The sequence below is a fragment of the Maniola jurtina genome, chromosome 23 (assembly GCF_905333055.1).
Source record: "Maniola jurtina chromosome 23, ilManJurt1.1, whole genome shotgun sequence".
Classification (NCBI taxonomy): domain Eukaryota; kingdom Metazoa; phylum Arthropoda; class Insecta; order Lepidoptera; family Nymphalidae; genus Maniola; species Maniola jurtina.
Window position 1 is genome coordinate 8,480,584 of NC_060051.1, and position 116,874 is coordinate 8,597,457.

At 37.9% G+C, this 116,874-nt stretch overlaps 1 protein-coding gene across 1 annotated transcript; it reads right to left on the reverse strand.

Annotated features, from left to right (window-relative positions):
• Positions 1 to 1,355: 1,355 nt before the first annotated feature.
• On the reverse strand, positions 1,356 to 50,302 carry LOC123877461 (NACHT and WD repeat domain-containing protein 2). Its single transcript, XM_045924264.1, has 33 exons — positions 50,244 to 50,302; positions 42,107 to 42,221; positions 38,071 to 38,159; positions 32,085 to 32,230; positions 31,267 to 31,441; positions 28,735 to 28,879; positions 27,036 to 27,261; positions 25,900 to 26,010; positions 24,989 to 25,164; positions 23,544 to 23,698; positions 22,792 to 22,995; positions 22,314 to 22,453; positions 21,624 to 21,735; positions 20,855 to 20,953; positions 19,672 to 19,841; positions 18,815 to 18,978; positions 16,687 to 16,850; positions 15,871 to 16,040; positions 15,081 to 15,300; positions 14,276 to 14,488; positions 13,470 to 13,530; positions 12,738 to 12,890; positions 11,566 to 11,753; positions 10,787 to 10,916; positions 10,006 to 10,121; positions 9,171 to 9,325; positions 8,268 to 8,486; positions 6,776 to 6,980; positions 6,354 to 6,498; positions 5,608 to 5,770; positions 3,030 to 3,161; positions 2,245 to 2,469; positions 1,356 to 1,588 (listed from the first exon to the last, which is right to left on the reverse strand). The coding sequence occupies exons 2-33, from the start codon at positions 42,207 to 42,209 to the stop codon at positions 1,444 to 1,446; spliced, it is 5,019 nt and encodes a 1,672-aa protein (XP_045780220.1). The 5' UTR covers positions 42,210 to 42,221; positions 50,244 to 50,302; the 3' UTR covers positions 1,356 to 1,443.
• Between the last annotated feature and the right edge of the window lie 66,572 nt (positions 50,303 to 116,874).

Genomic DNA, 116,874 nt, shown 5'->3' on the forward strand with positions numbered 1-116,874 from the left:
TTAAACTACGCAGTAGGTATGGGGAAACTGTCTTAAGGAACTTACATTTACTTGAATTTGCTCAAGTTCTGCTGCCCCGATATCGCTTTCCATACAATGAAATGGTCCTTACTCATGATTGAGTCGATCGGTATTTTAAAAAAAATAGTCAATTTCGTTTAATTTTGACAACTCACGCTGGACCAAAAAATGACTAAGTACGTGTTATGCTAAAATTGTTTTCACAAAATAAGTTTCCCTGTATCTGTTATGGTTTTGGACTTCCCATAATATTGTCCCATGTAAAAAGCACACTGTACGTACTGTGTGTAAGTATTTTTAAACTTATAAGTAGATATACAATTACACTAGGTATAAAATTACTGAATCTCCAAACTTCTTTATGAGATCAAAAACAGAACATTTCCAAATTAAACCAATTCATATCACAGTCTCCATTAATTATTTATTACCTTTATTAATTAAAATTAATAGTTAACTTAATTATAATAACTAATTCTAGTACTTAAACTTTTATATTACATTTTTCTGCTATTATAGTTAAACCTACTCGTAGAATAGGCGTAGACCTATTACTTATTTTTAACCGACTTCAAAATAGGAGGAGGTTCTCAATTCGTCGGAATCTTTTTTTTATTAAAGGTGTGGTCACTAAATAAATACTAAATAGATTTTTGTATAAAGCCTGATCTATTACCTAAGGCATTGTATTTTTGATATCCTTCATTAAACTATTTTAGGTGTCTATCCAACAGCCAATGATCTAGAACTCTAGAGTTCTAAGTTCTGTATTCCGTTTCCGCGTTCCTCGACGCCTATAAGTAATGTACGATAAGGTTTGAATTGACCGCGACGGTCAAATAGGCAATTATTATACGAATATCTATGTAGAACTCAGAACTCTAGATTGTCGTCTGGTAGCTTATGTAAGTAATATGTTAGGTAGTATATGTAAGGGATTTTTTTTTTAATATCTATTGATTATCTTGAGGTATTAATAATCACAGGCTGAATTAAAAAGGATTTAAAGGCATGGATTTTGTACTGTAGTTAATATTGGTTAAAATCATTGGACAAAATGTTTAGTTTAAAGTTAGTGCCTGGTAACTAACTTGAACATTTAGCGGCATGGAGCAAAGTTGGCGAATTCAGAAAGCGAGGGTCATCTTATCAACCAATAGCGTGCATCCGCGCTGACGAAACAACCAATCCCGTGCACCCGCGCTGACTAATCAACCAATCGCGTGCGCTCGCCAATTGCTAATCGCGTTAAGGGGCATGAGACGGGTCTGCCCGCGAATTTCAAATTTAATTTGGTTTTTCTCGATTTGTCGTATTAGTTTATAAATTGCGATAAACCAAAATAATTTTGAATTTCGCGGGCAGACCTGTCTCATACACCTTAATGTTCAAGTTGTCTGCGGGGCATTGTACTATAATTTCCTACTCATGTGGGTCTACAATATTAAGCACAGTGAGGCAGCCGTCCTGCGAGGCGATAGCTAGGGCTTTGCCCCCGTGAGCGCTCGCCACCCCTGTCACTTCAGCTGGAGCCCTGTATTCCGCTATTGCTTTACCATCCAGAGTCCTGGAATGTATACAACGTGATTTAATAAGAAATTCGTGGATGCAATACTTCGTAGTCAACCGAGAGACGACTGTTGCTGGAGATGTCCTCTCATCCAAAATATCTCAGTGCCTGAAGACCAAAGTCTTCGAACAGTTCGTGTTGCCAGTGATGGCATATGGATCCGACATGGTCGCTATGGGCCTTATAAGAAAGCTCAGTGGGTGGTGGAGAGAGATGATGGATGGATGCTCCGAGTTTTTCTACGTGATCGAATGAAGAAATGAGGGGATCCATAGAAGAATTACAATAAATAACAGCGCAAGGAATTGCGATACTGGTGGCAAATATTTCTGATAGATGTTGAGACCTTAAAGCGCTGGAATCGTACAATTTCTGATGACTTTGCGATTCATTTCCGGTTTTCGTAAATTTTCAAATGGAGTCCATTATAGATTTACCACGTGTACGGATTACCCCATAGACGATGCCTGTGGATTTCTCATGCAAAAACTGTCAAAACATCAATTTAGTTATCAGTTTTATCTCGATTTTTTGACAGTTTTATTTACTGGCTGGAGACTTTGACCGCAGCTATATTTACCATCTTAGTGGTAAAGTCTGTTATTTTGCAGAAAACCAAGTAACAAACAATACCGCAAACGAATGATTCATACCTGAATACTCTCAGCGTCTTCCTACCACTGTGGTAGTAGAAGACATAGTCGTCAGTGGAGCTGAACATGGTGATGATGGAGAATACGCCCTCCGCGGCTCGCGATATGAGCTGCTGCACAGATGCGCCTCGCTTCAGCTCGATGAGGTCCAGCCCTCCACGCGACGGTGCGCATAGCCCCGTCTTACCATCCCGTGTGCAAGCCCCGTTCCAGCGAGGAACGAACCTATACAATATCAGGGATCATTATTCGTACTAACTTTAAGGTAGCGTCAAAGCCATCATCTTCAACCCATCCCATTACTGATCACGGGTCTCCTCTCAGAATGAGAAAGGTTTGGCCAAAGTCCAGCATGTTTGCCAAGTGTGGATTGGCAGACGTCACACGCCTTTGAACACATTATGGAGAACTCTGAGGTATGCAGGTTTCTCGCGAGGTTTTCGTTTGCTATCAAAACAAGTGATATTTAATTGTTTAAAATAGACATAGCTCTGAAAAGTTAGAGGTGCGTCCGTTGCGTCATCTTTCCTCAAACATATGCCTAAGGTTTGGAATAATTCTAGGTAAACGCATCGCATCAAGTAGGCCATATCATTACTTTCCATCAGGTGTGATTGTGGTCAAGCGCTTGCCAATAATGTATAAAAAAAGTGTATCCATGAATGTATTCTGAGCTTATAGTGTCTTTAAAACCCACCACAGAGTCCAATTCTTCGGAGTTACAGGAGAAGAACAAACGCTGGTCAGAATGTAAGAGAAGAAGAAGTCAGTTTTTCGAATCGTACCTGACATGCCTCTTCGTCTTGATATCCAATATACCAGCTTTATCGTTGCCTATCACGGCGACCCAATGTGGCTTGTGAGGCAGAGCCACTATTGACTGCATGTCTTTGATGCCACTGTTCTTGATGGGGATCCTGAAAAAAAAAAACAGAGCTTATATCAGCAGTTTTTCAAATTTTATCATCCTAGCATGGAACACATGTAGAAACTCTCTAGAGGACTTGTCCACCCCCGGAGCTACGATGTGGTACTCATGGGGATACTACCATTGCTCTGTAGTCCGTGCCTCGGATTTCATAGTCCACTGTGTAGATTACTTCTAAATAAGCATTTACCTATGTAACCTGGCGCCAGTTCTAGCATGGAACACATGTAGACACTCTCTGGAGGACTTGTCCACCCCCGGAGCTACGATGTGGTGCTCGTCTGCTGACACTACCGCTGCTCTGTAGCCCGTGCCTCGGACTTCGTACTCCACTATGTAGATTACTTCTAAAGAAGCATTTACCTATGTAACCTGGCGCCAGTTCTAGCATGAAACACATGGAGACACTCTCTAGAGGACTTGTCCACCCCCGGAGCTACGATGTGGTGCTCGTCTGCTGACACTACCGCTGCTCTGTAGCCCGTGCCTCGGACTTCGTACTCCACTATGTAGATTACTTCTAAAGAAGCATTTACCTATGTAACCTGGCGCCAGTTCTAGCATGAAACACATGGAGACACTCTCTAGAGGACTTGTCCACCCCCGGAGCTACGATGTGGTGCTCGTCTGCTGACACTACCGCTGCTCTGTAGCCCGTGCCTCGGACTTCGTACTCCACTGTGTAGATTACTTCTAAAGAAGCATTTACCTATGTAACCTGGCGCCAGTTCTAGCATGGAACACATGTAGACACTCTCTGGAGGACTTGTCCACCCCCGGAGCTACGATGTGGTACTCATCGGGATACTACCATTGCTCTGTAGTCCGTGCCTCGGATTTCGTACTCCACTGTGTAGATTACTTCTAAATAAGCATTTACCTATGTAACCTGGCGCCAGTTCTAGCATGGAACACATGTAGACACTCTCTGGAGGACTTGTCCACCCCCGGAGCTACGATGTGGTGCTCGTCTGCTGACACTACCGCTGCTCTGTACCCCGAGCCTCGGACTTCGTACTCCACTGTGTAGATTACTTCTAAAGAAGCATTTACCTATGTAACCTGGCGCCAGTTCTAGCATGAAACACATGGAGACACTCTCTAGAGGACTTGTCCACCCCCGGAGCTACGATGTGGTGCTCGTCTGCTGACACTACCGCTGCTCTGTAGCCCGTGCCTCGGACTTCGTACTCCACTGTGTAGATTACTTCTAAAGAAGCATTTACCTATGTAACCTGGCGCCAGTTCTAGCATGGAACACATGTAGACACTCTCTGGAGGACTTGTCCACCCCCGGAGCTACGATGTGGTACTCATCGGGATACTACCATTGCTCTGTAGTCCGTGCCTCGGATTTCGTACTCCACTGTGTAGATTACTTCTAAATAAGCATTTACCTATGTAACCTGGTGCCAGTTCTAGCATGGAACACATGTAGACACTCTCTGGAGGACTTGTCCACCCCCGGAGCTACGATGTGGTGCTCGTCTGCTGACACTACCGCTGCTCTGTACCCCGAGCCTCGGACTTCGTACTCCACTGTGTAGATTACTTCTAAAGAAGCATTTACCTATGTAACCTGGCGCCAGTTCTAGCATGAAACACATGGAGACACTCTCTAGAGGACTTGTCCACCCCCGGAGCTACGATGTGGTGCTCGTCTGCTGACACTACCGCTGCTCTGTAGCCCGTGCCTCGGACTTCGTACTCCACTGTGTAGATTACTTCTAAAGAAGCATTTACCTATGTAACCTGGCGCCAGTTCTAGCATGGAACACATGTAGACACTCTCTGGAGGACTTGTCCACCCCCGGAGCTACGATGTGGTACTCATCGGGATACTACCATTGCTCTGTAGTCCGTGCCTCGGATTTCGTACTCCACTGTGTAGATTACTTCTAAATAAGCATTTACCTATGTAACCTGGTGCCAGTTCTAGCATGGAACACATGTAGACACTCTCTGGAGGACTTGTCCACCCCCGGAGCTACGATGTGGTGCTCGTCTGCTGACACTACCGCTGCTCTGTACCCCGAGCCTCGGACTTCGTACTCCACTGTGTAGATTACTTCTAAAGAAGCATTTACCTATGTAACCTGGCGCCAGTTCTAGCATGGAACACATGTAGACACTCTCTGGAGGACTTGTCCACCCCCGGAGCTACGATGTGGTACTCATCGGGATACTACCATTGCTCTGTAGTCCGTGCCTCGGATTTCGTACTCCACTGTGTAGATTACTTCTAAATAAGCATTTACCTATGTAACCTGGCGCCAGTTCTAGCATGGAACACATGTAGACACTCTCTGGAGGACTTGTCCACCCCCGGAGCTACGATGTGGTGCTCGTCTGCTGATACTACCGTTGCTCTGTAGTCCGTGCTTCGGACATCGTAGTCCATTGTGTAGATTACTTCTAAATAAGCATTTATTTACCTATGTAACCTAGCACCAGTTCTAGCATGGAAAACATGTAGACACTCTCTGGAGGACTTATCCACCCCTGGAGCTACGATGTGGTGCTCGTCTGCTGACACTACCGCTGCTCTGTAGCCCGTGCCTCGAACTTCGTAGTCCACTGTGTAGATTCTTTCCCCATCTAAAAATGGTTAGTAAAACTCAGAAAGTTCTAACGTTATAATTCCATTACACAGAGTTTACTTTCTCTAATATTCCACCTACCTCTAATATATTCTAAAGCTATGGTTCTTTACACCACTTTGGTTGCCTGGAAGAGATCGCTCTAGATAGCGAAAAGGCCGCCAAATTGTACCTGCCTATATTTTTGTTTTCCTTTGTATATATTTTCAGTAGGTGCAAATTTTGTGGTCTATGAACAACGATGCCCGCGACTTCGCCCGCGTGGATTTAGGTTTTTTGAAATCCCGTGGGAACTCTTTGATTTTCCGGGATTAAAAGTAGCCTATGTGCTAATCCAGGATATTATCTATCTCCATTCCAAATTTCAGCCAAATCCATCCAGTAGTTTTTGCCAGAAGGAGTAACAAACATACACACACACACATACAAACTTTCGTCTTTATAATATTAGTGTGATAAAAGTAACTATATTCATTCATTTTCAGGTTCGACGCCGTGACCAAAGGATTATGGTGAATGGATTGCAGTCAAGGGCTAACTTGTATCCGAGTAAAATAAATGAATTTTTGCTATTGTCTTACCAGGAATAGTTCTAGCAACTATATGAGCCATAGCCACATTATCTACGTTGTCCGCAGCAACCACCATCGATATTGTGATAAACTTTGTCCCATCTTCTAGAAGTAGGAGTTGCTTCACGCCCTTCTGCTCTTCCTTGAACACTACCTTAAATAATAAAGCAAAATGAGAGTAGCTTAAACTATGAAGGAGATTCTGTTGAATGGTGGGTCGGCATAATATGTATAGTACCTATTTAGAGTTAGGTATTTACTAATATTTAGAAACATGTAAATTCAGAATATTTATGTATAGTGTAGGATAGGACTTCAGTATATCAACCCACGTGGTTTAAATTGGAGCCAACGATTGTTACTTGTATTTTTTTTTTTTGTAATTTTGGTTAATAAAAATAATAAAAAATAAATCTTGTGCCTTTCATTACCTGTTTTTCAGGAGTATCCCAAATAACCACGTTCCCAGACTCAGCAGTGATGACATTCTCTCCAGTGGGAGTGATGACAGCATGGGTGACGATGGCCCCAAGAGGAGCATCAGCTAGTTGCGCCAGGAGTCTCCCTGTGCTGGTGTCCCACAGACCCCAACAGCTTCGCGTCACTGTTACTGCTATTTGTTGGTCTCTTGCTAGACTGAAGAGCACGATAGAACGATATGATTAAAACGATTGGTATCAGGAATGAGGAGATCCGTAAAAGAACCATTCCAGTGGGAGAGATGACGGCATGGGTGACTATGGCCCTAAGAGGAGCATCAGCTAGTTGCGCCAGGAGTCTCCCTGTGCTGGTGTCCCACAGACCCCAACAGCTTCGCGTCACTGTTACTGCTATTTGTTGGTCTCTTGCTAGACTGAAACAAAATCCGCCAAGTGCGAATCAGACTCGCGCACCTAGGGTTCCGTACTCGGGTAATTTTTCCGACATTTTGCACGATAAATCAAAAACTATTATGCGTAAAAATAACTAAAAATCCGTTTTAGAATAGACAAGTAAAGCCCTTTTATATGATACCCCACTTAGTATAATTATCTTACTTAAAAAATTGAAACACATTTTAATTTTTTTTAATGATGTAACCACAAATTCACGGTTTTCGGATTTATTCCTTTACTTGTGCTATAAGACCTACCTAGCTGCCAAATATCATGATTCTAGGTCAACAGGAAGTAGTACCATATAGGTTTTCTTGACAGACACGACGAACGGATGGACGGACAGACAGACAGACAGACAACAAAGTGTTCCGTTTTTCCTTTTGAGGTACGGAACCCTAAAAAGTAGATAGAATTAATTAAGATTATTGTTCGAACAGTGCGTGTTTCCAGTGATGAATTAATTAAACTTGGATTATCTTATCAAAAGCTTTCTTCAGCTTTTAGATTGATCTGCTCTTGCTGATATTCATCTAAGTCCCGATATGAGTTATGACATTCTTCTATTGTTAGTGTGATTCATACTCATTAGTTTAATAATTCATATAAGCAATAGGGTAAAGGCTCCAATGAATGAACGCCTCTCAGTGAATGTACGAATCACAGGTTTTGAGCTAGAATAGAAAACCGGCTGAATATACATTTGAAATGTTCACTTATTTTTCCATACTAGCTATAGTATGGAAAAACATTGTATATGATTTGCCTGTTAGTAAAAACGTGGTCCGTGAAGAGTCCTTGAGTGGAGACCGCGTTTAAGCAAGCATAGTGTGGGACTCCCTCCAGCACGATGGACCGAGGATATAAAGCGGCTGGCGGGAAGTGGCTGGATGAGGAAGGCTGAGGACCGGGTGTGGTGGCGCTCTATAGGGAAGGCCTATGTCCAACAGTGGACGTCCACAGGCTGATGATGATGATGATGATGATAATAAATGTGGTACAAAACTATGTCTATGTCTAAATCTACAAAATATAGATTTATACTAACCTAATAGAATCAATGGGCAACTCCTGTCTGTCAATTTTGTGAACTTGTTCAAATATGTTATCAATATTCCATATCTTCACAGTCCTGTCTATAGACGAGGTGATCACGTTGTTCCAAGCTCCAACAGTGAGAGGTTCCAACTGGACGATCCTTCCAAAATGGGCGTCCAGGATCTTGATCAGTTTTGTTGTTTCCAGACTCCATACGTAGAGGTTCTTCCTGGAATTGTGGTAAACATTCTTTTTTAGGATTTCGTACCTCAGAAAGAAAAACGGAACCCTTATAGCATCAGTCTGTCTGTCTGTCTGTCAAGAAACCTATAGGGTACTTCCCGTTGACCTAGAATCATAAAATTTGGCAGGTAGGTAGATCTTATAGCACAAGTACAGGAATAAATCTGAAAACTGCGAATTTGTGGCTATACATCATTAAAAAAAAAATTAAAATTGTGTTTCAATTTTCAAAATAAGATAACTGTACCAAGTGGGGTATCATATGAAAGTGCTTTACCTGTACATCATAAAACAGATTTTTATTTATTTTTATGTAGATATAACAGTTTTTGATTTATCGTGCAAAATGTTGGAAAAAATACCCGAGTTCGGAACCCTCAGTGCGTGGGTCTGCTCGCACTTGGCCGGTGTTTTAGCAATAAAGTATCACTTGGTTAAACAGAAGCAAGATATCGCGGAGAAACATGCATATGTGAAAATTCTCCATAACATTCTCAAAGATGTAGGTATGCCAATTCGCACTTGGCCAGCAGCGTGATAGACCTTATTCAGAAAGGAACCCCGTCTCCAGTCAATCGATGCTGGGTCGCTGATGATGATGACTGACAGATAAAAAAAATAACTCTGGCCTGAGACCTGTAAACACAGAGAAGATAGAAGAGTAACAGACCTGACACCAGCGACTGCATAAGTATTATTGTTGCTGATCATAAAAGAGTTCGACAAAGTCTGCTTGGTCGATATGTTTCGGATAGTGTGTGGCAATTTTAGAACAATTCCTTCCAAACGCAAATCCTTTTCTGGTACAGTGTCTTGCTTCTCTTCCTATAACAAAAATTTCAGGTTAAAAAGTACATATTTGAACGACTAATTTTTCAAGAATCCTTTAGATTTTCTAAGTAAGACGTATCTGAAGAGTCGAATTTGAAGGATTTTTATTCAGTTTTGCTCTATTGTGATACTAAAATCTGTCAGAAAGCCTTATTGGAAGGCATCACCATCCAATAAGGATCTCGAAACAGAGAGATATTTTGTCTATAGGACTACTGACAAGTTCATTGTTTTCCTCCAAATCTTAATATCGTAATAATGCAAGGAACCAAAAGCTTAATTTCTATTCTATTCTTATTTGCTATAATCCGCTAAATCAACAAAATCTGTACTATACGGTAATTGCAAAGTACATATATATATTTTGCAATTAGACATTGTAAGGTCTACATCTCCTGAGGATGCTCCGGTGTCGGGGCGAAGCGCGCGTCGAGTGGTGTTGGAGTTTGTGTGGTGCTGCGTACCTTACAGATTTCGTTGGTTTGGCGGATTATAGCAAATTAAGCTTTTGGTTCCTTGTATATCATGGACTATCGCAAAATAACGCCTGCTTCTATAATACTTCGTAATAATGGTTAAAAAAAAAATGATTTTTAAGTATTAAGTTCTTGGATCACGTATAATAAAGCATCTTTTAGATTCTTTGTTAAAATGGTTTATCCACAGTAACCTACCTCTCCCTCTTCCTCTTTCTTTTCGTCCTCTTCTTTTCTCTTCTTTCCTGTGTCATGATTACCTCTTGGTATAATGTTATTGAAGTCCCATACAACGAAACTGTATGTCGTGGTTGCTATAAATACACAAAAAAATAATAGAAGATACAACAAATTCTAAAAAAATATTCTAAATCTTAGGACTAACTTTTTCTTCCAAAACATAAATCTCATAGTTATACCTAAACAGTGTTTTTTTAACAGCTCTTTTTTGTGAAAACCATTTTGTATGTAATAATACCTATAGTTAATTTTTCGGTCAAGCGTGAGTTGTATGAAATTGACTAAAATTCTTTATTGTATGAAAATGAAATTGACTAACTTTTTTTTAATGCCGATCGACTCAGTTTTATGTCAGGATTATTTCAATGTACTTATATATAAAAAATCGGCACAGCAGAAGTTGGTCAAAAAGTAAATGTTTTTTCATACAATTTCTAAGTATCCTATAGGTAGGTAACCTAACTTTTATCAGTCATAAGTGTAAATTAAAAATTAATAACACCCCGGACAAGTGAAGGTTACAGTAACTAGAAAAGAGCTGACAACTTTCAAACGGCTGAACCGATTTTCTTCAATTATAGCTAAGAACACTCTCGATCAAGCCACCTTTCAAAAAACTAAATTAAAATCGGTTCATTAGTTTAGGAGCTACGATGCCACAGACAGATACACGGATACACACGTCAAATTTATAACACCCCTCTTTTTGGGTCGGGTTGATAAAATAATAAAGCCATACCTAATAACATCCGATCCTTTTTCCCCCTCTTCAACTGCAGCATTGCCTCAGCAGTATCCGTTTCACGATGGTTCAACTCTTCTACCTTATCCCAACACATTTGTTCCTCATTTAATTCGTATATGGAAATCTGCAAATAAATTCACTGCCGATTCACACCAATTGCGTATGCAGCACGTACACGTGACACGTATGTGGCTACGCGCGTGAATCCGTAGACATAACTGCACGCATTACGTCTATGTGAACGTTCACGCCACGCAAGTTGTATGCCATGTTTCATACAGTTCCATACATTACAACGCAATGGTACGCGCTACGTCTACGCTTACGCAGCCTGTGTGAACGAGCTGTTAACCAATAATAATATTAAGATGTCTCTAGTGGTGAGAACTATGATCTATGTGGTAACTTTCGGGTTTAATCCATACGAAATTTCATTGTAAATGCGAAAGTGTGTCTGTCTGTCTGCTAGCTTTTCACGGTCCAACAGTTTAACCGATTTTGATGAAACTTGGTACGGAGTTAGCTTACATCCCGGGGAAGAACATATGCTACTTTTTATCCCGAAAAATGAAAGAGTTCTCGCGGTATTCTTAAATGTCCAACCGCTTAACCGATTTACATAAAATTTAATGCAGAGGTAGCTTGCATCCCGGAATTTGACATAGGCAACATTTTATCCCGGAAAATCAAAGAGTTCCTAAGGGATTTTCAAAACCTAAATCCAAGAGGACGAAGTCGCGGGCATCGTCTCGTTTATTCATAAACCCGCTTACCTGATATCCCCTTTCAGGATCACTAGTGTAAATCCTATTCCAGTGTTTGTTGAGGGTCATAGCTCCTCGACACCTCAAGGGCTGGAGCCAGGCCCCGGCTTTGCAGAAGTGCACCAGTAGTCGATCGTCATCAAGGTCACCGCTCCACATCACCACCACTAGGTTTTCTAGATCTCGGAACTCCATTGCTATGAATGAAATCAATGAAAATTTGGTCATGCAAATTTCATCGATGAATGATTTGCATAACCTTGATGATGATATTGACGGGTATGCCCGCGAAATTCAAATTTAATTTGGTTTTTCGCGATTTGTAATCTAATACGGCAACGTAGGCTTATGGCATTTTAATTGCGACAATGGCAGTATCATTCTCACAGGTTTATATTATAACAATCTTTACTTGAAAGGGTCCAGTTTAAGAAATTAATAGCTCTAGTATCGACTATATAACTCACAAATTAGTTGATACTAGGGCTAATTTCTCAAACTGGATCCATTCAAGTACAGATTTTTATATAAACACGTGCCATTGTCGCAACTAGAATGCCATAAGCCTACGTTGTCGTATTAGTTTACAAATTGCGAAAAAGTAAATTAAATTAGGATTTCGCGGACAGACCCGTCGCTTACCCCTTAAGTATGTCCCTCTTTACCCGACTCGGCAATGCGAAAATGGTTATGATTTGTATTTAAGAGTGTTCGATCATAGCGCCTTAATTACTGAGTCAATTTTGATGAATGAGGTGTCAATTGATTCATTATTACGGTCCGGGTGATATAGGCTACAATCTACGTTTTCATATGAAAAAAATAGACGTTAAAATAATTTAAACCTCAAGGATTGAATTATTTTAACAGATTACTCACTTTACAAGACTATTGAAATACAAGTGTAAATTAAAAATTTATAACACCCCCGACAAGTGAAGGTTACAGTAACTAGAAAAGAGCTGATAACTTTCAAACGGCTGAACCGATTTTCTTGGATTATAGCTAAGAACACTCTCGATCAAGCCACCTTTCAAACAAAAAAAAAACTAAATTAAAATTGGTTCATTAGTTTAGGCGCTACGGTGCCAAGACAGATACACAGATACACACGTCAAACTTATAACGCCCCTCTTTTTGGGTCGGGGGTTAAAAATACATTTGACAGATAAGTATCTTACATAAAATTTCCCAAGTGACATCGTCGTACGGAGCACAGTCAGGGGCAGATTTCGTATCCTCAATTTCTCCCCTCATGCTGTACTGGACCCAGGAGTTGGGGCCGTAGATGAAGAAGTGATGGTTCAGTGCATATACTCCTCTCACCGTTTCCCCTGAAACACACAATAACTTGGACGACTTTTGTGACTTTTCAGACATACATCAAAAGATCTTGGTACTAATAATAATTTGTTGGCGCTTGCGCTTGGCGACAATCATGCAAAGCAATAACGAGGTCTACGCTGAAGCGTGTTTATCCAGAAGATACTTCACTCTTGCATTGAATTTACCTACTTGATAAGTAGGTAAGCTGAATCAGCACACACCAAACGCATTGCGCGAATATAATATATATGTATAATGTATATATTATACCTAAATAGCTGATGCCCGCGACTTCGTTCGCGTGGATGTAGGTTTTTTAAAATTCCCGTGGGAACTCTTTGATTTTCCGGGATAAAAAGTAGCCTATGTGCTAATCCAAAGTATAATCTATCTCCATTCTAAATTTCAGCCCAATCCATCCAGTAGTTTTTGCGTGAAGGAGTAACAAACATACACACACACACACACATACAAACTTTCTCCTTTATAATATTAGTGTGATATAATATGTATATTGTATATATTATACCTAATATACTTTGATGATCTTATGTATTGGAGAGTTGAAATCAGTGTCTAATACTTACCTTCGTCTAATGGATTTTCAATAGTAATATATTCACTAGTCAACATGTTTAGAAGTATCGACTGGAAAGGAAAATAACTTTCTATTAGTATTAACATAGAAAGTCAAAGTCAAAGTCAAAGTCAAAATCATTTATTCAAAGTAGGTACAATTGTACTCCTTTTGGTGGTCGAAATTGTTAAACTTGTACGATATAGTGGTGATAATTAATTACGTTACTTAAAACTAAAGCTACGAGGGTTCCAAACGCGCCCAAGTCTGAACTGAACTGAATGCCCATTTATTAAACTATGCAACGCAGTCAGATAGTTTAGTGATTAAGAATTAAAATATCAGCCTTCTATTCGGGCTATTAAGCCTCGATAGCTCAACGGTTGAGGAGCGGACTGAATTCCGGAAGGTCGGCGGTTCAAACCCCACCCGTTGCACTATTGTCGTACGCACTCCTGGCACAGGCTTTACGCTTAATTGGAGGGGAAATATATAGGGAGTATTAGTCATGATTAGCATGCCTTTCTTTCTCTTTCTTTAAAAAAAAAAAAAACGGGGATTTTACCCCAGGTTCGATCACTAACTTTTTGAAGCTCTGTGCGTTTTAAGATTTTAAATATGACTTGCTTTAACTGTGAAGGAAAACATTGGGAGGGAGCCTGCATGCCTTAAGAGTACTCAATAATGTTCTCAATAGTGGGCAAAGGCTTCTCAAAGGTGCATACAAAAGTTGTATATCATCACTTTTCAGCACAATTAGTGGGTCATTCAACGTATGCAAAAACTAAATTAAAAATACAAATCCAGATTACATACAACAGAGTTATTGGTAGCTGCAGCGGCCCATTTATTATCCGGGGAAAGTTCTAAATTCTGCATGATACCCTCCAGCTGTGGGCACAGATCTCTAGCCAGGTCGGATGTAGAGAGGTCCCAGGAAATAACTCTGCTGGATATGGAGACCACGTAGCGCTTGTCCGAGCTGAGACGAATGCCGAAGACCGCAAACTGATGACCTTCTAATGAATACTGAAAAAAAAAATTAACACTAACGTATTATTTAATAACTCTTAGATGAAATGTCTTAGCTGACTGAAAAAAAAATTATTACTGGAACATATTATTTAACAACTCTTAGAAGTATGAATGTATTAACTGGCAGTCTTTCAGAAGAAGAGAAATATGACCAAAATGCCGACTAAAATACCCAGTATTCCATTGATACGAAAAAATCATTGAAGTAGGTAGATATTATGTGTTTGAATTTAATTAAAACAGCGAATAAAGCCCTTGGCTGCAATCTCACGAGGTGGTAAGTGATGATGCAGAGATGGAAGCGGGCTAGCCTGGACAGGGTACGGCAGTTTTAATTAAATCCATACCTCTTTGGTTTATTACGAGTAACTTAGTGAATTCAAGCAACCAAGTATTAGAATTAAATAATTTCAACCTGCTTAATTGCAGGGAATCTACTAGCTGGAAAAAGCTTTGTCAAAGTGCAGTGTGGTCTGTGACAGAGCACTTACTAAGCGTGGACAATAACAGAATAAATAATATTGTACACAAAAGATAGAAATTATAGACGGAGCAAAAAAAAACGCATCTCAATCTTAAGTCATACCTTCAAAGGACCACCAGGTGTATGAAGACAATGGTGCGAAGGCAACAAAGCACAATGGTTCTTCCCTTTATCATGACACTGCTTCAGTAACGATGCCACGGCAGGATTGTGAGGAGCCTCCGGTAACAGTCTCCCTACTAGCTGAGGAGCCAACATGTCTGGATACTGTCCTAGGATTGCACCCCCAAGACGGAGTGCATCAGCCACTAGCATTAGTTCTCTGAAAAATTACCATACAATCTTAAAGCCTGCCTCCGCTATACAACGTATTTTAAGTAGATAAATTAAACATAAAATAAATTTTCAAGACCAAAAAATGTTATTAGCATGTATTATTCAATGAAACGAGTAACACATGAAAAATATTGTTCAATAATGACTAAATAATGTGATTGTATCACGTATAAAAAGTATATTAACGAATGCTTTAATTTTGTAGTAGAATTTATGGGATATCACACTATCACATCACACTAATATTATAAAAGCGAAAGTTTGTATGTGTGTGTGTGTGTGTGTGTGTATGTGTGTGTATGTTTGTTACTCCTTCACGCAAAAACCACTGGACGGATTTGGCTGAAATTCGGAATGGAGATAGATAGTATCCTGGATTAGCACATAGGCTACTTTTTATCCCGGAAAATCAAAGAGTTCCCACGGGATTTCGAAAAACCTAAATCCACGCGGACGAAGTCGCGGGCGTCAGCTAGTATCTTCATAAATATGTATATTAAAATAACTTTAACGATAGACGTCCGCAATTTTGGTAGAATAATGTGCAGTATCAAACCTCACAGCGTCCTTATTAACATGCTGCTTAGCATCCTCAAAATCAGCGAGCACAGCTTGCAATGGACAGCAATTTAGCTTAGCATGAAGCCACTCATAATTGAACAGCACTTCTGCATACAGGTCTGTGAAACGCTTTGATCGTACAAGATGAAAGGGAAGCTCGCCAAACTGGAAAAAAGCATAGAAACATTTCTAGACTAAAATATAACTTAATTTCTTTCAAAAATAATGTTTTTCTGTCCGTCTTTTTATTACCTATGCGTTCGCATATTTTTCATCCAGTCGTGTTGAAGCTTTGCACAGTTGTTGTTGGCACTTGCGTCGTATTTTTTAAAATAGTACCATCAATGTGCAACGTATATGCCGCGTATAAGCTAAAAGAGTTGTCTGGTATTTGCAATTTCCCAAAAATAATAATTGCCTTTCGTGCAAGGTGCGGTCATACGGTATACCACATAAGTTGGTAATGGATAACGGCCCCAACTATGCAACTAATGTTTCGAATATACTTATCACTAGTTTAGAATAGTGTTCTAACTGCACCATAGCTAAGCCTAATAGGCATATCTCATTTTTAGTCTGATTTGCTAAGGGTCAATTCATATTGATAGAGCCTGAAAACGCATCAAAGCGACAATCTAAAGTTTTTCAAAACCTCTGTCTCCACTACTTATTTCACAATCTACCGAAATAAAAAAAAGTCTTATCTCTGCGACCGGCTAGGCGCGAAGCTTCGCTTCGAATCAACTTTCCGTCAATGTGAATCAACCCTTAGTTTGCTTATACTCCAAATTATAGAATTAGTTTATATTACCTTCCGCAAATTATATCTCTTAGATGACCCATCAGCAGATGTGAAAACCAAGGGCTGTAATGGCACCTTTCTGTCAGCTACGCCTTCTCTATCCGCCAGGTTGAATCTATGGCGTTGAATCTCCGTGTACTTGAATGGTTTGGGGGTGCCACCACCCCATATACCTGAAACCCATCATCAACCCATCATCATCAACATATCAACCCACCATCACCATCATCTCAACCCATCGCCGTACCAGTACTGATAACGGATCGCCTTTCAGAATGAAAAGGTTTAGGTCATTCCACAACGCTGGCTAAGTGCAAATTGGCAAACTTTATACACGTTTGAGAACACTGTGGAGAACTCTTAAGTATGTAGGTTTCCTCACGATTTTTTCTTTTATCGCTAAAGCAAGTAATATTTAACTGCTTAAAACGCAAATAACTCCGAAAAATCTGAAGTCCGGTATTGAACCTTGGACAGGTTAGCAGGAAATTTCAGACTTGGGTCTTTCCTGTCTTAGGCCACATCATCACTTTCCATCAGGTGTGATTGTGGTCAAGCGGTTGCCTGTAATGAATGTAAAAAAAATGTATTGCTTGAATATATTTTTTATGCAATTTTAGCAATTAATAACATTTCCCTTCCAACACAGCGAAAAGTTCGTCCTAGGAGTTCTACCGACTTCAATTACAAGGTCGGGATTTGAATCGCCGACTTTTTGGATAAAATGCTCTCCTTGACCGATGAGATATTAGGGCTTAGCAAATTTTTATTTTTTTGAAATAACTAGCCGATGCCCGCGACTTCGCCCGCGTGGATTTAGGTTTTTCGAAATTCCTTGGGAACTCCTTGATTTTCCGGGACAAAAAGTAGCCTATGTGCTAATCCAGGATATTATCTATCTCCATTCCAAATTTCAGCCAAATCCGTCTAGTAGTTTTTGCGTGAAGGAGTAACAAACATACACACACACACACACACACACATACACACTTTCGCCTTTATAATATTAGTCTGATATTTGAAACCATAACGAATTTTTGGTGCCTATCCACGATTCGCCTGTTACGACTTATTGCAACACGAATGTATAATTTTGTGCTATAGAAAATCAATCGAGCGATGATTTCGATTGATTTTCAATCGTATCCGATTGATCTTGTACCGGTTGTAAGAAATGTTGGGATCAGGAAGGTTAACAAAATCAACAGATAAATTGGAATTAAAAGGGCAGGTTAAGCAGAAACGATGTATATTTCACCTTTTTACACGACTGCCCAAAAAAGGAGCATAAAGTTTTCATTTTTCAATGTTTACCTACCATAATAATTATGTATTTGAGTTTTTTAATGTTTGATTAAAAAAAATATTATGGCGGCAGCATGGCACCATTTTCAAATGTTAAAAATTTTAAAACTTTACAGTATTTTTTTTAATCTGTAGGTTTTTTTAGAAGTCTTGTGCCGCTTATATCAAGCTTACCACTGTAACTTGTATTATCTATATCCATCAAATTCAAAATATTTTTATTTAATTAAACTTTTACAAGTACTTTTGAATCGTCAAGAGCATCTACCACTGGTTTGGAATGCCTTTCCTACCGAGAAGAACCTGCAAGAAACTCGGCGGTTGCTCTTTTCAAAGATTTGACATCTATGGGTAGTAAGTCTACCAATGGCACTTTTTCCAATCCAGGGCAACGTTCCAGCACCTTCGGTGGATTCAATGGTAACATTATAGTAGTACTAGAGAATGCCCGCGACTTTGTCCGCGTGGATTCAGATTTCTGTAGATCCCGTGGGAACTGTTTGATTTTAGGGGATAAAAAGTTGGCTATTTCGATTACAGGGACGCAAGCTACTTCGGTACCAAATTTCATACAAATCGATTAAGTATCAGATGTAGGTATCTTTAGGAATCCCGCGGGAACTCTTTGATTTTCCGGGATAAAAAGTAGCCAGCTATGTCCGTCCCCGGGATATAAGCTAACCTTGTACCAAATTTTGTCAGGATCAGTTACACTGTTGGGCCGTGAAAAGGTAGTAGACAGACAGACAGATAGACAGACAGACAGACACACTTTCGCGTTTATGTAATTTCACATTTATGTGATTAGTATGGAAATATGGTATGGATTTACCCAAGTAGTAGTCAGCGATCATGGAGTGGAAGTACATGGCCATGTTCATGTTCTTGAAGTATCGTTCGCGTGCCGTGTCGCGGAACTGGCGATGGTACCAGTTCATCACGGAGACGCCATCTGCTTCGCGCTCAGACAGGTAGTTGGGAAGGTCATTACGGATCCTGAAAAAGTTTAATACAGAGACCTTCGTTTCGACGACCTCCCTAGCGGAGTGGTAAGCGCTGTGGTCTTATTAGTGCGAGGATCCGGGTTCGATTCCCGGCAGGGGTTTGGAATTTTATTATTTCTAAATGTCTGGTCTGGTGGGAGGCTTCGGCCGTCGCAAGTTACCACCCTACTGGCAAAGCCGTGCCGCCAAGCGATTCCGGTACGATGCCGTGTAGAAACCAAAGGAGTATGTGTTTAAAAAAAATACTGCCATATCCGTTCCAGGTTAGCCCGCTTCCATCTTAAACTGCATCATCACTTGCCACCAGATAAGATGGAAGTCAAGGGCTTGTATCTGAATAAAAAATATGTAAAAAAACAGAGAGACAGAGAGTTTGAGGATGGCAGATACTACAAAGAACCAAAACGTTCAGGACTTGGTTATAAATTGGATAAGTTATGAAAATATTGCTAAAGAGGTCTCGTATTTCCTGATGCGACCGATTGGAGAAGTTTCAGGTAGTTTCTGGGAAGTTTTAGTACGTTTAGTTTTAACAGCCTTATTAAACTTAAACTGATATGACAGTTAAAAAAACTTTACCATCAATTTACAAATACAAACAGACTCACCTTAAATACAGTAAAGAAGAACATGGAAAGTTAATGAAGAAATAGAAAGAGGAAGAGGAAGAAGAATTATTACAAACCTGGTCCAAAGTAAAGGTGGTATCCTCCTAACCGGAGGCAGATGGTACTGATAAACGTCATCAAGAACCTTGTCATCCAAGGATATCAAATCTTCTAGTTCGGTTTCGGAGAGACCACTCCTGGCTGCGGTGATGTAGGCTAGAGCGTGGAAGACGAGAAGTCTGCCATGCTGAAATAATGAAGTAAGATCACACTAATATTATAAAGGCGAAAGTTTGTATGTGTGTGTGTGTGTGTGTGTGTGTGTGTGTGTGTGTATGTTTGTTACTCTTTCACGAAAAAACTACTGGACGGATTTGGCTGAAATTCGGAATGGAGATAGATAATATCCTGGATTAGCACATAGGCTACTTTTTATCCCGGAAAACCAAAGAGTTCCCACGGGATTTCGAAAAACCTAAATCCACGCGGACGAAGTCGCGGGCGTCAGCTAGTAAATATATATAATGTAGATCTTACGAGATTGTGTAGCAAAGCTTTTGGCGAAGTTAATCCATACTAATATTATAAATGCGAAAGTGTGTCTGTCTGTCTATCTGTCTGTCTGTCTGTTACCTTTTTACGGCTTAGCAGTTTAACTGATTTTGACAAAATTTGGTACAGGATTAGCTTATATCCCGGGGACGGACATAGGCTACTTTTTATCCCGGAGTTCCCACGGGATTCCTAAAAACCTATCCGCTTAACCGATTTGTATGGGTACCGAGGTAGCTTGCGTCCCTGTAATTGACATAGGCATTTTATCCCAGAAACTCAAACAGTTCCCACGGGATCTTTAAAAACCTAAATCCACGCGGACGAAGTCGCGGGCGTCAGCTACCTAGTCTCAAATAAATTAATGTTTGGGAAACAAACAAGATCACACAAATTTTACAGTGCCACCATAAAAACAATCCTATTATTTTAAGACAGGGGACCACTCTGGATAAATTATATAAATAGCATAGCGTTTCATAAAAACAGCGCCTAATCTTTTAAGATAGAGAACCGCTTTAGAACCTTTAAAACAGGAAACTGGCTCAGGAAGAGAAGAAACAAACATTATCTAGAGAAAGTAACGGGGCAAGTGATTGGAAAATGAACTCAAAACATATCTTTTTGTACAGCAAAAAGATATGTTGTTCTGCCTAAAGCAAGATCTGTCGATTATAAATTGCGCAGAAAAAGGCATTTAAGACACACCTGTTTTTCGATTCTCTCAAACAGCATCATGATTGAGTCCATGACTGTAGAAGCTAAATGGGTTTCGGTAGGCTTTGTGTAACTTCGCCATCTGCAAACCTGCATAAGTCACAATTCATTAAATTGATGATGAAAAGTTTTTACTACTTACTTGATCAGATAACAATAATATGACTGGTTACCTACCTTATAAAATTAGTTAAATTGTATGTATGTATGTATGACATATATTTTATTGAACTACAAAACACAAATGTCAGGTTACAAAAAAGAAAACTTATTTAGATAAGTATAAAAAGCGGTCTTATCGCTAAATAGCGATCTCTTCCAGATAATCGAAAGCGAACAAACGGTAGTGGTAGGTACCTATAACACATTTTTAACCCCCGACCCAAAAAGAGAGGTGTTATAAGTTTGACGTGTGTATCTGTGTATCTGTGTATCTGTCTGTGGCATCGTAGCGCCTAAACGAATGAACCGATTTTAATTTACTTTTTTTTGTTTGAAAGGTGGCTTTGATCGAGAGTGTTCTTAGCTATAATCCAAAAAAATTGGTTCAGCCGTTTAAAAGTTATCAGCTATTTTCTAGTTTTCTTGTAGAAAAGAAGGTTAGATAACCCTTAGGTTCATAATATTCAAGTGTCAATTGACAAATGTCAAGCTGTCAAGATGGACGTTGCCTAGATATACATAATTATTTATTTGAAAATGATTTGTTTGGGGTGTTGAAAATTTTTAATTTACACTTGTATAAAGGGTAATTACCTACCTCAGCAAATACCAGCTTGACGAAGATAGGCAAAGAACAACTGGCTATAGCATTGGAGACCAGCCGCCATTGATAGTTCGACAGATCTCGTGCAGCCGACGCCATCCAAAGCCTTAAAAAAGTATGATCAAACTAGAAAATATATAACAATAATCTCATTTCATCGTATTCATTATAATAGTATAGTTTCAAGCCATCACCAGCCGACCCACTAATGAACACAGGTTTTCTCTTATAATGAGAATTTAGGCCACATAGGCCAACTGTAGATAGGCACACTTCACAGTTTCTTTCATACAGTTTCTTCCCGATCTTTTCCTTACCGTTAAAGCAAGGTAGAAGAAATATTTAAGGTGCAGGAGACTGGTCAGTTGTTGATTTTAAGTTTTTGTGTTGTTCAGTTTGAGAAATTAGTCAAAATAATGAGTTTCATATGAGTTACTCACATATTAGTCGATACTATAACTAATTTCTTAAACTGGACCCTTTCAAGTAAAGATTTTTAGATAAACCTGTGAGGATGATACTGCCATTGGCGCAATTAAAATGCTATAAGCCTACTTTGTCGTATCAGTTTACAAATTGCGAAAAACCAAATTAAATTTGAATATCGCGGGCAGACCCGTCTCATGCACATTACGTGTCTATTTTAGTGAAAGATTTTTCATAGGTGAGAACTCTGACACTAACTTCAAAACTTGCATAGCCAACTCCTCGCCCAAAGCTTTAACTTCCAGGAAATTTTCTTCGGAATCAATCATTCTTCGGAGAACATCGTACTCCTTTGATACTTCAGGGTTGGCTTCCTCGCATGCACAAGTTACTATGATCTGCAAAATTGAAAAAATCACCAGTAGGTGATTAGACACCTAGGAAGTAAATGGTATATCATAAGTTCATCATCAGAGAATGGCTAAGCGCGGGATTTTCTATGCCTCCATTCAGAAAGTTACGGGTATTTGTAGCAATTTCTCAGAAGAATTTGGCCAGTGTCAGTTTTCCACTTTTCCCGACCGGGCATTAACTGCAGTGTCTTTAATCTAAAACTGGTTTGAGGGTCTCGATATCACTAAGGTTTGGTTACTGTCATTGACTTCAGTCAACGTTGCCAGCGCATTTTCAAGTGGATTATCCCTCTTGCAACTAAAATCAATTTAAAAAAACTCACTTTACAATGCGGTGGTAATCTAGTTGGTAGCCAAGACACCTTATTGTTCTCAGTACCGATGCCAGTGAGCTGGTCTACTGAGTCCAGGTACAACAGTAAGGGTTGTTGCTGTGAAGCCATGGTTAGGAGCTGCTTGAAGTGTGCTGTGAGAGGAACAAGGTCATCCGGTATGCCCTCGAAGGGGAGGGCAAAGTTGTAGGATATCTGAAAAATTTTACATTACTTTGAGGAACCCCTAAAAGACTATAAAACTCAATCATCTCTCATGAGTAAAAAATAATTGAGTTGCGTATAGTGAATAAATAAAAAAAATAGATTTAATAGAAAATAAAGCAAGATAAGATAGTTCTTATCTATCGTTTCTAGTGACAAGTGTAAATTAAAAATTTATAACACCCCCGACAAGTGAAAGTTACAGTAGGTAACTAAAAAAGAGCTGATGACTTTTAAACGGCTGAACCGATTTTCTTGGATTGTAGCTAAGAACACTCTCGATCAAGCCACCTTTCAAACAAATCGGTTAATTAGTTTAGAAGCTACGATGCCACAGACAGATACACAGATACATACGTCAAACTTATAACTCCTCTTTTTGGGTTGGGGGTTTAAAAACGGAATGGTCTGTCAATTACATTCTAATGAAACCAGACAATCCAGGTGATATGCTAGGAGTCAATATGAGAAAAATCTGATCGTATTCCCCTAACCTACTTAGCTTCAAAAAATCAAGAGAACTATTTTATAGAAAGTACCTGTTGACAAATAGATATAAGTGTAGGTGTAAGAGCGCTAGAATCTGGTGTAGTTCCGAGGAATCTGATGATGTTGGTTGGTCGCACTTCTGCAAACCATGTATTGAGGGACATTGCAGAACTCTTCGCTAAAAGACTTGTTTTTCCGCAACCACCTAAAAAAATCTGTATTATAATATAGGTATAAATATTTATTATTTATTTATTTATTTAAACAATATTGTACAAAAATGCAAAGAGAATAATAAATGATACACTTATACAAATACAAAGGGCGACCTTATCACTAAAGTGATCACTCCCAGGTAACCTTCTTAACCAGGTAAGGTTATTATCTATGTGGTTTGTTCATTTAAGGGGTTTTTTTCTAAAAAACAAGATTATTAGCCATGCTAATCATGACTAATAGGTACTCCCATTACCCCTTCAATTAAGCGCAAAACTTGTGCCAGGAGCTGGTACGATAATAAAGCAACGGGTGGGGTTTGAACTTTGAACCACCGACCTTTCGGAATTCAGTCCGCTCCTCAACCGTTTTTTTTTTTATTTATTTAATAGGAAGCCAACGGTATACAAAGAAAAGTAACTATGACGACTTATATAAACTTAGGACTATCAATGTATACTCACTTACAGACTAACTCAACATGCTTAATCTAAAACTTCTAAATAGTAAAACTTAACCTAAGACATTCTTTGCATAAAATCTATAATAATTAAATTAATTACTCAATAAGCCAAAAGTACAACAATTTTTAAAACTAACAATAAAAACTACAAAAAAGACTAAAAATAGCACCCTACAATTTCAAAATGAATCTTTAAATATTTTATATTAGACTTACTATGGAATATTCAAAGACTCATTAGGTGGTTTTTAATTTTGTTTTTAAATAACGAAGCGGAGTGTTGAAAAATATCTAGGTTGACCACCTATAGTATCTAGGTTGTAGTATAACCGTTGAACTATTGAGGTTACTTTGAGGTTTGATACTTTGATAGGGATAACGTTGGATTCAAATTCAGTATTATAACCCCTCAGAGTTTCCATTTCCCGTAACCTTCCTTCAGTCCGATTCCCATTTTACTAAAATTCAGTATTACCCCTCACAGTTTCCATTTCCAGTAACCTTCTTTCAGTCCGATTCCCATTTTACTAAAATTCAGTATTACCCCTCACAGTTTCCATTTCCAGTAACCTTCCTTCACCATTCCCATTTTATTAATTGGAATTGGGCTTACTTCGAAAATTTACTCTAGCTAGGGCAACATTATTCAAGTGTTGTCTTTGAAAACTTTTCTTAATAATGCAGATATTTTGACTAGACACTTTATGCGTTACCTAATGGTTCTTCTTTCTACTACTATTACTAGGCTACTAGTACCTACTAGGCTTCTAGTACCTACAAGGCACACCATTAAATAATCTACTTTTAACACTATACCTTCTCCATAAAGTACCAGTGGCTTATCGGAATCATTTAGCATATAGTTCTCAATGTAGTTGAGATCATCTTCTCTTCCATGGAACACCTTGACAGAGTTGTTACAAGCATGCAGATGTTGCAGTATTTCTGTCACTATCTGTCCTTGTGCACTGCTGTCTTCTTTACGCATTGCCCTTGAAATGAGGATTCATTAGGTACCTTTATTCATTAAAAAAAAAACAGTCAAGTGCGAGTTGGGCTCGCGTACTGAGGGTTCCGTACTCGGGTATTTCTCCAACATTTTGCACGATAAATCAAAAACTATTATGCATAAAAATAAATGAAAATCTGTTTTAGAATGTACAGGTAAAGCCCTTTCATTATTATGATACCCCACTTTGTATAGTTATCTATCTTACTTTGAAAATTGAAATTCATTTTAATTTTTTTTTAATGATACTTATAAACAGAAATTCACGGTTTTCGGATTTATTACTTTACTTGTGCTATTAGACCTACCTAGTACCTACCTCCTAAATTTCATGGTTCTAGGTCAACGGGAAGTACCCTATAGGTTCTTGATAATACCATAAACACAGTTTTAAAGAAGATAGCTAACGAGTGTAAATTAAAAATTTATAACACCCCCCGACAAGTGAAGGTTACAGTAACTAGAAAAGAGCTGATAACTTTCAAACGGCTGAACCGATTTTCTGGGATTATAGCTAAACACTCTCGGTCAAGCCACCTTTCAAGCAAAAAAAAAAAAATTAAATCGGTTCATTAGTTTAGGAGCTACGATGCCACAGACAGATACACAGACACACAGATACACACGTCAAACTTATAACACCCCTCTTTTTGGGTCGGGGGTAAAAAAGGTCGATAGAAAGAATTTAAAATAACTAAGCTTAGTTTCATTGACTTACCTATCAACCAGCTTTATAATGTTTTTATAGAAATGTGTGATGAAATGGTTGAGGTATTCGCCGTGCGTCTCATTGTCCAATCCATCCCGCCCTATCCACTCTACTGTATACCTGTAAATTTAGTAATGAACATGAGAATAATCTAAATCTCGTCTGGATAATCACAACTTTACCCTATCCGATCTTAGTCTAAAGTCTAAACCATAAGTACCTGTATAAAAGTCACCATCAGTATTCAGTAAATTCAAATTCAAATTATTTTTATTCAATTAGACTTTAACAAGTTCTTTTGAATCGTCAAAAGCAAGAAACTCGGCGGTTGCTCTTTTCAAAAAATTGATATACAATATTATGCCATGTATAAAAGCAATTGAAGTCCCGCGCACTGCTGCAGCGAGCTGCAGGTCAAATCCACGCTGTTTTATCATTTACATAATCTTCGATTGAATAATATGCTTTTCTCAGCAGCATATTTTTAATAGATTTTTTGAACCTGTGTAAAGACAAGTCCAAAATTGATTGAGTAATTTTGTTAGAAAAGATTATACCCATTCCCATAAATGACTTTTGGACCTTCCTGAGGCGGAGCGTAGGAGTCGCAAGTAACCTACACTATAGTGTGAATCTTTAGTTACATTTATTAGTAACATGTATTACATACAGTAAATATTATATACCGGATTCCTAATTTGTGTTTTGTTAAACTTTAGAGTCATAAAAGGCTTCTAAGCCGGATACTAAGACTCATTACTGCACCCTAAACCCCATACTGGCGGCAATATGGGGCATTAATCCATAATTGTAACATTTTGCCTTTCAGAAAGATCAATTGCTCTGCTCAGTCTTGATAAGAGTCATAAGTTTACATGCAAGCAAGCTGAAGTGGCAATGGGCAGGCCAGCTGAACCCACGGCCGTTGGGGCAGACGTGTTCTGGAGTGGAGACCGCGTACCGGTAAGCGCAGTGTGGGACGACCTCCTGCCCGCTGGACTGATGACCTGAAGAAGGTGGCGGGGAGCGGGTGGATGAGGAAAGCGCGCTTTTGGAAAAGCCTATGTCCAGCAGTGGACGCTTACAGGCTGATGGAATGGAATGGAAGCAAGTAATAAGTAATTTTGACTTTGATCAAGACTTACTTTTGTATATTTGTAGTCTCGATCTTATTAGGCAATCGGACATCCCTCAAATCGGCTAAAAGCTTAGAAGCCTCAGCATCCAAGCTCCTGTTGAGGATGTCCACGAAGTTGCTGGCCTTCTTCAGGTTCTGGAGGTTGATGTTATTGATGTACCGGACGTAGGCCAGACAGTGGTTTTTAGTGTTCTTCACGTTTAGTACTCCGTTGATTACTTCTCGTTCAGTTACTGTGAACAAGATAACTTAGATAAGATTTGACTAAATAACCTGAAATATTCGGAGTATTTTCTTCTTTTAGTAAGAAGAAAATGCCCAATGCTGAAGAAAAGAAATGAAGAAAATACTCGTAGGGCGGCTAGCATTTAGTTCGATCCAATATCGAGAAAATTTCGTACTGAATTTGACAATAATATGTGTATAGGATACAGTGACGGATTAACCCTTAATCAAATTAAGCAATTGCCTAGGGCATCACGTCTGAGGGGGCACCAGAAGAAGCACAAAAAAAATCCATCCTTTGGGCATTACATCTCACTCTCACGTCACCAAAAAAAGTTTCTAGGACTAATAAGGGACTAATCTGAAAATTCGCGCGTTTTAAGTTGACATAGCGTCCGACCTAGAGTCATAACCCCACTCCCGCTTGCCCACTCGCTGCCCGCTTGTGCATTCGACAATTCGAATGCCCCCGAAAGCTGCAAGGCGCATTTCAATAAATAAATAAATTATGCTTTGTTAGGGTGTCGTACCTCAAAAGGAGAAATGGAACCCTTAACGAACGGATCACTTTGTTGTCTGTCTGTCTGTCAAGAAACCTATAGGGTACTTCCCGTTGACATAGAATCATGAAATTTGGTAGGTAGGTAGGTCTTATAGCACAAGTACGGGAATAAATCTGAAAACCGCGAATTTGTGGTTACATCATTTAAAAAAAAATATGTTTCAATTTTCAAAATAAAATAACTATACCGAGTGGGGTATCATTTGAAAGGGCTTTACCTGTACATCCTAAAACAGATTTTTATTTATTTTTATGTATATCTAATAGCTTTTGATTTATCGTGCAAAATGTTGGAAAAAATACTCGAGTACGGAACCCTCAGTGCGCGAGTCTGACTCGCACTTGGCCGGTTTTTTACTGTTGTCGCACCTACTCCACTTCTAAAGTACGTTACCTCTCATCATCTTATTTTACAAAAAACTAATGTTTTTAGGCAGTAAAGGTTTAAAAAGACCGATTCTAGTAAACATACGGATAGGGGGGCCCACAGACATGGATTGCTTAGGGCATCAAGTAGTCTTAATCCGTCACTGATAGGATAGGATAGGAAGGAAGCGTCTGATAAGATTAGAGAATATATTATATGATATTTTAAATCTAGATCAATTTTTAAAAGTATTTTAAGAATTCGGATTACTTATGCTGTGAAAACTTTTGTAGTCTAGTAGAGATTGCTCTAAGCAAAAAAAGGCCGCCTTTGCACACAATTGTTTTTTTCTGTTTTCTTCTTTATGTGTTGTGTTCCTTTACATGTGTTTTTATGTGCAATAAAGTGTTATATCTATCTATCTAAGTTATAAAAAATGCAAATTGTATCCACATAATTTTCTTCACCAAATAGAATATGGTCATTGATCAGTGATGAATCCGAGATCGCTAGAATGTATTTGGGATTCAAATATCACAGTAGGATCCTTACCAGACATAAAGTAATTATGCATAGCATCCTTATCCATTTTGCCAGCATTGTAAAGCTGTAGGGATGCTTTGCGGAACAGCTTCTGCATTTTGGTGAGAGTGTCCCACCAGACCGCCTGGTCCTCTGCTTGTAGTTTCGGCACTCTCTGGAAAGTTAAAAATCCATACTTAATATTATAAATGCGAAAGTGTCTGTCTGTCTGTCTGCTACCTTTTCACAGCCCAACAGTTTAACCGATTCTGACGAAAGGTATGGGGTTAGTTTATATCCCGGGGATGGACATGGGCTACTTTTTATCCCCGAAAATCAAAGAGTTCCCGCGGGATTCCTATAGACCCATCCACTTAACCAATTTGTATGTTTGGTACCGAAGTAGCTTGCGTCCCTGTAATCGAAATAGGCAACTTTTAATCCCGGAAAATCAAACAGGTCCCACGGGGTCTATTAAAAATCTAAATCCACGCGGACGAAGTCGCGGGCATCCTCTAGTATTTAGATAATAGAGTTTGATTTTCATTTGACTCAATTTAAAATATTCATAAAGCATAGTCAATATACAGGTCAAAATTGGTACGGGTCACTAATCCATACTAATATTATAAATGCGAAAGTGTGTCTGTCTATCTGTCTGCTACGTTTTCATAGCCCAACCGCTGAACCGATTTTAATGAAATTTGGTACAGACTTGGGGTATATCCCGGGGAAGGACTTAGGCTACTTTTTATCCCGGAAATTCGAAGAGTTTCCACAGGATTAAAAAGCCAAAATCCACGCGGACGAAGCCGTGGGCATCCTCTAGTTTTACATAAACAAGTTTAAAAGGTCCCTGATCGCTAATGTAATAGCGAAAATGCCTTAAACTTTTCAACTAAAAACAAAGACCAAGTGGAGGAACTATCTAAAGACTAAACTCTTAATTCACACTTAAACAAAGACTATAAATACAGCTTCCACTGAGCAATTAATAAAGTCAGTCTCTCTGAGCGAAAGAAGAACAACTTTAAATCAAGTTTACTGTTCACTATTCAATGGGTTCGAGTATTGAAATTGATAAAGTTTGTTTTATGCTCGTTCAACTTTTTACCCGACTGCGGCAAAGCCAAAAGGAAGGGTTACTTTAAATGATTTTAGCAGTCTATGTATGTTTGTATCCAGATTCTGTGTGTTCTACCGTAGTGCCTAAACTACTGGGTTGATTTAATGAATGAGGTGTCAATTGATTCGTTGTAAAGGCCCGGGCGACATAGGCTATATTTTATACGAAAAAAATGACCTAACGTATAAAACATCAAAAAAGTAGGGGTCTCCAAAAAGTTTTTTTTTTGCTTTTGTATTGAGTGGGATGTCAAATGAAAGAGAAGAAAATTCTGAGTTCATAAATATAAATCTACTACAGCATTAAAATATACCAAGCGACAGAAAAACAATTTTACTGTAATATTTCAGCGTTTATTAAGACGATCGCAGTCGGGTTTTAATTTTTTGTGTTTTAACTTTTAATAGGTAAATATTGTTAGCGATGTCGTATTCTTTGGATTTTTTAAATCGGATATTTAAGTTAGCCTTTGACTGCAATCTCACCTGGTGGTGAGTGATAATGCAGTCTAAGATGGAAGCGGGCTAACCTTGGGAAGGGCAGTTTTTGGTAAACCCATACCTCTTTGGTTTCTGCACGGTATCGTACCGGAACGCTAAATCTCTTTGCAGCACGGCCTTGCTGGTAGGGTGGTAACTAGCCACGGCCGAAACCTCCCACCAGACCAGACCAGAGAAAATGTAGAAATTAATAATTCTGCCGGGAATCGAACCTGGGACCTCCCACCAATAAAAGCACAGCGATCATCAGTGCGCCAGGAGGTCGTCAAAGTTTATTGTTGAGAGTATTGAAATTCATAAAGATTGTTTTATGCTTTTCCAACTTTTAATAGGTAAATATTGTTAAGTATCTTTTGTCCAAAGAAAGGTTTATCCTTTGCCACAACATTTCATTTCAGTCCATAGACAAATAACCAAGCGAAAATCTTTTGTCTGCCTACATTGTAGTACTTACAAGAAATTAATTTCTGGCTCTTTCTCTATGGTTTCGTGATTTTATTGATTTTCGTTTTCAAATATATAGGTACTCAGATCTTTATCTCAGATCAGACTTGGGCGCGTTTGGAACCCTCGTAATAGTTTTAAGTTACGTAATTACTAATTAACTATCACAACTATATCGTACAAATTTAACAATTTCGACCATCAAAAGGAGTACAATTGAACCTACTTTGGATAAATGATTTTGACTTTGACTTTGACTATAAAATAATAGTTTTAACATAATATGACTCCCAGTTAATGCACTATATCGTACAAAAACAATTTCGACTATCAAAAGGACTACAATTGTACCTACTTTGAATTGGTTTTGACTTTGACTATAAAATAATAATTTTTAACATAATATGTCTCCCAGTTAATGGAACCAATAGCCTCAGGTATATGCTCGGTCAAGATGGGTCGTAAAAAGTAGCTAGAGATATCATAGATAACCTTGTTATTAAAGTTGATCAGTATAGAAGATATGGGCTGCAGTACTGACACCGGTGGCACAGCATTGGAGTCCTTCTTGTACCAGGTATCCAAGAGAATCACGTCCACTCCTCCCGCCGCCAGCTCGTCTCTTAACATCTGCAGCTCTGATGATAACACGTAGGTTGGTATTGGTCTGAAAAAGGTTAACTTGCTAGAGTTTCAGTTGGAAAAGTGACGAAGTTGAAATCAATTCCAAGCTTCAAAGTTTGGAACTTCGACGCAACGTTGCCTGTCTATTGGTATTCTACAGGATATATTTCAGAGATTGTCTCCAAGATTGTTTGACCTGGCTTTTCCTTCAGCTTTCTACTATCGTATCGCCAAAGACTGCAGTCGTACGTAAATTCCACGGAAACGTACGAAGCGATCTGCCTCCCCGTTTCTAATTCGAACCGCTAGCATATGGAACGTCCTTACAGCATCTTTTCTCTCCTCCAATACATACAAGTCATACAAGTGAATAGGCATCTTCTAGCAAGCGCGCTCCATCTTAGTCTGCACCATCACTTGCCAGCAGGTCTGATTGCAGCCAAGCGCAAATCTACATGAAAATTAAAAAAAAAACAAATAGGAAATCCCTTCAAGAATCCCTTGTCCAGCGGTAGATTATGAAGACCAAAATTTTCCTGGTAAAGTCAAAAGTCAAACTTGGATACTATTGTACACTTTCTGACTGTCAAACAATGATGTAGTAGTGATAATTATTTATTATATATATGAGGGTACCAAACCAAACGTATTAATTTTTCTAGCAGGTTACCAGTTAGTTAGTTTACCTGTATCCATATTTCTGTCCCAGGAACACCACAAAGTTAGGTCCCATGGACAAACGCTGGCAGTTTTTGATCTCTCTCATACAGAGCTCTGTTGTCATGTGGTCATCTGTTGCTTCGTCTCGGACCCCCCATCTCATATCTACCACCTGGAATATAAAGTGTAAAGATACCCATATTAGAAATGCGTAAGTGGGTTTGTTTGTTGGTTTGTCCTTCAATCACGTACGGAACAACGGATCGACGTGATTTTTTGCGTAGTTATACTTAAAGATCTGGAGAATACCTACCTTTTATTCCAGAAAATCAAAGAGTTTCCACGGGATTTTTAAAATGTCGTCGCGGGATTCAGCTAAGTCCTAAAGAGTTCCCACTGGATTAACCTAATTCACCTGGACGAAGCGGCTGGTATCAACTAATCCTCCATACTATATACTATTATACAATACTATACTATATATACTATAATATTATAAATGCGAAAGTGTGTCTGTCTGTCTGTCTGCTACCTTTTCACGGCCCAACAGTTTAACCGATTCTGACGAAAGGTACAGGGTTAGCTTTCCCTAGGTTAAGTCCCGGGGACGGACATAGGCTACTTTTTATCCCGGAAAATCAAAGAGTTCCCACGGGATTCCCAAAAACCCATCCGCTTAACCGATTTATATGAAATTTGGCACCGAGATAACTTGCGTCTCTGTAATTGACAAAGGCAACTTTTTATCCCGGAAAATCAAACAGTCCCCACGGGATCTTTCAAACCTAAATCCACGCGGACGAAGTCGCGGGCATCCTCTAGTCCATACTAATATTATAAATGCGAAAGTGTGTCTGTCTGTCTGTCTGTCTGTCTGCTACGTTTTCACAGCCCAACCGCTGAACCGATTTTAATGAAATTTTGTACAGACTTGGGGGGCATCCCGGGGAAGGACATAGGCTACTTTTTATCCCGGAAAATCAAACAGTTCCCACGGGATCTTTAAAAACCTCAATCCACGCGGACGAAGTCGCGGGCATCCTCTAGTATACTTAATAAATATGGTAACTAGAGTACAGGAGTTCGTTAACAAGTGCTCATAGCTCCGTAGTTTTAAATAGTACGTTTAGTACAACACGTGGCTAAGCTTCCGCCGACAGAAATATACCCGCAACTGTGGATTGTTGGTTTTTGTAACGCAAGTCGTACACGCAACAAGCTAAGCTATAGTAGAGCAATATATCTTATATACGAGCTGTAGGTAGATTTTGGAAAACCAGCATCATCATTATTACAAACGCTTGACAAAATTTATGATAATATTGTTTTTAACCCTCGACCCAAAAAGAGGGGTGTTATAAGTTTTACGTGTGTATCTGTGTGTGGCATCATAGCTCCTAAACTTATGGACTGATTTTAATTTAGTTTTTTTTGTTTGAAAGGTGGCTTGATCGAGAGTGTTCTTAGCTATAATCCAAGAAAATCGGTTCAGCCGTTTGAAAGTTATCAGCTCTTTTTAGTTACTGTAATCTTAACTTGTCGGGGATGTTATAAATTTTTAATTTACACTTGTTGCAACAATGCATTGTCGCTAAGAGTAAGCAAGGCTCGGTCAATCAGTGGTGATTACGATCGTCATATTGCTGTCATGTTAACGTAATCGCGGCCCTGCCTAGCTAATAAATGACTTTATTCACAAATATTCTAGTTTAACTTTTCGTGTTAACATAACCTGTGCATTTATTATTTAAATTAACTTAATAACCATAATGTAAGATTAATTTCTAACAATCCTTTCTTAATGGAGGTCTACATTATATTTAAAAATAGTTCTTCACCATCATTACCAGCCCACTACTGAGCACGGGTCAGATTGGCAGACATTGCACACCTTTTAGAATGTTATGTTGAACTATCAGGCATGCAGGTTCCTTCACGATGTTTTCCTTCACCTCTCAAACAAGTGGCATTTAAATGCCTTAAACGCACATAACTCTGAAAAGTTAAGGTGCCCGGGATTGAAACCCTGACCTACCAAATAGAATATGGATGTATTAACCACTAAGCTATCACCGCTCGACTGAACATTATAGCGCTGCTTTTTGTGTAAAGCAAGCTTTAAATGTTTACAAAACCTGTGGCCGGCTCTGGCTCAAGAATAGTTCAGTATTGTACTTGTAATAGAAAACATGCAATAGGTACTTTAACAATGAGTGCAATGGACTGGGGTTCGATTTTAAATTTTAATGATGATGGTAGAAAATCTTTTTTTATTTATTTAGATACAAGTTAGCCATTGATTGCTCTCACCTAGTGATAAGTGATGATGCATTAAAAATGGAAGCGGGCTAACCTGGAAGGGATAAGGCAGTTTTTACTAAATCCATACCCGTTGGTTTCTACACGGCATCGTCGTAGCGGACTGCTAAATCGTTTGGCGGCACGGCTTTGCCGGCACGGTGGTAACTAGCCACGGCCGAAGCCTCCCACCAAACCAGACCAGTGATATAAAAATTATAAAATTCAAAACCCTGTCGGGAATCGAACCTGCACCAACTCACCGGAAAGCGCAGCGAGACTTCTCACTAATTGGACAAACGTCATCAAAATATGTCACACGCTATGTTGGAACATACATCAATACAAACATTCATACATCCATACTTACACTCATACATAAGTACATAGTATATTATTAACTGTTAAAATCATAACCCTTTGTCGTAGTCGGGTAAAAGGAAACAGATGTTTTTGGTGACCAAAAATGATCTCAAAATCAGTTTTGATTCTTAAATTTCGAGAAAACTTACCAGTGACAGCTTTTGAGATTAATAACGGTTCAGAAGTCGTTTCTGAAAACCTTTCTCTATTCGATTGACGGGCAAAGCTCCCTTTTGCATTTACAAGGAAAACCTCGGGTTTACTGAGGGATTATTATGAGAGACAAATCAAAGGGGATTAAGGGGAAGCATGCCATTGGGTTTTTAATAATATTTAATTACTAGAGGATGCCCGCGACTTCGCCCGCGTGGATTTCGGTTTTTTTTAATGCCGTAGGAACTCCTTGATTTCCGGGATGAAAAGTAACCTATGTCCTTCCCTGGGAAGTATCCCACGTCTGTAGCAAATTTCATTAAAATCGATTCAGCAGTTGGGCCGTGAAAACGTAGTAGACAGACAGACAGACAGACACACTTTCGCATTTATAATATTAGTATGGATTAGTATGGAAGTATGGATAAAAGAGCGATGTAAAAGAGATGAAGTACACAACTTCAATAATATTAGTGTGATAAGGTATCACTTGGTTTATCGGTGAAAAAAACTTCGTGAGAAAATCTGCATGATTGAGACTTCTCCATAATGGGCTTAAATTCTCCATAGTCAAGGTGATGGACTATAAAAAGAGAGCGAGATATATTCCCAGTGGTAGGCTGGCAATGGGTTGAAAATAGTTGAGTCGATGAATTGCCTATTTATTTTTTCAAATCTAATCAAATCAAAACATTTTTACTCAATTAAACTTTTACAAGTAGGTACTTTTGATTCGTCAAATGCAACTACTAGACTACAGGCCCATGTTTAAAAATGGGTGGGTCATATGAACCACCAGGTGACGTATACAGGACGATATAAGAGCATAAAATAATAAGTTTCAGCACTATGCCGTCACTTGTAAGCTGTCCAACAGAGTGCTGGTGAGAATTGAAAAGTGCAGGTAGAGTGAGTACATTTTGGTCATATATTTTTGTACGGCATTTTTACCATCGATAGATCCATGAAAAATAATAAGAAAGCGCGCAGTGCCGTAAAAAAATGGTGCGCCACAAAGTCAGTAAATGTTTTGATTTTCTGACAATTTCCGGGGTAAATTTGGTCATTTAATTCTGTACGGCACTAGTTTCATACTGTTTCAATACAGCCTCTAATCCATTATTCCGCAACGCCGTACAAAAATCATGCGACAAGGGGAAAAAATTGAGGGTAGCAACCCCCTCTCTTTCCGTGGTCCGGGGGGTGATTTGAAACAACATAAAATTAATTTATTTTGAAAGTGTTTTATGCATAGATAATATTTTTTTACATGCCGTACATTTTCGTTGGTCCAAAGGTTTGTAGGGGATGTGGATATTATATACACACCCGTTCACTTCAGTTAGACGGCATAGTGATTTTATCATATTATCAATTGTTCTCTTCAAAAATATGTTAATGCCGTACAGTATCAGATGGCCATAAAGTACTACCCTTAAAATGGTAGCGTCATTTTCATCAGCCTAAAAGATATGGTCTGCATTAAAATGTACGGCATAATTTTTTCCTGATTTATTTATCTTAATACTATTTAAAACAAGGGAAAAGCGTAGAAAATTGCTATATTTTATTAATCTATGAATATTTAAACTTTTGCAATAATTTGAAAAATTTCAGTTTTTGTATTTATCTATAATTTTTTTTAGAACAGTTTCTTTTGAACGGCAATACTATATAACAATAGTATTTTACACTATCATGTTAAAAAAAAAGTTGCCGTACAGAGTCAAATGATTTTACAGCTTTAAAAATTAAGTATACCATGAAATTAAGATAATTATTGATACACATTCAAATGAACACTAATTTTTTACGGCATTATTTTTAATAGTACTTTTGAGTGCTAGATAATGTTTTGGAACCAAAGCCGTACTTTCTCAAATCACCCCCCGGACCACGGAAAGAGAGGGGGTTGCTACCCTCAATTTTTTCCCCTTGTCGCATGATTTTTGTACGGCGTTGCGGAATAATGGATTAGAGGCTGTATTGAAACAGTATGAAACTAGTGCCGTACAGAATTAAATGACCAAATTTACCCCGGAAATTGTCAGAAAATCAAAACATTTACTGACTTTGTGGCGCACCATTTTTTTACGGCACTGCGCGCTTTCTTATTATTTTTCATGGATCTATCGATGGTAAAAATGCCGTACAAAAATATATGACCAAAATGTACTCACTCTACCTGCACTTTTCAATTCTCACCAGCACTCTGTTGGACAGCTTACAAGTGACGGCATAGTGCTGAAACTTATTATTTTATGCTCTTATATCGTCCTGTATACGTCACCTGGTGGTTCATATGACCCACCCATTTTTAAACATGGGCCTGTAGTCTATACCACTTGTTCGGAATGCCTTTCCTAAAACCTCTACTTTTTGGAGCATTTTGTCTATATACGAGTATTTCATGCTAATATTTTTTTCGGATAGTGTTCCCCTTAATACAAATGAAGGATTTAGAAACTGAGAAGCGGAAGATATAAATTTTTATAGTATCCCGACAAATAATCACTGGTTCGCGGAAAACCGGCACTTTTTATATTCAAGCTTTTTCCTTAAAAATGTTAAAAATCAATATCCACGCGGACGAAGTCGCGGGCATCATCTAGTTACACTAATATTTTAAAGGTGAATTTTGGGTGTATGTATGTGTGTATGTTTGTTACTCTTTCATGCAAAAACTACTGAACGGATTTGGCTAAAATTCGGATTGGAGATAGATTATGCCCTGGAAGCAGTCATTATACAATGGAATACACTTCCAATAAACAATGAGTTCCTACGGGATTTTGAAAAACTTAAATCCACGCGGACGACGTCGCGGGCGTCAGCTAGTCACGCTAATATTATAAAGACGAAAGTTCGTGTGTATGTGTGTGTGTGTGTATGTTTGTTACTCCTTCACTCAAAAACTACTGGACGCATAGGGCTGTTTAGAACGGAGATAGATAATACCCTGGATTAGCACATAGGCTACTTATCCCGGAAAATCAAAGAGTTCCCACGGGATTTTTAAAAAACCTACATCCAGGTGAACGAAGTCGCGGGCGTCAGCTAATATTCAATAAATAGAAAGTAAAAATGGCAAAAGAAATAAACAGATCAGAGCAAAAACTTTTGGAAAGGTATGTCTTTGATAAACAAACTATTCAACTTAGAAGATAAGATAAGAAAAGAAAAACTTTTAAAACTTGCCTGAAACTCCAACCCATGTTTCTCCCGACAATAATCTTTGATTCGGGGATAACATTTTGCCATAAGAGTATTTCTCTCCATTGTTGTATCTGGAATGGAAAATATTTCAGTTATTTTTAACCGACTTTAAACAAAGGAGGAGGTTTTGTATTCCACTCTGGTTTTTTTACTAAAAAACATGTGTATGTTTGTTACGCGATTACTCCACCAAAATATGAACCGATTTTGATATTTTTTTTTGTTTGGTAGGTCATGCTTACAAGGTGGTTCCTTTTAGTTTGGTGAAGATCTGATGACTATCTTCGGAGATAGAAAAGAGAACTCCTCAGTGGATTAGAGTAAATTGCTCGCGATCGGTGTAAGAGCTGTAAACAGTAGGATTATAACCAGGTACTCACTTATAGCATATTTTAAAACAGTGGGGCCAATAAATTTTTTGAAATAAAACTGTTTACTAAGCGCGATCCTGACAATTTACTCTTGCATTGAGGAATTCTGTTCTCCATCTCCGAAGATGTTCATCAGATCTTCACCAAAATATGGAACCACCTGGAAAGTATAACCTTTCAAGCGAAAAAAGAATTATCCAAATCGGTCCAGGCGTCTTCGAGTAAGTGGGGTTCCATACATAAAAGTAAAAATAAAGATTCTGACGAATTGAGAACCCCTACTTTTTTGAAGTCAGTTAAAAATCGGCTCTTATTTCTCTAGGCAAAGCATATTTATGTACATATAGGTACGTTTATCTAAAGCCAGCATTGGACTAACCGCAATAACCGACATCGTTTTGCGGTTCGCCTGCAGGTGCGTCGGACGGTGGGTGTTAAATTAATTGTTTTATACAATGGAAACAATACAGTGATAGTCTAGTTGTTAAGATGTCGGCCTTCTATTCTAGAGGTCGGGGGTTCGATCCCGGGCACGCACTTCTAACCTCGACCGTCATGGCTTCGCACGAGTGGCTTATCATATTTTTTAGGGATCTCTAATTGTTTTAAAAATAAAATATAGCCTATGTCACTCAGGGATATTGTAGCTTTCTATTGGTGAAAGAATTTTCAAAATCGGTTCAGTAGTTCCAGTGTAGATCAATGTCGAAGAATTTATTTGGGACAAAAACCAAAAGGCTAGACAGACCAAGAACTGCACTTTTAAAGAAATTCGGGACTTGTTGGTGTTAGCTGGTGGGCGTGCTCTGCCTTTTTGGAGTGTTTTTTTTTGTTAAAACTGACTGGAAAGCCCTCTAAAGGGGTGCCGTGCGTATGTCGGCGAGCGCCGGCACAGACGGAGTCCATACTTGTATAGTTTAACTAACTTGTTACAAATAACTACAAACTTGACATTGGCTAATCTTTGTAAAGCCAGACGAGAGAGAAAAAAAGAAATCCGCAATATTAGGTACGGTTTATGGGGTTTATGGCTTTTTTAAATGCTGGATTAAGATTAATTTGGGGTAAGGTTGGTGGTAGCAACCCTGTTTTTTAACCCCCGACCCAAAAAGAGGGGTGTTATAAGTTTGACGTGTGTATCTGTGTATCTGTGTGTCTGTGTATCTGTGTATCTGTGTATCTGTGTATCTGTCTGTGGCATCGTAGCGCCTAAACGAATGAACCGATTTTAATTTAGTTTTTTTTGTTTGAAAGGTGGCTTGATCGAGAGTGTTCTTAGCTATAATCTAAAAAAATTGGTTCAGCCGTTTAAGAGTTATCAGCTCTTTTCTAGTTTTCTTGTAGAAAAGAAGGTTAGATAACCGTTAGGTTCATAATATTATGTCAATAGACAAATGTCAAGCTGTCAAGATGGACGTTGCCTAAATACATAATTATTTATTTGAAAATGATGTTTTGGAAAACTCAGATACTTTGGATCGTCGGGGGTGTTATAAATTTTTAATTTACACTTGTCATACAAAAAACCTACCATATGTCTAAAATAGCATCTGTTAGAATTCCACCGAATTAAAAACCAGACTATATATATTTTCATAGAAGTTCAAAATAAATAAGTAACTAAACCACGTTTACAAGTAAAGCTCCGTAATATATTAGCAGGAAAGAGGTGGCTTTGTCATAATTTACTGAGGTCTGTCACGCGATTGATAATATGCTTTTCAACTCCTGTGTTACATGATAAAAAATGGTTTTTCAACTATTACATTCTGATGATCCAATATTTATAACTCCCTAGCTATTATCCATAATATGCAGACTAATATTTACTATGTAAATATGATAGTGTCTGTTTGTCTGTCTGCTAGTTTCACGGCTATTCCGTTTAACCGATTTTGACGAAATCCGGTACAGAGGAACAACGGACACAGGGCCATGGGATTTTTAAACATCTAAATCTAACTGGACAAAATCAAACGAGGAAGAAAATTGCTTTGAAGGTAATTTCGACTACGCTACTTGAATCCCGAGAAATCGTAGACCCACGGGACTTAAACAAACCAAATCTACGCGGACGAAGTCGCGGGCATCGTCTACTATCATCATCCATACCTACTCCCATACTAATATTATAAATGCGAAAGAGTGTCTGTCTGTCTGCTACCTTTTCACGGCCCAACAGTTTCACCGATTCTGACGAAATTTGGTACCGAGTTGGCTTATATCCCGGGGACGGACATAGGCTACTTTTTACCCCGGAAAATAAAAGAGTTCCCACGGGATTCCTAAAGACCCATCCGCTCAACCGATTTGTATGTTTGGTACCGAGGTAGCTTGCGTCCATGTTATTGACATAGACAATTTTTTATCCCGGAAAACCAAAGAGTTCCCACGGGATCTTCAAAAAAACCTACATCCAGGCGGACGAAGTCACGGGCATCCTCTAGTCATCTATAACACGAAGTCGATTCGAGTTTTAAGAAAATGTTTTACCCACTTTTCAAAACCGGAATATAATTACACAAATTGCAATAATAAATCTTTGTTGGCCGGTAAATAATGTGAAGTTTCTTGGCAAAAGTCGCCATATTTAATGAATTTGGCTTGCCGCCATCTTTCTTCAGGTACAATGATTGTATGTAAAATGCGCTTCGTCAAATTTTAGCTTGTAAGTAATATTCTTTCAACTAAAGGCTTATTTTCTTGCTATTATAGTTTTACGAGCAGCTCATAAAGCGATGGAGAGAGGTTGAATCGGGCATCTCTACATATAGTGATCTTAATTCTGAATACTGCCTAAGTTTCCATCGAATCGAAGGCTTTACTTTTCAGTCTTCTGTATAACCTGCAATGTGTTTATGATCTATGGGTACTGAAGCTTTTTAAGAATCTGGCTTGTTTGGGAGGCTGGAAGTCTTCAAACTTACCAGTAACAACTTACCATAATGACTTGAACGAATGACGTTTTTCTCTTTTAAAATTCCTCAGTGCTTGAAGACCAAAGCCTTCGAACAGTTCATAATGCCAGTGACGACGTATGGATCCGAGACATGATCCCTAACATGGGCCTCATAAGAAAGCTCAGGTTGAAATCACTTTGACTTTGCTTGGACTTAAGTTTCAGTTAAAATGAGACAGATTTATGCCAGCGTTATAACACTGTCTCGCTTTAACAGTGACTTAACAGGGCTCTCTCCGTCGCTTACTCCATACAATCGTAGTTCCAATTTCATTTGAATATTAAGCAACCAAAGTCCATAAAATTTTGCAGACATATTCTAGAAACTAATAACTGTGCCTGTGGTGTTTTAGATTTTCTAAAAATATGTAGTTTTAAAATTACAGGGGCTCAAAGATTTGTATGTGAATTTTTAAGACCGCGTAACTTTGAAACCGAATATTTTAACAGAAATCTGGAAAACCACAGACATAAATATTAGTTTCTAGAATATGTCTGCAAAATTTCATGGACTTTGGTTGCTTAATATTCAAATGAAATTGGAACTACGATTGTATGAAACGAGTGACGGAGAGAGCCCTCTTAAGTCTGAGCAAAGTCAAAGTGGGCTTCTATAGATCTCAGCCTCAGAGTCACTCGGCGATGTAGAGGGCTATGCTTGGAGTTTCTCTGCATTATTGTGCTTTACCTGTGAATGTGGAACTGGTGAATATCCTCACGATCTTGGAGCTGACTGGTGGAAGCAGCTTCAAGGAGCCCGTGAAGATGAGGTCCACTGTGCGGTCGTCCATTGTTTATTTTAGCTGGGAAAAAAAACAACATTTTTACTATTGAAGAACGGATCGCCGTGTCTTTGTGCATGGATAATATTTATAGTTAAGGGTCATGAGACCGGCCTGCCCGCGAAATTCAAATTTAATTTGGTTTTTTGCAATTTGTAAACTAATACGACAACGTAGACTTATGGTTATTTTATATGCGACAATGGCAATGTCATCCTCACAGTCCTCACAGGTTTATATAGAAATCTTTACTTAAAAAGGTCCAGTTTAAGAAACAAATTAAAGTATCGACTAATTTGTGAGAATAGTCGATACTTTAACTGCCTATGTCAATTACAGGGACGCAAGCCACCTCGGTACCAAATTTCATACAAATCGGTTAAGCAGATAGGTTTTTGGGAATCCCGTGGGAACTCTTGGATTTTACGGGATAAAAGTAGCCTATGTCCGTCCCCGGGATATAAGCTAACCCTGTACCAAACGTCTGAATCGGTTAAACTGTTGGGCTGTGAAAAGGTAGCAGACAGACAGACAGACACACTTTCGCATTTATAATATTAGTATGGAAGGAAGTATGGATTGAAGTCACGAATGACTATTTAATAGCTACCTAAAGTGCTTACAGTGACAAAATCACTTAAGTGCGGAGATAATCTGTAACAAATTTATTACATCATGCAAACACCCCATTATCAGCACAGGTTCTGATAAGGTTTGCATGAAATTGCATTTATCGATATCACGGTGCTAATTCAGCTGTACACGCAACCTATCTGGTGCACCAGATAGTCTTTTTTGACCGACTAAAACAAAGCCAAAAGGAAGGGTTAAGATTTTAGCAGTCTGTGGATGTATGAATGTATGAAAAACTTTGCTACAAGTATGGACCATTGACAGACATTGTTGTTTGGTAGCGAACTGTGGTCTGGTCCTTAAATTATTATTGTTGACTAGCTGATGCCCGCAGCTTCGCCCGCGTGGGTTTAGGTTTCTAAAAATCCCATGGGAACTTTTGATTTCTCAGGACAATGTCGCAAAGTTTTTCTATCGATTAAAAAAAAAATTACGCAAATCGGTTCAGAAATCTCGGAGATTTCGGTGTACGTATGTAGAAAAACACAACTCCCTTTTTGAAAGTTGGTTAAAAAAGTAGCCTATGTTACGCCCTGGTCAATCCTCTATTTGTCTGTGAAAATCCCGTCAAAATCGGTTCAGCCGTTCCGAAGATTAGCCTTTTCAAACAGACAGACAGACAGACAGACAGACAAAAATTTTAAAACCGGGTGATTCAGTTATGGTATCGTTCAAATAACCATATGAGCTTAATATGAGGTAGTTATTTCGAAATTACAGACAGACACTTCAATTTTATTTATTAGTATAGATACTCATCAATTAATATTGTTTTGTATTGGAAATATCTTCTAAATATGAAAGATTAGTACAAAGTTTATTTGACAATCGAAAATCATAACAAAAAATAAAAATATAACAACGTAAGTAGGTACCTATATTCGGCGGCCTTATCGCTAGGTAGCAATCTCTTCCAGGCAACCAAGTCTTTAGGCATAGGTAACGAATTTGAATACCAAAAGGGGTGCTATCTATACTCCCCTCATTCGATATTTAAATTCAATAAATCGAAGGAAACCTCTTTTTTATTTCTACGACGGGACTTATAGGAATCGGCTACAGTATTCATTTGGTCTGTAACTTTGAAATAACTTGGAATATTTTAACGGAAATCTGGAAAACCTCTTACATACGAGTAGACATATTGTATTCACAAGTGTAAATTAAAAATTTACAACACACCCGACAAGTGAAGGTTACAGTAACTAGAAAAGAGTTGATAACTTCAAACGGCTGAACCGATTTTCTTCGATTATAGCTAAGAACACTCTTGATCAAGTTACCTTTCAAACAAAAAAAAACTAAATTAAAATCGGTTCATTCGTTTAGGAGCTACGATGCCACTGACAGATACACAGATACACACGTCAAACTTATAACACCCCTCTTTTTGGGTCGGCGGTTAAAAACAGCCAAACCAGAGTGAACTAGAGTAAGCGAACTCTCGGATTCATCCTGGATGGACGATATTATCACACTAATATTTATTATAAAGGCGAAAGTTTGTATGTGTGTGTGTGTGTTTGTTACTCCTTCACGGAATATAAAAAATACTGGACGGATTGGACTGAAATTTAGAATGGAGATAGATTATGCCCTGGATTAGCACATAGGCTACTTTTTATCCCGGAAAATCAAAGAGTTCCCACGGGATTTTTAAAAAACCTACATCCACGTGAACGAAGTCGCGGGCATCAGCTAGTGTTACGTGAAATCAAAGTAAAATATATTCATAGGTATACATACCTTATTTATTTAGCTAACCCCTCTTAAATTATACCCCTGTAAAGCACCCCAAAGTATATCCCCAATTCCAAAGTAAATATCAAGCTATTTACTGATCAAGATAATCATTAGAACAATAGACAATAGATAGATATATTATCTGCACAGTTTAATTAGGATCGCTATCAACATAAGCTGCTATTAATCAAGCCAGACAATTAACTACACTAAAAGCAAATACCTATTTCTTATCAAAATTTATAGTCCTTATAAAGGAATGTTATCTGAAGGAACTGACCATATTATTTTATTTTATCACAAGTTAGCCCTTGACTGCAATTTCACCTGTGCTGTGGGGTAAGTCTCTAACTCAGTGTTAGACACTGAATGATAATCACCGAGCTAATTTGACATTGGTTGGTACTACATTGCTGCTTCATTGAGTCATATCAAAATAATTTTTCGTAGGAAACCTTCAATGGATTAAAAATAAATCTCAAATGAGCTCGGTGGCTCTCATTCAGTGTCTGTCACTGAGTTAGCGAATCAGTTGATGATGCAGTCTAAGATGAAAGCAGACTAACTTGGAAGAGATAAGTATGGCGGTTTTTATTAGGGTTCCGTACCTCAAAAGGAAAAGCGGAACCCTTATAGGATCACTTTGTTGTCTGTCTGATCTGTCCGTCTGCCCATCCGTCCGTCCGTCGTGTCTGTCAAGAAAACCTACAGGGTACTTCCCGTTAACCTAGAATCATGAAATTTGACAGGTAGATAGTACTTATAGCACAAGTAAAGGAATAAATCTGAAAACCGTGACTTTGTGGTTACGTCATTAAAAAAAATGTGTTATAATTTTCAAAGTAAGAAGTACCCAAGTTGGGTTAGGTTAGGTTAGGTTATCATATGAAAGGGCTTTACCTGAATATTCTAAAACGGTTTTTTTATGCATAATAGTTTTTGATATATCGTGCAAAATGTCGGAAAAAAATACCGAGTCCGGAACCCTCGGTGCACAAGTCTGACTCACACTTGGCCGGTAGTTTTAAACCAATACCTAATGGACTTAATAAATTTCAAACATCTTGTCGGTCTCTACCCGGCATAGTACCGGAACGCTACATTGCTTGGCGGCATGGCATTGCCGGTAGGAGTAACTAGCCACGACCGAAGCCTCTCACATCAGACAGTCATAGTATTAAAAAAATCAATGTTTATATTATACTTTATCTAACTGTATCGTCAAGCGGCAGTTTACTACACTCATAAAAAGGGGGTTTCCCAGTAAAGTCGTAAAAATATGCATATGGATTTTTCGCCGAACGGAAAAACATATAAGTAGATAGCTATGATAACTTTAACACCTTTCGAAAGATACGTTTATGACGCCATTAGATCTCAGAGCGATATTTTTTTTTATTTAAGAAAATTAAAAAAAAAAATATATATTTAATTAATTAAATTACTTATTATAAACGAGTAATATAGTAGTATGAACTAGTATGGTATGGTATGTAGAGTGTATTAGTACATGTAGGTATAAGATAAATTTGAAAACTAAAACTCGACTGCGATTGAAATATTATAGTAAAATTGTTTTTCTGTCGCTTGGTATATTTCTAATTTACAGTAGTTCCACTTTTTTTCATGTAACATCCGTTTGGTCCATTTTTTTCGTATAAAATGTAGCCTATGTCACCCGGACCCTTACGACGAATCGATTGACACCTCATCCATCAAAATCGGCCCAGTAGTTTAGGCGCTACGGTGGAACACTCAGAATCTGGATACAAACATACATATCCACATACATACATAGACTGTTAAAATCATAACCCTTCCTTTTGGCTTTGCCGCAGTCGGGTAAAAATTAGTATAATTTATGTCAATATAGTTCAGGACCTATCCTGCAGATAAAACTCCAGCGGACTCCAGCAGATAAAACCACGTGGTTTAAGCTAAAGACAAGGATTGTAAAATGTGAAAATTCTTTTTGTAACTTTGGATAAGTAAAAATTAAAAAAAAAAAACCAAAAGCCATGGAAGGGGCAAGCAAAATCAGTGCGACAAAATTTTCCCAAAGTTTTCATCGACAAAGCGTTACATGAATGTTTCTACAAAACTGGAAGAATTTTTTTTGATAAGATAAAATTGACGATTCAAAAAGTTCGAAAAGACAATACGTGTTTATAATTTTTCTTGTTCCTACCTATCATCACCTTATCATTTTTTTCTACACACATCGTACCAGAACGCTAAATCGCTTGGCAGCATGGCTAAGCCAGTAGGGTGGTAAAGTAACTAGCCACGGCCGTAGCCTCCCAGCAAAACGCGCTTTGCCTCTATATTGTACCCCACTTGGAAAGGATTTTCAGAAATTCTCGAGTAAAACCGGGGCAGGTCAGCTAGTATTTGACATGCCACGTGTAAGAACTACGAACAGCTAAGAATAGATAAATAACACCACGTCAACGAAAATTTCTTCGATACAAAGGTAACAATCTTATAAAACTTTGATTGCCACACGCGACAGCACTACGGAAATCCCCCGCGTGCGACAGAGACGAACTACAACTTTAAATCCATAACAAACTAAAGACGCCTCACCTGCCCTAGTTCGTGTCTTAATCAATACAATGCAGCATTCGATGTTAAGGTCAACATCGATTTGCCACTATTCTACTAAAATATCGATTAAGTACATTAAAATTTAAACAAACTATTTCTAAAACTTTATACTTACCTAAAATGTTATTATCAACTAGAAGATGCCCGTGGTTTCACCCGCTTGGATATCGGTCTTTTTAAATCCCGTAGGAACTCTTTGATATTCCGGGATAAAAAGTAGCCTATGTCCTTCCCCGTGATATATCCCAAGTCTGTACCAAACATTAAAATCAGTTCAGCGGTTGGGCCGTGAAAACGTAGCAGACAGACAGACAGCCAGACAGACACACTTTCGCATCTATAATATTAAGTATGGAAAGTATGGATAATGAAAATAAAACGCAAATCTATAAAAGTTATCGCAGTCTACTGAAACAATATATTTTTGATCTCACACGTTCGGAAAGGCTTATTAATTGTCAAAGTTCATATTTTAAAATTCGAACGTGACGAAGCGCGGTTTATGGATGGTCTGACTAACTTAACTTTTTTGTTTCTATTAAAAAATACCACATGCCCTCAGATAATGAAATATTCAGAGACGCGGTAAGTCCTTACAGTCTTTACTATCATAGGTAAAAATTAAAAATATAATGACCCTTTGAAACTCTACAAAAACTTGTAGGTATCTATCTTTTCCTCACTATAGTGAGATGAGAAATAGCGCGTTTCCCATGACTGGCGCTCTTGCCTATGAGTTCCTCGCTACGCTCAGGATTCTATTTCTCAAACTTAGAATCCTTGATTTAACTTGGAACTTTGGTTTAAAACTTAGAATCTTTGGTTGCCTGGAAGAGATCGCTAGGATAAGGCCGCCAAATTGTTCCTACCTGCCTATATTTTGTTGTGCTTTGTATGTGTTTTTCTGTGCTTATTTTGTGGTGTACAATAAAAGTATATTCATTAATTCATTCATTCATCCTTCACTGGAATTTATGGGTAGTGAGAAAGACTTTGAATTTATTGCACTGTATTAAATGTAAATAGTTCTTGTTTATTTTGTTAGGTTAAGAGTTTTGTTGTATTGTTGTATTTAATTAGATTATAATAGGCCTGACATGTACATATAAAAGGTATAAAAGCCCTTAAATAAATAAAGAAAAAAAATCCTTCACTGGCTCGGAATTCAATACAAACTCTCGCGCCAAAATAACAAGCTCGATGCTGTATGTATGGGCCCGGCACACGAATTCCTAATTTAATAATATTATTTCGATGCCTACAGTTTTTACAAATTATTTGTTTTCAATCGCCAAATACATTATGGCAGATTTCCAATGCAAAATATATTACCAACATTTTTTAATAAGTTTTTTATATAAAAACTGTCAAAACGTCAAATCGTTACTCGGTTACACATTATTTTCGGGATTCAGAATTGGGTTTATGGATTAAATGCCCATGAGGGTCAAACCTTTGTTATTTTATAAAAGCTGAAAGCACGATAAATCAAAAACTATTAACCATAAAATTAAATAAAAATCTGTTTTAGAATATACAGGTCAACCCTTTCATATGATACCCCATTTGGTATAGTTAGTTATCTTACTTTGAAAATTGAACCACTTTATTTTTATTTTATGATGTAACCACAAATTCGCGGTTTTCAGATTTATTCCTGTATTTGTGCTATAAGACTTACCTACCTGCCAAATTTCATGATTCTAGGGTCAACGGGAAGTACCCTATAGGTTTCTCGACAGACACGACGGACAGACAGACAGACAGACAGACAGCAAAGTGATCCTAAAGGGTTCCGTTTTTCCTTTTGAGGTACGGAACCCTAAAATCATACTAATAACATTTTTTGGTCTAAAATTTGTTTTATCTTTTCTTATCTACTAAAAATACGTTGTATAGCGGAGGCAGGCTTTAAGATTGTATGGTAATTTTTCAGAGAACTAATGCTAGTGGCTGATGCACTCCGTCTTGGGGGTGCAATCCTAGGACAGTATCCAGATATGTTGGCTCCTCAGTTAGTAGGGAGACTGTTACCGGAGGCTCCTCACAATCCTGCAGTGGCATCGTTACTGAAGCAGTGTCATGATAAAGGGAAGAACCATTGTGCTTTGTTGCCTTCGCACCATTGTCTTCATACTGTACTACTGTACTACTTATTTGCTTATGAACACATTTTTTGTGTGATGTAACCACAAATTCACGGTTTTCAGATTTTTCTTACCTGAGCATAAGAGCTACCTACCTGCCAAATTTTATGAACGGGAAGTACCCTATAGGTTTCTTGGCAGACACGACAGACAGACAGACAGACACCAAAGTGATCATAGGATCACTTTCCTTTCACTTTGGAAGGAAACCTTATAGAAGGTTTCCTTTTTCCTTTTCAGGAACGGAACCCTAAAAATTGAATGAAAGCTGTTAAAACTTAACTGAAATTATACCGTTTTGATCGCAATTTTACAAGAGGAGCAAAAAACTGAACGAAAGCTGTTGAAACTTAATTGTAATTATAGGTACCGTTTTAATCGAAATTACGAACTTTGGACTCAATTTAGCATAGTTTAGGCCGTTTTGCTTGAAAATGAGTATAAGTTTGTTTTAAGTAATCGAAATTATGTACTTTAGATTCAATTTCGATGCAATTTTAGGCCGTTTTGTTTGGAAATAGGTTCAGATTTATAATCAGTGAGCTAAAAACATTCAGATTAAAGAAAAAAAAGTTTTTGATTAGAAGCGTAATTACACCATTTTGTTAGCCAGCTTAATATCATTTAGTGATTGAAAAATCGACCGTAATATTAACAAGTGTAAATTAAAAATATATAACACCCCCGACAAGTGAAGGTTATAAAAGAGCTGATAACTTTCAAACGGCTGAACCGATTTTCTTCGATTATAGCTAAGAACACTCTCGATCAAGCCACCTTGCCAACAAAAAAAAAAACTAAATTCAAATCGCTTCATTAGTTTAGGAGCAACGATGCCACAGACACACAGATACATACGTCAAACTTATAACACTCCTTTTTTTGGGCCGGGGGTTAAAAAATACCTACTTACTTTGTTATAAAAAACTCCTTAGCGAAACACTGCGATTTTTTAAAATTTACAATACGATATTGATTTACACTGCTAACAAAAATAACGAATTATCTAAACTTTAAGCAATCACTTTTATTAAAATTGATGAGAAGATATTTTTGTTTTTTATTATTATAATTTATTATTATTGGTATGCGTGCGGATTCTTTCTTTAATCGAAGGGCACTGATGGTTTTGAAAATGGAATACTTCAAAACTGTTATTCGGTTGTCATAGTAACGCACGAATTGTGTTATTCGGTTACTTGGGTTTCTCTATATGCAGTGAAGCGATAATTATTATGGGATTAAGGTTAGTTCACATTGTGAAAAAGGCTGTATTGTAGCCTCGCTTCATTCAACGCGCTAACATGCGGGGGTGCGGGGCGTCCCCTGCCTCATATCCCGCTTGCCATCTCGACCTGTCGCGTACTATACGTTGCCAAGTAACTTATCGACAGATTACAGATAGGATGAATTAATTTCGGCCATAAGTGTGACTGTAACATACAAGGATTACAGCCTGTATAAAGCTAGCAAAAACTTAGCCTAATAATACCTAATACCTAATATACTACCTAAACATAATCCAATACGAATAACCATTTGCCTTATACTTGTAGTTTTAGTGTTATAGTATTTTTCAAACCCGCAATGAATAGCGTGCCAAACTCGGGGTAAATGCCCCGCCTACGATGCAGTAAGCCCTTGGCACTTATCTATGCAACGTTCGTTGACCTCTACTGTCAGTCAGATGTTTTGTTTGCAATACATTGCGAACTTTTAGAAAATACGGAACTTTTAAATTTATTTTTCTCATTTTCGTGGTATCTTATCACTAATCATCAGTAAGTATAACAAGTATTCGTTTTTGCTAGTGTTCAACTTACGTCCTGTATATTCAGGCCCTAAATAAGTAATTAGATCTTAAGTGTGCCCTAAGCATAAAAAATAGCGCATAGCACAGCTGTCAAGTTGGCCTACTGGCGTGGTTCTGAAATTATTTACGCCAAAGGACTTGAGGTTGATCTATTAGTTGTATACTCGCATGGAAAATCGATAGTGAATAGATTTTTACTGTCTTCTTCATCATCCACAACAACATCCCATCGCCGGCGCACTACTGAACACGGGTCATGAACTTTTGCAAGGTATGTGCGTTTTAAGTGTGAAGGAAACCGTGAGAAAACCTGCATGCCTGACAGTTCTCCATAATGTTCTAAAAGGAGTGTGAAATCTGTCAATCCGCACTTGACCAGCGTGGTAGACTATGACCAAGCCGTTCTCATTCTGAGAGCAGACCCATTCTCTGTAGTGAGCCGGCGATTGGTCTGTTGCGGTTGCCACAGTTGCAAGAAGAGGACGCTTCTCACTCATACAGAAATCGATCTGCAATCACTGGATATGAACCTAAGCCTGACTACTCACGACGCTCTCACTAGATGGCAACACGGCTACCTTCATCGGAATCGAAAGTAGAACACGCAAATCTGAATCGCATTGACACAGTGTTTAGGAATCTTTACTATACCAGAACGCCAGCAAAAACTTAGCGTTATTATTATACTACCTTAACGCATTACGCAATCCAATACCAATAACCATTTACCTTATTATTATATTAGTTTTAGTGAATGAGTATTTTTTAAACCCGCATTGTACAGCGTACAAAACTCGAGTCAATGCCCCACCTACCATGCGGCATTGACTTCGAGTGACATATTTACGGAACGTTCGTTGACCTCTAACGTCAGTCATTTTATTTGCGATATGTATGTATGACGTATTGTATTGTGAACTTTTAAAAATACATGATTTTTTTTATATTCGTGGATTTTTATGGTATCTTTTAACAGTGATTATTAGTACTATCGCCTGTCTTCGTTTTTGCTAGCGTTTTGGTTACACTCTGTACATAAAGCTTCAAGATGGCGTCGCGCGTCAGCCGAGCTGGCGTGTAGGCTCGACCGTGCTTGCTCGGTAGCAATGATGATGATGATGAAAGTCGGGTTATCTGCTAGTTATACTAAAGACTTGTGCACTCGAGTATCCTGAAGTATAGACACGGGCTGGCACCATTATTTAGCTAGTGCTTACGTAAGCGATTAGTTCCCGTAAACTTGGATGATAACACTACGCCGACCCATTTGTTATCTTTGTGCGAATCGGTATAGATTACCCGTGTTTGCAATTATCGATTTTACGTAGATATTAGAACCAAGGTTTGTTTAAGTACGATTAATTAATTAATGGTGGATTTCATCATCATCATTGCATCGCGGGCCTCCACCACGGTTGCTCACTCTCCTCTCAGTATGAGAAGGATTTAGGTCATAGTCTGCCACGCTGGCCCAGTTTGGTAGTCCGAAAAGTTGGAGGTCCGATGAAATCAATATCCATACTCCATACAAGTGTGTCTGTCTGTCTGTCTGTCTGCCTGGTCTGTCTGTCTGCCTGGTCTGTCTGTCTGCCTGCTACGCTTTCACGGCTCAACCGCTGAACCGATTTTAATGAAATTTTGTACAGACTTAGGATACGTTCTGGGGAAGGACATAGACTACTTTTTATCCCGGAAAATCAAACAGTTTCCGCGGGATTCCTAAATACTCATCCGCTTGATCGATTTGTATGAAATTGGGTACCGAGTGGAGATGATACTGCCATTGGCGCCATTAGAATCCTATAAGCCTTCTTTGTCGTATTAGTTTACAAATTGCGAAAAACCAAATTAAATTTGAATTTCGCGGGCAGGCCCATAATATCATGTACCATAACTGTTAACCGTAAAACATACATAGGAACGTAACTTTACAAAGTATGCAAGACATCTGAAACTAAGTTAGTATTTTAGGTTTAACAGTTAGTCGTAACTAGAAAACTAAATATAACGTTTCAGTGGGAGTTGCCGACGGAAGGCGGTTTATGGCGGCTCTAATCGTGGAAAAGCAGGTACGAATCGATACAAAAATAGACGCGTTTCCGTTTACGTGTGGTACAAGTTACAAGAAGAAGGAGAGGAAAACCTGCCAAGTGTGGGTCAGATTCGTTCAACGAAGGTTCCATACTACAGTCGTATTTTTTCGACATTTTGCACGATAAATCAAATGCATAAAAATAGTAAAAAGTAGTAGTGTTTTAGAATGTACAGGAAAATGCCTTTCGTATGATACCTAGTAACTAAGCATTGGGTATCTGCGGCCAATGGGCGACTAGAGTTGCCACCGTAAGCTACTTAATTTACTTTGTGCTAACATTGCAAACATAATTATATGAAAAAAAATTTATAAGAAATTATTGTAACTACTAACACACTAACTTTGTGTATTGACTTATTTGTATATGGTCTGAAATAAAATCTTATTTATTCATTTTTACTTATTTTTGAGGTACGGAACCCTAAAAAGATGTGAAACACGAGAATATGGCCGTGTTGTAGGCTGAAAGGCAAGTAGAAAGCAAGAGATTTAGCCGGTAAAACTCCGGCACTACACAGTGGGTGTCTTGCTATGAATTAAAAAAGTCCCAAGAGCTCGAAGGAATGTTGCAGTTTGATTGGCTGACTGACTAATCCATCAACGCCCAGCTCAAAAATTTTGGGCTAAAATTTGGTAATTGGCTATTATAACATAGACGTCCGTTAAGAAAAGGTTTTTGAAAATTCAACCCCTGAGAGGGTAAAATAGGGGTTTGAAATTTGTGTAGTCCACGCGGACTAAACCTGAGATCTATAGAGCCCACTTTGACTTTGCACAGACTTCAGATACTGTTAAAACGAGACAGCGTTATATCGCTGGCATAAATCTATCTCGTTTTACCTGAATTTTAAGTCTAAGCAAATTCAAAGTGCGCTCTGTAGATTTCAACCTACGTCACGAACGAAATATAAAAATATGTTTTCATTAGAAAAATTATGAGTTTCTCTTATAACTTGTACCACACCCCACAGACTACACCCAGGTTAAGGTGTGACTTGAATATACTGGGCACTGTTTAATAGCCGGCTGATTGACAGATACAAAGACACAGGAGTTCCACGAAGCGTGACCGAACACCATAACGAATGGAGGAAAGGGTATACGACATAGCTGCAACTTTATACTTAACTATAGCCAGGCATAAAAAATCAGCCAAGTGCGAGTTAGACTCGCGCACCGAGGGTTCCGTACTCGGGTATTTTGCACGATCAATCCAAAAACTATTACTCGTATGCATAAAAATAAATAAAAATCTTTTTTAGAATGTACACATATTAAAGCTCTTTCATATGATGTCTTACTTGGTATAGCTATCTTACTTTGAAAATTGTTTTGTGATGTAACCACAAATTCACGGTTTGTGAATGTTTTCTTTTGCTTGTGCTATAAGACCAACCTACTTACCAAGTTTCGTGATTCTAGGTCAACGGAAAGTACCTAGGTTTCCTTGATAGACACGACAGATGGACAGATAGACAACAAAATGATCCTATAAGTGTTCCATTTTTCCTTTTGTGGTACGGAACCCTAAAAACCAGCCAAGTGCGAGTCGAACTCACACACCACGAGGGTTTTGTACCTCGGAGGGATATGTGTGATTATTTTATTGCTTAAATTATCTCCAACAGCAAATATATTTCGTGCTTTCGTTATTCCTTTCGTCAAAGGTGGTCTAGAAGAGATCGCTTCAGCGATAAGGCTACCTTTGCGTGCTATAGCTATTAAATTAAGATCCTTGTTTGTTTTTCAATATGTTTACTTAGTGTTGTGTGCAATAAAGAATAAATAAATATACCTATGTTTGTAATCGCAGTGATATAATTACAAAATGGTTTCGGATATTTCTCTTTTTTTGTTCTATAAGACATTGCTTCTTACCAAACATGATTTTAGGTCAACAGGAATTGCCTTATGGATTTTGATACTCTTCCGATTGTCAAAATATGCGGCATAAACGACCATATCTTTGGATTGCGTTGACCTACGGCCGAAACTAATAACTTATCTATCTGTAATCTGTCAATAAGTTTCTTAGCAACATTGTTACTTGTCAAATAAGACCATTCAATTTTTGACAAACAACAACGTTGCTGAGCAACTTATCAACCCATTACAGATAGGTTGGTTTTTAATTTCAGCATTGATTAATTTCTCTAATAAGAGGAATAAATGGTTTTAACCACTAGGCTATCATATACCTCACTTGTTTTTCAAGTGAGGTTCAGCTGGTTCCTCATTATAAATAAGAACTTTTTACTATTCAGATAAACTTAAATTTCGAATATTTAGAAGTTGTCTAAACTTTTGTTTCAACTCAATCCATTTATATACACTACAGTGTCAAAACTGGGTCACACTACTATAACCATCGTTCAAAATGGAGTCTATTAAACCGCTAATCGCTCCCGCCCCCGCTACAACCTATGCCTTGTACCGCATCATCAGTGACTACGCCCATAGCAAGGTGCGGCGTGCATACAGTTGCTAATGGATTGCTTTTCATGCCCTTTATTATCGTTACAGATTATAAAAACCTCTATAATAGCTCCATTGATCTGTTTACCGTACATTAAATGAGCGAAAATATTTGTACTAGCAAATGACGTCACCTCTGACGTCATCGTCATCATTATCAACACATCGCCGGCTACGCACTACCTTTAACAGGGCTCTCTCCGTCACTCGTTTCATACAATCGTAGTTCCAATTTCATTCGAATATTAAGCAACCAAAGTCCATGAAATTTTGCTGAAATATTCTAGAAACTAATATCTATGTCTGTGGTTTTCCAGATTTCTGTTAAAATATTCGGTTTCAAAGTTACGCGGTCCTAAAAATTTACATACAAATCTTTGAGCCCCTGTAATTTTAAAACTACATATTTTTAGAAAAATCTAAAACACCACAGACACAGATATTAGTTTCTAGAATATGTCTGCAAAATTTCATGGACTTTGGTTGCTTAATATTCAAATGAAATTGGAAGTACGATTGTATGAAACGAGTGACGGAGAGAGCCCGGTTAAAGCAAAGCAAGAGTGAATAGGCATCTTCTAAGCAAGCGCGCTGTAACCAAGGGGGTAAAAAGTCTGTCAAGTTGTCAAGCACAAGCCTATCACGCAATAAAAACCAGCCAAGTGCGAGTCAGACTCGCGCACCGAGGGTTCCGTACTCGGGTATTTTTTCGACATTTTGCACGATAAATCAAAAACCATTATGTATAAAAATAAATAAAAATTTGTTTTAGGATGTACAAGTAAAGCTGTTTCATATGATACCCCACTTGGTATAGTTATCTTACTTTGAAAATTGAATTTGTTCTTGAACTGATTTTTTTTTTGGTCGTAACCACAAATTCACGGTTTTCGGATTTTTCCCTTTACTTGTGCTATAAGACCTCTATCTACCTGCCACATGACTCTGGGAAGTACACCATAGGTTTTCTTGACAGACACGACAGACGGAAAGACAGACAGACAACAAAGTAATGCTATAAGAGTTCCGTTTTTAACCCCCGACCCAAATAGAGGGGTGTTATAAGTTTGACGTGTGTATCTGTGTATCTGTCTGTGCATCGTAGCTCCTAAACTAATGAACCGATTTTAATTTAGTTTTTCTTGCTTGAAAGGTGGCTTAATCGAGAGTGTTCTTAGCTATAATCCAAGAAAATCGGTTCAGCCGTTTGGAAGTTATCAGCTCTTTCCTAGTTACTGTAACCTTCACTTGTCCGGGGTGTTACAAATTTTTAATTCACACTTGTTCCTTTTGAGGTACGGAAATGGCGGGAAAATATTTTCATCGTAGCGCTACGTAGAGTCGTAGTCGAGAAAATCGGTTGCAAATCATTTTAACGAGCGCCGCTATAGCTACACTAACTAATTAGTTAATGTAGCTTAAAAAGCTCGTAACTCATAAAACCCTGTACTTGATTAAAAAATGCTTTAACACAGTTTATTTATTTGCCACTCTTGACTAAGAGAGGAAATGAAATGCATTTTGAAATGAAATGAATTTATCATCTAAATCACACTAATATTATAAAGGCGAAAGTTTGTATGTGTGTGTGTGTGTGTGTGTCTGTGTGTGTGTGTATGTTTGTTACTCCTTCACGCAAAAACCACTGGACGGATTTGGCTGAAATTCAGAATGGAAATAGATAATATCCTGGATAAGCACATAGGCTACTTTTTATCCCGGAAAATCAAAGAGTTCCCACGGGATTTCAAAAAACCTAAATTCACGCGGGCGAAGTCGCGGGCATCGGCTAGTATAATATAAGGCAAAGCTGACTGACTGACTGACTGATCTAACAATGTAGTATGCACAGCGCAACTACTGGACAGATAGAGCTGGGCATACAGATAGCTATTATGATGAAGACATCCGCTAAGACAGAATTTTTGAATTCTGTTTATTGTTTATGCATAATAGCTTTTGATTTATCGTGTAAAATGTCGGAAAAATACCCGATTACGGAATCCTCAGTGCGCGAGTCTTAGTCGCACTTGGCCGGTTTTTTAGGGTTCCGTACCTCAAAAGGAAAAATATAACCTTTATAGGATCACTTTGTTGTCTGTCTGTCTACCTGTCTGTCTGTCTGTCCGTTGTGTCTGTCAAGAAACCTATAGGGTACTTCCCGTTGACCTAGAATCATGAAATTTGGCAGATAGGTAGGTCTTACAGCACAAGTGCGGGAATAAATCTGAAAACCGCGAATTTGTGGTCACATCATTTATTTATTTTTAAATATGTTTCAATTTTCAAAGTAAGATAACTTTACCAAGTGGGGTATCATATGAAAGAGCTTTACCTGTATATTCTAAAAAAGATTTTTATTTATTTTTATGCATAAAAGTTTTTGATTTATCTTGCAAAATGTCGGAAAAATACCCGATTACAGAACCCTCAATGCGCGAATCTGACTCGCACTTGGCCGGTTTTTTTTGTATAAGATTCAATTATTTATCTTACTTGTTCTAACCAATGACTGTGCCCACTGTCGCATTACAAACTATAATAAACTATTTTTAGATTAGATTCGGTAAATGTTCCGAGAAACGTTTCGGATCCACCGTGATGAATGGATACAGCTGGACGGGTCGTTGACCTCTGGTCGCGTTTGGCGGTGCGCATGTCCATTGTACCACGGCTAGAGATGGATCTTACAGAGGTAGCATGTGAAAAATCATGTGAAAAGCCTTTTCATATGTGTGTGTCACTGTGTGCCTTTTCGTATTTCACACTAATATTATAAAGGTGAAAGTTTGTGTGTAAGACTGTATGTTTGTTACTTTTTCACGCATTAAACCACAAGACTGATTTGGCTGGGATTGTTTATTAACCCCCGACCCAAAAAGAGGGGTGTTATAAGTTAGAAGTGTGTATCTGTGTATCTGTCTATGGTATCGTAGCTCCTAAACTAATGAACCGATTTTAATTTAGTTTTTTTGTTTGAAAGGTGAAGCTTGATCGAGAGTGTTCTTAGTTATAATCCTAGAAAATCGGTTCAGCCGTTTGAAAGTTATCGGCTCTTTTCTAGTTACTGTAACCTTCACTTGTTTGGGATGTTATAAAATTTTAATTTACACTTGTGATGTAAGTATAGTATTTCATACTTGAAGCTACTGAACTAAGCCAGTGTTTTGACATTTGTTAAAAAGTTGCTAAAGGTACCATCTATGTTCAAATCCCATTCCGTGAGTAGTCGCTTATGAAATCATTGTGAAGAAAAATAATAATTTCATCAAATGAAAATGATTATGCCCATCTCTTTTCATGGCACTTGACTGAAGAGCTGTGGCTTTAGGACAAGGGATAAGGGCTGTCATGGCGTCGGGTTTGAAAAATGATGAGTTGTTTACTTTTTTAGTAAAACGACTGGAAAATGAGGGTGATATTGTTTAGAAATTAGATGGCTACCCATCACTACCCATAATATGAATGCAAAAGTGTGTTTGTTTATTGGTTTGTTTGTTTGTCGTTCAATTCCGTCGCAACGGAGCAATGGATTGACGTGATTTTTGCATGGGTATAGTTGAAGACCTAGAGAGTGACATAGGCTACTTTTTATCCCGGATAATCAAAGATCTCTAGAAACCTAAATCCACGCGGACGAAGTCGCGGGCATCCTCTAGTATTTTATAATGCTCCTGAGAAAAGCATATTATACGATCAAAGATTATATAAATGATAAAAGGGCGTGGATTTGACCTACAGCTCGCTCCATCAATGCGCAGGACTTCAATTACTATACATCGCTTAATGATGTATATCAAATCTTTGAAAAGAGCAACCGCCGAGTTTCTTGCTGGTTCTTCTCGGCATTCCGAACCTGTGGTAAATGCTTTTGACGATTCAAAAGTACTTGTAAAAGTTTAATTGTATAAAAATATTTTGAATTTTGAATAATATATGGGAAGTGGTTTATGCCGCTCGTGCGTCAGTGCGCACGCGCAGCGTCACGTCGGATCAGCATTACCTTGGTACAGTGCTCTACATCCGTGAAACGACACCATTCAGAGTTCCCACTATTGCACGAGTCCTATTAAATAACTACTACCTACCAATACATATTTAGGGTTCCGTACCGTAAAAGGAAAAACGGAACCCTTATAGGATCACTTTGTTGTCTGTCTGTCTGTCCGTCTGTCGTGTCTGTCAAGAAAACCTATAGGGAACCTACTTTCCGTTGACCTGGAATCATGAAAGGCAGGTAAGTAGATCGTATAGCACAAGTAAAGGAAAAAATCCGAAAACCGTGAATTTGTGGTTACACCGCAAAAAAAAATGTGTTCACGAACAAAATAATTAGTATTTTCAAAGTAAGATAACTATACCAAGTGGGGTATCATATTATTATGAGAGGGCTTCACCAGTACATTCTAAAACAGATTTTTATTTACTTTTATGCATAATAGTTTTTGATTAATTTACCCTCGGTGCGCGAGTCTGACTCGCACTTGGCCGGTTTTTGAATATTGAAGATCTTCCCTTCGCTTTGCTGTACGCGGGGTCTACTCCAAAACACGTGCCTATTTGCTAAGTCGTAAAAAAATTAAGCGTTCATTCTTCTAAAAATGCTACTGCAACATAAAGAGAATGTTCTATTGATATAATAATTACAAGCAACTGCCATACCTCCCACAAATTTACTGGTAATAAAAACAGATATATCTAAGGCTGAGCGTACATTGGCTACTATCGCCTATGCGATAACTGCTCAAGCTACTTTGGCGTCCAAAAAACTTAAGTTTCCTACGACAGCTGTTGTTTGAAAGAATGTATAGCTATTTGTTTTCTAAATAAATTAATAAAAGCTATGAAATGATCAAAGTCATCTGTTAGCAGCTTTCGAGTTTTTTAATAGAAGCCTAAGCTGCCAAAAATCGCTGAGATTGTGAAAAGAAGCGACATCAGCCAAGTCACTTACCCCGGCTTCGCTCGTATTGACTTTCTCTATTCTGTAGGTACGTTGATATGTCAGACTATCTGTTTATCCTATTATAATCACCTTAATGCCCCTGCCCCTTGAATAACCCCATGTTGTAGTCTAGTGAGAACACCTCCTAAGGAAGCTAGTCCCACAATTTGCATGTGCGAGGAAAAAAGATCTGGCACAACGGGCGGTCGATGCGCATCAGACACTCAGATGGTGAGAGTGAAATTGACACTCAATCGGACAGTTAAAATTAACCGAAAAATCAGTTACTAATTTCGACGGAATGACAGCATATAAACAAAACAACCTAATAATAAAAAGCTTTCAAAAAAATCTATTTCTTGTATAGATAGATGTGCGCCCAGCCTAACTTATATTAAATACAGCTAAAGCAATGTTGCGCGTGCGCAGATTGTCAAGCGCGTATCGCGTTTCGCATTGCATTGAGATACGACTTCGCACAATCAGCGTATATCACTTGTCATGTCGGGTGTCGTGAACTAGATCAATTATAAACCACTGAGAAATATCTCAAACTTATAATAAATTGCGCTGATTGTTTACTTTGTAAAGTTATTATTTGTTACAGCGACTCGCCTCGGCTTCGCTTTGGTATCATTAAGAATTCATAAATTTAATTTAAGTTGTATTTCTAACTATCTAGTGCATGGGACTTCGTCCATGTTTAGGTTTTCAAATATCCCGTGGTAACCCTTTGATTTTTTGGGGAAAAAGGCTTTCGTTTCGGAGCTATCTCTGAATAATGTCATATTGGTTAAAAAGCTGGGCCGTTTAAGAGGGGTCTCTCCGTCACTCGCTTCATACAAACGTAGTTCCAATTTCATTTGAATATTAAGCAACCAAAGTCCATGAAATTTTGCAGACATATTCTAGAAACTAATATAGCTATGTCTGTGGTTTTCCAGATTTCTGTTAAAATATTCGGTTTCAAAGTTACGCGGTCTTAAAAATTTACATACAAATATTTGAGCCCCTGTAATTTTAAAACTACATATTTTTAGAAAAATCTAAAACACCACAGATACAGATATTAGTTTCTAGAATATGTCTGCAAAATTTCGCGACCATTGGAACTACGATTGTATGAAGCGAGTGACGGAGAGAGCCCTGTTAAAGTTAACAGATAAATAGATAGACAAAAACACTTTATAATAGGCAGTAAGGGATTTCATTTCATCTCACTCTGCTTTTCTCATTTAAAAGGCGCTTTAAATTATAAAATTTTGTAATGGTTGAGTTAATTTCCCTTTCGCTTTAAGTTTTTTCTGCATTTAAACAAATGCGCTCGCTGCACTCTCGCTCTTGTTTTTGTTCTGTTATATGTTACTCTAAAATTGAAATGTAAAATTCCACTATTTAGGTACTTTACCCTGTCAAGTCGAGCAGTTTTTTTTCTCATAAAAAGGTTTTTTCATTTATAGAGTAGTGCTTGGCTACAATCAGACCTGCTAGCAAGATGATGCAGCCTAAGATGGAGCGCGCTTGCCTAGAAGTTGCCTTCACTCTTGACTTGAAGGTACCCATATGAAAAGTGGAAGGGAAAACAAATGCCGAAAGGGCGTTCCATATCCTAGCGAAAAGTTCAGTTACCACGAAACTTTCCCCGAATTGAACTCCTGAAAATGAGTTGTGATTAAAAAAACTGGCCAAGTGCGAGTCAGACTCGCGCACTGAGAGCTCCGTACTCGGGTATTTTTTCCAATATTTTGCACGATAAATCAAAAACTATTATGCAAATAAAAAAAAACCGTTTTAGAATGTATAGGTAAAGCCCTTTCATATGATACCCCACTTGATATAGTTAGTTACTTTGAAAATTGAAACACAATTTAATTTTTTTTACGTGATATAACCACAAATTCGCGCCTTTCAGATTTATTCCTGTATTTGTACTATAAGTCCTACCTACCTGCCTTTCATGATTCTAGGTCAACAGAAAGTACCCTATAGGTTTCTTGACAGACACGACGGACAGAAAGACAGACAACAAAGTGATCCTATAAGGGTTCCGTTTTTTCTTTTGAGGTACGGAACCCTAAAAATATTTACTATTTAACTCGCAATTTAGCTAACGTTAACATGAAATCGAACAACACACAGCATGTCATTTATCTTAAGTTATCTGAGCATTATCACGATACTTACCGAACTAAATTGGCTAATCAGCGACATGACAAACGATCGACGACAGGCGTGAGCCGACACGCCGTTAGATAGTTATTGACCTTAAATGGTTAGCGTTGACTATGATTGATTTATTCTTACCATTCAAATCAATACAACGCATTGATATAAGTACAATAATACTATTTACATCATCATCCAAGGAACCAAAAGCTTAATTTGCTATGATCCGCCAAACCAAAGAAATTTGTATGGTGCAGCATGCAGCATGCGACATGCACCGGCCGCCCTCTTACTGATAAACATGCAGGAAAAGCCAGCCACCAAGCACTGTAGTAGCATCTGCAGTGTATCTGTGTATCTGTGATGCCACGTAGCGCCTAAACGAGTAAACCGATTTTAATTTAGTTTTTTTTTGTTTGAAAGGTGGATTGATCGAGAGTGTTCTTAGCTATAATCCAAGAAAATCGGTTCAGCCGTTTGAAAGTTATCAGCTCTTTTCTAGTTACTGCAACCTTCACTTGTCGGGGGTGTTATAAATTTTTAATTTACACTTGTGCACCTTTATGACCTGTTATCTCCCAAAGCCACCATGAGCCAAACTTCATAGTCGCTGATCGTTCCTCCTGTGTTGGGGACAATACGCAGAGAAACTTTCAGCTTTTACAAAATAACGAAGGTCTGGCACGCGGTTTTCTCTCTCTATCAGTCAGTAAGTGAAAATCTTTGTATCTATGTATACAGGTTAATTAATTATTAACCGCCGACCCAAAAAGAGGGCTGTTATAAGTTAGACGTGTATATCTGTGTATCTGTCTGTGGCATCGTAGCTCCTAAACTAATGAACCGATTTTAATTTAATGTTTTTTGTTTGAAAGGTGGCTTGATCGAGAGTCTTCTTAGATATCCAAGAAAGTCGGTTCATCCGTTTGAAAGTTATCAGCACTTTTCTAGTTACTGTAACCTTCACTGGTCGGGGGTGTTATAAATTTTTAATTTACATTTGTATTATTATTATCTAAAGTGTCGCATACCGGTTAGTTAAATTACGATACGGTTTTATCGATATCTATTACGGACTCTAATACATCCGTGAATAAATTAAAATAATCAAATCAATAGGTATTCAGGATGTGATTTAATTATTTTAAATCCGTGTTAAATCCTTCGTACATAATCATTACTCAACATGGCCGCTGGTTTGTCGATATTAACGATTAGCCATTTATCGATATACTTGCTTATGCCCGCGTCTTCTTTCGCGTGGACTACGCTTTCAAACCCCTGTTTTACCCCTTTAGAAATAGAACTTTCGAAAATCCTTTCTTAGGGGATGCCAGTCCGATCAGTCCAGTAGTTTGAACTGTGCGTTGAAAGATCAGTCAGTCAGACAGTTAGTCAGTCAGATTTTCCTTTTTTAACCCCCCTACCCCAAAAAGAGGGGTGTTATAAGTTTGACGTCTGTATCTGTGTATCCATCTGTGGCATCGTAGCTCTTAAACTAATGATCCGATTTCAATTTAGTTTTTTTGCTTGAAAGGTGGCTTGATCGAGAGTGTTCTTAGCTATAATCCAAGGAAATCGGTTCAGCCGTTTGAAAGTTATCAGCTCTTTTTTAGTTACTCTAACCTTCAATTGTCGGGGGTGTTATAAATTAATTTACACTTGTATATGTAACTAACTAGATTCTACATAGAACAGAAAACTTTGAAATTCACTGAACATAATAATATTATATTGTATAATATATTATATTGCATTTTAAAATATTTATAGAATTGCGACAGTTAAAAATAAAACGTCCACAAATAGAACGCCTCTGAAGTCCTGAACTCATTTCCACTTCACGACGAGGTTCGCCCACAATTTCCTACCGTTCCGCCGTAACCGTGGAAACGTTTCCTTTGCGCAAATAAATAAAATTATTCGATCAACTCTACTGAAAAATAGAAATATCCGAAGAAAAGGTGGATGGATTGCGTGAAAGAGGATATGCGTATAAAAGGGATAGATGATACGTCGATGGATGACACAAGAGAGTGGAAGAGGAAGACATGTTGTGCCGACCCCACGTAGCATGGGATAAGGGCTGGAAGAAGAAGAAGATCTACTCTACTGACTTCTATATTTTTAGCCCCCGACCCAAAAAGAGGGGTGTGTTAAAAGTTTGTAATCTGTAAAGTTTGTAAAGTATCTGTCTGTGGCATCATAGCTCCTAAACTAATGGAGCGATTTTAATTTAGTTTGTTTTTGTTTGAAAGGTGGCTTGATCGAGAGTGTTCTCACCTATAATCCAAGAAAATCGGTTCACCCGTTTGAAAGTTATCAGCTCTTTTCTAGTTACTGTAACCTTCACTTGTCGGGGGTGTTATAAATTTTTAATTTACACTTGTTAGTGTTGGTTTTTCATTTCATCAAGTTTCAAATCAAAATAGTACTAAAGACTTTTTCAATTCAAGGTGTCTCAACTTTACATCAGTCTACATCGCGCCATAGGTACATAGATTTATCTAATACGTAAAATATCGCGTGCGTCATCCGTTTGTTCGCCAATTGAGAGCATCTAGCCGGCCTTGAGGCTGAGACGGTAATTGTCATTAGCATCACAAAGAGACCCGAGGCACACTACTATACTATACTAGGGTATATTGCAGCATACGTATGCACTTCTAGGAGCTCCTTTAATTGATTTTCAACGTTTATATTTAACGGGCATGAGACGGGTCTGTCCGTGAAATTCAAATTTAATTTGTTTTTTCGCAATTTGTAAACTAACACGTCAAAGTAGACTTATGGCAATTTAATTGCGCCAATGGCAGTATCATTCTCACAAGTTTATATAAAAATCTTTAGGTACTTGAAAAGGTCCAGTTTAAGAAATTAGTTCTAGTAAAAAACCAAATTAAATTTGAATTTCGAGAAGTTTTTTTTAAATGAAAATATTACAATAAAACTTAAAGCTAGCCTTATCTAATTACTATAAAAATCATGCCCGCGTGGAATGGTGCCAAGTGCTGCATTTGCACGCTGGACAGCCAGGCTGATCCGTTGCGTAAAAAATGAGCCTCTGTCATCCGATGAGGCTATTAAACGCGGTGAAATGTCTCGTAATTTTTTTTTTGCACTAAGACTCCATAGCCCCAGGGTCCACGGCAAACGGAACAAAAATGTAACTCTCAATAAGAGAGGCATACTTGCGCCGCTTGCCGTTTTCAGCCATTTTTCTGATATGACACGGGGCCAATGTGTCAACGCACGTTGCGTCCTACATTAGCGCCCGTCCCCGTTCCCAGGGAACCAGCGTCAATCCATCAGGTCTCTTGCCATCATCCCGACTATAAAGAAGCAGGTACAGTACTATACCACTTTTGAAAAAAAAATTGCACCGAAAAGCGCAACTTAGTGACTTAACACCGACAGCTTTGCATGTAATAAATACTTATTATAAAAATAAAATAAAATTATTTTTTATTTTTCTGTTGTTTCTTTTAGTTTATTTTTTGTTGTTTTGTTATTTTATTGTTGTAAACTTTTTTTTAAATACGGTAATAATGAGATAGTGAATAAATGAAAGAAAAATGATAGCCACTTAGTGTCTATTACTTGAAAAGGTTTATTATCTCGATCGCTATCTAAGTTAATTTAAAATGTAATAGCACCTTTCCTAATGCCAGTATCGCGTTTGAGACTATGAATTGTTGATCATACAATACATAACAAATTGGTGTGGACTTGAAGAATTGAATTTTGTAGGAAAATGCTACTTTTCAATCGATTTATTATTAATATAATTGGATATTTCGAGAAAAGTTATATTCATTTTTTAACAACTAACTGATGACCACGATTTTGCACGCGTGGTTTAAAAATCTCGTAAGAACTCTTTGATTTTGCAAGAAACAAAACCGGTCAAGTGCGAGTTGGACTAGCATATAAAGGGTTCCGTACCATGGTACGAGATATTGTAACATTTTTATGTGCAACACTGCAAGTTAATGACAACAGCGCCATCTATATGTGAATTAGAAAAGTAATTTTTCTTAATTTTTGTTATCCTATAAGGGTTCTTTTTTCTTTTTGAGGTACGGAACTCTAAAAAAGTAGTCTATGTCACTCTCCTCGTCAGTAACTAAAGCCATGCCTGCGTCAAGCATATACTTAGCCAAAGACTGCTTTCCACCAGGGATGTGCTATGCGACGTTGCTATAGATCTGTGTAATATGCATCAACCATTTTCATTGCTCCTCATAGCTTAGCATTGGTGGAAACGGGGTTAACAAAGCTGGTTTTTATGATTAATGGGTGCTATGGATCAGAGCTACGTATGGGGGCTATTGATGGGAGCTAGGGATAGGAGATTTACGCTGTTCTATGGTAGAACGGTGAAGATGGAACAAGGTGAGGGAACCTCCTCACAGCACATCTGCATAGCACAAGTCTGGTGGAAAAGCAGTTTTAATGATCATTTAGGTATGAATGGTTCTCCAGCAATCATCCTCGTTCCATATGGAGCTATTGTCTATTCACTCTAGGGTGCCAGCATTCAGGCTTCCTCGCTTCCTGTGGTAGAACGGTAAAGAAGGAACAAGGTGAGGGAAGCTCCTCACAGCGTAGCTGCACAGCACAACTCTGGTGGAAAAGCAGTTTAATAATGATCGTTTAGGTATGAATGGTTCTCCAGCAATTATCCTCGTTCCATATGAAGCTATTGTCTATTCACTCTAAAGTGCCAGCGTTCAGGGTTCCTCGCTTCCTGTGGTAGAACGGTAAAGAAGGAACAAGATGAGGGAACCTTCTCAGAGCATAGCTGCATAGCACAACTCTGGTGGAAAAGCAGTTTAATAATGATCGTTTAGGTATGAATGGTTCTCCAGCAATCATCCTCGTTCCATATGGAGCTATTGTCTATTCATTCTAGGGTGCCAGCATTCAGGCTTCCTCGCTTCCTGTGGTAGAACGGTAAAGAAGGAACAAGGTGAGGGAAGCTCCTCACAGCGTAGCTGCACAGCACAACTCTGGTGGAAAAGCAGTTTAATAATGATCGTTTAGGTATGAATGGTTCTCCAGCAATCATCCTCGTTCCATATGGAGCTATTGTCTATTCACTCTAGGGTGCCAGCATTCAGGCTTCCTCGCTTCCTGTGGTAGAACGGTGAAGAAGGAACAAGACGAGGGAACCTTCTCACAGCATAGCTGCATAGCACAACTCTGGTAGAGAAGCAGTTTTAATGATCGTTTAGGTATGAATGGTTCTCCAGCAATTATCCTCGTTCCATATGAAGCCATTGTCTATTCACTCTAGGGTGCCAGCGTTCAGAGTTTCTCGCTGTTCTTTAATCGCACGGTGAAGAAGGAACAAGATGAGGGAACCTTCTCAGAGCATAGCTGCATAGCACAAGTCTGGTGGAAAAGCAGTTTTAATGATCGTTTAGGTATGAATGGTTCTCCAGCAATTATCCTCGTTCCATATGGAGCTATTGTCTCTAGTCGGTGTGTCCGCGCGCACAATGAAGTGACATCATCGCGGTACAATCGTGATCTGAATCGAGCGTCCTTTACGTACATACAGGGTGCTTTATTTGAGATTTAAGAGGATCGTCTAGTTGTAAAAAAGCGATAACGTTTTTCTCCCCGTAAATTTTGTCAAATTTTCATATTTTTTTTGTAAATGTTGTTAAACTATGCTCGTACGTTTTAACTTTACAGAAATATTGCTTATGTTAAAAGTTACTAGCGTCTAAATATCCATATTTTTGACCTAAAATCTTTCTTGAGTACTTTTTTTTTTTTGAATGTAACTGAACAAAAATACTAAAAAAACGAACGAGCCTAGATTTAGGTGTTATGAATGTTATGAGATTAAAATTGACTAGTTTTGTAAATATCATAATTTCTGGTCTGGTCTGGTGGTAGGCTTCGGCCGTGGCTAGTTACCACCCAACCGCATCGCCAAGCGACTTAGCGTTCCGATAGGATGCCGTGTAGAAACTAAAGGAGTATGGGTGTAATGAACATTGCCATACCCCTTCAAGGTTAGCCTGCTTTTATCTTAGATTACATCATCACTTGCCACCAGGTGAGATTGCAGTCAAGGACTAACTGAAGAAAAAAAATAACTTCGCTATGACTAGCAGTGGATGTCTAACGGTTGACAAAAATGATAGATTAATCATATTTTTAAAAACACCCTGTATTCAGATACAAAGCGATAATCTGCCTGCAATTTTAATTTTGTATTATGTCAGACAGGAAGCTAATGCAACTACTATAACTATTCTGAATATAGCATTACCTACTTTTAGATAAGTACATAGATTGTCTAGTTAAATACCGCCTGGCTTAGTGGTTAGGATGTGCGACTGCAGATAACAAGGTCTTGGGTACGATATTCAGGTAAAGTAAAGTATTATTATTATTGGTAGCCCGTACTGTCCCAATGCTGGGCAAAGGCCTCCCTTTTTTCCTTCCACCTGTCTCTGTCTAGGGATATTTGGGGCCATTGGGGCTAGCGGTTTCCATAACTGTTAGGTATGCTTTAACCCCCGACCCAAAAAGAGGGGTGTTATAAGTTTGACGTGTGTATGTATCTGTGTATCCGTCTGTGGCACCGTAGCGCCTAAAGTAATGAACCGATTTTAATTTAGTTTTTTTTTTGCTTGAAAGGTGGCTTGATCGAGAGTGTTCTTAGCTATAATCCAAGAAAATCGGTTCAGCCGTTTGAAAGTTATCAGCTCTTTTCTAGTTACTGTAACCTTCACTTGTCGGGGGTGTTATAAATTTTTAATTTACACTTGTTTAATATGTGTTATCGTGTAAATCGACGATTTATTTATGTAACTAGGATGTTTTGTATAAAATAATACCTTAATTCATTGACCAATATGTGGCAAAGAGGTATAATTTTCCATTATGATCGGTTTTGTGATCATCGGCTGGTCAGAGTGAATATAGCGCGGTTTTCCGCAAAATGCCTGTTTGTTGATATAATAGCAAAGTGGTTGCAGAAAATTAGTGCGTGGTAAATACCCGTATAGCCCTCCAATATCAAATTCGATGGAGGCTATGCATGCTCCATTGTTAAGAGGGGTCTCTCCGTCACTCGCTTCATACAAACGTAGTTCCAATTTCATTTGAATATTAAGCAACCAAAGTCCATGAAATTTTGCAGACATATTCTAGAAACTAATATCTATGTCGGTGGTTTTCCAGATTTCTGTTAAAATATTCGGTTTCAAAGTTACGCGGTCTTAAAAATTTAAAACATTGGTTAATAATATTCAAATGAAATTGGAACTACGATTGTATGGACTAAATGACGGAGAGAGCCCTGTTAATATTCAAATGAAATTGGAACTACGATTGTATGAAACGAGTGACGGAGAGAGCCCTGTTAATACCTACACATTATCAGTTGCAAACCAAAATCTACTTAGTAGGTAGTAGAGGATGACCGCGACTTCGTCCGCGTGAATTTAGGTTTAGTTAGGGATGTCCGCGGAAACTCTTCGATTTTCCGGGATAAAACGTTACCTATGTTCGTTTCTAAGGTGCAAGCTATATCTGAACCGTTCGTCCAAATCAGTTAAATAAATAATAATGAATAAACAAAAGTTTATTTAACACACAACACACATTAAGAAAAAAAATCACAACACACAATAACAAAAAATACAAAGTGTGCTAAAACTACATTACAACTAAAGTTAAACTCTACGAGCTAGAAAATACAAAGATAAATACGAGTAGATGGACCTTTAAAAATGCCGCGAGAAAGTTTCTCTTAAGTTTTTCTTAAGTTTCCGAGATGTAACTCAAAATTTGAAAAACCCCCGAAACAAAACCCTCTATAAGAGAACTAGAAAAGAGCTGATAACTTTCAAACGACTGAACCGATTTTCTTCGATTATAGCTAAGAACACTCTCAATTAAGCCACCTTTCAAACAAAAAAAACTAAATTAAATTCGGTTCATTCGTTTAGGAACTACGATGCCACAGACAGATACACACGTCAAACTTATAAAAACCCTCTTTTTGGGTCGGGGGTTAAAAATGTAGCCTACGTCCGTCCCCAGGTTGCAAGGTAGGTATGTCTGTATCGAATCTCGTCAAAATCGGTTAAAGGGATGGGCCGGCAAAAAGCTAACAGACAGACAGACAGAACACATTTTCGCAGTTATACTTAATATTATATGTATAATACGAGTAATAACTAATAATAACTATGGACTGTGCTGCTATCACCATGATTATTTCACTGGTAAAAGGTAATATGAATAAGTGCCCAAATGAAAACGGATTTTTAAGCACCCACATAAGGACGCGTACATACAGAACGATTGTCGTAAAAATCTGTCGCACGTAAGCACCCATAAAACGCGTCATAATCTTTACGGCGCACCCATAAGGAGTCGGGGCGTATCATGAATGAAAAATATATAAAATTATAGTACTTTCCGCGCGTTTTACGGCTCTCATGACCCTATTGAAGATTACGTTATTATTATTACACGACCACCCAAAAAGGAGTACAATGTTTTCAGGATTCATGTATGTACCTATGTAAATATGAGTTACCTTATACCACCGCAACTTCTGAATGCCTAAAACAACTTTGGGTGTTTGTTACTCCTTCACGCCACACTGACTGAACCGATTTGGCTCAAATTTAGAATACAGATAGCCTATATTATCCTTAATTAATGCATAGACTATGTATAGTATACTTTATTCCGGAAAACAATATGATTACCTGGGATTTTTAAAAACCTGTACCAACGCGGATGAAGTCCTGAGCATCTAATATGAGTAAGTGCCTAAATGAAAACGGATTTTTAAGCACCCACATAAGGACGCGTACATACAGAACGATTGTCGTAAAAATCTGTCGCACGTAAGCACCCATAAAACGCGTCATAATCTTTACAGCGCACCCATAAGGAGTCGGGGCGTATCATGAATGAAAAATATATAAAATTATAGTACTTTCCGCGCGTTTTACGGCTCTCATGACCCTATTGAAGATTACGTTATTATTATTACACGACCACCCAAAAAGGAGTACAATGTTTTCAGGATTCATGTATGTACCTATGTAAATATGAGTTACCTTATACCACCGCAACTTCTGAATGCCTAAAACAACTTTGGGTGTTTGTTACTCATTCACGCCACACTGACTGAACCGATTTGGCTCAAATTTGGAATACAGATAGCCTGTGTTATCCTTAATTAATGCATAGACTATGCATTTTTATTCCGGAAAACAATATAATGGGATTTTTAAAAACCTATACCCACATGGATGAAGTCCTGAGCATCTAATATGAGTAAGTGCCTAAATGAAAACGGATTTTTAAGCACCCACATAAGGACGCGTACATACAGAACGATTGTCGTAAAAATCTGTCGCACGTAAGCACCCATAAAACGCGTCATAATCTTTACGGCGCACCCATAAGGAGTCGGGGCGTATCATGAATGAGAAATATATAAAATTATAGTACTTTCCGCGCGTTTTACGGCTCTCATGACCCTATTGAAGATTACGTTATTATTATTACACGACCACCCAAAAAGTAGTACAATGTTTTCAGGATTCATGTATGTACCTACCTATGTAAATATGAGTTACCTTATACCACCGCAACTTCTGAATGCCTAAAACAACTTTGGGTGTTTGTTACTCATTCACGCCACACTGACTGAACCGATTTGGCTCAAATTTGGAATGCAGACAGCCTATATTATCCTTAATTAATGCATAGACTATGTACTTCTTATTCCGGAAAACAATATGATTACGTGGGATTTTTAAAAACCTATACCCACGCGGATGAAGTCCTGTGCACCTAATATGAGTAAGTGCCTAAATGAAAACGGATTTTTAAGCACCCACATAAGGACGCGTACATACAGAACGATTGTCGTAAAAATCTGTCGCACGTGAGCACCCATAAAACGCGTCATAATCTTTACGGCGCACCCATAAGGAACCGGGGCGTATCATGAATGAAAAATATATAAAATTATAGTACTTTCCGCGCGTTTTACGGCTCTCATGACCCTATTGAAGATTACGTTATTATTATTACACGACCACCCAAAAAAGAAGTGTAATGTTTTCAGCGTTCATGACGTATGTATGTTTGTGAGTTTCCTTATTCCACCACAACTTCTAAATGTCCGAATATATTTGGCTGAAATTTTTAACATAAATATGTAGGTAGTATAATATAATAACGGAACCCTAAAAATGAAAAAAAAAAACTGAAAAAGAAATCAAATTACAATTTACAATGTGGAACATGCCTATAAAAAACCACAATATTATAATATAATGTAGACAGTAATTTACATTTTTTTTCTCTTCTTCTAACATTTTGTTTCTTCTGTCTTCTTTAATTCTTCTTTCTTCTCTATTTGCATAAAGCTTCAGTCGTACAGTCGGCACTAACACACCTGAAAGTTTGCTCACCTAATATAAACACAGGTAAGAGCAAGGATTCAGGCCCATCAGTGTACCGAACTTCTTCCTTATTCCTTCTTTCTTCTTTTATTCTTCTGTCGCTACTTTTCTTCTTCTTCGTTATTCAGTTGTCTTGTCTAATTGCTGTTATCTGCATTTAGTCGTGTATAATTATTTGCCTTTTCGTATGGGACTAAGATATAATAATATTAATTTGACAAAATTAAATTATAGTCTCAAAAACCCAGAAAAAAATACATTATCATCATGATCAACCCATCGCCAGCGCACTACTGAGCACGAGATAGGCCATAATTTTCCACGCTGGTCCAGTGCGATTGGCAGACGTCACACACCTTTGAGAACATTATGGAGAACTCTTAGACATGCAGATTTTCTCGCGATGTTTCCCTTCACCGTTAAAGCAAGTGATATTTAACACGCATACTACCTACTGTGTGTGTGTTTGTGTGTGTGTGTAGGTACTTAACACGCATATTTAACTACGAAAGATTAGAGGTGCTTGCCCGGGATCGAACCCCCGACCTCCGATTAGGTGACATACGTCCTAACCACTCAGCTATCATTACATTATTCTTAAACGCAACAATACTTAGCGTCAAATGTAGGTAACATTTGACGCCTGCCAGTGACGTCTAAGCCTGGGGGTTTTATTCGATCTGGAAGTTCCCTAACTGTGGTGAACTGTAGTAATAGCATAGTAATAGGTATTGAATTATAATTTTCATTTTCCTTTCAAACGGTAACCTAATACCATAATGATATTACCGTATTACTTAATAGCATTTGCCCGTAATTTAGGGCTGTCACATTTCCCTGCGCCATGTTCAATTTAATTTAGCAGCCCTAGCAATTCTCGCATATTTTAAAGGTGAAAAGGTCACAAAACAATATTAAAGACTAGATGGTGCCCATGACTTCTTGTGGATTTAGGTTTTTAAAATTTCTGTTAGCTTATGCCTTTCTCAGGGAAGAAAGATCTGAGAGATGCAAGCTATTACTGAACGAAATCTCGTCAAAATTAGTTAAACTGGTGGGTCGTGAAAAGACAGACATGTGTATCTGTTACTTTTTCACGGCCCACCAGTTTAATTTGGAACATTTGGAAAGTATACTTATGTAAGGCTTTCACAAAAAAAAGAGAAATTCAACTTAAGAGGGGTCTCTCCGTCACTCACTTCATACAAACGTAGTTCCAATTTCATTTGAATATTAAGCAACCAAAGTCCATGATGTCTTACAGACATATTCTAGAAACTAATATCTATGTCTGTGGTTTTCCAGATTTCTGTTAAAATATTCGGTTTCAAAGTTACGAGGTCTTAAAAATTTACATACAAATCTTTGAGCCCCTGTAATTTTAAAACTACATATTTTTAGAAAAATCTAAAACACCACAGACACAGATATTAGTTTCTAGAATATGTCTGCAAAATTTCATGGACTTTGGTTGCTTAATATTCAAATGAAATTGGAACTACGATTGTATGAAGCGAGTGACGGAGAGAGCCCTGTTAAAGTAAAGGAAAATGGACGGAACTCAAAACCAAACATTTTACAAACACTGATTAGTTTTCTGTGTCTGCGTCTGTCTACCCGTCTGTCTATTCAATCTGGCTAATGTTCAAAACGATTGCACTATTTTTGAAGGAACTTTTGCAATCAGAAAGAAAACTGTCTTGAAAGGACTGTTTTTTTTTTTTTAATAAAACAGAATTCATACGAAAGATGTCGTGGGCATAAGTTCATAAAATTTTAACTTGTCTTATTTTATAATACGAGCTGCTGTCGGCAAAATCTTTTTTTTTTAAAGAATATTAGCCATGTTGCCACTAACATTCCCCTTTCCCCTCCAACTAAGCGTAAAGCTTGTGCTAGGAGTAGGTAAGAATAGTAGAAGTGTGGGGTTTGAACCACCGACCTTTCGGGTTTCATTCCTCTCCTATAACCGTTGAGCTATTGAAGCTACAATTTCCCTCGCGACAAGGAAGTCAATTTCCCCTCAATAGACTGTTGGCAACCCTGCTGCGGATTATATCGGAAGGAAACCTTCGGAACAAGACTAGTGCTGTGACAATCATAAAATTATAAATAGTGAATAAAAAAATAAAAAAAAATAACAAGGCCACGGATCTTGTGTATAGATTCTTGACAAAGATGTTCAGGTATGTCTGGAACCTAACAAGACAATCACACTAATATTATAAAGGAGAAAGTTTGTATGTGTGTGTGTGTCTGTGTGTGTGTGTGTGTGTGTAAGTGTGTGTGTGTGTATGTTTGTTACTCCATCACGCAAAAACTACTGGACGGATTGGGCTGAAATTTAGAATGGAGATAGATTATACCCTGGATTAGCACATAGGCTACTTTTTATCCCGGAAAATCAAAGAGTTCGCACGGGATTTTTAAAAAACCTACATCCATGCGAACGAAGTCGCGGGCATCAGCTAGTAAAAAAATAAATATAAAAAAATAACAATGCCACGGATCTTGTGTATAGATTCTTGACAAAGATGTTCAGGTATGTCCGGAACCTAACAAGATTGAATTATCACAATAAACGTAGACAGTTAGCAGTTGGCATATCCTGCTGAAATATTGAAAACCTTCGGGACTAGAACAGTGCTGCGACAAACTCAAACTCAAATCAAAGTAGGTACGAGTAATAACTCCTTTTGATGGTCAGAATTGTTAGATTTGTAAGATGAATTATTATAGTGGTGATAATTAATTACGTTAACTTAAAACTAAAGCTACGAGGGTTTCAAACGGGCAGTCATCACACTAATATTATAAAGGAGAAAGTTTGTATGAGTGTGTATGTTTGTTACTCCTTCACGCAAAAACTACTGGACGGATTGGGCTAAAATTTAGAATGGAGATAGAGTATACCCTGGATTAGCACATAGGCTACTTTTTATCCCGGAAAATCAAAGAGTTCCCACGGGAATTTTAAAAACCTACATCCACGCGAAGTCGCGGGTATCAGCTAGTAAAACTAATAAGATCACGGATTGCGGTACACATAGCCGTTCCAAGGTACTGGAACTATGATCTCGCATCGCATAACGCAGCGTTAGGAGACCCTTTACTAAGTGAAAGTCCGATCTCGAAAAAGTCAAAAAGAATCGCTGGACATAAGAGTCTGCCTTAGAGTGTGGAAATTCTTATAAGAGACAACAACAATGCCCAACAGTGGACATCCATCGGTTAAGCCGAAAATGGGTTGGCACTTGGCACCCCTGCCTCCAATATTGGAAACCTTCGGAACTGGAGCAGTGCTGCGACAGTCGTAAAACTAACAAGGCCACGGATCGCGTTACGCTCAACCGTAACCTAACAAGATTGAATTGTAACACAAAGACACACGTGTTCGATCCTTTATCGATCGCCGAAACGTGTCGAGAATATCTTAATACTTAATCATGACTTAATCTATGCATTGTAGCTTTATAATAGTGAATAGGCACCCAAGCGCGCTCCACCTTAGGCTGTATTATTGACTACTATTTGATGTTTCCATTCGTTTCCATTCCATCAGCCTGTATGCGTCCACTGCTGGATATAGGCCTTTCCAAGAGCGCGCCATCAAACACGGCCTTCTGCCTTCCTCATCCACCCGCTCCCCACCACCTTCATCGGTCATCGGTCCAGCGGGCTGGAGGTCGTCCCACACTGCGCTTACCGGTACGCGGTCTCCACTCCAGAACACGTCTGCCCCAACAGGTTCTGCGACAGACATGACCTGCCCATTGCCACTTCAGCTTGCTAATCCTTTGAACTTGATGTAATTGCAGTCAAATAAGTGGTAATAGCCTAATAGTTACGTTTGGAGAGTCTGGGGTTCGATCCCGGGCACAACCTCTAACTCTTCGGAGTTATGTGCGTTTTAAATAAAATATCGCTTGTTTTAACGATGAAGTAAAACATCATAAGGAAACCTGCACGCCTGAAAGTTCTCCATAATGTTTTCAAAGGTATGTGAAGTCTATAATCCGCACTTGGTCAGCGCAGTGGAGTATGCTGTGAATGTAAACGTTAAAATTCAATAGCTTTTCACCATAAATGTAGTAATAATAGTTCCTTTTCATAAACTAGAAGAGATCTTTCGCTATTTCTCTCTCTGCCTCGCACATTTTATTTTTGAGGGTCTAAAGCTATTCCATAATGGTGGCGGTCTTCTCGGTATAATAATGACGTGGGCTCCCAGATATCCTTCCGCAATCACCCACCAATCTATTCAAACATAAAATCGCGACCATACCCTAAAAACCTTCAGAGCCCAAATAAACACATTGAAAGCCATAAAAAGTCCTGTATCGCGTTACATACAACCATAAAATACACCAAACAACATTGAATTATCACAAAACGACATGTGTAGAGTGCTATCTAAATATTGGATCTATTATCTACATCGTTAAAATGGCGGCAAGAGGCGCTAACGCGTGCGGTTTGACATCTGTCAATTAGACAGTGACAAATTACGTTCGGATACTTTTATAGTAGACTAGAGGATGCCCGCGGCTTCGCCCGCGTGGATTTCGGTTTTTTAAAATCCCGTAGGAACTCTTTGATTTTCCGGGATAAAAAGTAGCCTATGTCCTTCCCCGGGATGTATCCCATGTCTGTACCAAATTTCATTCAAATCGGTTCTGCGGTTGGGCCGTGAAAACGTAGCAGACAGACAGACAGATAGACAGACAGACAGACAGACAGACAGACACACTTTCGCATTTATAATATTAGTATGGATAGCGAATCGACTTTTGTTATGTTGACAACACAGATTGTAATTGTTTGCTTTGGATGTCATTTATTTGTAGTTGTACCTACTAACCTAAGCTAATAGAAACTTAAAGCTAAGTAATGATATTTTTACGACTTTTTTCAACTATTTGAGTCGTAATATCTCAGAAACGGTGAATCTTAGGAGAGAAAGTATAAACAATTTTTTTAGATGATTGTATGATCTACAATTTTGTCCGAGCTATTTTTATGATAAAGCTTACCGTTCGGCTGAAAAACGCAAAAAACCCATATTTGCGAACTTTGACCCCGAATATTTTTTGCAAATGTCAGTTCGATGGGGACTTTTCACATTTCATTTATAAATAGCTGATGCCCGCAGCTTCGCCCGCGTGGATTTAGGGTCTTAAATCCCGTGGGAACTTTTGATTTCCCAGGACAAAAGTAGTCTATCCGTAATGCACATATATTAGTTTCTAGAATATGTCTCCAAAATTTCATGGACTTTGGTTGCTTAATATTCAAGTGGGAATTGGAACTACGATTGTATGGAGTAAGTGACGGAGAGAGCCCTAAAAAATAAAAGATTTACAAGCACATGGCATGGCAATGACGATTTCATAGTATAATTTCAAAAAAAAAAACAAGAATTTTAACAAAATATGTTGCCATAAGATTTGATTTTTTTAGTACTATTGATTTATAAAATAGTTACCTCTAAAAGATAGTAATCACATCACACTAATAATATTATAAAGGCGAAAGTTGTACGTGTGTGTGTGTGTGTGTATGTTTGTTACTCCTTCACGCAAAAACCACTGGACGGATTTGGCTGAAATTCAGAATGGAAATAGATAATATCCTGGATTAGCACATAGGCTACTTTTTATCCTGGAAAATCAAAGAGTTCTCACGAGATTTCGAAAAACCTAAATCCACGCGGACGAAGTCGCGGGCGTCAGCTAGTTAGAAATAAAAAAGGCAGTGCAGTGCGCGCTTGGCGTTACAGCGATACGTGATAAAAATATGAAGGGCAATCAACGTATATTATATTACAACAATAATATACTGTTACATTTAGATTACGATATGGCACCTATCACAATGGGCCATTCAACACAAGGTTCTAAAACTGCACGTAACCAACTCTGTTTCACAACTGATGGGTACTGTTGAGCTGGTTTTAGGAACAAAAAGGCTGGAATAGGTTGAAAGACGTTTAATTCTCATAAAGCCAAAGAAAAGTAATTTACATGAGAACTTAATTCTAAGAAAAAAAGTTTACAATATTCGCCATTTAATTAATTACTCATTCAATGCATTTGTCGAAGTAATTCGCATTACTCATAATGTGAGCAGCTAATTCAGTTTTAAATGCATTGAATGAATGTACATTTTTTATGTGTGCAGGTATTTTGCTGTACAGTTTAGCTCCTTCATAGGTAAGGGTTTTTCTGCCATTTGTTCTAGTTTTGGGTAGGACAAGGTAACTGGTGGTAAGGAATTTTTAACTAATTTGAAAATAGAAGTTTTCAATCCGATGTAAATGTTTAATTATGTCGGTTCCATATATCTGATAAATATCTTTGGGTACCTATGGTAGACTTGATTCCTCAATCCAGAAATGTGCTAGCATACTAATGTAACTACTTGACAATGGTAAGTGAATTGTGCGGGTTTGGCAGTACAACAAGTGTAAAATAAAAATTTATAACACCCCCGACGATCCAAAGTATCTGAGTTTTTCAAAACATCATTTTCAAATAAATAATTATGTATTTAGGCAACGTCCATCTTGACAGCTTGACATTTGTCTATTGACATAATATTATGAACCTAACGGTTATCTAACCTTCTTTTCTACAAGAAAACTAGAAAAGAGCTGATAACTCTTAAACGGCTGAACCAATTTTTTTAGATTATAGCTAAGAACACTCTCGATCAAGCCACCTTTCAAACAAAAAAACTAAATTAAAATCGGTTCATTCGTTTAGGCGCTACGATGCCACAAACAGATACACAGATATACACGTCAAACTTATAACATCCCTCTTTTTGGGTCGGGGGTTAAAAAGCCAAAAAACAAGAAAAGAAGAACGCGCGTTTCGGGTATTAGTTTACTAACCAAACACGAAAGCAAAAATACGGAAGTGTGTCTGAATATTTTGTTATATTTCAGAGCATAAAACTGATCTAAACCTTTGGTATAGAGATAGCTTGCAATTGGGATCCTGCAGATAGATCCATACTAATACTTTAAATAAATAGACTTATATTTCAGGCACAAACCCATAATTCTGTGTTATTATCTATATTATAAACTAGCTGATGCCCGCAGCTTCGCCCGCGTGGATTGGTCAGATCCCCTGCAGCATCAGGATTGAGGAGTTGGAATCCAAATTTTTTATGAAACAATGTCGCAAAGTTCCTCTATCGATTAAAAAAAAAATTACGCAAATCGGTTCAGAAATCTCAGAGATTTCGGTGTACATAGGTAGAAAAACACAACTCCCTTTTTGAAAGTCGGTTAAAAAAGTAGCCTATGTTACACCCTGGTCAATCCTCTACTTGTCTGTGAAAATCCCGTCAAAATCGGTTCAGCCGTTCCAAAGGTTAGCCTTTTCAAACAGACAGACAGACAGACAGACAGACAAAAATTTTAAAAACGTCTGATTTAGTTAAGGTATCGTTCAAATAACCCTATGAGCTTAATATGAGATAGTTATTTCGAAATTACAGACAGACACTCCAATTTTATTTATTAGTATAGATGTATAAGCGTCCGTTTGTCTGCTACTGCAATTTTGACGTAATTTGGTACGGAGCGTACATCCCGGGGCATACATTTTTCTCCTCGGATATCAAAAAGTTTTCACATGATGTTTTAAAACCTAAATCCATACAATGAGAATATTGAAATTGGATCTTTTTTTAAATATCGTGTATATTATTCTTCTTGGTGAATGTATCACAGTGCCCATCAGCTGTGAAATAAACTATCATAATAGCGTCCGGAAAAATGCCACTTCATCTCTCTTAGGGGTCTAATAGACCTCTTTATTGCTGTAATTAATGTGTATGTTTGGTCTTAGGAGATTAATGTTATATACCATTACAATACTGTTAAAATTTAATACATAATTATGAAGTGTAGTGTCCTTTTTTCTAAAATAGTTTTTTTTAACTCCTAAAATATTATACAATACTCTTCCGCGGATGGGTATAGTTTTCAAAGTAAGATTTTAAAAGAGTAAGTAGTTTTTGAATTTTTTTAAAGAATAATACTTCTTCATAAAACAAACTTACTTGAAGTGACAAACAAAATACCTAATTAATAATTTGAGCCTCAATAGCTCAACCGGTAAAGGAGTGGACTGAAAACCGAAAGGTCGACGGTTCAAACCCCGCCCGTTGCACTATTGTCGTATCTACTCCTAGCACAAGCCTGACGCTTAGTTGGAGAGGAAAGGGGAATATTAGTCATTTAACATGGCCAATATTCTTTAAAAAAAAAAAAAATTACGTACCCAACTACCTACCCCTACCTTTACAGTAAATCTATACAGTGTAAACTAACAGAAAGCTTTTAATAGTGTATTTAAGTAATGTGTGTACTGAATAGCTATCCATCTAAATACATATTAAATTTCCCGATCAAAGCTACACATATTTGCAGTCAAAGAGCTAGTTCCCATTTTCACGTTCGAGTTAAACTTACATTTTGACATTTAGGGCTCATTTTTCAATCGTCAAACAACTTTTATCCGTGGAATAAAGACGTATTATTGACTGTTTTTCTATACCAAAACTGTCAAATCCCCAAGTTCTTCAGATAAATGTTATTTGACAATTGAAAAATCGGCCCTTTTTCAACTAGTTTTTTCAATTGATTAAGCGTTTTGATTAATCTGCGGGGCACGTAAAAAGCTACTTCCAAAATCTAGGATCAAAATAAAAATCTTAGGATGACTTCAAAACTTATTTGGACGCATTATTCACTTCAAAAACAATTTCCACAGAAATCTCGGTAAGGGAGAGCTAAATTAAAAAGCTCGTCTTTTTTGGAAGTTGGTTAAAAATACAGCAATCTGAGGGAAGTCTTACTGAAAACATTCAAGATTTTTTATTAGCAGAAACATTTTTTACAGTGAGATGTTATTAAATAATAATGTCCAGTAGAAATATTTCCCACTGTGTTAGAAGATAGACGCAAAATGTAGATTTCAGCTGTTTCCAGATAAACAAAGCCGCCCTAATTCTGACGTATCGAGCTATCGCCGGGCGAAATGGGAATACTATGTAGGCGTGAAGTTGAGAAATCTCTGCCAATATCAATATCACTCAATCCGATTCCGTTAAAGAAACTGGGGTAAAAAATTTGATTCAAAGGAGGTTTTTTGACCTCCCTGGCGCAGGTGGTGAGCGCTGTGGTCTGATAAGTGGAAGGTGGCGGGTTTGATTCCCAGTAGGGGCAATTTATAATTTGCCTCTGGTCTGGTCTAATAGCAGGCTTCTGGTGTCAAGCGATTTCATGTTCGGGTACGATGCCGCGTAGAAACTGATCTAGTTTTCATGAAACTGCCAAATTCCTTAAAAATTAACCTGCTTCCGGGTACTGCTATATATTTGATAAAAGTTAGCCCTTGATTGTGATCTCACCTGATGGTAAGTGATGGTGCAGTCTAAGATGGAAGCGGGCTAATCTGGAACTTGGAAGGGTATGGCACTTTTATTAAACCTATACCCCTGTTCGGTTTCTACACGTCATCGTGCCGGAACGCTAAAACGGTTGGCAGTACGGCTTAGCTGGTTGGCTGGTAACTATCCACGGCCGAAGCCTCCCACCAGACCAGACCAGAGAAAATTAAGAAAATATTGATTCCCAAATTGCCCCTGACAGCAATAAAGAAAATATGAATTCCAAGTTGCTCCTGACGAGAATCGAATTCGAGACCTCCCACTATAAGACAGCGCTTACCACTGCGGCAGGGAAATCGTCTTAATTATTCAATGGCGCTTTAACATAATTATCATCATCATGATCAACTAACCCTCATCTTAGAATGAGAATAATAATATAGGCCATAATCCGCCACCTTGGCCAAGTGTGGATTGGCGATTGGCAGACTTCACACACCTTTGCATTATGGAGAACTCGCAGGCATGCAGGTTTTCTCACGATATTTAAAATACTTTCACCGTTAAAGTAAGTGATATTTAATTGCTTAAAACACACACAACTGCGAAGAGTTAGAGGTGCCTACCCGGGATCGAACCCCCGACCTTCCCATTAGGAGGCAGACGTACCACTAGGCTATCACGGTTCTTTATCATTATCATAATAAAATAAGAAAAATGCTGGGTCAAAAAGATTTTATCAGAACACTAGTAACAGCAACCTTCCAAATACGGTTTATATGGATTACAGAAATAAATGTTTGCCAAAGCTAATAATTACATCAAAACACGATCAGTATGCATTTAAACGGTTTTGATCATGAGAAATATACAACGAACAACGCGTAAATTAGGTAATTCAATGACAGGTGCACATTTTTTTTGTCTTAGCAAAAAACGTGACTGAACTTGAAACTATATATTTTAGCGGTTAAACTATCGTGTAGGAAGGATCCTTAAGGTATTTTAAAAAATTGATTTGAATTTGTTAGAAATTATATAAAATTCTTATTAATTTATCTAATGGAGGTAGATTAATAAAAATCAATAATTAACTCATTCGATGTCATACGATCTCTTGCTAGGAGGCCAACTTGAGTGAATTTGTATAAATACGGGTGCTTTATTTAAATCTTACGATATTCGGTACGATTAATGAATACCTTCGGTGTTCAGATCGTGAACTGGATAATTCGATATTGCGATAGCAATCGCGCTGCTCTAATTGAATAATTTGTTTGCCATCAGTTTTTTTAGATTAAAACTCTCAAATTACCTCTACTCGTTGTGATCTGTGTTCCTCGCGTAGTTTTTGGGACGACGTTCCAATAATTCGTTAAAAATATTTAAATAATTAATACCTATTTTTCTGTGGGACGCCTATAATAATTAAGTGATATACGTTATGATTTGATTACAAATGACTGACGATTATATGACTAGTTTCAAACCCATTTGGTGAATAGGCATTTTCTAGACAAGCGCACTCCACCTTAGGCTGCATCATCACTTGCCAGCAGGTGTGATTGAAGCCATGCGCTACTCTATAATTTAAAAAAAGGTCAAGCGCGAGTCGGACTCGTAAACGGTACCATCCTTGTACGCTTGTACCATCGTACAAGATTATGTACTTTTTAATTATAAGTAAACTCTCGTGAATGTGAAATAGTTCATGGCCAAAGATTGTGGTGTAAGTAACATTTTGTATTTGACATCTAGTGCCCTCAAATAAATACATGCGTTAACCTATAAATGGCATTTCAAACAATAATATAAATCACCACTTGTTGGTGTGGAACATTGGGAATTATCATTTGTGTAAATTTTGACTATCCGTTTATTTATTGTTTATATCTACATAACTAATGTGTCTCCTTTGTAAATCTCTCACCTTATCAAACCGATCGATACAAAAGGCAGGAAATCGCAATAAATGTGTCCGAAATTGATAATTTTTCTATGAGTAAAACAAATGATTCCTGGGATTTTTTTAAGATACCAAAATTTTCCTTAGCTTTATCCATTGATATTTTAAGGCATAGCTCATTCATTCGTATTCCAAAAAGTGAAAACTTTAGTCATACGCTTGTGTGTGCCTGCGTATGACGTGTGCATGTGTGTGTGAAAATGCATTTTGACTCCTTATTTAGCATTATTAAAATGAAAGAGATGCATATACTTTAAATTTAGTTTATAGAAAAGCATCAAAATCGACCGCTAGCTCCTGGCCTACAAATACCGCGCCCATACAGTTCGCGTGACCGCCGGGTGGGCAGCAACCTAATTGAATTAGGTACAGCCATTCCATCCACTTAAAGCTATCTATCCCGCATCGTAAAATGCATTTATCCATTACTTAGAGTTTTATCGGCGGCGGTCTAGATTAATTGAAAGTTGATAAATTGCCTGGGGAATAGACAATATCGTTCCTAGTACAATTTTCCCTAATTTGTTTCTATTGCTTAAGTAACTAGGTACTAGTATTTTTAGGGGGTCCGTACCTCACAAGGAAAAACAGAGCACCCTTATAGGATCACTTTGTTGTCTGTCTGTCCGTCTGTCGTGTCTGTCAAGAAAACCTATAGGGTACTTCCCGTTGACGGTTGACCTAGAATCATGAAGATTTGGCAGGTAGGTACCTAGATCTTATAGCACAAGTAAAGAAAAAATAGGAAAACCGTGTATTTGTGGTTGCATCACAAAAAGAATTAAAATGTGTTTATGAAAAAATATAATTAGTATTTTAAATTTTCAAAGTAAGATAGCTGTACCAAATGGGTTATCATATTATGAAACCTGGTTTTTTTTCATTCTACATTCTAAACCAGATTTTTATGCATAATGGTTTTTGATTTATCGTGCAAAATGTCGAAAAAAATACCCGAGTACTGAATCCTCGGTTCCCGAGAGAGTCAGTTTTTAATAAATCAGAGAGTCAGTCAGTTCTATGCAACTCGACAAAGTATAGTTCATCAACTATGACGAGGTGTAAAGGCGTAAGTGTGAATTTAATAAAAAAAACTTTGTAGAGCGTTCCAATTTACGCGAAAGTAGGCCATTTTCATTGGCGGCCGGAATGGCGGGTAATTACTTTTCGGTTTATTTGCAAATGGGCGTAACTGGAACACGCTGTAGTTCTACTTTTAACATTGTTGCTGTACATTATTTAAAAAAAACGGCCAAGTACGAGTCAGACGGCCGTATTCACAAACGTTACTATGAGGTCTCACAGTGCGCTCGAACGCATAGTGTAGGTTCCACCAATCAGATCGTTGTAAATTGACGTGATACAGTCATCTGATTGGTGGAACGGACACTTTGCGTTCGAGGTCACTATGAGACCTCATAGTAACGTTTGTGAATACGGGTGAGAGTCTAGGGTGTCGTATCTTGGAACGATACGCGTACCTATTTGGTTTCTTAAATTATCTCCAACTGCAAATGTAAGTTTGTAGTCGCAAAAACAATAGGTTTTCTTTGTACAATACAGTATCATGCAATTTTTCCGCTAGGTACCTTTGTCTTTATCATGTAAATTGGAGCGTCCTAGATAAGTTTAATTAAATTGGCACTTACGTCCATTTGTCTCGTGAGTCACATGTGAGTCTGTACTTACGATCCAATAAAGTGTGATTCACAATGTTTCATCACTTGAATTCAACATAGTGTATTGTTAAATATTGTAATTTTCTATGATTTGAAAACAGCAACTGCTGAGTTTCTGGCCAGCTCTTCTCAATATAATCAGTATTCCAAATCGGGGTAGAGTCATAGACGTAGCATAGGAGACACTGGTTCTACATGAAAATTGAATTTTGACATTTTAAACAAAACTGAATTTTAGTTATTTTTAGAAAAAAAAAAACACTACTCTATTATAGTGTGCTTAACGCTTTAAGCAACTCTCTCATGTAAATTGGAGCGTCCTAGATAAGTTTGATTAAATTCGCACTTACGTCCATTTGCCTCGTGAGTCACATGTGAGTCTGCACTTACGATCCAATAAAGTGTGATTCACAGCACTTCATGACTTCAATTCATCTGAAAAGATAGAGATAGATATTAGAATATTTCAATCTTACTTTGCATTATGCAGGCTGCAGCAGATATGAAGGGGATTTGTTGGTAATACAAATAGCAGATAATGCAGGGCGTCGATAGCTCAACGGTTGAGGAGCGGACTGAATTCTGAAAGGTCGACGGTTCAAACCCCACCCGTTGCACTATTGTCGTACCCACTTCTGGCACAAGCTTTACGCTTAATCGGAGGGGAAAGGGGAGTATTAGTTATGATTAGCATGGCTAATATTCTTTAAAACAAGTGTAAATTAAAAATTTATAACACCCCCGACAAGTGAAGGTTACAGTAACTAGAAAATAGCTGATAACTTTCAAGCGGCTGAACCGATTTTCTTGGATTATAGCTAAGAACACTCTCGATGAAGCCACCTTTCAAACAAAAAAAACTAAATTAAAATCGGTTCATTCGTTTAGGCGCTACGATGCCACAGAAAGATACATAGATACACACGTCAAACTTATAACACCCCTCTTTTTGGGTCGGGGGTTAAAAACTCTTATAAGTAGTAGGTAAGTACTTTTGCCATATTACCACTTTCCATCAAGTATGATTGAGGTCAAGCGTGTGTCTATAGTAAATTAAAAAAAAATAGCACGCCAGGAAAAGAATTTTTGATTTGATAAGAGTCCTCGCGCTCTTTCCATTAAGCCACTATGGCTTATTGCATCATATTTCGGTGAATTCCTATAATATTATACCGATAGTGGCGGAGCGGATTTGACGGACACACGCCAGGCGCGATACGCTTCACGGTTATTACGAGATCTAAGTAATAAGCGGAAGCGATTTATTATTTACGCTTCACGTTTATTACGAGATCTTATTTTCTACAGACTTCATCTTCACTATCAACCCATCGCTAGCATACTACTGAGCACGGGTGTCCTCTCAGAATGAGAAGTTTAGTTCACCCATTTTGTCTTCTCGTACAGAATTCCTCAGTGCTTAAAGAAAAAATCTTCGAACTATGTACTTCGTGTTGCTAGTGATACCTTAATTATGGTTGCGAGACATGATAGCTAACTATAGACCTCACGAGAAAGCTTAGAGTCACTAAGCGAGTGATGAAGAGAGCTATGCTTGGAGTTACTCTACGTGATCTATCAGAAATAAGGAGATCCAGAGTAACCGACAGAGCTCAACGGGTTGCCACGCTGAAGTGGCAATAGGCAGGACACATACCTAGTGCCAAAAACAGATAGACGTTTGAGTCCCAAGATTCTAGAATGTCAATTTCGCACCGGAAAACGCATCTTACCGGCTGCGGAGTGTTTGTTGGCTTTGGTGGTTTTATTTTCACTTTTAGACACTATTACAATGCAATGCCCCTGGTGGAGATGTTTGCCTCACAGAGAACGTATATGCATCTCTGACAGCTGTCGCTGTCACTAGTCAGGTGACAGATGTCATATTTAGTAACGTTTCGTTACTGCCTGCTACAAGGGGACCGCTGCTAAGTGGGCGCAAGACCGTGGTGTGGAAGTCGCTACAAAAGTTCTATGTCCAGCAGTAGAAGCCTATCGGTTGACGATGATGATGATAATGAAAGTTTATAACTTGGACCACGACAGCCGATGTATACGCAATGGATCGATCTTACATTAAATTTATTTCTGGAGCGTAAGATGAATATTTTTGGCAGAATCTCAAAGAATCTATCCGCCGAAAAAACGCCTAGCCATCGAAATCAGATTTTTATTACCACTACTAGAGGATGCCCGCGACTACGTCCGCGTGGATATCGGGTTTTAAAGATCCCATGGGAACTATTTGTTTTTCCGGGATAAAAAGTGGCCTATGTCAATTGCAGGGACGCAAGCTATCTCGGTTCCAAACATGCAAATCAGTTGAGCGGATGAATATTTAGGAATCCCGTGGGAACTCTTTGATTATCCGGGATAAAAAGTAGCCTATGACCATCCCCGGGATATAAGCTAACTCTGTACCAAATTTCGTCAAAATCGGTTAAACTGTTGGGCCGTGAAAAGGTAGCAGATAGCCAGACAGACAGACAGACGGACAGGCAGACACATATTCGCATTTATAATATTAGTATGGATATTTTGATGACCTCACTGGCGCAGGGCAGTAAGCTGTGGTCATGTGAAAGGTCCTGATTGCGATATTCATCATCATCATTGTCAGTTTGTGGACGTCCATCGTAGGACATAAACATTCCCTAATCAGCGCCACCACACGCGCTGCTCAGCCTTTCGCATCCCGCCACCTTCTTTATATTGTCAATCCATCATGCTCTCAAATGTTATCTCCCAAAGCCACCATGATCCAAACTTCATAGTCGCTGATCTCCTCAGCTTTTATAAAATAACGAAGGTCGCACACGCGTTGGCTCTTTCCATCTCTCTCTATAAGATTAAAAGCTCGTAAAGATCTTACCGAATTCCACTAATGATTTGGAATTATTTATCCAAATTCAAAAGAACGCAAAGCCTGCCCGTCTATCTGCCAAGTGTAAAAAATTACTAATTGACAGTTTTGGCAACAGCTTAACTTTGGTCTTTGATATCCCATGATTCAAAGCAGACAGACAAACTGTCATAGTGACACTTTATTTTACTTTGATACAAATAAGTTTACTTCTAAGTTTCAATTGATCGGTGATAGTATGTATCTTCCGAGAAAATGTAAGACAAGGATAGCGTCACTATTAGCATATAATTTAAAGGAGCCAGTTACAAGTGTTGTAACTAAGTCTTTTGACACTTTTACAAACTGTACTTCTAGTACTAATATTCTTTGTATTGACTCGAGTACTTCTAGTACTAATATTTCTATAATTGACTCAAGCAATAGTTTATGTACTATTAGGGACCCTATTGCTTGTTTAAACTAGATAGTAAGACAACGGAGGAGCTCTGTAAAATGAATACTGTACATCAAAACATACAGAGCCTCACCGGCAAAGATAGCCAAAATTTAAAACTAAGTAGTGATACAACAGACAAGCACTGTATTATTAATCTTGTACACCAAAATATACAGGGCTTGTCTGGAAAAGAATATGAAATTGAACTTTTTATAAAAAAATTAGATATTGATATTCTATGCCTTACTGAGCATTGGCTCAATAGTTATCAATTAATTGTCAATCTTGGAAATTATTCATTGTCAAGTGCGTTCACAAGAAAGAAGGCTATTCGCGGAGGATCTATGATAATAACCCGCAACAACATTAATTACAAGGAACGAAAAGACATTCTTAATCTTTCGGTCGAACGCACTATTGAGCTGTCCTGTGTTGAGCTGGAGCGATATATTATAGTTTGCGCATACCGACCTCCTTCAGGTGACTTTTCTCTGTTTGAGGACGTCATGGAGGAGGCACTGAGGCGGATATGTAGGTCATCAAAAAAATTATTGATTTGTGGAGACTTTAATATTGATATTTTACTTCACACCTCCTTTACAGATAGATTACTTAACTTATTTAAAAGTTTTAATTTAGAAAACATTTTTGTTGAGCCCACACGTGTAACTGCAACTTCAGCTACTTGTATTGATAACATTTTTGGTGATTGTAAAATTATTAAAAAATCCATTATCACCAATCTTAGATCCGACCACTGTGGACAAATGATATCTGTTCCCAGCTGTCAACTAAATACAATAAAAGTAGTAAAGTATAGGCCAGTCACTACTAAAAAAGTAAAGCAATTCAAACATAATATTTTATTCACCTTACCTTCACTTGACCTTACACAGGGTGGTCCGGATGAACTGTATAATGCTTTTTTTAACTTAATAAATTCCCAATTTAATTCTATTTTTAAAATCATAGAAAAAAGATTGTTTAAAAATCTTAAATTTAGTGAGTGGGCTACTGTTGGCATTTATAAAAGTAGGAATAAGCTGTTTGACTTGTATGCAGAAAAGCAATATAATTTTACTCCAGCCTTTGTTCAATATGTAAGAAATTATTCAAAATTATTTAGAAATGTTTGCATACAAGCTAAGTCAATTCACATAAAACGAAAAATTATTAATTCAGATAATAAAATAAAAGCAGCTTGGGAAATCATCACAGATGAAACTGGGAAACATAAAATGGAAAATAATAATAAATTGGAACTTAAAATTAACAATCACATTACTGACTCTGACATAGAAATTGCAAAGACATTTGAGGACTTTTTCCGAAACATCCCAGTTACCACTACTAGTTCCCTTAACTCGTCGCCAACAGAAGCCTATAATCTTCTTAGGGGCAATGTTTCTGAGTGCAGTGTACTATTTAAGTTTGAACAAATTACCCCACATGATATTATTAAGGTATTCAAATCTTTACAGTACAAAAAAACAGGAGACTTATGGGGGATATCAGTAAAAGTAATCAGCAATATTATTGATATTGTTGCTCCATATCTTGCTCTAATTTTTAATAAGTCCGTAGAGTCAGGATCCTTTCCAGATCTTATGAAATACAGTAAATTGATTCCTCTTTTCAAATCGGGCAGTAAAAGTGACCCAAATAATTACAGGCCAATTTCGATTTTGCCGACTTTTAGCAAGATATTTGAAAAAATTATGCTCAACCAACTGCTCTTGCACTTTAACTTGAATAAATTACTTCACTCGGAGCAGTATGGTTTTACTAAAGGACGATCAACAATCGATGCGGGCGCAATGCTTTTAAAGCATATATTCGATGCGTGGGAGAACTCACAGAATGCCGTTGGAATTTTCTGTGATTTGTCTAAAGCATTCGACTGCGTTGAGCACGAGACTCTCTTAGCTAAATTGAGCTATTATGGAGTCAAAGACACTGCGCTTAGTCTTATTGCGTCTTATCTCAGTGATCGTATACAAACAGTATGTGTAAATGATGTGAAGTCATCCGGATCAGCCTCATTAATGGGTGTTCCTCAAGGCTCTATCCTAGGTCCCTTCATGTTCTTGGTATATATAAACGATCTACCATATTTTGTCCAAAATACTTGCGATATTGTACTATTTGCTGATGATACGTCTTTGATTTTTAAATTAGATAGAAATGAGAATAATTATGACGATGTAAATAGAGCCATATCGCAGGTCACTCACTGGTTTACTGTTAACAATTTGCTTTTAAATGCAAAGAAAACCAAGTGTGTCGAATTCGCACTGCCCAATACCAAGACGACAAATAACATAAAATTAATGATAAATAATGATATGTTGAAAGTAGAGGAGACCACCGTGTTCCTGGGGATAACTTTAGATGCAAAGCTTCAATGGAACGCCCATATATCAACACTTGCTGGCAAACTCAGCTCTGCTGCTTACGCTGTTAGAAAGATTCGACAGATAACTGACGTGGAAACTGCAAAAATTGTATATTTTGCCTATTTTCACAGTATTATGTCTTACGGCAGGGATGGCGAACCTTTATGCGTATACGTGCCAATTTTCTGGAATAATATTTAATGACGTCGCAGCCGTGCCATCAAATATTCTTGACTTTGTGATCAGTGGAAAAATAATGTAAAAAAACAATATCAACTCAAAGCTCTATATTTACCAAAAATACAATTACAAGAGCAATTAAAAATTAGTGCGACTTCTGTTGTTGCAGATTGGACGATAATTGACTTATATTGGGGTTGTACGATGTTACTTTTAGCAGAATGCATGCTGAACTTGATTCATCATTCAGTCTATTTCTAACAGAGTCTTTGATGTTATTCATCTCTGAAAACAATGACTCGCAGGCATATGTTGATGAAAATACAGTTAGAATAGCGTGAGCCAGCTTCTTTAAACAATTAAATGTTTCTGGCAACGCATTCCAGGTTTCTAAAATTTTATTATTGGCATCTTTACTTATATTACTGGTCAATCTTTCTGTTTCAATTAACTCTAATTCTTTTCTCATGTCTATGAATTTTTGTATCCAAATTGAACTAGATTGGAAATCAATCAGCTGCATTTCAAAATCTTCAATTTCCAACCAATCGAACTGGGAGAAGTTCAGTGTATGAAAGGTCGTTACATCTGGGTACATAATAAACTTGACCGTTTCTGATAATTATTTGAACTGAGAAAATCTTGTTGAAAATTCCTTAATTGAAGAATCAATCACAGAGATAAATTCCTCAGTAATATTTTCTGCATTTGTTGTCTCATGTATATCAGATTCATTGATATATTTTTTCAAGTATGGAAAATACTTGTAGTTTTTTGCGATAATATCGTTTCTGAAAACTTGCAGTTTAGCCTCAAAGGCGCGAATGAGATCGATCATGACGATTATTGTTTTGTTTGTGCCTTGAAGCTTCACATTTAACGTATTTAAGTGTTGGCATATGTCTGTAAAAAACATCAATTTTGAAAGCCACATGACGTCCAAAAGCTGTGGGTATTGTTCAATTTTTCCCTCATTTTGCAGAAACAATCTGATTTCTTCCAAGCATTCAACAAATCTTTCAAGTACAGACCCACGACTCAGCCACCGAACATTATTATACATGAGTAAGCCATTATACACGGAGTTGACTTCATCCAACAAAGCGTCGAACTTTCGCTTGTTTAAAGCCTGAGCAGAGATGAGGTTGACTATTTTCGTAACTACTGCCATAACATTATCAAGAGATGTTAAACCGCTCTTAGCGCATAAGGCTTGTTGGTGAATGATGCAGTGGAATTCAAGAATCGAATGTCCTACTTCAGTTTGAAATAAACTTATGAAACCAATTTTTTTACCCACCATACTCGGAGCACCATCAGTTGTTACAGAAACAACTTTTTTTATATCAATTTCTTTTTCAACTATCGAATTTTTAACTGCCGTACAAATATCTGCGCCCTTTGTAGTTGTTGGTAACGATTTTATCGCAATTAATTCCTCCTTAATGACGTTTCCTACGCAGTATCGAGCAAAAACAGCTAAACGTGCAGATTTTGTGACGTCAGTGCTTTCGTCGAGGCATAGCGATATAAATGAAGCAGAGTGAATGTCAAGCTTTTGTTGCTCTGTAACATTTTCAGCCAATTTTAAGATTCTTTCCTTTATTGTGTTTCTGGACAAAGGAGTATCTTTGATGCGCTGAATTATCTTATTTTTATTCTCGAAATCAGCAAAAAGAGAAGGCGCGCATGCTAACCAGGCTTCCTTTAAAAACTCGCCTTCTTGAAAGGGTTTACTATGCCGAGCAATGACATTTGCAGCCGTGTAACTTGCCGCACTTGTATGACAATTTTTGCCAACAAATTTATTTATTGATGTTGACTGTTTGTTTCTGTCTTTCAAAGCACTCGCAATTAATTCCTTTTGCTCTGCTTCGCTTTTTTGACAAATTGATTTGTGATTTGTTTCAAAATGCCGTTTAACGGAAGATGTTCTACATACCATGGTGCCAGAACATAAAACACACACTGCTTTGTCGCCTTTATTAATCACGCCGAATTTATCAGTCCACCAAGTCTGAAATTCTCTAGTATCCTTGCTATTTTGCACTTTTAGTTTCTTTGCTGAACTAGCCATATTAAATTACAGCAAATAATAACTTAAATAAATTTTAAAGTTCACTTTCACAATGAAATTCAACTATTTTTTGCGTAAACAAACAATTTGCGCGGGCACTGCGCCTCGTTTGTTATTATTTACTCAAGTCAAGCCCCCGCGCTGCGTTCCCGCGCCCCGCGCCACCGCCGCATTCCCCGCGCTAGCATAGCAACTACGCCCCGCCTCCACCCCGCGCACCAGACCCGAACGCTCGCGCGCGTTTGCTTTTCAAAGATTCATAGGTATTATGCTACATCATAATCATAATTTATACTTTTTTCTTTAAACTCGTAATCAGTGACGTGCCGAAATTATTTCGTCGCGTGCCAGCAATGGCACGCGTGCCATTGGTTCGCCATCCCTGTCTTACGGAATCTTGCTATGGGGTAAAGCGGCAGATATTGGAAAAATTTTCGTTTTACAAAAAAGGGCAATACGCGCAATTTATAATTTAAAACCGCGCGATTCCCTACGAGAGAAATTTAAGGAAATAGGCATTCTTACAGTAGCTTCTCAATACATTTACAATAATATAATTTTTGTACGACAAAACATCCTCAGCTACAAAAAAATCGGTGATTTCCATGACAGGCCAACTAGAAATCGTAATAAGCTCGCAACTCCTACGCTCCGCCTCAGAAAAGTGGGAAAGTCATTTGTGGGAATGAGTGTAATATTTTATAATAAAATTCCACAGTCAATATTAGACTTGCCTTTACCAAAGTTTAAAAAATCCATTAAAAGTATGCTCCTGGCAAAAGCATATTACACAATCGAAGATTATGTAAATGATAAAAAAGCATGGATTTGACTCGCTCCAGCAATGCGCGGGTCTGCAATTGCTTGTATAGTATAGAATATTATTGTAAATTGCACAATTGAAAAGAGCAACCGCCGAGTTTCTTGCTGGTTCTTCTCGGTAGGAACGGCATTCCGAACCAGTGGTAAATTATTTGACGATTCAAAAGCACTTGTAAAAGTTTATTTGAATAAAAATCTATTCTATTCTATTCTATTCTATTCTATTCTATTCTAGACCCGGTCAAAAATAGAGTAGTGAAGAAAAAATCTTGACTTCGCTAAAGTATATTTTATGACTTGCTATTAAAGTTTGCTTTAGATTGTAGTAAGTTGCAGGTCGAGATGGCAATCGGGGATTAGGCTGCTTTATGGTCCCGTTGGCATGGCTGAGTTTGTTGTGGGATCTTCTCAGACTTGGGCGCGTTTGGAACCCTCATAGCTTTAGTTTTAAGTTACGTAATTAATTATCACCACTATATCGTACTTTAACAATTCCGACCATCAAAAGGAGTACAATTGTACTTACTTTGAATAAATGATCTTGACTTTGACTTTGGCACCCTTCAGGTACGGAACCCTAAAAATAAGCTTGTCCAATACATAAATAATGTCCGGTTTACACGGGCTTTGTAGCTAAGTGCTTAGTACTTGTCACTATTCTAAGCCTCAATATGACAAGTGAAAAGTAACCGTTTACACGTTGGAGCCAGTAAAAGTTATTAGTGACCAGACATCCGAAATGGAACGACTTGTCACTAACTAACTTGTCGAGCTGTTTACACACGGTCAGCAAGCGACAAGTGCTTAGTAAATCGTGGTGGGGGTATCGACTTGTCGCTTAGTAAATAGGATCGTTTTCTATTCACTTGCACTATTCACAAATACTAATACTAAGCACTAATCAGCGAGTTTACCATGAGAACTTAATATTAGTGACAAGTACTAAGCGCTTAGCTACGAAGCCCGTGTAAACCGCCCATAAGGGAAAGTGTACGAGTGAAAAGCTGCAGGCAAATCTATATTTTCACAATACCTAATAGTACGATTTGTCTGTCAAACTGTCACTCGAATAGGGCAACATAGAGTTAAAATGGCGTCATTTTGTACGGACCATAAGTAAATAAATAGAGGTAGAACATTGAACTAAATATTGCTTAAGCGTCAGTCTTCCCTGGAGGCATGAGACAAATCGGACCAATGCATTCAGTAGGTACAGGCGGTGTAGTTATTAGGGCTAATGCACACTATATTGATACCTATTTATGGTATACTAGATGATGCCTAGGACTTCATCCGCGTGGATCTATGTTTTTTGAAAATCCCGTTGGAACTCTTTGATTTTCCGGGATGAAAGTAGCCTGTCCTTCACCAGGATGTAAGCTAACTCTGTACCTTTCATCAATATTGGTTAAACTAAGCCGCTTCAACTTAAAACAGCTAGCAGACAGACACAATTTCGCATTTATAACATTAGTATGGATAATGGAATATGGTCATATGGTTTTATATGGTCTACTTGTTATTTGACCATGCTGACCAAGTATAGATTGCAAACTTTAGGATTATGGAGAACTAGCCGATGCCCGCGACTTCGCCCGCGTGGATTTAGGTTTTTTGAAACCCCGTGGGATCTCTTCGATTTTCCGGGATAAAAGTAGCCTATGTGCTAATCCAGGATATTATCTATCTCCATTCCAAATTTCAGCCAAATCCGTCCAGTAGTTTTTGCGTGAAGGAGTAACAAACATACACACACACATACAAACTTTCGCCTTTATAATATCAGTGTGATTCTCAGGCATACAGGTTTCCTCACAATGTTTCGTAAAGTGTTGTCAACGTAACATAGGTATGAATAACAGAGACAGCACTCTACGAAGCCGAAATCTTTTAGCTCACAGACACAACAATAGTATAATAGTATTTTCTAGTTTTAAGTTTAATTAATATTTAAGTTTAATTGTATCTTTATTTTTATTCTTGTTTTTTTTTTGTGTGATTCTGTAATTGAGCTAAATAAACCTTTATTTATTTATTTATTTATTTAAATCCCTTTCTAAAGCTCGATGCACAATATATCCTGCCGGCTAATTTCTGTGGATTCAGACCACTCCATTGGGAGCAGTGTCGGATCTCGAGCATTGGACGTGTATTCCCACATTGCTAAATGCGATTCCGTCTAAAAGCTTCCTAGTATACTTTATTGTTTGGATTTATTTTTAAGACTGAATTTAAACAAAGAGTTGTTCTGTTGTATAAACGAACCTTGAACATGTTTTAGGTTTTTAAATCGAATAATTTCAAACAATAATAACAATTAAAATGGAAATTCCCAATGTTTTGGAAGCGCCAGCCCAGCAATCCCTCAATCAATCAATCAATCAATCAGCCTGTTTACGTCGATCCTCCGCCTTCCTCATCCACCCACTTCCAGCTATCTTCTTAAGGTCGTCAGTCCAGCGGGTCGGAGGTCGTCCCACACTGCGCTTGCTGGTACGCGGTCTCCACTCCAGAACACGTCTACCCCAGGGGCCATCAGTTCTGCGGTTCCAATCCCTTACGATAGTTTTTTTTTCCTCTCTCGTCTGGCTTTACAAAGATTAGCCAATGTCAAGTTTGTAGTTTTTGTAACATGTTAGTTAAACTATACAAGTATGGACCCCGTCTGTGTCGGCGCTCGCCGACATACACACGGCACCCCCTTAGAGCGCTTTCCAGTCAGTTTCAACAAAAAAATCACTCCAAAAAGCAGAGCACGCCCACAAGCCAACACCAACACAGACGAAGTCCTACGATAGTTTAAACATTAATAACAATTTAATCTAAAAGTGTAACAATAGTCTACTTTCAATAAATTATATGACTTTGACTTTATTACAATCGCTCTTACCTATTGTGCTATAGTTGGAACAAACAGTGAAGTGAAGTGACGCCAATCAATCACTGCCACCGGGTGGCTGCCGGAGGAGTCTGATAAATTGTGCCAACACTTTAGGAACCGCTGGATTGCGAAATAAATTGGATTGCAGAAGATAGGGTACTTTAACTGTTAAAGGGTTTATTTATTTTGTTAAAGAAATAACTAATTTAAGTGTTCAAAAAACCGACTGCAGTTTTCACTGCATCATATCTGAAAGTTTATTGAATGAACAAAAGATCTGTAGATCGTCTACTAGATGACGCCCGCGACTTCGTTCGTAGGTCCTCAAAACCCCGTGGGAACTGTTCGATTTTACGGGATAAAAAGTAGCCTATGTGCTATGTGTTAATCCAGGGTATAATCTTTCTCCATCCCCAGCCAAATATGCCACCTAGTTTTTGCGTGGAAGAGTAACAAACATACACACACATACATACATAAAACTTATTATAAATGCAAAAGTGTGTCTGTCTGCCTGTCTGTCTGCTAACTTTTCACGGTCCAACCGATTCCGGTTTAACCGATTTTGACGAAATTTGGTACAGGGTTAGCTTATATCCCGGGCTATTTTTATCTCGGAAAATCAAAGAGTTCCCACGGTATTCCCAAAAACCCATCCGCTTATCCGATTTGTATAAAATTTGGTACCGAGGTAGCTTGCGTCCCTGTAATTGACATAGGCAACTTTTATCCCGGAAAATCAAACAGTTCCCACGGGATCTAAAAAACCTAAATCTACGCGAACGGAGTCGCGGGCATCCTCTAGTAATCTAATATTTCAGTAATAAGAATAAAATATATAAGAAGATTTTCCAAAATAGCATTACGACTTCAAAGACCTTTTGTTACAAGCAGGGACCTCCCATTTTCCTTAACGGAAATTGAAATTGATAACGCTTTTCTTTTCTCTGTGGCGTTCCCTATTAGCGCGGCATAAAGAAATATATTTCAAGAATTATTTTTTGTTTTTATTTTAATATAAAGTCATAAAATATTTAAACATTAATTAATAATATATTCTATTCTATTTACAAATACTATAAATACCTAATTAAATGTAAAAAAAATCAAAAATATCATCCAAATCATTGTAACGAGGCAAGGTGGTTTTGCAAAAAAAGGAATGTAATGTTATCAGGATGTATGGATGTGAGTTTCTCTACTCCACCATAACTTCTAAATGTTTGAACAGACTAAGGATGTATGGGGTATGAAGAATCCTGACAGCATTCCGAGTGACACTGCCGTTTTTGTGAAAAAATTCAAAATTTTCTAATAGGGAAATCGTGTTTATTAATTTTTAAGTTTACATACACACATACATGAACTCTGAAATATATCACTCCTTGTTTTGGACAGTCGTATGAAAACTAACGTTCAGTAATTATGAAGTTATAAGGCTGTGACAGACGGACAGACGGACGGAAGTGCAAATTCACTCTAGCAGACCTCGCTTCGCTTGGTCAATGAAGGTTTTAAAATATGCAGTACAAAATGTTGGTAGGTAATTACTATTCTTCCCGAAGTTATTTAAACTTATAACAAGAAACAGTTGAAAACTAAAACCCGACTGCGATCGTCTCAATAAACGCTGAAATGTTAAGAGTAAAATTGTTTTTCTGTCGCTTGGTATATTTTAACGTTGTAGTACATTGATATTCATGAGCTCAGAATTTTTTCCTCTTTCATTTGACATCCCACTCGATACAATAACAAAAAAAAATGGGGATTTTTTTTATTGTAACATCCGATAGGTCAATTTTTCGTATAAAATATAGCCTATGTCACTCGGACCTTTACAACGAATCAATTAACAGCTCATTTATCAAAACCAGCCCAGTAGTTTAGACACTACGGTGGAACACACAGAATCTGGATACAAACATACACACATACATACATACGACTGTATAAATAGACCGCTAAAATCATAACCCTTTCTTTTGGCTTTGCCGCAGTCGGGTAAAAACGCATTTATAATTTCCGTTATACTTCGTTACTCATTTCTTGCACACGATCTCGTTACAGGCGTCATTAGGCCTTCATATAGAAGCCTGATAGGATCTGAACCTTCGTATCTTTCTAGAGCGATCTGTTCTCGCTATTGTAACGAGGCACAGGGGTAACTAGGCTGTTATGTTTATAGATACATGTGGGTTATAAAAGTAAAGAAACATGGTTGTAAAAACGTATAACATCGTTGCGTTATTTATAAATATAAATGAAATAATACAAGTGAAGGTTACAGTAACTAGAAAAGAGCTGATATCTTTCAAACGGCTGAACCGATTTTCTTGGACTAACTAACTTGGACTAATTAACTTGGACTAAGCTTGGACTTGGATCCAAAGTATCTGAGTTTTCCAAAACATCATTTTCAAATAAATAATAATGTATATCTAGGCAACGTCCATCTTGACAGCTTGACATTTGTCAATTGACATAATATTAAGAACCTAACGGTTATCTAACCTTCTTTTCTACAAGAAAACTAGAAAAGAGCTGATAACTCTTAAACGGCTGAACCAATCTTTTTGAATTATAGCTAAGAACACTCTCGATCAAGCCACCTTTCAAACAAAAAAAAACTAAATTAAAATCGGTTCATTCGTTTAGGCGCACAGACAGATACACAGATACACAGATACACAGATACACAGATACACACGTCAAACTTATAACACCCCTCTTTTTGGGTCGGGGGTTAAAAATTAACTAATAGACTGATTGACAAATCTATCAACGCACAGCTACTACTGGACGGATTGGGCTGAGGCATGCAGATAGCTATTATGACGTCGACCTCCGCTAAGAAAAGATTTTTGAAAATTCAACCCCTAAGGGGGTAAAATAGGGGTTTGAAATTAGTTAGTCCATGCGGAAGAAGTTGCGGGCAAAAACTAGTCTAGTCTTCTAGTCTAGTCTAGTAGTATTATAGAAATATTTTACTCGAGATTTTTTATGAGACTAACTCAGAGTCAAAGCCGTCTATTTAAATTGGGTCCCACTGTACACTTTTGTTTTACAAGTGTTGAATTTGACTGATAAATTGACGAAATTGTAATTAAAACTAAAACTAGGTACAAGGGTTCCAAATGCACCCTGGTCTGAGAAGAAGGGTATTCTTTTTTTCATCACCATTTTATAGCAGACAAGCTGTTAGGCCAACTGATTTCCAAGCTGTCATTTAAATCCTTTACATTGTAATTAACCCCCGACCCAAAAAGAGGGGTGTTATAAGTTTGACGTGTGTATCTGTGTATCTGTGTGTCTGTGTATCTGTGTATCTGTGTATCTGTGTATCTGTGTATCTGTGTATCTGTCTGTGGCATCGTAGCGCCTAAACGAATGAACCGATTTTAATTTAGTTTTTTTTGTTTGAAAGGTGGCTTGATCGAGAGTGTTCTTAGCTATAATCTAAAAAAATTGGTTCAGCCGTTTAAGAGTTATCAGCTCTTTTCCAGTTTTCTTGTAGAAAAGAAGGTTAGATAACCGTTAGGTTCATAATATTATGTCAATAGACAAATGTCAAGCTGTCAAGATGGACGTTGCCTAAATACATAATTATTAATTTGAAAATGATGTTTTGGAAAACTCAGATACTTTGGATCGTCGGGGTGTTATAAATTTTTAATTTACGCTTGTTTTCAATATGTTTTCAACTAGCGGGTTGATTAAGTAAGGAAAATGGTTTAATTTAAACAGAAATCGTGTTGATTTTTCTTAATTTCTACCTACCAACCCAAACAATCGTTGGCATTAAGTAATTCGACGCTAATTTAGCAAATCCACAAACAAACAGAACTTGTAAATTAACCGAAAGCGCAAATCCGAGATTGTGTTAAAATATTTGCCTCCGACGACGTTATTTGTTTTGCCCTTTCGGAGTAACTCGATCCGATATAAAAGGCAAAAGGTTCCATGACTCCGTTCCCAGGGAACACAAAAGGTTAGGATCATTTTGTTGTCTGTCTGTCTGTCCGTCGTGTCTGTCAAGAAACCTATAGGGCACTTCCCGTTGATCTAGAATCATGAAATTTGGTAGGTAGGTAGGTCTTATACCACAAGTACAGGAATAAATCTGAAAAGCGCGAATTTCTGGTTACATCATTTAAAAAAAATTAAAATGTATTTCAATTTTCAAAATAAGATAACTCTACCAAGTGGGGTATCATATGAAAGAGCTTTACCTGTACATCGTAAAACAGTTTTTTACTTATTTTTATGTATAATAAATAGTTTTTAATTTATCGTGCAAAATGTTGGAAAAAATACCCGAGTACAGAATCCTCAATGCGCGAGTCTGACTCGCACTTGGCCGGTTTTTTTAAGGCATATCACAAACAACAGACAAAGATCTCTACTAGCTCATACCTGCGACGTCTTCCGCGTGGACTACACAAATTTCAATGGGTTCTCAAAAATCCTTTCTTAGCGGATGTCTACGTCTATAATAGCTATCTATCTGCATGCCAAACAGCCCGATCCGTCCAGTAGTTTGAGCTGCACGTTCATAGATCAGTCACTCAGTCAGTAGTTATGCCCTTTCGGAGTAAATTGATCCGATATAAAAGGTAAAAGGTTCCATGATTCCGTTCCCAGGGAATACAAAAGGTTGGGCATGGGTTAGGCCTGAGAAAATCACCATTTTATGATTTTCTCCTTACAAACAACAGATAAAACTCGAGCTGATACAACCATTATTTTGTGAATTTGTTATTTTCCCGTAATGCATTAAACGACAAAAATCGGGCCGATTTATATTTTACTAGCTTATGCCCACGACTTCACCCACGTGGGCCACCCAAAAAAAAAAAAAATATTTTTTTTATCATAGATATAGATAGATCAGTCAGTCAGCTTTTCCTTTTACGGTTTGGATATACCCAGTAAGGATAATTAATGGATATGAATTACTGAAAAGATAATTTTAGTATGGATATGGATATTAGTGCGAATGTAGCCCAGCTTACTGAATCAATGAAACTTTCTTTCATGCGTCGAATAAAAATCGGTCAAAAGATCGCTGATTCGGCAGTCTGTAATAAGCCTAAAGGTGCCCACGCACTCGAACTGAACTGCAGCTGAACTGCGCGTCGCGGCAGCGCCCCGCACGATATTCTCTCCAGCCGCGACGCGCGGCAGTGACGTACGCGTATCGCGGCTGGAGAGAATATCGTATTCAGTTCCGAGTGCGTGGGCACCTTTAAGCTGAATAAAATGCTGGAACAAATTTTCGCCAGTTAATATATTAATGTGATAAAATGTTTTTAGTGAATAGGGATTGTTACCAAAAATTTAAATGGAATATATTATGTGCAATAGCAGTAAGCGGGCATTATGTTTGCAATGAATAGCTGTATTTTTGGTTTTAGCTTCATTTTCAAACTCTATTATAAAAGTTGTTTGTTAACTCTACCACACTGTTTTGAAATTTTTACCATTAATTAGCTTTTGCCAGCGATTTCGTTCGCTATCACACTAATATTATAAAGGCGAAAGTTTGTATGTGTGTGTGTATGTGTGTGTGTGTATGTTTGTTACTCCTTCACGTAAAAACTACCGGACGGATTTGGCTGAAATTCGGAATGGAGATAGATAATATCCTGGATTAGCACATAGGCTACTTTTTATCCCGGAAAACCAAAGAGTTCCCACGGGATTTCGAAAAACCTAAATCCACGCGGACGAAGTCGCGGGCGTCAGCTAGTAATTTATATACTTAACCTAAATCACTCGGGTATAATGTAGCTATCAGCAAAATTTCAACCTCAGATTGCTTAGTTTATTCAGTTTCTCTCAAAATATATTTTAATTAAAATATAGATCAAAAATGTAAATATTTAGACGCTAGTAACTTTTAATACTTATAAGATTTTTTTTTTAAATTAAAACGTACGACGACGACTACATTTACGAGGAGAAAAACGTTATCGCTTTTTGTATGAAAATTTACAATTAGAAGATTCTCTTAGAACGCACATAAATCTGAAAAGGCAGTAATGAACAAGTGTAAATTAAAAATTTATAACACCCCCGACAAGTGAAGGTTTCAACTAAAAAAGAGCTGATAACTTTCAAACGGGTGAACCGATTTTATTGGATTATAGCTAAGAACACTCTTGATCAAGTCAACTTTCAAACTAAAAAAACTAAATTAAAACCGGTTCATTAGTTTAGCAGCTACGATGCCCCACACAGATACACACGTCAAACTTACAACACCCCTCTTTTTGGGTCGGGGGTTAAAAATACGACGCAGAAAAGATAAGAATAAAGAGCAGTTATGAAACTTTTAAAATTGTTAATGTTTTTGATAACAAAAATTACGTTCCTTATGTACAAAATATCTGAATGAAGCCCATTGTAATGGTGACACAGATCAAAACTATAAGAGCATATCGGAATGCTTCTAAGAACTTATTTATTACGTGACCCACAATATGGAAATGTGGGCAAAAAGTCACCGAAACCAAATTAAATTCTGATACCCGTGATCTTGATTGGTATTCGGCACTTGTAGGTACACACTTATTTGATTTTTAGGGTTCCGTACCTCAAAAGGGAGAACGGAACCCTTATAGGATGACTTTGTTGTCTGTCTGTCTGTCAAGAAACCAATAGGGTATTTCCCGTTGACCTAGAATCATGAAATGTGGTAGGTAGGTCTTATAGCACAAGTACAGGAATAAATCTGAAAACCGCGATTTGTGGTGACATCATTTAAAAAAAAAAATCAAATGTGTTTCTATTTTCAAAATAAGATAACTATACCAAGTGGGGTATCATATGAAAGGGCTTTACTTGTACATTCTAAAACAGATTTTTATTTATTTTTATGCGTAATAGTTTTTGATTTATCGTGCAAAATGTCGGAAAAATACCCGAGTACGGAAACCTCAGTGCGCGAGTCTGACTCGCACTTGGCCGGTTTTTTATCCCAACAAATCACAGTTCTCTTAAGAAAAACTAAATCCACGCAAACAGAGTCGCGAACATCATCTAGTATCTTATATTTCTTTCAGTTTACCTTACCCGTATCTCATATTTATATCGCTTTACCTTTAAACTTTGGAAAATGTTGATTCCAAAACAGTTCAGGGCAAACTTTAGCAATTAAGAACAACTTCGATCACTAATGTACAGGGTATAGCGTAATTTATAGCGGATTTGTTGAATTTTGTAACGATTACATTGAAATTAGTTTCATTTGCGAACCTTGCCAGGTTTCAATCAGGACCGGCTTACCGAAGTCAAAATCATGAATTTTTTAATATTTAATAACAATTTCTAGCTTGCTACAAGTAGTAAAAAAATTAGGAAGTATCTAGACAGCCACGAGCCATCGTTTGATACTAAAATATATCCAGCCACAAGTTTTTAGCTTTAAAATTTGATGCTAAACGCAAACTATTAACGGTTTAATTATAATGGAAAACTATGTAGGTACGAGCAGATAAGGCCGCGGGTAAGTAACTTATATTTCTTTCAGTTTGCCTTTAAACTTTACCAGTATCTCATATTTCTATCGCTTTACCTTTAAACTTTAGAAAATGTTGATTCCAAAACAATCCAGGTCAAACTTTAGCAATTAAGAACAACTTCGATCACTAATGTACAGGGTATAGCGTAATTTATAGCGTAATGTGCGGGATATGGCGTAATTTATAGCGGATTTGTTGAATTTTGTACCGGTAACACGCTCAACTTTAATACTTCGCTGAAATTAGTTTCGTTTGCGAAATTAATACGTTGATGCAAGTGATATTTCACCTTCGCTAAGTAAAGCTTCGTTATAACAGATGGCACTTTGCCAGGTTTTAATCAGATTCAGCTTACCTAAAGTCAAAATGGCTCAAAAAGGATAGTGTAATCCAGCGAGTTGTAAGGGTTCCGCACTATTAGGTACGTATAACTCCGTAAAGTTATAGGTGCGTGTCCAAGATCGAATCCCGGACCACCCGATTAGGAGACTGACGTTTTAACCACTAGGCTATTAGCGCTTTTTTTTGATATTATTAATGGGTATTCATTTGATTGGAAAATCTACAGTAAAAAATAATAATACCTAATATATATAATTGACTTACCAGAATTGGTGATGCAACTGCACATCCGTCCTTATGGAAAAGTTGATGCTTATGGCTTCCATTATAATAATTATGCATGGTACAGACAAGTACATAGTGCCGTAGTTGGCCTATCCACCGCGCTGTGAGCTTACCTATTTAAATTAACGGATTGCGTTTGTTAAGCAACGTTGACCCAAGTCGGTAAATGGATGGGTGACCGACTTTGAAGATTCAACTTTCCTCCGTGCTTTGGAAGCCATATTACCTAGACGTCTACTGCAAAAACTTAAATATTCTTAGGCCTAATTTTTTAATTCAAATTCAAAATATTTTTATTCAATTAAACTTTTACAAGTGCTTTTGAATCGACAAAATAATCTACCACTACTACTACAATCGTTAGTTAACTTTTAACTGAAGAATAAATTCGTACCTTTTAGCGTAAATAAATCGGGCCTTACTCGAGTTGTATACGGAAGTATCTTTAAACCCATCGCATTATCATCCCAAGAAAACCCCTACTATTATGTGATAGTGTGTGATGAGTGATAACTGATGAGCTTCATAAGAAAGGTCAAAGTCACTCAGGGTGAGATCTATAGAGCGCGCTCTGCCTTTGCTTAGACTTAAGACAGAGTTAAAACGAGACAAAGCTATATCTCTCACATAAATCTGTCTCGTTTTAATTCAATCTTAAGTCAGAGCAAAGTCAAAGTGCGCTTTATAGATTTCAGCCTCAGTGGGCGATGGGGAGAGCTACGCTTGGAGTAACTCAATGTGCTCAAATCAGATATGAAGAGATCCGTAGGAGAACCAGGTAACCGAAATAGCTCAATGGCAGGGCACATAGTTCGAAAAACTGATGGATGTTGGGGTTCCAAAGTGCTGGAATGGCGACCTTGCACCGAAAAGCGCAGCGTTGGAAAACCCCTTACTAGGTGGACGGATGACATCAGGTAAGTCGCAGGGAACCGCTGGATGATGGCGGCAGAAGTCCCCACATACTATGTCCAGCAGTGGACGTCTGATGATGATGATGATTAGATCATGTCATCAAAGGAATACTCAAGACGAAGAAACAAAATAAAAATTTATAGATGAATGTATATTGTACTAGCTGACGCCCGCGACTTCGTCCGCGTGGATTTAGGTTCTTCGAAATCCCGTGGGAACTCGTTGGTTTTCCGGGATAAAAAGTAGCCTATGTGCTAATCCAGGATATTATCTATCTCCATTCCAAATTTCAGCCAAATCCGTCCAGTAGTTTTTTCGTGAAGGAGTAACAAACATACACACACACACACACACACACCCACACACACATACACACACACACACACAAACTTTCGCCTTTATAATATTAGTGTGATACCTTATCATTTTAAGATGATACAATAAAAGTTCCGAAAGCAAAAGGGCTTCTCACAAAGTGGGTAATAAGAAAATAATTACATCCTCCAGGAGTTTCGTTTATTGAGGATTAAGGGGATCTCCAATCCTGCTTGAACCTTGATACCTTTTAACGAATTTACAAAATTGTTAATTGTTGAAACTGGATTCGTTTTAATAGGGGTTTCTATTAGAGTGTTAAAAGACCATAATGTTAAACTTTGATTTTAGGCTAATTTTGTGACGACATATTATAAGGCCGCAGATTCACCTGTAAGTTTTACACACGTAAGTAGCTTACGTTATTAACTTACGACAAATTTACTAACGTAAACACTCTTGTAAGTACATTTACATTAGTTTTGCTGTCAATTAAGACTTACAGTTGTAATCGGGGCCTATTTGAATCATCAATTGCATTGCACATACTTATTCCGCATCCGCAATCAATTTTGGACTTGCCTTTACACAAGTTTAAAAAATCTATTAAGAGCGCTCTCTCCGTCACTCGTTTCCACTCGTTTCATACAATCGTAGTTCCAATTTCATTTGAATATTAAGCAACCAAAGTCCATGAAATTTTGCAGACATATTCTAGAAACTAATATCTATGTCTGTGGTTTTCCAGATTTCTGTTAAAATATTCGGTTTCAAAGTTACGCGGTCTTAAAATTTTCATACAAATCTTGGAGCCCCTGTAATTTTAAAACTGCATATTTTTAGAAAAATCTAAAACACCACAGACACAGATATTAGGGTCTAGAATATGTCTGCAAAATTTCATGGACTTTGCTCGCTTAATATTCAATTGAAATTGGAACTACGATTGTATGAAACGAGTGGAAACGAGTGACGGAGAGAGCCCTGTTAAAACTATGCTCCTAAGAAAAGTATACTATACTGGTACTGATATAATATATATTATAATGCGCGGGACTTCAATTACTTTTATACATGGCATTGATGGCATTATGATGTAAGTATATCAAATCTTTGAAAAGAGCAACCGCCGAGTTTCTTGCTGGTTCTTCTCGTTAGGAAAGGCATTCCGAACCAGCGGTAGATGCTTTTGACGATTATAAAGTACTTGTAAAAGTCTAATTGAATAAATATTTTGAATTTTTGACTTCTTACAGAATATAATAATAATAAGCTGTCATAATAATAAGCTGTCATGGGCAGTTATACAGATACTGCCCATGACAGCTCGAACTTCGCCTCACGTTCAGTCCTGTCGTGACCACGACTTATGCAACTGGGTCGAAATATCAATAACTAGCTGATGCCCGCGACTTCGTTCGTGTGGATGTAGGTTTTTTAAAATTCCCGTGGGAACTCTTTGATTTTCCGGGATAAAAAGTAGCCTATGTGCTAATCCAGGGAATAATCTATCTCCATTCTGAATTTCAGCCCAATCCGTCCAGTGGTTTTTGCGTGAAGAAGTAACAAACATACACACACACACACACACACACACACACATACACATACAAACTTTCTCCTTTATAATATTAGTGTGAAGTGTGATTCGAAATCATCATGTTAAACGTGGTATGTATCCGCTATTTACATGTAAAACTTGGTCAATGAGTTTTGGGGCAAAACTTGGTCCAAGCTTGGAAAATACTATATCGGGATTGCATTAAATGGTAATCAGAGTCCCTACCCCCTAGGGCTTAGTGTAACTTTCAAGTTAAAGTGAGTTTAACTCTGTTTAACTACCGGGACATGATTGTTGAAATGGTTGAGATCATATCCTGGTAGGGAACTGTTTGATTTTCCGCTGAAAAAGCAGTCTATGTACGTCTCCAGGATACAAGCTAACTCTGTACCTAATTTCATCAAAATCGCTTTAAAAGATGGTCCGTGAAAGTCCGACACTGTCGTATTCATAATATTAGTATGGATTATTCAATTACCTATACTATTTCTATATTCCCCTATGATAGTGGAATTTACCAAAGAGTACAACATTAGGAAGGAAATTGGTCGCACAGCTGGAAAACGGAAGACCTCGCAGTATGGAAGCAATTTATTTGAACTCCATTAACACGGCCAAACGATGTTAGTTAACCTAAAACACGGGGCCCACGCGATAATTCAAATTCTAGGCTACAGTCTAATTAACAGGCGTAGGCGAGTTGAGTCACTGGTAATGAAACAAATTATCGCGTATTAACGTATCCGAACTAACACTGATACCGTATACCGATGACCCGCAGTCAACGGCACCACGTGTGCAACTGAGGGTTGTAAACGAATGTCACTGCTTATATAGGTAGAGCCATGGTGCGCGCGCATAGACAATAAACCTAAATGCTAGAGCGCCCCATAAACCGTCCTCATTAGCGAAAGGGCGCGCCGGGGTTTGTATACACGCCTTTATTGCAGGTATGACGTCCCCTCGTTTGGTGGATCATCTGTTTATTTTACCTTTAAGGTCGTTCATTGTCTTTATCGGTTGTTTAGTGACTTACAACCACCCCCATACGCATCCCCATACACTTTCACCACCATGTGATTTACGATCGACTTGATTGACCGCATCAAACACAACAGATCAGATGTGGACTTCAGTTTTGTACCTAAGCAAAGCAAGCAAGCAAGCAAAGCAAGGCAAGTTTCAACGCGTTCTCCGCTATTGGTCCTCGATGCATATCGTTCTACCATTTCTCGAGTTTTTTTATAACTACTAGACTTTATAGACTAGCGCTTGGCTGCAATCAGACCTGCTGGTAATTACTGATGCAACCTTAGATGCGCTTGCCTAGTCTTCTATTAACCCTTGACATAGGTATCTGTATTAAAACTGAAGGAGAAAACTTATGCCGGAAGGGCGTTCCATATCCTAGCTGCTCGAATAGAGACGAAGAAGCAAATCGCTCTAACAATGTACCTACAACATCATTCTTTTACCCCATTAGAGCAAATTGTCCCAAAACAATTTCGTTAGACCATCTTCCTGAAACCCATAAAGCACGCTGATAAAGCAAGATAAGGGCCAACCCGTGAACAGCACGGTGCATTTACTGGACTATTTTTTCACGTTTGATAAATCACGGTCCTTCTAACCCCTCCCTGCCACACCTTGGTCTTTATAGCTATAAAGTGCTATAAAGCGCTCGCCTATTTCTTCGACATGGCTTGAAACGGGGTGTGGTGCCACACAACTCTATTAGGTTACCCCATCGCTATATTACCACCACCGCTGTGACCTCGATAAAAATCCTATATACTAGATTGATGTTTTACGTCTGATGTGGCCAGGTCAGATACATTCATTTGCAAAGGTGGTGTGATAATGCAAAAGCAATTTCTACACTTCTATAAAGAGTTAAAGGACAAAACCTACTCCTTTTTTGGAAGTCGGTTAAAAATATGGTACCACACTTCCTTGGTTTCACTTTAAATTCAATATTACTCTTACAGGATTTTTATCCATTGCACCAAATTGGTAAAATAAAAAGCTCGAGATATGGCTAAACGATGAGATCAAAATATGTACTAAAATTGCCACTGAGCTCATTTGACATTTGTTTTTAACAATGTTTAGTACAAAAAAAAATATTTTAACATTAAAAGTAAAGAAGCAATGCAGAACGTATATAATATTTTAAAAAAAACTAAAAAAATTAAAACCGACTTCAAAAACCACAAACTGAATGTATGTATGAAGTCGAACAAGCATAATAAAGGAAACTAGAAATCTAGTGTGAAGTGTGATATTGTGATGAATGATGACTGATGACGCAGCGGCACCACTAAGCGCCGTACCGCTAACGCAACGCATCGCCTGGCTTCACTTTAACTCACAAAAAACCGGCCAAGTGCGAGTCTGACTCGCGCACTGAGGGTTCCGCACTCGGGTCTTTTTTCCAACATTTTGCACGATAAATCAAAAACCAATTACATAAAAATAAATAAAAATCTGTTTTAGAATTTACAAGTAAAGCCATTTCATATGTTACCCCACTCGGCATACTTATCTTACTTTGAAATTAAAACACAATTTAATTTTTTTTTAATGATGTAATCACAAATACGGGATTTTCAGATTTATTCCTGTATTTTGTGCTATAAGACCTACCTACCTGCCAAATTTCATGATTCTAGTTCAACGGGAAGTACCCTATAGGTTTGTTGACAGACAGACAGACAGACAGACAACAAAGTGATCCTATAAGGGTTCCGTTTATCCTTTTGAGGTACGGAACCCTAAAAACATAACTGTAACAACGAACAATACCTTGAAACACAAATATCCCCATTGTAAACCACACAAAAACCTAACTTTTTCAACACGTACGAGTACAAGTATAATTAAAAGACAAGCAAAGAACAATAATTCTTTCCTCGCGCGGGAATCGAAGCTGGGCTCGTGCCCCGTCGGTAGTTAAAACAATTGACGCCCATTAAAATAACTAACTACTGGGTTGTGGGACAAGTGTTAAGATATCGACGTGAAATAATTTAAAAAAAAAACTATTTTGAAACAATTTTTAACCCCCGACCCAAAGAGAGGGGTGTTATAAGTTTGACCTGTGTATCTGTCTGTGGCATCGTAGCTCCTAAACTAATGAACCGATTTTAATTTAGTTTTTTTTTGTTTGAAAGGTGGCTTGATCGAGAGTATTCTTAGCTATAATCCAAGAAAATCTGTTCAGCCGTTTGAAAGTTTTCAGCTCTTTTCTAGTTACTGTAACCTTCACTTGTCGGGGGGGTGTTATAAATTTTTAATTTATACTTGTTTACCGTGAATTTTTAGAACGCTACAAGTCAAGATGGCAATCAGGTGGGGATGCCCCGTACAGCCCCCGTGTTAACCCGGTGCGGGATAACTCGGGTGACGTGCGGGTGTGCATGCCGTCCTCCCGCCTCATACCCCTTTGCATTTCAACTTGTCGAGTACTATACACATTTGCTATCACCGCGCTGCCCGCGCCACTTAATACCGTTAATGTCATAGATATCCGAGATTCCCGGGATATTATATCTCACTAGTCTAGCCATAAATATTGTTCATTATTACAATCAAAAATTACGGTTTTTTTTGTAATTCAAATTTGGAACCCATTTATTATATTATTACAAGCTTCGATAGATTACCCGCCTGGAGGATTTCCCGCCCAAAGGTAGCCATTTTGAATAAAAAAAACTTTAATATTGCCGAGACTTCAGTAAATATGCAAATTAATAAGTTTTATTAAGATTAAGTACGTATTTAAAATACTTGTTTAGCTTTCTAATTTGTCGAACAAATATAAATAAATATATTAAATCGCATCCGCTTATAACTTGGGATATCAAAAAACACTATTAGTTCGATTATATCGGCTGGTGAGTCAGCTGGAGAGACGTTCTCCATTGTTGGACCATTCGCGTCACGTTTAAGACTGTAGTTGCGTAAAAATCGGACAAGTGCGAGCGGACGTACAGACATGAGTTCAATTTTTATTCTATCCATATATTTCGTACCCGAAGGGTAGCCAATGGGACTTTATTACTAAGCCTCCGCCGTCCGTCCGTCCGTCTGTCTGTCAGCGGGCTATATCTCGTGAACCGTAATAGGTACAGGGTTGAAATTTTCACGGAGTCGGTACTACTAACTCAGTGAGTTCGCTTATAGATAGACGCACGAACAGCGGAAACTTAGTAATAAGATTGGCACACTTCAGGTACGGATCTCTAAAAACCGAAACTTATACATTGACGAAGTCGCGGGCATTATCCTACTAATATTATAAATGGGAAACTTTGTATGTATGTATGGATGTTTGTTACTTTTTCACGCAAAAACTAGTGTACGGATTTGACTGTTTAGAATGGAGATAGATTATAGCCTGGATACTTACATAGGCTACTTTTTATCCCGGAAAATCAATGAGTTCCCACGGGATTCTTAAAAACCTATATCCATGGAGATGAAGTCGCGGGCCTTAGTATATAACTTAAGATTTAAAAAACCCCCGACACAAAAACCTCTATAAGAAAACTAGAAAAGAGCTGATAACTTTCAAACGGCTGAACCGATTTTTTCGATTATAGATTTTTTCGATATATATTAAATTCGATTATTATTAGATTTTTATTCACCTTTCAAACAAAAAAACTAAATTAAAATCGGTTCATCGTGTGGCATCGTAGCTCCTAAACGATTAGGAGCTACGATGCCACAGACAGATACACAGATACACACGTCAAACTTATAACACCCCTCTTTTTGGGTCGGAGGTTAAAAAGTAATTTAAACTGACTAACTGACTGAACTATAGACGCCCAACTCAAACTAATTAACTGAAATGGATCGGGCTGTTTGCCATGCAGATGCTATTATGACGTCAACATAAAAATTTAATCTATATGGGTAAAACAGGGGTTTGAAAATGCAATCCACGCGGACGAAGTCGCGGACATAAACTAGTCTAGTAGACAATAATATACTATTATCATACCTATCTGTAAAGATCGGGGCAACCGACTCACCAAATTCGGTCGTAGACAAAAACTTAGACACATTCTCTTTGTCATCAACTCGCCAGCCTTGACTTTGGCTTACGGATTTGGATTACTGTTGAGTGTCTTGAGTTTACGGATTAGAATTACGTACCGCATTCTATACTGTAACACTACCTGCACAGCCTCGCTTACAACGCTGGTGCAGCAATAAAATAAAATTAAAAAAACTACATGGGTTAAATTAATGTAAAATATTTAAAAAAAAAACTACAATTAAACGGTCTAATTAATGTCCGCGAAGAAACATCCTTCAGCAATATGTAATACTAGAGGATTCCCGCGAGGATTTAGGTTTTTAAAGATCCCGTGGGAACTGTTTGATTTTTCGGGATAAAAAGTTGCCTATGTTTACAGGGACGTAAGCTACCTCGGTACCAGATTTCATACAAATCGGTTAAGCGGATGGGTCTTTAGGAATCCCGTGGGAACTCTGATTTTCCCCCCTGAAGTCCCCGGGATATAAGCTGACTCTATACCAAATTTCGTCAGAATCAGTTAAACTGTTGGGCCGTGAAAAGGTAGCAGACAGACAGACAGTATTTAGTATGGATGTAGTTCACATTCGCCATTAATGATAATAATTAATGCACACGAGATTGCAGCGACCAACACACGGCGGGGGCGATCGACCGAACGAAATTATCGTCGTTTAACGAGCAACCACCGAGTTTCTTGCTGGTTCTTCTCGGTAGGAAAGGCATTCCGAACCAGTGGTAGATGATGTATTCGACGATTCGAAGTACTTGTTAAAGTTTACGGCCATATAGGTACCTACTGTATTCTGCGATCGGTTTTAAACTCCTAAAGCCTAGAGTACAATTCGACGCGTGCACCGATTTCCAATGCACACCAAACGGAACTATCTATACTACTCGTACTGTATTGTAGTCGATGTCTGTACGTATGTATTAGCCAAATACACAAATTGTTTAATATTTCATGAGCGTTCACAATTTACTTAGAATCTGTAAGTATAGTTTTGTATGCCACTGCGTTTACGAGGACGTGTGGCCTAGTTATGACAGTGAATAAGTCAATTGAGATTGATAAGCAACGTTGAACCAAGCGGTAGCTGGATGGGTGACCGAATTTGGCCTTTTCGTTTCCTCCGTGACTCATAGATTACCACTTAACATCTGAATAATTTGGAAGTTGGAAGAACAGTATTCAGTAAGATTTTTCATCATTATTAACTTATTTGGAAAGTAGGTTTCGACCAGAGCATCAGCTAATAATAGATTTTACAAAATTCCACCCCTAACAGGGTAAAATGGGGTAGGAAAATTGTGTGAAAGTTATAGGTTATAGTGCGTTTCATCGAATAGTACCTATGGCGTTATGTTGGCTCCCCTGTCTGTCCAAGTCATTGGCACGATATTTGCATAAGAAGACGCAGATTTTGTTTATTTTCATTTGATTTTCCTGAGTGAAAGAAATGAAAATCAAATGAAAATAAACAAAATCTGCGTCTTCTCATGCCAATATGGTGCCAATGATCACCCAACAGACAGGGGAGCCAACATAACGCCATAGGTACTATCCTATGAAACGCACTATACCTATAAAAGCTGTATTAAAGTTTGGCCATACCTAGTAATATTCTTATACAATTCGGTAGTAATAATAAAGGAACTCTTGATGAGACCAAGTAAGTGGGTGAACATAGAGATAGAAATAAATGTTTTATCTCTATGAAGTGAAGCATTTTACAGTGGAAAAATTTCTTGATCTCAAGGGAAATTTGAGACGTGTGGAACGCCCTCCAGCACGATGGACCGGGAAGTGGCTGGATGAGGAAGGCTGAGGACCGGGTGTGGTGGCGCTCTTTAGGGAAGGCCTATGTCCAACAGTGGACTTCCACAGGCTGATGAAGATAATGATGATGATGAAGGGAAATTAGAATTTGTATGCAGACGAAGTCGCGGGCAACTGTTAGTATGATAATAGCATAGCGTGTTCCGTGAAAAATTATTATTTCTAGATGTTTTCCCCTTTCTAATTTTTATATTTTTCACCATAGACCACATGGAAGTGGTCCATGTCTACTTGGTAGATAGGTACTCGTACATATTGCCATAACTGGGTCTTATTTGTGTAACTGTAGGTCAACTGTGAAGTTTTCATAATTTTTAGGGTTCTGTACCTCAAAAGGAAAAACGGAACCCTTATAGGATCACTTTGTTGTCTGTCTGTCTGTCTTTCCGTCCGTCCGTCCGTCGTGTCTGTCAAGAAAACCTATAGGGTACTTTCCGTTGACCTGGAATCATGAAATTTGGCAGGTAGGTAGGTTTTGTAGCACAAGTATAGGAATAAATCTGAAAACCGCGAATTTGTGGTTATATCATTAAAAAAAATTAAAATGTGTTTCAATTTTCAAAGTAAGATAACTATACCAAGTGTGGTATCATATGAAAGGGCTTTACCTGTACATTCTAAAACAGATTTTTATTTATTTTTATGTATAATAGTTTTTGATTTATCGTGCAAAATGTTGGAATAAATACCCAAGCACGGAACCCTCAGTGCGCGAGTCTGACTCGCACTTGGCCGGTTTTTTTTCTTCATTTTATTTAATTTTTAGAAAAACCTAAGTAACCTAACACACAAGTTATTATTCCTTTGAAAAAAAACGAGCCTGTTTAAAGCTTGCAACACACATAAACAGTCCCGTTTCACGCAACGAGCCTCAGACAAAGGGATTTGCATACGTGTACACTACAACTAGGCCATCCCTGCACGTGCGCCCAAACCAACTTATCCTTTACACCTCCCAAACTAAAACACAAACAAAAACATACTCTATCACCCAGAAATACAGACTATTAAAATTGAGTTGAACAGAAGAAATAAGTTGGTTTGA

Bases quoted from the DNA above. Each gene is read 5' to 3' on its own strand.
- LOC123877461 (XM_045924264.1), bottom strand. From the start codon at position 42,209: ATGGACGACCGCACAGTGGACCTCATCTTCACGGGCTCCTTGAAGCTG. The intron at 14,489-15,080 runs GTATGACTTAAG...TTTTTTTTTCAG, and splicing joins CACCTGGTGGTCCTTTGAAG to TATTCATTAGAAGGTCATCA. The intron at 10,122-10,786 runs GTATGGCTTTAT...GTGTATTTATAG, and splicing joins AAAGGATCGGATGTTATTAG to CAACCACGACATACAGTTTC.